The sequence below is a fragment of the Muntiacus reevesi genome, chromosome 1, assembly GCF_963930625.1.
Source record: "Muntiacus reevesi chromosome 1, mMunRee1.1, whole genome shotgun sequence".
NCBI classification, from domain to species: domain Eukaryota; kingdom Metazoa; phylum Chordata; class Mammalia; order Artiodactyla; family Cervidae; genus Muntiacus; species Muntiacus reevesi.
Genome location: NC_089249.1, coordinates 184191785 through 184313680, shown reverse-complemented (window position 1 = coordinate 184313680; position 121896 = coordinate 184191785). Strand labels below are relative to the sequence as shown.

Below are 121896 nucleotides of genomic sequence, written 5' to 3'. Positions count from 1 at the left end.
TCTAGAACCTGGTTCAGATTGGACTCACTGAGATGTGATGTGAGTTTCTGGAGGGCAGAGATTCCAATCGGCAAGTAGTAGGCACGCAGTCAGAACTTGCTGGATAAATGAGTAAGAGAATGAATGAGTGAATGAATGAATGAAGCAGTAGCATTTGGGAGAGGCGCCCAAAGCGGAGATTCAAGACTCCGCTAACCCTTCCGAGCCTGTATCCGCACTTCCCACTGCCGCAGAGGGCGCGAGGGGGCAGATAATCAGCGAGGAGGGGCTTCCGGGAGGGGTCTTCAGCCCTTCCGGTCCGGCCCCTTTAAGGGGCGGGGACAGCAGGGCGGGCGCTAGGAGCGTCAGGGCGGCGCTAAGATGGCGGCGACGGTCGCAGGGTCCGGGGCGGCCGAGGTCCCTAGCTCGCTGCTGCTCGTAGTAGGCGGCGAGTGCGGGTGCCGGGGGCTGCTTGCCTACGTGCTGGAAGAGCTTGAACGAGGTCGGACCGGTCCGGGACCGCGGTGTCGGGGAGGCGGGAGCGGCCGCGCATCTCGGCCTGAGAGCCGGAGGATGGAGCGTCGGGGCGGGGGCCGGCCAGATCGGGGGGCGGGGGTGGCCCGGGCCCCTATCCTCTTACCGTTAGACGCAGGGCGCAGGCAGAGTCTGTGGGCGCCCGCGGAGGAAGCAGCGTTCGGGGTCGGGCTCAGTTGCTCCGCCTCGAGCGTGGTGCAGACCGGGGAGGGGACACGGGCCCCGACTTTGGGGGCCCACGCGATTGGGCAGCATGGGCAACGGCTCCGCTTCCCGCCCTCCGGGCGCGCCTCGATTCCCCGGCTCTTAGTAGCCTGGACGTCCTGGAGGGAGGAGCAGGGATGGGGAGGTTGGGCCCGGAGCCCCGGGGGCCACTTTCCGTAGCTGCATGAGGAACTGCTAATTGGGGTGTGGGTGGGTGCGGCCTGCTTAGGGGATTTGGCACCTGAATATGTGAATCATAGATGCACCTGCAAGATTCACCTGCAAGCACTTGGCACGGTGGGACCGGCGGGCGTGGTGCACCCCACACCGTGCTGCTTGGAGGGCATTCATCCGTCGTCCTGCTTCTCTCAGATCGTCAGCGCCTGTCCTCCATGGCCAGTAAAATGGGATGGCAGCGCACATCTCATGGGTTTGGGGAATGTCACCCCACAGGGCATCGAGGATAGGGCGGGAACCTCTGGCAGGTTCAGTCCTGCCCTCTCAGGACTAATGGTCTGGTGGGGAGGGGGGCAGGGAGATAGATCAAGTTTTAAGCTCAGATGGTTTCAGGACTGTTCAGAGGAAGATGCCAAGGGCTGAGAGGACCTGAAGGACAGGAAGGCAGGGAGAGGGGCCTCTGGGCAGTGGGAACAAAAGCTTAGAGGTGGAACCTGTGTGTGGCAGGGCTGAGGATCAGTGAAACCAGTGGTGGGGGTGGGAGGATACTGAAGGGGACAAGATGACTGTCTAGGAGGTGGGGACTTTCTTGCTGAGGTCCTAAGTCTTCTTTGTAAAGTGCCCGAGTTTTTGGGTTCCTTGATGGTGGATGCAGTGAGATCCAAAGGCACACTGGATGGTTCTGAATCTCCTGGCCTTCATGTGCAGGGGTAGGTTGGGGGAAGAGGGGGCTGTGGTGGCCCTCGCCTGCCCTCTGCTAGTTATTGAAATATTCTGGGAGCCGAGGAGCCCAGCTGATTTTCTATCTTCCTTTCCTGCCCACCCCACCAGGCATCCGGTCTTGGGACATTGACCCTGGCGTCTGCAGCCTCGATGAGCAGCTCAAGGTCTTTGTGTCCCGGCACTCAGCCACCTTCTCGAGCATTGTGAAAGGTGAGGCTGTGAAAGGTGACCCTGCGTGCCCCTGCTCCCCTTCTGTCTACTTGGTGAGCGCCAGCTGTGTGCGTCAGGGATGGCTGTAAACAACAGCAATAATACAGCTGAGATCCACGAGGAAGAGCAGGGGCAGGCCCTGAGCTAGCACTCACTCCCTCAGTCCTCACCAACTCACGAGGTCAGAACTTGCGTTTTTGTTCCCATGTGATGAGTGAGGCTGTGTGGTGTGGGGGGCAGGGAGACCTCTGAGGAGGGTCTTTCTGGATGAGAAGCAGCTGGTGGGGAGGGTGGAGGGAAACACCCAAGCAAAAGGACAAGACATTTGGAAAGTGAGGGGCGGTGGCTTGTGGGCTGGGCCTGGCAGGGACCGGGTGTGGTTTATGGCTGTGATTCTTGCACAGGGCCAGGTACAGGGTAAGTGTTCAGTAGATGGGAGCTGAGAAAGCAAGCTCGAGGAGGGGGTTGGGACCCTTGGGCAGCCTGGGGATTCTGGGGCGACTGGGGTGAACGGAGTAGCTGCTGGGCGGGGCCTGGGTGTTGCCTAGCTAGCCCCTGCTCAGCTGGCCTGTTGAGTCACCTCCAGGCTGCTTCAGGAGGGGAAGGAAGTGTCCGTCACCTCATTGTCCCAGCCGTTCCTGGTGGCTTCCTGACCCTCACTGTATCGGATTGGGGAGGGGTGGAAATCCCGTCCATGCTGTGTGACCTTGGCGGCCACTTCCCCTCTCTGTGCCTTAATTTCCCTGCCTGAATGGGGCAATATCCGCACATGATAAGAAGCCTGTGATAAGCTGATAAAGGATAACCAGCAGTGGAGGTTCCTCGAAACACATCTGGACTCTCGGGGGACAGACAAGGGTTCAGATCCCAGAATCAGCCCGACTCCCCTCTCCATGACCCATGAGGCCTCCCTGCCCTCTACTCCCTCTCGCTGCCCCCCTCTGTAGCCCCTTCCTGATCCTCAGACCCCGAGAGCTCAGTCCTGCCTCAGGGCCTTTGCCCATGTTGTACCCTTTTCCTGGTATACCCTCCTTAGCCTTCCCTGGGCTCAGGCTCCTTGATTATAAAGAAGGGTGATGATGCTGCCCCCCACAGGGCTGACAGCTGCAGTTAGGTTCTGCCAGCAGCGGAGGCCTGGTCCCTGCTGTCTCCAGCGTGGGGCCCGCCAAGGCGGTTTCCTGTTCTTGCCTCATCCTGACCTGCAGCTCTATCTCATGTCTGTTAATCTCTGGGTGACCCCCAGGCTGGAGGTCCTGGGAAACAAGGGCCCTGGAGGGGCTCCTGGCCACCTAGGATCACCCAGTGAGGCGGGATTTGACCCTGGCGCGTGTGGCTCAGCCCTAAACTCAAAAGAGCCCGGTTCTCCCACAGGCCAGCGGAGCCTGCACCACCGTGGTGACACCCTGGAGACGCTGGTCCTCCTGAATCCATCAGACAAATCCCTGTGTGACGAGGTGGGAAAGGGAAGGCTTCTGGGGGGAACGGGCTGCTGGGACCGGGGCCATCCCCTGGCCCCACCCTCTGGGGGTCCCTGACTTCATCTGCCTGAAATTCTCCCTGACAGCCAGCAGCAACAAAGCCTCCCCTGGTGACTCCAGCCTCGATTTAGTCCCTTCTCAGAGCTGCTGATGGGAGTAGGTGGAGTCAGAAAAGGCTGGAGCATGGGAGGATTGAATGGGATAGGGAAGGGCTGGAGTGTTGGAGGGCAGAACCCAACTGGTGTTTCTGGGTCTCATGTGTTCCCTTGGGCTGGGCCCTGCCAGTTGTCTGAACTGATAATTCTAGCTTGTGCACATCTGCACTCTTCTCTCAGCTTCCTATGAGATAGAGCCCCCTAGAGAGCCTTGTACAGGTTGATGCCTATGATCAAAAATGCCCAGTTTTGCTTCCTGAGGAGACTCTGGCGGAAACAGCCAGACACAGTCCCCTCTTCCCTAGGGCACCTGGGCTGAGCCAGAGGGAAATGTGGGCTTGGGAGGCCCAGGAAGACTTGGAGGGGGCACTGGAGCTGGGCTTTGTAGAATGAGCAGGAGTTGGCAGGGAGGTGGGGATCAGCTCCAGGAGGAGGCCCACAGGCTGCATCCCGGCTTCTAGTTTAGTACTAGCCAGGCCACTTGGGGCACAGATTGTTACATTTTGGTTACTAAACCATGTCTGACTCTTTGGTGACCCCATGGACTGTAGCCCACCAGGCTCCTCTGTCCCTGGGATTTCCCAGGCAAGAATATCGGCGTGGGTTACCCTGTCCTTCTCCAGGGCATCTTCCCGACCCAGGGATCAAGCCCGTGTCTCCTGCATTGGCAGGCAGGTTCTTTACCCCAAGCCACCAGAGAAGCCCTGGTAGGACAAGAGTGGGCTGGTTGTACATAGATTTGGGGCTGGGGACCACCCCAGAGAGGGGTGCTGGCTATCTCACTGCATGGAATAGGGCCTTGAATGCTCTCCCCGTCCCTCAGCTCCGGAACCTTCTGCTAGACCCTGCCTCTCACAAGCTGCTGGTGCTGGCTGGGCCCTGCCTGGAGGAGACAGGGGAGCTGCTGCTCCAGACCGGGGGCTTCTCACCCCGCCACTTCCTCCAGGTCCTGGGGGACAAAGAGGTGAGCTGCCCCCTCGCCATCCTGCCTCTGAAGTCTGACTCATCCCCACTGGGCTGAGCCGCCCAGGTGACCTGCTGTCCCCCCACCCCGAGCATCGTCCCTTCTTCTCTGTAGGGGATGGTGACAACATGTACTGTCAGGCTCAGTCCCATGGCCCACTGCAAGGTGAGGGCCTTTAGATCAGATGTTGCAAAGGCTTCAGGTGGCACCCCAGATTCTGGAGCCCACCTGGGACACAACTGGATGGGGGTCCTCTCTGATCCCTTAGTCTGAGTGGGGCAAATGAGCAGAAAACTCTGGGAAACCATGTTTTCTGTACTGGAGTGAGTGATGTACTGATGGTAAGATAAAGGCCAATAGACTGAGGTGGGGGTGGGGACGTGTGTAGAGAGTCTCCCTGGAGGAAAATGTGCTCTAGGGTGTGAGAACGCGAGTGCAAAGGCCCTGGGGCAGGGAGAGTGAGAAGGTGGGGGAGAGCGGGAGGGGAATAGGTGGTGAGACAGGCCCATGGGCCCTCCTGGGCTGTAGGGAGAGCTCGGTTTTGTCCCGAGGGTGATAAAGGCAGGCAAAGGGGCTTAGCTTTCCCAAGGGGCTGGGTGTTGCCTGGCTCCAGGTGACCCCTTAACCATTCCCCCTTCTTCAGATCCGGGATCTCCTGGCCTCCACACCCCAGCCTGCAGAGCCGCCCAAGCTCACCATCACCTGCCCGACCTTTGGTGACTGGGCCCGGCTGGCCCCCGAAGTGCCCGGCCTGCAGGGCGTGCTCCAGCTGCGGTTGAACCCTCCAGTGCAGCTGCCGGCTTCCGAGGGCCTGCGCGAGTTCCTGGAGTACGTGGCCGAGTCGCTGGAGCCGCCCTCCCCCTTCGAGCTGCTCGAACCTCCGGCCTCCGTGGGCTTCCTCAGGCTCGCCCGGCCCTGCTGCTACATCTTCCCCGGCGGCCTCGGGGACGCCGCCTTCTTCGCCGTCAATGGCTTCACCGTGCTGGTCAATGGCGGCTCCAACCCCAAGTCGAGCTTCTGGAAGCTGGTGCGGCACCTGGACCGGGTGGACGCTGTGCTGGTGACGCACGCGGGCGCCGACAGCCTCCCGGGCCTCAACAGTCTGCTGCGGCGCAAGCTGGCGGAGCGCGATGAGGCGGCAGCTGGCGGGGGCTCCGGGGACGACCGACTGCGCCGGCTGATCTCCCCCAACCTGGGCGTCGTGTTTCTCAACGCCCGCGCAGCTGCCTCGCGCCTGGTGCGTGGGGAGGATGAGGCCGAACTGGCCCTGAGCCTCCTGAGCCAGCTGGGCATCACCCCTATGCCCCTGAACCGAGGGCCGCTGCCTGCGGAGCCCACCGTGCTCTTCCAGAAGATGGGCGTGGGCCGGCTGGACATGTATGTGTTGCACCCGCCCTCAGCCACCACCAACCACACCCTGGCATCCGTGTGTGCTCTGCTGGTGTGGCATCCCGCGGGCCCCTCCGAGAAGGTGGTGCGCGTGCTGTTCCCCGGCTGCACGCCCCCCGCACGCCTCCTGGATGGCCTGGTCCGCCTGCAGCACCTGGGGTTCCTGCGGGAGCCGGTGGTGACGCCCCAGGACCTGGCGGGGCCTCGGCGAGCTGAGAGCAAGGAGAGCGTGGCCTCCCGGGACAGCTTGAGGAGAGAGGGCCGAACGGTGGTGCCCTCCAGGCCCACCCAGGAGCGCCCGGGGGTGGTCCGGAAGGAATCCCCACGGACTGAGGCCCCTCGCAGGGCTGAGAAAGAAGCCCGGCCCTCCCGGGAGGTGAAGAAGGACCCCAGACCCGGCGCCCCTCGCACCCAAGCCCGGGAGGTGCGCCGGGCAGGCTCTGCTGCGGTCAGTGGCAAGAACGTGGGTGCCCAGGTGGCTCCCAAGCCCCGCAGAGCACCCAACGCACCCCGCCCAGGGGTCCCACCAGCTGAGAATGGGCCCCGCAGCCCCCCCAGCTTCCGGAGCGGAGAGGCCAGCCCCCCGACAGAGACCTGCGGCTCCCCGGCCCCCCAGCTCGTGGCCACGCCCAGCCAAGAGAGCAGCCTGGATTTGGGGCTCAGCCCGGCAGGGGAGGAAGGCGGCAGCTTAGAGGAGAAAACCCTGGAGCTGCTGTTGGCCTCCAGCACCCCCCAGCCGTGCACGCCCTCGCCCGCCGGAGCCCAGCAGGGCCCAACAGAGAGCAGCGGGCCGCTGTCGCTGAGCCCCCTGCGGGGTGGGGAGCCCGGGCCCGATGCCTCCCCCACGGTGACCACGCCCTCGCTGCCCGCGGAGGTGGGCTCCCCGCACTCCACGGAGGTGGACGAGTCCCTGTCCGTCTCCTTCGAGCAGGTGCTCCCGCCGCCAGCTGCCGCCGCGGGTGAAGCCGGGCTCAGCCTCCCGCTCTGCGGCCCCCGGGTGCGGCGCTCGGCCTCCCCGCACGACGTGGATCTGTGCCTGGTGTCGCCCTGTGAGTTTGAGCACCGCAAGGCCGTGCCCATGGCGCCAGCCCCCGTGTCCCCCGGCAGCTCCAATGACAGCAGCGCCCGGTCGCAGGAGCGGGCGGGCGCCCCCGGAGGAGCCGAGGAGACACCGCCCACATCCGTCAGCGAGTCCCTGCCCACCCTGTCTGACTCGGACCCCCTGCCGGCTGCCCCTGGCACTGCCGACTCAGACGAGGACACGGAGGGCTTCGGGGTCCCCCGCCGTGACCCGCTGCCTGACCCCCTCAAGGTCCCCCCACCGCTGCCCACCCCGCCTAGTATCTGCATGGTGGACCCGGAGATGCTGCCTCCCGAGCAGGCCCGGCTGAAAGAAGGCGGCGGCCGTACCCGGAAGCCCCTTAGCCGCCCCAGCTCCGGCACGACTGCCCCCAAAGCCACTCCAGTGACTGCTGCCAAAACCAAGGGGCTGGCCAGTGGGGACAGGGCCAGTCGGCCACTCAGCGCCCGCAGCGAGCCCAGTGATAAAGGAAATCGGGCACCCCTGTCCAGAAAGCCCTCGGTCCCCAAGACAACCACTCGAGGTCCATCCGGTAAGTACCTGTGGGCCGGAATCCTGCAGTGGGTTTCCTATTTGCAGTGTGGTCTCAGCCACACCCACCGCCCTCTCTGGGCCTGTTTCTCCTATAAAATGGAAGCTCTGGCCTGACTGTCTTAAGCACTTGCAGTTCTGAGGTGCTTGAGCAGTATCGTCAGTGGAGACTTCATCCCAGTGAGTACATCTGTGGTGGTGATGTTTCCAGTAGCCACTTGAAGCAGAAAGAAACCAGTGAAATTAATTTCAATGGTACATTTTTATGAAACCCCTTTGTGTCCAGGGTCCCAAAACCACCTCCAGGTTTGATGACTGGGTAGGAAGATGCAGTGTGTGGTCATACTTATAAATGTATTACAACAAAAGGATACAAAGGAGGATCAGCAAAGGGACGAGGCGTGGGGAAGTCTGGGAAACCAGGCATAGCTTCTGGAACCTTTGTTGTGCAGTTGCTAAGGCATGTCCGACTCTGCGACCTTACGAACTGCAGCACGCCAGGCTTCTCTGTCCTTCACCATCTCCTGGAATTTGCTCAAACTCTAGTCCGTTTTGTCGGTGATGCCATCCAGCCATCTCACCCTCTGTCGCCCTCTTCTCAATTTTTCCCAGCATCAGGGTCTTTTCTAATGAGTAGACTCTTCATATCCAGTGGCCACAAGTATTGAAGCTTTAGTTTCAGCATCAGTCCTTCCAATGAATGTTCAGGACCGATTTCCTTTAGGATTGACTGGTTTGATCTCCTTATTGTCCAAGGGACTCTCAAGAGTCTTCTCCAGCACATAGTTCGAACCCTAGTGGAATTACACATCACATCCTCGAGTCCCTGATCTCCGAGCTGTGACGACACGTGTGACATGCCGCCTTCCAGGGAAGCTTCTTAGAGACTCAGAGCCCAGGCGCTGAGTCTACTGGCGCTGGGCGTGCAGGCACTTGCTGCCTCACACGCTCACTGAAAAGGCTTCCTGGGTCCAAATCTTGGACACCAGCTGGGGGGCCCAGTATTCCCCTGCGTGTTAACAGTGTCTTCCTGAGAGAGAATCCCATTCCACAGGTGAAAGGCTCAGCCCCACGAGCAGCCTCCACTCCGGGTCCAGTCCCATGCAGACTGTTACCTGTGCTGCTCACTGGCTGCAGGTCAGAGGCGCCCAGGACCCCTTCCTTCCGTTTGTTAATAGGCCAGAGCAGCTGACAGAACTCAGGAAAACCCATGTACTTACTAGATGACCATTTTATTATAAAAGGCTCTTAAAGAATACAGATCAACAAGCAGATGAAGAGAGGAGATACGACACAAGGGATTTTCTGTTCTCACAAGCCTTGGAGCCCTGTGTGGTAGCACAGAATGTTCTGGTTCCCTGAGGTGGGAAGCTCTGAAAAAGGGCTAGAAAGCTTGAGGCTTTTATGGAGGCTTTATTACATAGTAACGGTTGACTAAATCATTGGCCAATGGCAGTTGGTTCAGCCTCAAGCCCCTCCCCTCCTCAAAAATCAGGGGCAGGACTGAAAGTTCTGACCCTCTAATCACATGATTGGTTCTCCTGACAACCAACCCCCACCCTGGCCTGGGATCCAAAGTTACCTTCCTTACCATAAACCCAGTTGTGATGGAAGAGAGCTTCTGAGGAATAACAAGACACCCATTTTACCTCTCTGGCCCTAAAATATTTTTTGGAAATGAAGACCAAAGAGCAAATATAGCAAAAGATGCTCGCATTGCTCTTATTGACCAGAAAATTCCAAGAGTTTGAGAACTGTGAGTCAGGAACTACGGATAAAGACCAAGTACATCTGAGCAAGCTCCGGGAGTTGGTGATGGACAGGGAAGCCTGGCATGCTGCAATCCATGGGGTTGCAAAGAGCCAGACATGACTGAGCAACTGAGCTGATATCTGAGAATGACCAAATATATTTATTTCTCATAAATCAAAATATTACAGTCTACCTCCTGGTGGAACAGATCCCTTATGGCAAATCACACCCTGTTTTTGTGGATGGAAAATGATTAATCAAAAGTAGTGGGAAAATGTGGGTCCTTGTTATAGACTTACATTTGGGGTCACATTTATAGAACAGATAAAACAATAGTACCAACACAAATAGGCCTGACATTTGGAGAAATCAGTGTGGGATAAGGATTGATTTAAAGAAACGTCATTGCTGCTTGTACCTTACATTCAATTTGTACAGAACTATTTGGCACAGAAATCAGCTGGTGATTAGCTAGATCCTGTTCCTCCTCAGGCTGGTCATTTTCCACAACTGTTACATCCTTAGGAGACTCAACTCAGGCCCTCGATACATTTGATCATCAAAATGCAGTGTTACTGGGGAAGCCAGTGGCTTCCACTGGCTCAGCAGTAAAGAATCTGCCCGCAGTGCAGGAGACGCAGGAGGTAAGGGTTCTCACCCTGCTTTGGGAAGATCCCCTGGAGGAGGAAATGGCAACCTGCGCCAGTATATTCTTGCCTGGAGAATCCCGTGGACAGAGGAACCTGGGGGCTACAGTCTGTCTGTCCATAGAGTTGGGAAGAGTCAGACAGGACTGAGTGAGCGCACACACAAGCAGGGTTCCCATAAACTCATTTACATGAGGTAGTTGACTCTTACCAATGCCAGGGTTATACCATATCAAAGTATGGCCAGGGTACAACTCAGTTTCATTACAGAACAAATCAGTGAGAACTATGGAGGTATTCACTTCGCCTTCCCAACCACATCTGCCTTTGCCCATGTACCAAATGTTACTAAGGATAGAGGTTGTAACGACTGACCATGATTCAGTTAGCTCTGAGTTCCAGGGTAACCAGGGACAACACTGCAGGCTTGTACTGAGGCTGTGTTTTACCACAGGGCCCACCTCTCCTATAAGGAGAACATAAATGGCATTTAGGTTATTCCTGTCCCTACTGGCTGTGCCACGGAGTGTATTTTATTTCTAGCTTTCCTGGAGGCGAGAGCAGTCTGGGTGCATCTGTGTAAATCGTTAATGCTTCTAGAGAACTTCCCTAAGCTTGAAGAGCCATAGCATTGCCATGGGTGTGTGTGCCCTGAGCCTCAGTAGCTAGAATGGAGGGCCACTTGCCCCCTGGCCGCTTCGGCCTCTGTTCATATGAAAACAGTCAAGAGGCCTTGGGCTTGTTAGGTCAGGGTACAGGCCCCTTCCCAGCGCTGGGATCTAGCGTATCCAGCATTACTGGCTGAATCTGCCTGACCCACTTTGCTAGTAGCTCATTCGCTTTCCCTGGTCCAGGAAGATCCCCCTGGAGTAGGAAATGGCAACCTGCTCACTCCAGTAGTCTTGCCTGGAAAATCCCAGGGACAGAGGAGCCTGGCAGGCTACCATCCATGGGATCACGAAGCGTTGAACACAGCTGAGCAAGCACACAGACATACACACACAGAGAATCCATGGGATCACGAAGAGCTGGACACAACTGAGCAAACACATGCAGACACACATTCTCTCTCTTTCTCTCCCTCTCTCTCCCCCCCTCTCTCTCCCCCCCCCCCCCTTTTCTCTCCCTCTCTCTCTCTCTCTCTCTCCCCCTCCAGGCTGGCTCCCATGCTTCGCCTTCCACCTAGAAGAGAACTGCCCCTCATCTGCCTATTCTAGTTCATCTTTTTCCTCTGAGTGCTGCTCCTCATTAATAGCAAATCCCACTCGTCCTCAGATCCCCACTAGCACCTGTTTACCCTCAGACTCTTTCTGGCTTGTGGGCCAGAATTGTTGAATCCACCAGGGACGCTGATGCTATTGCATACTAGTGGCCTGGGTGCAACTTAGGATGCATGTTTTGCACCCCACAATTTTGGATCCCCCAGACTAGAGTTAGATGCATGGTATGCACACCTGGAAGTAGTTTAATTTAGTTGGAGCATGCCATGAGACTTCGCTCAGCCTACCTTGTCTCTGGTGGGGTTGTTGCCTTAAGGAACTTGAGCCATCAAGAGATGCCCACTGCTTTAATCCCATCAGGGACCCACTGTTTCTCCCTCCTTTTGATGAATAGTTTTCTATCTGCAAAAACAGGGTGTCATGTGCTTGCACATGGCACACTCTCAGGTGTGTGTGCGTGCTAAGTCACTTCAGTTGTATCCGACTCTGTGACCCCATGGACTGTAGCCCACCAGACTCCTCTCTTCATGGCATTCTCCAGGCAAGAATACTGGCGTGGTTTGCCATGCCCACCTCCAGGGGATCTTCCCGACACAGGGATCTAACCCATGTCTCTTACATCTGCTGCATCAGCAGGCAGGTTCTTTACTACTAGCGTCACCTGGAGAAGCCCTATGTTGGGCATACTGCCATTGTATTTTGACCATCATAACTAGGGACGTTTCTAAGCAATTGATGATCAAGATCTGTAGTTCCACAGTGATTACATAGACCAGTCTGGTGGGAGCCATACACCACACGGTTTGCAGTTCCAGAGGAAACGGTTCCCAAATGTTGTCCTTTGTGTAGTAGACGTAGCCTGAAAAATAGAGGAGTCAGAGATAGAGGCACATCGCTTGACTTCCATTTAGTCATGAACAGTTTTCTTGCTCATTAATATATCTTAGGACCAGAATGTCTCCCAGAGTGACACCATTCAGGTTTGCGGCTGCTGCGCCATCTTGTCAGGTCCCCACATCAGGGCTGGTCTCAGCAAACTAGCTTCAGCCTGCCGGGCATCTGGCATGCTTCTGCTAAGAGATCATATTATTCTGCTCTAAGCCTCTCTCCAGGTATTAATAAAATGTTGGGTTTCCCTCATTGCATAACCCGCTTATTCATCCCTTTACCCTCAGAGGTTATTTCTCCTTTCTCCTTTCCATTTGGCATTTCTCTTTTGCCCACACTTTTGCACCCTTGGAAGGGACATTAGTTTGGCTAGTACACCGGTCTGTCTTGCTGCCAGGAAGCTAGGCTAGCTAACCCAAACCTCCTCCCCGCCAGGATTGCACAAGGACAGAACCGGTGGGCTTTCACAACTTCTAGACAACACAAGAGCATTCACTGTCAGCCCCAGCATTGCCAGAGGGGATGAGGGCACATTCCACCCCATCAGGCCCTTAGGAATTCTGACAAAGATTAAAGGTGTAGTTACAGTTTCCTGTTTAGGAGTCGGCTGTGCTGCTGGCACCTGCAGTTGCATTCCTGGTTCTGGGACTACTGCATCAAGTAACTGGGGACGGGGCGGGTTGCTATAGTGTGGGGAAGATGTACCAGCATCCATGCCTACTCCCCTATACCCTCCCGAAAAGTGGAGGAAGCTGTTCAGTGGGGACCCTCCTTTAGCCCCCTCATGTTGAGTGTGAACACACACTCGGGAACGCGAGTAAGCCAGCCTCTCAAGCCTTTATCATCTCTCCTGGTTTTAGACAGCAAATGTTCCAGCCACTCAGTCAAATTTTCTATTAAACCATTACTCAGAGGATGATACGCAACATCTCTGATGTGAAATCTCTTGCCCCACCGTTGGACAACATGGACTAAAAAAGTACATCTCTTTGTCTGTCTGAAGGAATGTAACTCGGTGGCTCAAACTTACAGTGTTTTCTGTTCCAATCCAATAGTATTTTGAGCATTTGCTTCGGACCTTCAGGTATGCAAACCTGTTCCTGTTGGGACTCATTTATAGCCCCCAGGGTTACTGGCCTTGGTCCACTGTAACCCACTTGCCAGCTCCATCTCCCGGGGCATTTCCCCTAGAGCCATCTGCAGTTTCTCTCTCTTGTTGACAGAGTTCTCACCTGCATTTTTGTGCCTCCCAGGGCGCCAGAGGACTAAATCTAGGTTTGGCTCCCTCCTCCTCATTGCTGAGAATCTGCCTGCAATGAGGGAAACCTGAGTTCAATCCCTGGGTTAGGAAGTTCCCCTGGAGAAGGGGATGGCTACCCACTCCAGTATTCTTGCCTGGAGAATCCCATGGATAGAGGAGCCTGGCGGGCTACAGTCCATAGGTCGCAAAGCGTCAGACACAGTTGAACAACTAACACTTTCACTACTGAATTGCTGCAGCCCTCCTCCTGTGCTGACTCATTCTTGGACCCCCAGAACATCTGCTTTGTGGTTCAGTGACCTTCCAGATCTAGAAGGAGTTCTTCTGTTGGATGTTGACATGTCCTACTTGACCACGCCCTTTAAATTCCCAGAGTGCTTTCCACAGGCCCGTGCCCCTTGCAGACATCCCTTGTATAGCCCAGGTTTCCATTGCCTGTCTACCTGACCACGCCGCCAGGAGTCAGTAAAAACACACAGAGGCTTTACCATTGCTCAATTTTTCCACCACTGCTAGGAAAACAGCATGCATTTCAGCCCACTGAACCGATTTGTTCTTGCTGCCTTCAATCACAGCCTGGCCATCTCCTGGTCTTAATGGAGTCACTTGCCAAACAGGGTATTATCAATTCATCTTAAAACTGCCGTCCATAAAGCAAGCGCACTCTGTGATGCATTTGAGAGCCGTCCACAGGGCTTGTCCTCAGGCCAGTTGGTTCCAGCAGCTCCTCAGGTGGCTCCAGAGTCGTTCCTGGAGGAAAAGAGGCTATGTGCTCAGGATACAGTGGGTGCCTGCCTGCTTTCCCCGGGCAGCCCGCAGCCCTCTGAACCACTTGCGTTTTATGATGGAGCTCTTAGGACTTTCCTGGTGGTCCAGTGGTTAGGACTTCACGGTGCTACTGCAGGGGACCCAGGTTTGCTCCCTGGTCAGGAAACTAAGATCCTGCAGGCTGTGCAGTGTGGCGCAAAAAAAAAAAATAACTATTACAGACCTCTCCTGGGCACTCTGTTCCTCGTTAGTGTTTCTGTGACATCACCCAAGATATGGGCCCCTCGGGTTTCATCATTGTTTTAGGTCTGTCAATCATCAAGGCTATTTCAGTGAATGCCCAATCACAGGCTACTAATTGTCTCTCAACTACCTTGTTCAGACTGCAGCATCTTGGAATTTTGTGGTCCAAAATCCCAACGGTCATTGCTAGAAGGCACTCGTGGACTTTTGCCAGAAGCTCCAGTCTTCAGGATATGGTGGCGGACACTCCCCAAATCATATGAGTTGGGGGGTCAGCAAGGCCCAAAGGCCAAGTTGAGAGGGCTGCCGCCATTTGTAATTCAGACGCAACCTGCTCTTGTTTGGGTCCCCAACTCAGATAGAGCTGTCTTTCGAGTGGTCTTACAGATCAGCACTAACACGGTTCCCAGATGAAAACCCAAAGCAACCATTCCAATGCTGGGATTCTTGTTCAGTCCCAGGGACGGTAGTGACAGCAGTTTATTTTTAGTCTTTGGGGGACTACCCCAGGTGGCTCCTGCCCAGGTTCTCCCTGAAAATTTAACTGTCTGGGCCCACCTGGGGACTGGTGCTGGGTTTACTAACACGCCCCGGTTGGTCAGTGAACGTGAGTTTGAGCAAACTCCAGGAGATGGTGAAGGACAGGGAAGCCTGGTGTGCCGCAGTCCATGGGGTCGCAAAGAGTCGGACACGACTGAGCGACTGAACAAGTTGGTCACGTGTGTCCCATTGCGTTCAGATCAGCCCTCGCTGCTGTTTGGTTTCCACTACCACCAAGAGCCATCAGCAGAGTGTGTGAGCACGCTGGGGGTCTGCATCGAGGCCACGTCGCTTCTGAGCAGAGTATGACGGCGAGTTCAGGGATCCCTTAGCAGTGCAGAAAAAGAATGTTGGGATCCTTCCCCCGTGAAGGCCAGTTGCTGCTGGCCCTCTCCTGAGGTCAAGACAGAGAAGAGCAGCGGCGACATGAGTTGCTGAGTAGCAGCCTCCTGGCATTTTCTGTGTGGTTGAGACCGTGTCCAAACTGCTGAGCCAGTGGGCAGTACCGCTTGGTTTCAGCCTCGATAGTCTGCAGTTAGTTTCCACAAACATCTGCCTTTTTCAGGCCACACAGGGCTATATGGTATAGTGAATTCATTGGTACCGGCACTCCGGCTTCTGGTCTATGACGAATTAAAGCAGTCAACTCTTTTTGTTCCCCAGGCATTCTAGATCATTCTGCGTTAGCCACCTGTGTGCACTCAGGTTCCCATCTAGTGTCCCCAATTAAAACTGGCCAGAGGGCAGACTTAGCAGGCCTCTGCTGTACAGTATTAAGTGGGGAAGACAACCCCGAGTCAGACACAACCTCCATCATAGTTATATATTCATGTAAAGATGTGACCACCTCACACAAAATCTGTTCATACACCCCAGTTTTCATTCACATGTTCACCTTGATCCCATCAAAGTTTCATCTCCATTCATCCCAGTCTCACCTAAACTGCCCTCTCAGACTGTACCAACCAGGGTGGGAATCGCAGTGTGTTGGGCTCGTGTATCCCGGAGTCCTGGGGAAGGCCTCTCTCCTCTTCTGGCCATTTTATCCACACCTGCATATACCTGTGAGCTTCCCAGCTGGCACTAGTGTAAAGGACCCGCCTGCCGGTGCAGGAGACATGAGGCCCCTGGGTTGGGAAGATCCCCTGGAGGGGGAAATGGCAACCCACTCCAGTATTCTCTTCCTGGAGAATCCTGTGGACAGAGGAGCCCGACGGGCTACAGTCCCTGGGGTCTCAAGAAGTCGGGCACAATTGAGTGACCTAGCACACACGCATTTGCATAAGGCCTTGGCTCCCTGCCCAGGCGTGGGACCAGAGGACCCTGGCCCCTGCTTCAGTCTTTATCTTGATTAATCAGTGAGCACCTGGGGATCCCTAGTCGGGTTTCTTATTTAATTTTTTGCTTCCAGCTTTCGAAACTCTTCCAAACTAGAGTAAATCATGGACTTCTTTGGGGCCTTTTAATGTTGGGGTCCACACTGGTCCACTCCATCTGGGAGTGATGCATCAGTTGCTGAAAACTCGGCCTCTGGGCCCCGGTGCCAAATTGAATCTTGGAGACAGAGTTTTGGATGAAGTAGGAAAGAGGCCTGTTACCGCTTTGCCAGGCACAAGGGGATGTGTGGGTTTGTACCCCTGAAAACCTGTCTCCCAACCCAGGGGATTTGATGAGGACTTTAATAGCTGAGGCTCCAGGGCACAGCTGCTGATAAGTTAGGGTGTGTGCCGGGCCTGCTCACCTGTAATCTGGTCTCAGGTCGTCTCTCGCTTTCTTTTTTTTAATTTATTTTTCTGGCTGTGCTAGGTCTTGGTTGCTGCGCACGGGCTTTCTCTAGTTGCGATGGGCAGGCTTCTCATTGCAATGGCTCCTCTGGTTGGGGAGCGTGGGCTCTAGGCTTGTGGGCTTCAGTAGTTGCCACGCACTGGCTTAGTAGTTGTGGCTTGCAGGCCCTAGGGCACATGGGCTTTAGTGGCTGCGGCGCATGAACACAGTAGTTGCAGCTAGCGAGCTCTAAAGCACAGGCTCCAGAGTTGTGACGCAGGGGCTTAGTTGCTCCGGGGCATGTGGAATCTTCCCTGGCCAGGAGTCAATCCTGTGTCTCTGCATTGGCAGGCAGATTCTTAACCACTGGACCACCAGGAAAGTCCTTCAGGTAATCTCCGAATGAGCATCCTTTAATTCCTTTAATCTGGTGGTGGTCTCTGGAATGAAGAATGCTGACGTCTTCCATTTGTTGGTTTTAGTTCTGTAAAGAGCTCCGAGTAGCCCTTGAGGTAGAACCAGGTTTCTTGGCTGCTTCTCCTTGTGCCTCCCCTCCCACCCCTGATTTAGCACCTGCTTGAATCTGCCCTTTGGACCTCAGGGAACATCTGTCTTGGAGGATGGAGTCTGTTCCCTACAAATAAGGAGGGACACAGCGGCTTCTGTACCCAGGAGCCCCACGGGGTCCCGCTTGATTTCACATCGACATCTGTTTCAACTCCATCCTTGCTTCATTCATTCCTCATTTCAACAGCCGTCTGAAGACTCCCACTCCGCTTGGTTGAGTCCCTTGACTCTCCTTTGTCTCTCCCCATTTTCTAAATTAATATTCTTGGTGTCATAGGGGAAGCTGAGATAGCAGATCTGATAAGGCTTCTAGAACAGTTTTGTAAACTGGGGAGTAATGTTCCATGGGGTGCCCATGCAATAAGGGTCCCTTAATCACAGCATTGACCAAAACGTGGGTAACAGGCATCTTCAGTGGGTGAACGTCCCAGTTCTAAAACCAGGCCTGCGTGGCTTGCACAGGAAGCATCTCACCTGCTTCATCTGGGGTATCCCGCTCGGCATTTAGAGCCAGTTGGGCAGTCCCCCTTCTCAGGATAGACACCCTTTTCAGTGTCTTTTATCCAGTTGACCAGGCTGGCTGTTCCTTCGGGAATAACCTCCTGTGTGTCTGGGACAGTCTGTGATTGTTCAGTAGTGAGCTACGGATCCTGCATCCACCCAAATGTGTTCTTCCACTCCAAAGCCTTCAAAACCAAAAACACAGCCGCCAAAGACACAGATGCTTCGGGAAACCGGTGATACCAGTCCACAAAGTGAGTCGGTTTCTTCACACTCTATCGCTTGGTTTTAGTTGTTTCTTGGTTTTGCCCTCCCCCAACATTAACTACCTTCTTGGTGACTAGAGAGAGACCTTAGAGGTACTTTCTGTTGCCCCTACATAATTTGGGGCAGCTTTGAGGCTAATGGCCAAAGCTTGGATCTTTTCTAAGTCTGAATTTGTTGCAGGATCAAGGCCTGAGTGCGCACTTTCTAAAAATTTCATTTTGGCTTTTACAGATAACGTTACTGTTAAAATCTTGGCTTTTTCTGCCCACTGAAGCCAAATTAAACAAAAAATTCAGAGGCAGAGTTTGGAGGAAATAGAAAGGTGGCTTTACTCCTCAGCCTGCAGAGTGGGAGAATGCAGTAGGCTCGTGCCTCGAGAACTGTGGCCCCCCTTCCGTGAGGAATCTGGGGGGTTATACAAGATGAGAGCATGCAGTCTGGGGTAGGTGATGAGGAACAAAGGTGCAAGATTCTTCTTTCTCTTGCATTGTTTCAAAAACAGCCACAGGCTGGCGTCAGGTTACCTGGTAACTGGTCCCTGGTCTTCTGTGTATTGTACTGCGGCCTTCTGTAATGCGAAAAGAGAAGAACCACACGGGGTAGTTTTCGAAGAGAGCACTGGATACAAGATGTAATTAGCGGAGTCAAAGGATAATAGGTGCAAAATGTAGCTCACGCCAAGTTAGGGGGCAGAAAAGCAGACTTACACACTGCAGATGGAGAATAGTTAAAGTAAAAACTGGGAGTGATCAAGCCTGCTCACTGATCTGTTTATCTTCTTTGTTCTCAAGAAAGAAAAGCTCATTCCTCTCTTTCCCTTTTCACTGCAGCAATAACCAAGAAACGCTGCTTGTAATTTTGCATCTCTTTATACATCCAGTGAGCCAGCTGCTTGGAAGTTGGCTCTGCTGTCATGTCTAGGTCCTGCTGGTAACAGTTACCTCTAGGAACTGATTGCAGTGCAGCTGTGGTTTCATTGTGGTTGACTAGGTAGCCATGCGGGGACCAGAGTTTCTTCATTCCCCATCTTTTTGTCCTTACTCTTCAAAAAACATGTTTCTGTCAGCCGGGGCCATTCTAGTGAATCCCACTCCTGACACCACCCAAAAAGGGGTCCTGTTCCCAGGTCCAGTGTGTGGGTTTCCCCACCGTAACGAGCTTGGATGCCAGCAGGCTATCCAGGAATTCAGCTCAATCCTGCCACTGTCTACCCAGAGATGGAATCGCACGCCATTCAGTCTCACAGCCGGCTGCAGACTGGAGGTTCTGATGGCCTCTGCAGTTCAGGATGCCAGTCGCAAGTGCAGTTTGTTACCTGTGCTTCTGACTGACTCGCTGCAAGAGGTTCCCATGGCCCCTCCTTGGGTTTGGTTAATTCGATAGCACAGCTCACAGAACACGGGAAAGACAGGTTTACTCACTAGATTACCAATTTATTATGAATAAAAGGCTATTAAACGATGCACATCAACAACCAGATGAAGAGATACGTAGAATGAGGTCCCAAACCTGGAATCTGATGTCCTTGTGGAGCTTGGAGTTCACACAGCAGCATGCAGAAGCCTTCTGGTTCCCTGACGTGGGAAAGGGCCAGAAAGCTGTCCTTTGGGGCTTTTATGGAGGCTTCATTACACAGTTGTGATTGACTAAATCATTGGCCAGTGGCATTGATTCAACCTCAAGTCCCTCTGCCTTCCATCAAAATCAAAGAACAGGATTGAAAGTTTCAACTTTTTAATCACATGCTTGGCTCTCCTGGGAGCCAGCCCCCACCCTGGGGTGGGGCCCAAAGTCACCTTCATTAGCCGAAACCCAGTTGTGATGGAAAGGGTTTGTTTTGAATAACAAGACACTCACTTCACTGTTAGGACCCTGAAGTGGTTTCAGGAACTGAGGACTAGAAACCAACCATTGTGACAAGAGATAACTCACATTGCTCTTACAGAGCAGAAAGTTTCAAGGGCTGTAAGAGGTGAGAGGCAGAACTGTGGATAAAGGCCAGATACATCTGCAAATGATCAAATTATATATATGTATAATAAATCAGATGTGGCATGCACCAAAATCTCAGACGCCCGCCCCCACCAGAAAGGAGCATCAGGTGGGCAGCGTGAACTGCCTTGCTGCACAAGCAGTGTGGGCACGCTGAGCCACTCTCACCATTTGGGAGACGGTAGGGACCCTTCGGAAATTCAAGTTCCCAGAAGGTAGCCAGGGGCCAACTTGTCAGTTTCCAAGGATAGCAGTCTCAGGCTTCATGTACTTTTTCTTTGCAGTTTTTGAAAATTGTGATAAAATTAATGTAACATAAAATTAACTGCCTTAAACGGTTTTTAAGTGCACAGTTCAGTAGCATGAAGCATAGTAGACTCCTGTTGTTGCACGACTGTCACCACCATCCGTCTCCGGAACTCCTTTCATCTTGTGAAACTGGAAACTCTGTCCGCATGAAATACTCAGTCCCCGTTCCTCCCAGCCCATGGCAACCACCATTCTGCTTTGCATCTCGTGGGGCCTCATGTAAGGGGCCTCATATAGTATTGGGTTTTCTTGTAACTGGTTTCTTCCACTTGGCATATTGTCCTCATGCTTTATCCATATTGTAGCATATGTCAGAACTTCCTTTTTAAGACTGAAAAATATTCCATCATGTGGCTGGACCACGTATCCGTTCATCCATTGATGGACACCTGAGTTGCTTCCGCCTTTTGGCTGCCGTGAAGCTGGACGTACAGATACCTCTCTGAGGCCCCTGGTTTCGATTCTACAGTGTACATACTCAGAAGTGGGGTTGCTGGATCTTATGGTGAGTTGATTTTTATTTTCTTGAGGAACTGCCATCCTGATTTTCCACAGCAGCTGTACCATTTTAGAATCCACCAATAATGCACAAGGGTTCCAGTCTCTCCACATCCTTGCTATCACTCGTTGTTTTATAGCTCCTTGATAGTAGCCATCCTAACGGGTGTGAGGTGGTATCTGGTGGTGGTTTTGATTTGCATTTTGCTAATGATTAGTGATGTTGAGCACCATTTTATGTGCCTGTGGGACATTTGTATATCTTTAGGGAAGCGTCCTTTGCCCATTTTTGAGTCAGGTTGTCTTTTTGTGGTTAGGTTGTGTGTTCTCTGTATATTCTGATATTCACCCCTTATCAGATGCGTGATTTGTGAATATTTTCTTCCATTCTGTGGGTTGCCTTTTTACTCTGTTGCTAGTGTCCTTTGATGCACAAAAATTGTTTTTAACTTTCGTAAAGCCCAGTTTTTCTCTTTTCTCTTTTGTTAACTGTGCTGTAGGTGTCATTGTCAAGCCCAGTGTCATGAAGCTTTTGCCTTACGTTTTCTTCTAAGAATTTTATAGCTTTAACTCTTATATTTTGCTGTTTGATCAGTTTTGAGTTAATTTTTGGATACGTGTGTGTGTGTGTGTGTGTGTGTGTGTGTGTGTGTTTTAGTTGCTCAGTCGTGTCCCAGGCTGCAGCCCACAGACTGTAGCCTGCTAGGCTTCCCTGTCTGTGGGATTCTCCAGGCAAGAGTACTGGCATGGATTGCCATCCCCTCTCCGGAGGCTCTTCCTCACGCAGGGACTGAACGCAGGTCCCCTGCCCTGCAGGCAGGTTTTTACTGTTTGAGCTACAGGGACGTCCCAGTTTTTAGATACAGTGCTAAATAAACATTGAACTTCATTCCTTTACGTGTTGATACCCAGTTTCCCAGGACCATTTGCTGAAAAGACTGTCCTTCCCCCCACTGAACATTCTTGGCACCCCTGTCGCAAATCATTTGACCATATATGTGACAGTTTATCATCTATTCTATTCCATTGATCCATAGGTCTGTCTTAATATTCTTACCATATTGCCTTGATTACTATAGCTTCATAGTAGTTTCAGAAATCAGGAAATGTGAGTCCAATTTTGTTGGACTCCAATTTTGTTCTTCCTTTTCAAGGTTACCTTGGCTATCTGGGATCCTATGAGATTCCACCTCATTTTAGAATGTAAATTTTTATGTCTGCCAAAAAAAAATCCTGTAGTGTTGGCATCCTAACAGTATTATCTTCCAATCCATGGACATGGAACATCTTTCTGCTAATTTATGTTCTCTTTAGTTTCTTTCAGTACTGTTTTGTAGTTTTCATGTACAAATATTTTACCTTCTTTGTAAGTTAATTCCCAATTATTTCATTCTTTTTCTGCTATTGTAAAGGTTATTGTTTTCTTAATGTTCTTTTTGAATTGTTCATTGTTAGTGTATGGAAATGCAGTTGCTTTTTGTGTGTTAATTTTGTGTCCAGCTATTTTCTAAATTCATCTAACAGGAATCTTTTTTCTTCAAAATTATTCATTTATTTTTGACTGTGCTGGGTAATTGTTGCTGCGCAGGCTTTTCTCTGGTTGCATTGCGGCAAGCAGGGGCTACCTCCATTTGTGGTGGACAGGCTTCTCACTGCAGTGGCTTCTCCTGTTGCGGAGCGCAGGCTCTCGGATGCCCAGACTTCAGTAGTTGCGGCACATGGGCTCAGCACTTGGAGATTCTGGGATCTGGAGCACAGGATCCGTAGCTGTGGTGCATGGGCTTAGTTGCTCCAAGGCGTGTGGGATCTTCCCAGACCAGGGATTGAATCCGTGTCTCCTGCACTGGCAAGCTAACAGGTTTCTTTCTTGTGTGTGAAATCTTTAGGATTTTCTACACATAACATCATATCATATGTGGACAGAGATAACTTTATTTTTCCATTCTAATGTGGTTACCTTTTAATTCTTTCTCTTGCCTAATTGTTCTGGCTAGGATTCCTACATTGCCTTGACTCGGAGTGGCTTGTTGCTGTTCAGTCGCTCAGTCGTGTCCGACTCCTTGTGACCCCATGGACTGCAGCACACCAGATTTCCCTGTCCATCACCATCTCCTGGAGCTTGCTCAAACTCATGTCCATAGAGTTGGTGATGCCATCCAACTATCTCGTCCTCTGTCATCCCCTTCTGCCTTCAATCTTTCCCAGCATCAGGCTCTTTTCTAATGAGTCAGCTCTTTGCTTCAGGTGGCCAAAGTATTGGAGCTTCAGCTTCAGCATCAGTCCTTCTAATGAATACTCAGGATTGATTTCCTTTAGGATGGACTGGTTGGATCTCCTTGTAGTCCAAGGGACTCTCAAGAGTCTTCTCCAACACCACAGCTCAAGAGCATCAGTTCTTTGGCAGCTCAAGAGCATCAGTTCAGCCTACCTTATGGTCCAGCTCTCACATCCATACATGACTACTGGAAAAACCATAGCTTTGACTATACTAACCTTTGTTGGCAAAGTAATGTCTCTGTTTTTTAATATGCTGTCTAGGTTGGTCAAGGAGCAAATGTCTTTTAATTTCATGGCTGCAGTCACCATCTGCAGTGATTTTGAACCCCAAAAAATAAAGTCTGCCACTGTTTTCATTGTTCCCGCACCTATTTGCCATGAAATGATGGGACCGGGTGCTGTGATCTTCATTTTTTGAATGTTGAGTTTTAAGCTGGCTTTTTCACTCTCCTATTTCACCTTCATCAAGAGGCTGTTTAGTTTCTCTTCTCTTTCTGCCATAAGGGTGGTGATATCTGCATATCTGAGGTTATTGGTATTTCTCCCAGCAATCTTGATTCCAGTTGTGCTTCATCCAGCCCAGCGTTTCATGTGATGTACTCTTCATATAAGTTTAAATAAGTAGGGTGACAGTATACAGCCTTGATGTTACTCCTTTCCCAATTTTGAACCAGTCCATTGTTCCAACTCTGGTTCTAACTCTTGATTCTTGACCTGCACAGAGATTTCTCAGGAGGCAGATAAGGTGGTCTGGTATTCCCATCTCTGTAAAAATTTTCCAGTTTGTTGTGATCCACACAAAGGCTTTAGCATAGTCAGTGAAGCAGAAGTAGATGTTTTTCTGGAATTCTCTTGCTTTTTCTATGATCCAACAGATGCTTGCAATTTAATCTCTGGTTCCTCTGCTTTTTTCTAAATCCAATTTGATCATCTGGAAGTTCTTGGTTCACATACTATTCTCCAAGGCTTGGAGAGTTTTGAGCATTACTTTGCTCGCATGGGAAATGAGTACAGTTGTGTGGTAATTTGAGCATTCTTTGGCATTGCCCTTCTTTGGGATTGGAATGAAAACTGATCTTTTCCAGTCCTGTGGCCATTGCTGAGTTTTCCAAATTTGCTGGCGTATTGAGTGCAGCACTTTCACAGCATCATCTTTTAGGATTTGAAATAGCTCAACTGGAATTCCATCACCTCCACTAGCTTTGTAGTGATGCTTCCTAAGGCCCACTTGACTTCATGCTCCAGGATGTCTGGCTCTAGATGAGTGATCATACCATTGTGGTTATCTGGGTCGTGAAGATCTTCTGTGTATTCGAGCCACCTCTTGTAATGCCTTCTGCTTCTGTTAGGTCATACCATTTCTGTCCTTTATTGTGCCCATCTTTGCATGAAATGTTCTCTTGGTGTCTCTAATTTTCTTGAAGAGATACCTAGTCTTTCCCATTCTATTGTTTTCCTCTGTTTCTTTGCATTGTTCACTTAGGAAGGCGTTCTTATCTCTCCTTGTTACTCTTTGGAACTCTGCATTCAAATGAGTATATCTTTCCTTTCCTCCTTTGCCTTTCACTTCTTTTCTCGGCTGTTTATAAGTCCTCCTCAGATGACCACTTGGCCTTTTTGCTTTTCTTTTTCTTGGGGATGGTTTTGATCACTGCCTCCTGTACAGTGTTACAAACCTCCATCCATAGTTTTTCAGGCACTCAATCAGATCATATCCCTTGAATCTATTTGTCACTTCCACTGTATAATCATAAGGGATTTAATTTAGGTCATACTTGAATGGTCTGGTGGTTTTCCATGCTTTCTTCAATTTAAATCTCAATTTGGCAATAAGGAGATCATGATCTGAGCCATAGTCAGCTCCTGATCTTGTTTTTGCTGGCTGTATGGAGCGAAAGTGGCTAAAGCAGACATTCTGGCCTTTTTCCTGACCTTAGAGGAAAACCTTTCAGTCTTTCTCCACTGAGTATCTGTGAACTGTGTGGGTTTTTCAGTATATGGCTTTTACTATGTTAAGGTGGTTTCCTTTTAATCCTAGTTTGTTGAGTATGTTTATCATGAAGGAGTGTCAGTCCAGGTTTGATGCATGATATAGGGTGCTCGGGGCTGGGTGCTCTGGGGTGACCCAGAGGGATGGGATGTGAAGGGAGGTGGGAGGGGGGCTCAGGATGGGGAACGCATGTACACCCACGGCGGATTCATGTCAATGTATGGCAAAACCAATACAATGTTGTAAAAAAATTTTAAGAAAGTGTGTTGGATTTTGTCAAATACCTTTTCTGCACTAACTGAGATGGTCATGTGGATTTTTTTCCTTCCTTCTGTTAATGTGTTACACTGATTTTTATATGTCAAACTAGTTATTCCTGCATCCCAGGAATAGCCCCCTTGGTCATGGTGTATAATTCTTTTAATATGCTGCTGAGTTCAACTTGCTAGTGTCTTGTTGAGGGATTTTGCATCAATGTTTGAGAGGTATTGGTCAGTAGTTTTCTTTTTTCGTAATATCTTTGTGTGATCTTAGTATCAGGGCAGTATTGGCCTCCACATGTTGTCAGAATGAATTGGAAAGTATTTCCTGCTCTTCAGGTTTTGGGGAAAGTTTGAGGATTGGTTCTTCTTTAAATGTTTGGTAGAAACTCAGTGAAGCCCAGGAGGTGTTTGATTATTGATTATCTCTTTATTAGTTTTAATTCTGTCCACATTTTACGAGTCAATCTAGGTAGGTTTTATGTTTCTAGGAATTTATACATCACTTCTAAGTTATCCAGTTTCTTGGTATATAATTGTTCATAGTTTTCTCACAATGCTTTTTATTTATTTACCTTTTTAAACTTTTTATTTCTATAGGATTGGCAGTAACGTCCCCACTTTCATATCTGATGTTACTAATTTGAGTCTTCTTTTTCTTTCTTAGTCAGTGTAGCTGAAGATTTGTCGATTTTGTTGATCTTTTCAAGAACCAACTTTTGGTTTTGCTTTTTTCTTCTGTGATGTTTTTCTATTCCCTGTTCTTAAAATCCCTGCTCTAGTCTTTATTATTTCCTCCCTCTGCTGGCTTTGGGTTTAGTTGTAATGTTAGGTTGTTGATCTGAGATATTAATAACAGCATTTGTACCTTTAAACCTCCCTTAATCTCTTTATCACTGTGTCTTTATTGTTGGACTGTTTGATTATATTGTGTCTCAGTGTGGTTCTCTTTGAGTTTATCCTATTTGGAGTTCATCGAGTTCCTCAGATGTTTCTATTCATGTCTTTCATTAAATATGGGAAGATTTTGGTCATTATTTCTTGAAATAATCTCCCCGCCCCTTTCTCTCTCTTTTTCTTCTGAGATATCCATAATGTTGGTCATCTTGATAGTATCCGATAGGTCCCTTAGGTTCTGTTCATTTACTGCAATTATTTTTCTTTCTGTTCCTCAGACTCGATCATTTCCATTGTTCTGTTATCAAGACCACTGATTCTTCTGCTTGTTTAAACCTTGAGTTGAATCTCTCTAGAGAATTTTCCATTTTAGTTATTATTCTTCCCAGCTCTAGAATTTCTTTTCATTTACTTTTATGTTTTCTCTCTCCTTATTGATATTTGTGCTTTGTCCATACATTGCTTTTCTTGATTTTTTTCCCCACATCTTCCTTTAGTTCTTTGAGTATCTTTAGGACAGTTTTTAAAAGTGTTTGTCTGGTGATCTGCCCTTTCGTCTTCCTTAAGGACGGTTTCTGTTAATTTTTTTTCCCTTTGACTGGACCATACTTCCCTGTTTGTTTGTGTGGCTTGTGATTTTTTATAATTGAAAACTGTACACTTGAATCTAACAAATGTGATGATTCTGGAGAGCCAAAATCTCTTCCCCAGTGTTTGCTGTGGCTCTTTTGTTTGATTATTGTGGGCTGTCTCTGTGCTGAAGATCAGTCTGAGGTATAAATTTAAGGTGTTGTTATGCCTTTTCTGATCCTGTACCTTTCCCTGGGCATCCGTGGTTCCTTTCTAAATTCCCCTGTCTCTGCTTTTAAGTGTCCTAGTCCTTGACTGTCTGGCTCCCAAAAGGGGAAAAAGAGAAAAAATGAAGGGGGAAGAAAGAATTTAAAATGTGCAGTTCTTGAACCCCGTGTAAGTAGCTCCAAACCTACAGGGTGGGGCTGGCAGCACAGCTGTCTAGAAGGGGAGACAGATTCCTGGAGCTTCCTGCTCTGCCATCATCCCGGAATCCTGCTGTGTTCGTTCTTGCCTGCATACTACTATATCACAACAATAGTGCAGCATGTAACCAGCATTAAAAATTACTAGATAGTTCCCTTTTCTCTTCTCCACACTACGTCTTGGGCGCCTAGTATGTATTTTGCACTCCCAGCACATCTTGGCTCACACCGTGTTCCAGCGCTCAGTGGCCAATGCATCAGTCAGAGCAGGTCTGCAGTCACCTGGAAGGCTGGTGAGGAAGCAGCCACAACAATGGCAGTAATGACAGCTCCAGCTCAGGTTCACTGAGTGCTTTCTCTGTTGTTGTTATTTAGTCCCTAAGTCTTGTCCAAGTCTCTGCAACCCGATGAACTGCAACACACCAGGCTTCCCTGTCCTTTACTACCTCCCAGAGTTTGCACAAACTCATGTTCAATGAGTCGGTGATGCTATCCAACCATCTCATCCTCTGTTCCCTACTTCTCCTCCTGCCCTTAATCTTTCCCAGCATCAGGGTCTAAAGTATTGGAGTGTCAGCTTTAGCATCAGTCCTTCCAACGAATATTCAGGGTTGATTTCCTTTAGGATTGACTCGTTTGACCTGCTTGCTGTCCAAGGGACTTTCAAGAGTCTTCTCCAACACCATAATTTGAAAGCATTACTTTCTTGGTGTTTCCTTATGGTCCAGCTGTCACATCCACATATGACTACTGGGAAAACTATAGCTTTGACTATATGGACCTTTGTCAGCAAAGTGATGTCTCTGCTTTTTAATACGCTGTCTAGATTTGTCATAGCTTTCCTTCCAAGGAGCAAGAATCTTTTAATTTCATGGCTGCAGTCCTCGTCCACAGTGATTTTGGAGCCCAAGAAAATAGTCTGTCATTGTTTCCACTTTTTCCCTTCTACTTGCCATGAAGTGATGGGACCAGATGCCATGATCTTAATTTTTTTATGTTGAGTTGCAAGCCAGCTTTTTCACTCTCTTTTATGCTCATCAAGAAGCTTTTCAGTTCGTTTTCTACCATTAGAGTGGTATCATCTGTATATCTGAGCTTATTGATATTTCTCCTGGCAGTCTTGATTCCTGCTGCCCCCTGGCTTCTGTCCCCATTCCCCTTGTCTTCTCTTGGCCGTTCTGCCTCTCGTGTTCCCGTCTGCCTCTCACCTTCCACAGCTCTGATTGCGTTCCCTTCCTGGCGCACCACTGTTCCCAGTCATAAGTGAGGGATGCTACTTACTGAAAGCTGGGGGTTTCCTTCATTCTGCAAATGCTCCCCCCGCCTCACCCCCGCACCATGCAGCAGCCCTCTGGTCCCACGCCCTGGTCTGGGCAGTGTTTAGGTTCTTGAGATGATCAGGCATCTAACAGACTTACTATGCCCAGGAGCCGGCTGCATCCTCAAGCAGTTGGTGGGTTCACTGGCCCGGGAGTGATGGCCCTGTCCCCCTCGCACCGGGCTCTGGGTTCCGGGTGTAGACAAGGCCCTGGTGCAGCTGCCCCAGCCTGCATCTCCTTTCCTCAACTCTTTCCTTCCCACACCCACTCTGGCTGCACATCAGCCCTGAAGGCAGGGATTGTTACTTGTTCTGGTCCCTGCTGTGTCCCCAGGATGGGTGCGGTGCCCAGGAGTAATTGAAAAACAACAGATAAACTCCCCACGAGTAATTAAACATGGATGCTGCTGCAGAGCGTTCCAGATATGCTGCTTTAGGGGCGCAAGGTCCAAAACCCCCTCTTTCAGGGAGCCCTCCCTGAATACCCCTCCCCTCAGGTGCTGGGGACATCTGTGTCCTGGGACTGGCCAGGGTGTGCCCTTGAGGGTTGACTGGGGTGTATGCAGGATTCATCCAGTTACTGCACTTGCCAGGAGGACTTACTACCGTGAAGTGGTGAGATCACACCTCCTGCCAGGGAGGGAGCCATTCGGAGAGGAGCAGGTGGAGCTGGGAGCCTCGTCCTGGGCCCTGGGTCTCCAACCGTCCCTTGTTCCCTGGAGCTCACAACTGGTCCCATCCCTCTCGCCCACAGGGCCAGCTGGCAGCCGGTCAGCAGGGGCGGCGGCCCCACTGGGCTCCCCTGTCTACCTGGACCTGGCCTACCTGCCCAGCGGAGGCAGTGCCCGCCTGGTGGACGAGGAGTTCTTCCGGCGGGTGCGAGCGCTCTGCTACGTCATCAGCGGCCAGGACCAGCACAAGGAGGAGGGCATGCGGGCCGTCCTGGACGCGCTCCTGGCTGGCAAGCAGCAGTGGGACCGGCAGCTCCAGGTGTGTGATGAGCGGGGCGTCGGACAGTCCCCCTGACAGCACAGGTCACTGGGGCAGTTTCAGGCTCCTGGCGCTGGGCAGGGCAGCGCTTCCGGTGTCTTCCTGCCGAACCCAGAGTCCTGCGAGGCTGGTGTGACCTTCACCCACATCCAGAGAGGGAGTGGGGCTCGGAGAAGCTGAATCCCTGTCCCCAAGGCCAGGCAGCAGTGAGGGCAAGTGCCGGCCCCGCCCGGCTCTCGGGACTGCTCCTGTCCCCGCCACTCCCTCGTCTGCAGCTCCCCTGGGTGAGGTTGCCGGGTGGGGCTGCTGGATCGCCTCACCTGAGCCCCGGCATTGAGTCTCCCCAGCGTTATGAGAATCAGCCGGGGGAGTGGATGGGGTGTGTGGTGTCTACGCATGTTGACCACTGACCCTTGAAGGCTGGGGTTGTCCTCATGAGAATCCTTGAAATACAGCCTCGAAGCACGAGGTGAATTTGGGCAGACAGAGCCTCCAGGACCTGGCCGCCCACCCGTTGCGAGTGTGCTGACAGCCGGTCGCGCACCCGGGTCACAGAGCGGCTGGGAGGGAGTGCTCCGACCGGAGGCAGGAGCACGCTGTGTTCAGGGAGCTGGCCAGAGGTCCGGACAAGTGAAACGGGACATAGCAGGGGAGTGGGGCGGGTGGGGAGCACAGAGAGGAGTCGCAGAGGAGTGGTCTGGTCTCCTGGGCTGTGGAAGGCACCTGGGGTGCCATGGGAAAGAAAAGGGACTTTGGGGCAGGCTGGCCGCCAGCTGCAGACACCTCGGCGGACAACGGAGGCAGCGCAAACGTGGTCAGAGAAGAGGGGCTTCTACTGCCTTGGGGCTGGGCCGGGAGGGCAGAGGGTGCGCCCCCTCACCGTTGGTCCATCTGTCCCACCCGCAGGTGACCCTGATCCCCACCTTTGATTCGGTGGCGATGCACGAGTGGTACGAGGAGACTCACACCCGGCACCAGGCGCTGGGCATCACGGTGCTGGGCAGCAACAGCACCGTGTCTATGCAGGACGAGGCCTTCCCCGCCTGCAAGGTGGAGTTCTAGCCCACCCCCGCACCCCCCAGCATCTGCCACTGTCCTGGGATGTACCTGCGTCAGAAATAAACCAGGTACCGACTCAGCTGTGGCCTCGTTCCTTCTGCCGGCAGGAGACTCAGCAGCGCTCCAGTCATTGCTGCCATGGGGTGGTCCCCAGTTTGGGGAGGGACAGCTTCTGCGGAATCCCCAGTAGCATCCAGGTCAGATGTGCTCTGGCCCCCGTGTCACAGATGGAAACCCAGGCCCAGGGGAGGCAGTACCTCCCAGGTCAGTGGAGCTGGCTGCCGACATCAGCCCTCCAGCCCAGCAGCTGTGACTGGGGGTCCCCCGTTTTAGAGACAGGAAGGCAGCTGCCAAACCCCAGCCGCACAATCCAGGTGGTGGCCAAGGTGAGATCTGAACCCTGCCTCTCTGCTCCCGAGCCGTTCCACCAGAGTCATCCTCTGTTCCTAGGGATAATTGACACTCATGGCAGGACAGTCTTTCATTCTGCAGCAGGCTCTCAACTCATGATTGACCGGGACATTTTTGCAGACACTAATGCCCATGGCCAGCATTTTTATTTTGACCGGCCAAAATTTTATTCTGTTATTTCACTAACACTGTGTGGGTTATTACATTCAATAGTTACACCTGACACACCTGTGAAGTCTTCTCCGCACCGTGAGTTTCATTTTCACTTCCGTGTCAGAATCAGTCACTAAAGTTTCTTGTCTTTTCATTGGTCTGACATTCACATCGTCTGAGTCGGAACTACCTTCTGAAGAACTGCACCTTTGGAGACACTACTGTGTATTTCACTCGAACAGTCAGAGCAGGTATCTGCATAAAATTCACTGAAAAATTCTCCACTCAGAAAATTTAGCAATATATCATTTTTGAAAAATTTATGGTAACAAACTTGTGTTTATAAAATACACAAGGTTGGAACTAACGGAGGAAAACGTGAATGATGACAATCGTAAGTTGTATAATGAACCCTTGATCAGTTTTAAGCTCTAACAACTTTTCCTGGTGTTTTTAATTGTATTACTGTTTAAATATTGATACGTTTTTGGTCAATAATGTTCAGGTAACAAAAGATGTATTAATATGTCTCCAGTCAGCAATGTGTTTTTTTTTTTTTTAGCCATGTGTTTAAAATACAGTCTGAAACCTAAAAGCTACAAAACCCCAATCTCCCAATGAACCCCCCTCCCTAAACTCTGTTCTGCACTTCTAGGAACACCTAGATTTAATTTTCAGTAAGATGCCATCTGCACTGGATTGGATGGCGACCTAAAAAAAATGTACAAGTGCTAACCCCTCAATACCTACCTTCTTTCCTGTAAGGAGACTTCTTAGTCTGGGGTCTGAAGAAGGGTTACTTTTTATACATGAGGCCGTGTCACCCAGACTTTTCATCTTGGACGCTTGTTGAGTACAGGTGCTGCCTCCTTGTTCTCATTTCATCTTTTTCCAGGGAGGTTTTCATATATTTATTTTTAATTAGTTCAAATTTTTTATTTAGATGTTTATCTTTTTCTCATTCAGACATCATAATTCTTTTTTTTTCCTAAATAGGGACAATAGACTTGTTAAAATTTTCAATCATTAAAAAATGCATAACATAAAATTTGCCATTTTAACCACTAATAAACTCTTGCGTTGTAAATTTTTTTTTCCCAGATTTGCCTTTCAGTTTTGTTTAGGAGCAGTTTTGCTGTAAATGTTTTATTTTTATGATTTTCAAACCTCAGTTCTTTAAATGTCCCTCGTTTGTGCTTTCAGAGGTCCTTCCACAGTTGGCACAAATTCTCCCAAGGTTGGGTTTTTTTTTTCTGGTTATTTTTACCCACGTAGGGCTTATTTTGGGATGAAGGGAGAGGTAGGGATTGCCCCAACCTGGACAGTTCAGTTTTCAATGCAGTGTACAGATTTAAAACACTCCTTCCTCCCTGAAAAAGACGCCAAATGTGGTGTTGTTTATTTCCAAATCTGTACTAATCCATCGCCAGCTTTTCTGGCCATCTCCTTACTTTCTCCGGTGTAGATCTGTGTGCCTCAGTAGCTCATCAGGCAGGTTCTTTCTCCTTAATTTTACTTTTTGCCTCCATAAAACGTTGTTTTTACAGTCTCATTCCTCTTGGAGCTCTAGAATCTCCACAGAGGGGGCCCAAACACATGCTTGAGAAAAGCTGTCTGCTTCTGCTTCTGACCAGATAGTGGGCTAGAGCCCTAATAAAAACAACTAAAATTGCTGGGTGAAAATGAGTTAAGTGTTGGTTAATGTATCAGTGAGCACCCAGAAAATGAGGAACAGTCTGAGGCCAGAATAGTGCAGACAGAAACCCCAGGAGGGAAGAAGGAAGCAGCTTTTCTGTTACACAAGGCGGTCTTCCATCTTCTTTTCATGGACCTTCAAGATGGTCTGTCTGATAAGCAGAGACCTCAAAGCATGAAGTAGACATCAAAATAAGATCTTTCCAAAGACGGAAAGCAAACTTAGGTGGTTGACATGGTTTAAAGCAGTCCAGGATGCTGGAGACCCTGGGGGAGCTTTCAGCTAATCTAAAGAGTTCTCCCAGTCACATCCCAGGACATGTGAGCCAGCATCAGAATTCACAGCCTGTGAATGCCAGTGGCACAGACCTGGTGTCTTTAATCCTGGTGTCTTTGCTGTGTTCAGTCCTGAAAAGTGAACAAAGTGCAAGAGACAGTGATATTTGCAGAAGAGCCAAATAGAACTAAGAAATGAAAAAGCAAATAATTGGGTTGGATCAACAGTGAAACTGTAGGTAGCTGAAGAGAAAATAGGTGAACTGGAAGATGGAACTGAATGAGTTTCCTAAACAGGGGAAAGAAAAAAGGGGATTGAGACAGAGGAGATAGCAGAGGCAAATTCTGAAGGGGATAATAGTGGAGAATTTTCCAGAAGTAATGAAAGGTGTCAATTCACTCGTATTCAGAAATCCGGCCAAATCCCAAGCAGGATATATAAAAAGACAACTTGGCAAACTAGACAGCGTATTAAAAAGCAGAGACATCACTTCGTTGACAAAGATCCATATAGTCAAAGCTATGGTTTTTCCAGTAGTCATGTATGGATGTGAGAGTTGGACCATAAAGAAAGCTGAGCACCAAAGAATTGATTTCGAATTGTGGTGCTGGGGAAGACTCTTGAGAGTCCCTTGGACAACAAGGAGACCCAACCAGTCCATCCTAAAAGAAATCATCCCTGAATATTCATTGGAAGGACTGATGCTAAAGCTGCAGCTCCTATATTTTGGCCACCTGATGTGGAGAGTGGACTCATTGGACAAGACTCTGATGCTGGGGAAGATTGAGGGCAGGAGGAGAAGGAGACGACAGAGGATGAGCTGGTTGGATGGCACCATCAACTCAGTGGACATGAGTTTAAGCAAACTCAGGGAGATAGTGAAGGACAGGGAGGCCTGGTGTGCTGCAGCCCATGGGGTTGTGAAGAATCAGACATGACTGAGCGACTGAACAGTGCAGAAAACCACAGTCAACAAGAAAAGCAAGAATAGTAGATGGAGAGACAGCTCCTCAGGCCCACAGCATGAAACTCAGGACCCGGTCGGGTACCGTCTTTAGCAACTCAGAAGTTCTCATTCAACAGAAGCATCTTTGGAGGGTGAGAGGAATGAAGACCCTTGTTGAGTGAAATCCTGAGGGAATTTTTGCCAGGTAGAAAATGATCCAAGTGGAAGAGCTGACTTGCACAAGGAAACAGCAAAGAAGTTTGAATAACAGCTAAAGTGTCATCCTCGTTAACAAGAATTATGGTATCCAATATGTAGGATGAAAAATTGCATTTAGGCAACAGTGGCAAATAGGTAAAAACTGAATGGAGTAAGCTTTTAAAATCTTCACATGTTTGAGGGGAGAGTAACATACCATTTAGTTGAGCAAAGTAGCAGTATTAATAGAGTAAATACTGGGTGAACAGAACTATTGTATAACTTCCAGATTAGTAGAGGGGAGAAATTAGACTAAAAAAAAAAAGAAAATCCCAAATTCTTCCATAAGGAAACAGGTACAAATAGAAAGCACAAGATAATGAAAATACATACATAAAAATTTACCAGTAATTAAGTAAGTGCAGACGGACAGAAAACTCCAGTTAAAAGATAGATTTTTTTCAGACTGTATTTTTTAGTTCAGTTTTTGTGCTACTTGCAAGAAACATCTAAACATGAAGATGCTGAAATTTTAAAAGTAAATGATGGGGGGGGGGGAGAGAATAAACCTGACAAATACGAAAGAAAAAAATTAAAGCTGATATATCCACACTAACAAAGTTTTATTTTTGGTGTATTACTAGAAATAAGGGCTTTCCCAGGTGGCTCACTGGGTAAAGAACATGCCTGCCAATGCAAGAGACAAGGGTTCAATCCCTGGGTTGGGAAGATCTCCCCTGGAGGAGGGCGTGGCAGCGCACTCCAGTATTCTTTTCTGGAGAATCCCCACGGACAGAGGAGCCTGGTGGGCTACAGTCCATAGGGTCACAAAGAGCTGGACATAACTGAAGCAGCTTAGCACAGACACGCTAGAAAAAAGGACTATCAAGTGAAAGCTTTTAACTCATCAAAAAGATGCAACAGTTCTAAATTTGTATGCATCTAATCTAATAACAGGGCCTCAAAATAAAGCTATGAACCACCAGAGGGAGTAAGTTTATCTTTAAAAAAAAAAAAATCTAGGGGCTTCTCTGGCAGTCTAGTGGTTAAGACTCTTTAATAAGACCTTAAGCTTCCACCACAGGGGGTGCAGGTTCAATCCCTGGTTGGGGAACTAACATTCCACATGCCATGCAGCAACGCCAAAAAAAATTTTTTTTTTAATCGATTAGTAGGTTTTCTAATAGTGATCTATCCTTACGTTCCTAGAAAGAACTCCACCTGGATTATATTTCCTTTATTATATTTTTATTTCAGTAAGTTGTGTATGTGTTGTGGGGAGCGGGGAGGGGTCTGGGCTTTTGCCGTCAACACTTGGCGGATCTTGCCCTGCCCTTCAGATTTCCCACGCTGCTGTGTTTCTCATCACCCTCACTCAGCAGCCCAGCATGATGGAGCTTCCCCCACCTAGACCCTCGGGCGGCCAGACAGGAAAGGGATGCGGCAAATCAGGCACCAGCTCCTATGGATTTCCAGCAGGAAGTTATGTGCCACTTCCAGTCTCGTCTCATTGGCCAAAGCAAGTCACAAAACTGCCCAATACAGGAGCTGAAAGATACATACTCCTCTCTTGTACCTAGAAGGAGGAGAATCAGAAATAGTGATGGAAATCAACCAATAGCCACTGACAAGTCCCCGCAAAGAGAGAGTTTTGTTCTGGCAGGCAGGTTTGTCAAGCTTGTTCTATTAAAATAATAATCTTTTTTTTTTTTGGTGGTGTGGGCCATAGAGTCTGTCCAGATCTCAATTCTGCTGTTACAGCTGAACAAATGGAAATAAATAGCTGCATTCCAATAAAATCTTGTTTACAAAAAGAAACCAGTGGGCTGGATTCAGCTTACAAAGGCTGTGATTTACCAACACCTGGTGTCGGGCATTACTCTGACTTCCCATCTTACCTCTTATAACAGTTAGGGACCTGGAGTTCCCCACCCCCTCCTCCTCTCTCCTCTCTGTCTCTTCTTCCTCCCTCCCCACCCCAGTCTCTCCTGACAGCTGTCTGGCCCCGCCTCTACAGAGCATGCACTAAAAATACCCTGGCAACAGCCTGAGCACCTGGGGGCCCTGGAGCCTATCGCAGGAGCCAGATGTGTGACCCGTGTGTGACCTTGTCCTGGGCACCCACCCTGGGCACCGCCTGCTCATCGGCAGCCCCTCCCCGATACTTGCCCAGAGCCTGAGCCACAACCGCCCCCTGATTTCTCGGTGTTGCTCCAGCGTCCAGATCACGCCTCCAGGCCTTTGCACCCAAGGTGTCCCCTCCCTGGAATGCCACCGTCCAGCCTTGCATCAGTCAACGCATACTGCCTGCTGCCCCGTCGGGGAGCAGTGACAAGTAGGGGAGCCAGACACATAGGAGGGGACAGCACCCCACGATGCCGGGCCAGTTGGTTGGCACTGGGTGCCAGAGGAGTCCCCCACACCTAGGGGTGGGGAGAAACTTTAAGGATGCAAAGGATTAAGCCAGTATTAGGGGACGACCAAGAGCAAGGGTGGCGGAGGAACCTGCAGAAGCAGAGGCTTGGCCTTTTTGAGGAACCGAGAGGAGACAAAATTGAAGCTTCAAGAACACTGGGAGGCTGGGGGTGGGGCCATCCCTACAGCTTCATGGACACCCCACTGAGCAGATGGGACTTGCCCTTCAAAGGACCGGGTGTCAGAAGAGACCAGCCAAGCTGGGGAGCTGTGAGCAGGCCAGGATTGGCATATAGAGTTGGCAGTGTTTCCAGACGGGCTTGGGGCGGGGCTAGGGGGACCTGGTCCCTGGTGGGCGTGGCCAGGGCACTTAGCTGGAAAGATGTGGACTCTCGGGAGGCCATGATGGAGGCGGGAGGGCTAGCCTTTCTCTGAGAGAGCAACATAAAACCTCTCATCTTCCAGGCCCACCACCTAGGGATCCTTCTCCAGGAAGCCCTCCCTGCTCTCCTTCTGGTCCCCACCCCCAGCCCAAGGCCTCCTCTGGCTCTTCCTGACCCACTCCCATGTAAACGCCACCCTGGATTTCCCGGTGTTCCAGTGGTCCAGAATCTGTCTGCCAATGCAGGGGACATGGGTTCGATTCCTGGTCTGGGAAGATTCCACACAGCATGGGGCAGCTAAGCCCACGTGCCACAACTGCTGGAGCCCTCTCTGCCACAAGAGAAGCCACCTCAATGAGAAACCCTCACACCACAACTAGAGAGTGGCCCCACTCACCTCAACTAGAGAAAGCAATGAAGACCCAGCACAATCAAAAGTAGATAGATCAGTTTAAAACACCACCCTGCCCACCAGTAAGTCACTCTTGTGCTGCCTTCTGATCTGTAACCAGGGTTGCTGAGGGGCAGGACATGGCTGGCAACCTCCCTGTATAGCATGTGCCTTTTCCCTTCCTGACATTCAGTAGGTGCTCAGGAAATGTTGGTTGTGTTCCAGCTTGGCAGCACTGGGAATGTGACCTGGGGAATATTACTTAAGCTCTCCGGACCCCACACCTTCATCCCACACCCAGTCACAGAAAATTGGCATGAACCTCCAGGTACCCTCCAACTGTATTGGTGGTGACCAGACACCTGAGTTTCCTTCCCCAACCCCAGACAGGCCTGTTCTGCATCCTGTCCTCCCCATCCTCACAACATCTCCTGGGATCCAAGGTCAGGACCGGTGGCAGCTTAGGCCTCAGTGCACCTGGGTCAAGCCCTGCCTCTGACATGTCTCCGTGTGTGACTTCAGACAGCAGCCTCTTGTCTGTCAGCTTTGGTCCCTTCACCTGTAAAACAAAAATCAAAGCCTTCTCCCCACCTTGCCCCTGGCCCAGGGGAAGCCATGTATGGGGTATGAATGAAGTTCAGACACCACCTAGCCGGTGTGGGTGGTGCCAGAGCCCCCACGGACCTCCCAGCTTCTGATAGGAGGGCGCCAAGCCTAACACAATGCCCCAGCCCTGAGGAGTTATCTCAGAGCTGAAAGCAAGCCAGACCAGAGCTACCATGCAGGAACTGAGAGCTAAGTCACCAGGCAGATGGGGAACTGAGAACTCCAGGATGAGGGAACAGCAGAAGCAAAGGCTCTGAGGTGAGACCAATTTTGCAGAACTGCCGTGAGAGGGGCAAGGCCAGACTGTGCCGGCCTTGGGGGCTTAGGGATGGGAGTGGGGAGGGGATGGTGTAGGGTCTTCACTGAGGGTGCTGGGCACTGCGGCAGGTTTTGGAGCTAGAGAATTCAGCGAATGGAGAGGGGATGGTAGGAGCCAGGTTTCTTCTTATTGGAGAGCCGTCCCTCAGCCAGGAACAGAGATTTGAATGAAGGACTCACAGGCGCTGGATGAATCTCATTTTATGAGCACTCACTTGAGGGCGACCGGAGCCTCTCAGGTTTACGACAGGACAACATTCCTAAGGATGGTTCTCCCCACGCCTGGGACCAGATCCTGAGGTTGCCTGGATCAGGCTATAGACTCGCTGTGTAGCCTGCAGGAGTCTTCTCTGAGCCTCAGTTTTCCCATCTGTAAAATGAGGATCAATATGTGCCGCTCACAGGCTTGTAGGAGGAATCAGAAGAGTCCTTCTCAGTGCTTGTCACCCATTTGGAGCTAAGTAACCTATACAGACCCTTCCCACCGAGTCTCAGGTGGAAGGAACCGGATCTATCGCTTTAAATTATGCAAATGAATGCGGGTAGTGGGGCGGGGAGATTAAAAAAAGGAGCCGCTCCCCCAGACAATCGGCACGCTGGGCTGGTGGAACTGGCCGCCTGAATGGCCCAATGGCTGGCCGCGCGCACTCGCAGCCCGCCCCGCCTCCCAGGCCGCCGCGGAGGTGGGGACTCTCCCGGCCACGCCCCGGAGGCGGGGCCATCCGGCGGCCGCGCCGCAGCCGCGGAGGGAGGGGTGGGGCGGGCTCGGGTATCAGCTACCGAGCCGCAGGTGGCGGCGGGCGCGGGGCTTGGCCCGAGCTCGGGAGGTGAGTGCTGTTCCCTGAAACACCCCGAACCCCCCTGGCCCGCGCAGCACCCCGTGCGCACCGCGCCTGGCAGCCCGGCGGCTCCAGGGTCAAAGGCGCGGCGGGATGTGAGGGACGGAGAACAGAGGGTGGGGGGCTGCGCGGTGGGTACCCGATCCTTCCTCCACCTCCCGCGTGATAACCGGGGATCCGCGGAGGGAGATAGAGACCCCTCCTAAATCCTCCATCTCCTGGCCTAGAAGTGGAGCGTGCAGCGGGGCGGCTATGAATCGAGACCCCTCCCCAAAATCCCTTTATTCTAAGCCTGGATCTGGATCTAGGTTCCAGAGCTGCAAAGATGAGCTTGCCGCTCTCCCTCGAGCCTGGGACCCAAGACAGATGAAATGAAGACCACCCCCAATTTCCCTCTTCCCAGCTCTGGCCTGTAGATCGCCCCACGCCCCCACCCCGGGCCCTGAGACCAACATGAGGAACCCCTTCCTCTGAACCCCTTCCTCTGTGAACCCCTGTCTAGGCCTGTATGAGGAGCTGGGGGTCCCCTGGTCCCTCCTCTAGAGTGTGTTTTCCTAGCTCCCTACCACAAGGATGGGGTAATGGAGGGGCATTTCACTGGGATCCTCATTTCAGCAGGGACCCCAAGATTGGAATTCTGGGAAGGGTCAGATGGAGTCCCTTGCCTGGCAGGGCCAGGCTGGGCCAGGCTTGGAAAGACCTGGAGCATGGACTCAGTGGTGGTCCCTGCTTCAGTGGGAGATGGGCAGTGAGCATCTGTTCCCAGGGATTAAAATAAATCGAGGTAAATTAGGATCTTGCTGGAGGCTGACTGAAAGTGGGGTGCGGAGGAGGGTTGGGGGGTGGGCGGCCCCTCCATCTGCCTCAGATCCCAGAATTCGCCTGCCTCATCTGCAGTAGGTACCAAGAGGTAGCTTCCGATGGACCTGCCTCATTGGTGACCTTGGACAGATGACAGACCTCCCTGAGCCTTTATTTTTAATTTTTTTTAAATTTGAAAGTGGGGTTGAGGCTTCAAAGCTTGTACTCTACTGATTCTGAAACCCACCTACTTCATCTTTTGCTAAATTGTGACTCCACCCTTTTGCTAAAGATGGTGGTCGGAGGAGAGAGAGCGATATGTTTGGAGGTCCCTCCATATCCCTTGCTGGCCTCAGAGCCTCAGTTTACTGCACTGCAAAATGGGCAGACTGTCACTCTCTGGCATTGCTGGAAGAGTTGCTTTGCCAGACAATAAAATGTATTACCAAGCTGCTATCATCAGAACAGGGGCTCCTCCACCCTCGTCACGCTGGCGGGACTGCCCGGGGCATATCCTGACCCACATACCTTCACCCACGCCAGGGGCAAGCCAGTACCTAGATAGGATCCTGGGTAGGACGAGATGGGAGGCACTGGGCCAGTCTGTCCCCTGTCTCTTGGGGCTCTGTCCCTCTGGTGGGGGTGGAAGTCCAGAGTTCCCAGGTTCAAATCCAGCTTTCCTGTGAGTGGCTTTGACCCTTTGCACCTTGGTGTGTTCTTCTGTGAAATGGGCTGAATTCCCCTTGGAAGATCAGAGCAGACTGGCAGAATGGGAGTGCTGTAAATGCAGACATTGTAATACTATAGTCATTATCATACAGTGTTATAATCATTACCATATTGTAATTATAATACTAATTTCAATATTAATGAGCATAAACAGGGTCAACAGCTGATTCAGGTCAGGGCAGGATAGGAAAGGAGGAAATCTGCAAGGGTATTACCTGCTGTGTTTCCAGAGCTCAGTAGTCAGTTGGTGCTCAATAGGTGTTGGCCAAGGAAAGTGATGGAGAGAGAGGAGACAGCAGGGAAGACTGAAAAATTCCTGAGCAGAAGCTCAGAGGCTATTCATGACCCAGTTACTGTATGACATGGGGCCACTGCCTCAGTTGCCTCACTGGGGGTGATGGTTGAGTCGAGACCCCACCTCCAGGTGCCACTGTGAGAATCAAGCCAGACTGGTAAATGGGCACAACCCCAGTGGCCAGCCCTAGAGGGGAGCAAGTACATGACAGAGCTGGTCCTTGAAACAGCATAGCCAAGAGGCCGGTCACAGGAAAAGAAGAGAAAGACCCCGAACTGGCCCTACTGTGAGCAAACTGGAGTCAAAGGGAGAGCGAAATGATAGATCCTGTTTTGCAGAAGCCTAGAGGCCCAGAGAGGTCAGGGGCAGCCCAAGGCCACCTACTGAGAGGTCAGGAGTTCCAGACAACCCGTCAGGAATGGGAGCCCTGCCTTCTTTGCTGACTTGGTTCCTGTCTTGTTTTATCTGCTCCCGGACCTGCTCAAATGCTGAACTGGCGAGAAATCCCAGGGTTTTGGGAATTGATGCTGGGGAGGCTGGATCTTCAGGCAGCGCCAGGAGCTTGTGTCAGCCATCTCTGGGAAGGACTCTGTTCCCCACCTCCAGCAGCCAGAGGATGGGGGCATCCGGGTCAGCTGACAGCCTGCTATGTGACCTTGGGCAAGGACCTGTCCATCTCTGGGCTTTTCCCTGGCACTGAGGAGGCTGGGAGACCTGGGTTCGCACAGGGCTGACTTCTCCATCAGACACAGTGACCACCATGTCTCAGGCACAACCTTGGGGTCCGCAAAGGTGTTTTAACTTCTTTTTAAAATCAGAAGGGGAAAAAAAACCAGGCTTTGGGGTCAAAGAAAACATTTAATGTATGGTATTAATATATTCGTTTCTATGTCAAATGTAGTTGTAAAAATAGTTCAAACTCTTTTTTCAGTGGAGGAAGGGACCCTGAAAGCAAAAATGCCTCAGGCCCATGGAAGTCCTCATGCAGCCCTGGGTTTGAGTCTTGGTGCTCCCATTCACAGGCTGTGCAACCTTGGGCACGTGGACTCCCCCCTCTGAGTCTTGGGTTCCCCGCCCCCACCCAGTGAAGCCGGCATCACTGGCCCACCTAAGAATGGTGAGATGTGGAATGTTTAGTCTACATGGTTGGTGCTCAGATTTGTGGGTACTATTATTTGACAGTTGCTATCAAGATTATATTTGGTCACTAATAATAGCCCCAAGGTGGGGGCCTCAGCTTTCCACCCAGCACCTGCGCAGTTCTAGGGAGGTCCCAGGGGTGCTGGTCTGGCGGGGGAGGTGAGCTGGCGGTTGGGCCATGGGCGGGGCGGGGTGAGCTTCCTGTCCCCAAGGCACAGGGGCCCCAGCTAACGGAAGTGGCAGGGGCCACGTGGTTATCTCCTGGTCCCCGTCCTGTCTCGGGGCTCTGTTCCCACTCGCTGTCCGGTGAGTTTGAGCCCAGGCCAGGAGGCCCCCACTGCTCCTCCTTTCCCCTCTTGGGGACAGAAGGGAGACCCTCCTACCTGGCCCGGGGTTCGAGAGAAACAGTGGGTGTCACTTCCTGGGCCTGCGCAGGGTCACCCTTTGCTCTGCCACTGTGCTCCCCCACTTTACACCCCCGAGTGGCAGGATGGATGGCAGGGCGGTCGCGGGAATATGGTGAGCCAGAGCCCCATGTGGTAGTTTCCATCAGGGGTTCTTCAGCAGACAGGTCATAGTGACCTGGGGACAGTCAGTGACCTCTCTGTGGTTCAGTTTCCTCATCTGTAAAGTTGATATTGAGCCCCACGTTGTGGTTGTGAAGGTTGAATGCATGTGTGGTGCCTGAAAAGAGCTGGACACAGCGTCACACTCATTGGTGTTCAGTGTATGTAACGGGGAGGGGCAATCTAATGGGAGCTGTAAAAACAGTCGCAAAGATTCTTGGTTTCAGGGGAACTTGGGCTCTCTGCCTCTTAGGATCTTCTAGACCTGTACTGTCTAACGGAACTTCATCTGTGCTATCTAGTACAGTGGCCACCAGCCTTGTGTGGCTACGAGCCCTGGAAACAAGGCTGGCACAACTGAGGAAATAGGAGGCTAATTGTATTTAATTTTATTTAGTTTAAAATTAAGTTGCAAAAAATAAAATAAAATAAAATTAAGTTGCCACATGGGGGCTAGTGGTTCCCATTATCAGTTAGCATAGCGCCAAGGGATTTGGAGATCCTCAGGGTCTAGGTCATGGCCAAAACCTAAGAAATGAGACGGGAATTTAGGGCTTTTCCCTCTTGGGATGTCAGCTTTGTATGTCTTCAGTTAGATTAGGTTTCCTCATGGGCTACACTGGGGCCTGGAATTTCTCAGGGGTCCCAGCGCCACCCAACACAGGGTGGTGGTTAAGAGTGTTTGTTGAATAAAATAATTGTTTGCTTGGTGAACTCCTATACATGCTTTAAAACCCCAACTCCCATGCCCTCTCCTTTAGTTCAAGTCCCCCAGCCAAATCATCTCATGGACCTTGTTATTGTCCTGGCCAGGTAGGCACATGGTGGGTGCTGGGTGACTTATAGAAGTCACCCAGGAGGCTAACTGATAATGGGTCAAATTAAACTCAAAATTAGAAAACTGCAGCTTAGAGAGGGGCAGCCTTGCCCAAGGTCCTTGCTCAGTCCTTTCTAGTGAGGCCCAGGGAGCGTTCGCATCCCTGCGGTCACCAGCCCCGTCTCTGCTGCTGCTGTGCCTCCTGGGCTCCCAGCTGCTGCTGAACTGCCCTCGGGGTCATGAATTATGGATGAGGCTTGTGGGCTCCAATGACAAGCCCAACCTCGACAACATGCCAAGGACACCAAGTGTCCCTCCCTTGCCTGGTGACTTGGCTCATCCCCTTCTCCTGGGAGGCCTGGGGTCCTCCAGTAAGATCTCTTCTAGGCATTTCCTCCTGTTTTGCAGATGGGGAAACTGAGGCACGGAGCTGGACAGTGACTCAGATACCTACCAGGTGAACACGCTGGCTTCCAGGGGGCAGGGTCAGGACTCATGGACCCACCAGTGTCAGCCAGGTCACTCGCCACCGGTTCAATGGCGAGGGTTGAACTTTCTATCCCAGGAATGCGCATGGCATGGGGACTGTTGTAGAGGGATCCAGGAGACCTTGAAGGAACTTAGGGCCACTTGAAGGACCCCAACTCCCACAGAGCCGATCACAGTCCCAGTGTCCACCTCTCATCTGACCCTTTTCCGACAGGAGCTGCCCAGAGTGGAGCCGAGTGCTCACAGGACTCAGCTGACCCAAGTGCAAATCCACTGTCATTCCCTGGCTGTGTGACCTTGGCAAGTAGCTTGAGGGGATTCAGTTTTTCTGTCTCTGAAATGGCCCAGAGCTTTTCTACCCATCCCCCACCATGAACTCCTCTTCATGCTTAAAAACCCCACCCCCATACCCCCTCCTCTAGTCTAGGCTCCCCCAGCCCCTATCCCTTCATTTAGTTCAGCTCTGACCCCACAGGGCTGGGGGTATCTGTATCCAACTCTGTCCCCCTAGACTGGGAGCTACTTGGGGACCATGCCCAAAGCTGAATCACTCCAGGGACCCTGGCATACTCTCAGCTTTGGGGCTTTTGGTTCCTCCTCCATCCTCTTTCTCCTTCCTCCACAAGGAGAGAAGTTGGAATTTCCCCTCCTTAGGCCCTAGCCAGCTGTGACTACAACTCAAATTTGCCTCTCTCTTTGGACAGGCACAAGATAGGAACCCTCAGGGGTCTCCACAGAGGCCATCAAAATGTCGTATTTTGGGGAGTATTTTTGGGTAAGTAAGATTCACTCTTATTTTGGTGGGGTGTCCTGGAAGGGCTGTGGGGGCTCTTATGGAAATGGAGAAACCTGGTGGCTTGTGGGCAGAGTCTTGGGCAGATGGAGGGTTTGCAGGGGGTAGAAGTTAAAGTGGGAGGAGTCAGGCTGGGTTTGAATCTGTAGCCCCAGATGTCATAGGCCTTGTGGTCTTGGGCACGTCACAGCTTGAACAGGGTGACTGAGGCCCAGAGTAGGAATCTCTTACCCGAAGTTGCCCAGCGAGAAGTATAGTCAGGTCTCAAACCCAGGGCTGGGCCAAACTTCCAGGATCATTCCAGCCAGGGAATTTCCACATCTTCCCCATTCTGGAGAGTTGGGGGGTTTTCTTGACTTGACCCCTAGGGACCTGCTCACCTGTCTGCTCTCCAGACTGGGGACTTGACTCAAGGAGCCAAGTGAGACAGATTTGTTTTTACTCATTCACTCCTTCCCTCCCTCTCTGTCACCACCCCACACCCAGCCCACTCTGGGAGATGTTGGAGCCCCCAGGAGACTCCCTCCCAATCCTGACCCTGAGGAACCCCCAATCTGGGGGACACAGAGCTAATAAGACCCCTCTAGTCCTACTGAGTCAGGATTGAGCCCAACCTTGGGTGTGCCAGAGAATGAGCAAGGAGGCAGAGCTGTGTTTGCCATGGGCTTTGAAGGCTGATTTTTCAGGATGCCAGAAAGGCATTCTGGGCAGGGGGAACAACCTGGGCAGAAATAAAGAGGTGTGACACGGGGTGGCCAGTGGAGGGCACAAGGACTCCTCTTGCAGAGCCAGGCTAATGGGGAGGCACAGAGGATGAGTGAACAGGAGAATAGGGTAGGACCCAGGGCAGAAAGCCCCTTCCTCCGTTGCAGGCCCAAAGCTTGCAGAGAGGAAGCCCGTTGCTAGGCAACGAGTTGCCCCTGGCAACAGGCCTTTCTCCCTCCCCAGCTGGGGCTCCTCTTACTAGCATTTGCTTTCTTAAAGGGGCAGCACCCCCTTGCCACCTGCGGGCGGAGGGTAGGGGGGTGGGAGGGATGGGGGGAGGGCTGGACCTCCACCTTCTTTCCAAGGGTCACGGTCCCTGGATTTGCCTCTGAATGGCTGTGTGACTCCATCCGAGGGCTGCCCCTCTCTGAGCCCACTTTGTGTAAGGGGGTTTGGCCATTTGAGAATCAGTTGTTGCCCACATTTTGCAGTCCTGATACATGCACCTACATGTATTTTAAACTCTTTTTAATTGTGTGAGGCAGGCAAGTTCACTGCAGAAAATTCAGACTAGCAAAGAGAAAATGGTAGCCACCCCCAACCCCTCCCTCCAAAGATAGCCTGGTAGAGTGGGTAAGAGCTTTGAGTTTGGGATTTGAATTGGGCTCTTCTGGGAGCATTTGGGCAAATGACTTTGCATCTTGAAGCCTCAGTTTCTCCATCTGGGAAAGGGGAATGGAGCTCCTACTTCCCCAGGGCTCAGGGAGCACCCCGGAATGTCCGTTTCTCTTTTGTTTGTTTATTTATCTGTTTATTGGCTGTGTCTGATCTTAGTTGCAGCATGTGGGATCTTTCGTTGTGGTGCACGGCCTGTTTAGTTGTGGCCTCAGTAATTGCAGTTCACAGGATCCAGGGCATGCAGGCTTTAGTAGTTGTGGCAGGCAGGCTTAGTTGCTCAGGGGCGTGTGGGATCTTAGTTCTCTGCCCAGGAATCGAACCTATGTCCCCTGCATTGCATGTCGGATTCTTAACCACTGTGAGGGAAGTCCCCTGTCTATTTCTTTTAATTAATGTTTCTTTTAATCTATTGTTAGTATTGCTGGCTCTTTTCTGGGTGATCCTGGGGCCCTGACTGATCTGAAGGAGGCTCCATTCGGGAGAGATCAAGTCAGACAAGGATTCCCCAGTCTTGTTGGGTCAAGGCAGGGTTGGTGGCATGGAGGACAGTGGGGAGCCCACGGGGGAAGTGTGAGCAGGAGAGAGACATTATCAAGCTGTATTAGAAAGATCTCTTGGGCTTCCTTGGTGGCTCAGTGGTAAAGGATCCGCCTGCCAGTACAGGAGACACAGGTTCGATCCCTGATCCAGGAAAAGCCCACTTACTGCAGAGCAACTTACCCCATGTGCCACAACTATTGAGCCTGTGCTCCAGAGCCCGGGAGCCGCAACTACTGAGACCATCTGCTGCAACAATTGGAGCCCTCGTGCCCTTAAGCCCTTGCTCCCCGACAAGAGAAGTCACTGCAATGAGGAGCCTGCACACTGCAACTAGAGAAGAGCTTGCACACCAGCAACGATGCAGCACAGCCAAAAAGAAATAAATAAATTAAAAAAAAAAAAAAAAACACAGAGAGAAACATCTCTCTGGGCCTGGCTTGAGAGCAAGACTGGTGTCCAGAGGTTCCGATAGGAGACATAGGCTCAAGACAGCCCCTCCCAGGACCCTCGGCTGCTAGCCCAGCCCGAGGGAGTCAGACACTGCTGGGGGTTTGCCAGGTCTGGGAAACAGGCCAGCAGTTGGCTCTGAGTCAGCTCCAGATGCTGGCCTGGGCAGCAGTGCCTGGTGCGGCCTCACCCGAGGATCCCCTGGGCAGGGTGGGCAGGGGGCTGCTGGGCTTGTTTGCTGAGGCCTCACCACTGTGCTTCCCAGGTGGCGCCAGTGTGGTAAAGCACCTGCCTACTGATGCAGGAGGCGCAAGAGATGTGGGTTCGATCCCTGGGTCAGGAGGAGGGTCAGGGTCAGCCCCTGGAGGAGGGCATGGCAACCCACTCCAGTATTCTTGCCTGGGAAGTCCCACGGTGAGAGGAGCCTGGTGGGCTACAGTCCATGGGGCCGCAAAGAGTGGGGCATGACAGTAACTAACCTCGTGACTTATTCAACAAGGAGGGCTGCCTTTGGGGCTTTAGAGGACCATGATGTGAATCATCCCATATGAGAGGTAGATGACTCCCTGCTCCCATCTTAATGAGGAGCCACTATAGGTTCGGAGAGAGACATGACTGATCTGGATTGCACAGTGTAGCCCTAGCCCCACCTCAAACCGTGGTGACCCCAGAACCGGGAGAAAAGGGGTTCTGTGCAGGGCATCAGCAGACACCAGGGTAGAGGCTCTGTTCCCACCAGCACCGGGCAACAGCAAAATAACTCGTCCCTCCATTCAACAAATGCAAATTCCCTTTCTGTGCCCCACCCTGCACTGGACATTGCTGGGTCCTGAGAGAGTATCAGACCCACATCCTGCTTTGTGGGGTCCTCAGAGAGAATTTTCATGTTGAAGAGAACAGAAAATAAGGCTACAGTGACTTAAGCAACAGGGGTAGTATTAATTCATAAACTTGAAGAGTTGTGCAATAGTGTGGCTTTCAGGGTTGGTTTGGTCCAGCATCTCTACTCAAGATGCTTTTTTTTTTTTTTAAAGACTTCGTAACCAAGACCTTTGTTGCAGCACACAGGCTCCAGAGTGCCTGGGCTCTGTAGCTGTGGCACATGGGCTTCGCTTCGCCGTGACATGTGGGATCTGAGGTCCCTGACCAGGGATCGAACCCACATCCGTTGCATTGGAAGGTGAATTCTTAACCACTGGACCCCTAGGAAAGTCCCTCAACACGCTTTTTATTCAGACCCTCAAGTTCAGCATCTTTGCAAAATTCATGGTTTCTGTTTGGTTTCCAGGATCTCCTGTGACCATATAATCTCTCATTTATGGACAGATACAAAGCGAAAAACAGAGGGGAAGAGACCAAAGAGAAAGGAGCAGAGGTAGAGAGATACGTACACACACTCACAGAAAGACAGACAGACAGTGAGAGAGGAAGATAAGAGTGAATGAGACTGCCTCTCTCTCAACTATGGTACGAGGATCCCAGGGTCTCTTCTAATTAGGCCAAATTAAGGTCCATAAGCCAGTCCTTAGGACCGGGGGAAATGCAGCTGGTGATTGGCTCAGGCCAGAACCAATGCCTACAGCCAAGAGGATGGACTTCTGCCAGTTAGCTCTTCAACCCAGGCCCCTGTTGCTAGGCGTCCTTGATGTCCTCTCCATCCCCTTTCTCAATCTCCATCCTCACCCCCTGCAGGGAGAGAAAAACCATGGCTTTGAGGTCCTGTACCACAGCGTGAAGCAGGGGCCCATCTCCACCAAGGAGCTGGCAGACTTCATCCGGGAGAGGTGAGGTTCCCCAAGCCCCATCCATCCCCGTGGCCAAGACCTGAAGTCCACTCAGCCATGCCCATCTTGTACTTCCACCCAGGCTCTGCCCCATTTTCCTCATTCCCATCCCACCCTGACAGGGCACCACATTCTGCCAGAAAGAGTCCTGATCCCTGGGGTCTCCAAGAATCAAATGAGCTTGAAGACCCGACCTACTGACAGTTCTCAACACTGTCAGCCCTGTGCCCCGTTTCAAACAATAATCACCAGACTTCTAAGCCCTCCTCTTGTAGAGATGATAATATGACCTACTTACAAGGAGAAATTTGAAAACTCAATCTCGGGCCCTGAGTACAATAAAAGAAAATACATGTATGATGAAATAATCTATATTTCAGCTTGTAAATGCTCCAATGTCCCAGAAAACACAATAAACTCAAATTGCGAGCAACCTCTGCTCCCCAACCACTCAGCAGCTGAATGCCCGTTGAATCCAGGCAGAGAGTCCAAAGGATTATTAACCAGGTTTTTCCTCTCTGAGGCTGTCATGCAGACCTGTCACAGCCATGCCGTTTCATGAGACTTTAGACCCTGGATCCATCCACTATTGTCTGTGGTACCCCATGGGTGCCTCTGTCAAAAAATACCCCAGTGGGTAACTAGTTTTAACTGGGCACATGGCTACCCCAAACAAAACAATTCTATTAGGATGAAAATGTGAGTGGATATTAGGTAGGCATTTAGCAGTGTCTGTCTAGAGGGAATGAAGAAATCTGAGTTTATCTTCTGCAATTAAATGAGACAAGGCACATGAAACATTGATACTATGTGCTCAAAATTTTGTTTACTTGCTCTTGCTGCTGCTGCTACTACTACTGCTGTTAGTAACATTTTATTTAAGGATGAAAACCTCTCTGGTGAATTTCCCAAACATCGTCCCCTGCCAGGGGGCTGTATAATTCTCCTGGAGGCCTCTGCTCAGATGTTTGAGATGGGGAAGCTGAGGCCCAGGGGTATGGGGCCTGTCCCAAGGTGCCAGGACCCTCCCCATCCTTTCCATGTCCTCCTACCCAGGGCCACCATCGAGGAGACCTACTCGAAGGCGATGGCAAAACTTTCCAAGCTGGCCAGCAACGGGACCCCCATGGGGTGAGTGGGCCGTGGGTGAGGCAGGAGTCGCCGAGGGTGTGGGGGTCCCTGGGGGCAACAGGAGGCTGCCTTTGGGTGTACATCTCTTCACACTTGTGATATGTGGGGCAGGGAGTCATCCCCTGTTTATGGGCTAATTGGACAGAGGAATATGAATGTATATCTAGGTGGCTCAGTGGTAAAGGGGCTTCCCAGTGGCACTAGTGGTAAAGAATCTGCCTGCAACGCAGGAAACTTGGGTTCAGTCCCTGGGTTGGGAAGATCCCCTGAAGAAGGAAATGGCAACCCATTCCAGTGTCTTGCCTGGGAAATCCCATGGACAGAGGAGCCTGATGGACTATTGTCCGTGGGATCGCAAGAGATGGACACAACTGAGCATGCATGTACAGTAGTAGAGAACCTGCCTGCTAATGCAGGAGACACAGGTTTGATCCCTGGGTCAGGAAGATCCCCTGGTGAAGGAAATGGCTACCCACTGCAGTATTCTTGCCTGAGAAATCCCATGGACAGAGGAGCCTGGCAAGCTATAATTCATTCATTCATCCAGTGGATATTTACCGAGCCCATCCTGGGTGCCAGACCTTGTTCGAGGCACCAGGGGGCCCAGGGGCAATCAAAACAGATCAAGGCTCCAGTCGCCTTCATGCCCTGCTCATAGGGTGTGCGTCTGGGATATGTGACAGTTGTTAACCACAAACACGAACAAAGTCCTTTCCCAGAGAGAACAGTGCTAGGAAGAGAATGAAATAGGAGCATTAGAAGGGGGGTACTATATCTGGAGATGAGATCTCAGTAATGAGAAAGAATCAGCCGTGGGACAGAGACCCAGGGAGGTGGCTCAGCTAGTGCAAAGGCCCTGAGGCAGCAGCACACTTGTACATGTTCAAGGAAGAGCAAAGAGGCAGGCCTGGCTGCAGGGCCGGGGCACCGTGGAGATGAGGTGGAGGAGAAAGAGAGGGCAAGGGGAGTATCAGGCTGGGCCTGGAGTCCAGAGAGAGGACGGCAGGCGTCAGCCTAGGTTTAAATTCCTGCTCTGATGTTCATTTGCTGAGGGGCCTTGGGTGAGTGATGGGGCCTCCCATGCCTCAGTTTCCCTATCTGCTGCAGGCCCACCTTGCATGATTGCAGTGGGGATTAAATGAGTTCATATATGTTCATGTTTAGCAGGGCCCAGAACACACGAGGTATCTGAGCCAAAGCCAGCCATGCGGGGTGAGGGGTCCCTTGCCGAGGGGTTGGGGTTGGGCCTGCTGGGCCCTGGGTGTGACCCCCACCTCTCTGTTTCCAGGACCTTTGCCCCGCTCTGGGAGGTCTTCCGAGTCTCCTCAGACAAGTTGGCGCTCTGCCACCTGGAGCTGACGCGGAAGCTTCAGGATCTCATCAAGGATGTGCTCCGCCACGGGGAGGAGCAGCTCAAGGCGCACAAGAAGGTGGGCGCCGCGGGGCCGGCGGGTGGGGAACGGCTGTGGCTCCTAGGATCCCAGGACTTCTGGGGCCTTGGGACCCCAGCCCCTGGTGTGTGCCCCTGAGGGTTCTGTTCATTCCACGACATCAAACTCAGAATCTCACAGACCCGAGCTTTGTTGAATTTCAGACTCTCAGAATTCTAAGAGCAGGGGGTCTGCAAACTGCAGCCAGTGGGCGATGGCTAGACCATCACCTCGAGCTGTGAGTAGTTTTTCTACTTTTAAGGGATTGGGGGGAAAAAATCAGAAGAAGGATATTTTATGATGTGTGATTGTTACAGGACATTTAGACTTTAATGCCAGTAAATAAAGTTGTGTTGGCCACAGCCATGCCCATTCACCTTCAGATCTTCTGTGGCTGGCTTATTTGAACTGCAATGGCTGAGTTTGATGTCAGATTTACCACCTGATCCTTCACACCAAAAGTCTGCTGACCCCTGATCTAGAGCGTTAGAAGCTACAGATCTTATGTGACATTTCTAGACTCTTTTTTTTTTTTTTTGGCCCAAACTTTATTTTTTAAATGAAGTTGTTTTAAATATATTTTTAATTGGAGGATAATTGCTTTGCAATGTTGTGTTGGTTTCTCCCATATAACAACATGGGCTTCCCGGGTGGCTTAGATGGTAAAAAATCCACCTGCAGTGCAGGAGACCTGGGTTCGATCCCTGGGTCAGGAAGATCCCCTGGAGAAGAGAATAGCTACCCACTCCAATATTCTTGCCTGGAGAATTCCATGGACAGAGGACCCTAACTGCATGGGGTCACAAAGAGTCAGACACAACTGAGTGACTAACACACATAAATATGTATTCCCTCCTTCTTGAACCTCCCTCCCACGCCCTCCCCATCCCACCCCTCTATGTCATCACAGACTGCCGGGCTTCTAGACTCTTAACAAAACTAAAATCCTGGAAGAGCCAGACCTTAGACTCTCAAGATTCCAAAATATTTGAAGCTTATAAATCTAGAGTCATAGAGGGTTTGCATTTACACAGCCCTCGAATCTGCAGTTTTTAACCCCCATTAAAGAAGAGAGTTGTAGTACTTCATACTGTACACTTAAAAATGGTTAAGATGGCTCTTTCCCGGCTGGAACCATGGGGGGTGCAGAAGAGAAGAAAAAGAAGATTCCTGCTGTGCCAGAAACCCTTAAGAAAAAGCGAAAGAATTCCGCAGAGCTTAAGGTCAAGCGTCTGAGAAAGAAGTTTGCCCAAAAGATGCTTCGAAAGGCAAGGAGGAAGCTTATTTATGAAAAAGCTAAGCATTACCACAAGGAATACAGGCAGATGTACAGAACTGAAATTCGAATGGCCAGGATGGCACGAAAAGCCGGCAACTTCTATGTACCCGCGGAACCCAAATTGGCATTTGTCATCAGGTTCAGAGGTATCAACGGTGTGAGCCCAAAGGTTGGAAAGGTGCTGCAGCTCCTTTGCCTCTGGCAGATCTTCAATGGCACCTTTGTGAAGCTCAACAAGGCATCAATTAACATGCTGAGAATTGTGAAGCCATACATTGCATGGGGGTACCCAAATCTGAAGTCTGTAAATGAATTGATCTACAAGAGTGGTTATGGCAAAATCAACAAAAAGCGAATTGCCCTGACAGACAACACATTGATTGCTCGATCTCTTGGGAAATATGGAATCATCTGCATAGAGGATCTGATTCATGAGATCTATACCGTTGGAAAACGTTTCAAAGAAGCAAACAACTTCCTGTGGCCCTTTAAATTGTCTTCTCCACGAGGTGGAATGAAGAAAAAGACCACCCATTTTGTAGAACGTGGATATGCTGGCAACAGGGAAGACCAGATCAACAGGCTTATTAGAAGGATGAACTAAGGTATCTACCAGGATTATTTTTGTAATCTGGTCTGTTAATAAACAATTAAAACAAACAAACAAACAAATAAAATGGTTAAGATGGCAAATTTTACGTTATATGTATTTTACCACAATTTTCTTTAAAAAATTAAAGAACAAGGAAGTTTTCTCTGGACTGATATGGAACAATCTTGAGAATGAATTATTAAGTGGAAAAAGCAGTCAGTTAAACAGTATGGCCTGTCACCATTTGTCATTAAAAAATGGGCATATTCGCTGATCTTCATGCTAGTTATTTCAGGAAATGTATCATGGTAATAATAGGAGGTTTGGGATTTCCTTGTGTGGTCCAGTGGGTAAGACTCTGTGTTTCTAATGCAGGGGGTGTGGGTTCGATCCCTGGTTGGGGAACTAAGATCCCACATGTCTGCCTTGCAGTTGGGAAAAAGAAAAAAAAAAAAAAAAAGACTTTATAGTTAAAAAAAAAAAAAGGTGGGAGTGGGGGAAGGTTTTTACCTGAGCTCACTCCTTAAAACTTTCTGAAATATGAATTATGTGTAAATATTACCTATTTAAAGAGTTAAAATTTTTGAAATTCATAGAATTCTCAGAAAAAAAGAATTCTGTAGGAGCTGGAACCCCACAGGTTTGGGAGGCGGGAATTTCATGGGTCTGCTCAGGTCCTGCACCCAGCAGGGCCTTCAGGGGGTCCTTATGCTCGTCCCCACACCCACAGTGCAAAGAGGAAGCGGTGGGCACGCTGGATGCCATACAGGTCCTCACGGGGGTCAGCCAGCTCCTGCCCAAGTCTCGCGAGAACTACCTGAACCGCTGCATGGACCAGGAGCGGCTGCGGAGGGAGAGCACCAGCCAGAAGGAGATGGACAAGGTGGGCGCGCAGCTGCAGGTCCCCGGCCACCCCCGGCGCACGGATCCGAGGGGTTTGCCGAGAGGTGGCGGGGCTGCCTGATGGCAGAGTGGAAACGCAGCACAGAGCCATGGTCATCGAACCTGCGTGAACCACACCCTGGGCACCCCAAGGAGTCTAGTGCTGGGGGACGGGGCCAGGGGAAGTGCCCCGAGGGTCCCCTTCCCAACCCCCTGCCCTCACTGTGCCTCCTAGGCAGAGACCAAGACCCGGAAGGCAGCAGAGAGCCTGCGGCGTTTGGTGGAGAAATACAACTCAGCCCGTTCTGACTTTGAGCAGAAGATGCTGGACTCAGCTCTGGTAGGAACCGGGCCCTGGAGACCTACACATTCCTGAACCCAGGATGCAGTGGGCCTCAGAAATCCAGAACCTTTCAAACCCTCGACTCCCAGAAGCCTTAGAATCACAGGCTAAAACTGTACAATTCTAGAGCCAGTTAGCTATTGTTGTTGTTGTTGATGTTGTTATTATTTCAAAGACCAAATCAGTTCTGTGCCTTAATTTCACCATTAGTAAAATGGGGACAGTAATACTACCTGCCTCATAGACTTGTGAAGATTAAATGAGTTGTCATATATGAAATTTTCAGACTAGTACCAGGTGCATAGAAACCACTCTATGATGTATTATTATTATTATTATTGATGAGGTTTTTGAACAAGAAGGGGCAGGATTTAGAAGCCAAGAGTCTCCTGACATGTCATGGTGACTGAAAAGCCTGGATTCCTGGTCTAGCCTCTGTCTGTCACCAGCCTTTGGCAAGGCACTGCACCTCTCCAGGTCTCTGTCTAATCAAAGGTTTAAAAAGCAGATTGGGAGCTCAGGATTAAGAATTAGATTTTTTTTTCTTCTGATTTTGCAGTGATAGAAAGTTGCAAGCAACAGAAATCTTCATTCAAACTGACAAGTAGCCTTACAGGCTCAGGGAACTGAAAAGTTCAGGGTGGGGCTGAGCTTCAGGCATGGCTGGATCCAGATGCCCAAATGGTGTTGGCAGGAAGCTGTGCCTCTTTGCTTCTCAAATCTGTTTTTCTCCCTGAGGGCTTTATTCCCAGGCAGACACACCCTCCTCAATGTGTGTGTGTGTGTGTGTGTGTGTGTGTGTGTGTGTAGCAAAGTAGCCCCCAGCAGCGGCCCCATTTATCTGCCAACTCATTGACTCAGGATATGAAAGTGTTTTTTCTATGATTCCAGCAGAAGTCCCAGAGCTCTTACCCAAATCAATCACTGAGGCCATGGGGTTGGGACATTCTGATTGGTCAGGTGGGGTCACTAGCCACACCTTCCCATTTTGCTCCTCCCCTCCTGCCTCAGCGCTTCCAAGCCATGGAAGAGACCCACCTGCGGCAAATGAAGGCGCTGATGGGCTCTTACGCCCACTCAGTGGAGGACACCCACGTGCAAATTGGGCAGGTGAGTGGGACTGGGGGTGGGGAATGAGGCTGGGGTGCTGGGCAAGAAGGCCCTGCCTGGTTACAAGCTCCATCCTCCTGACCCAGGTGCATGAGGAGTTTAAGCAGAATGTAGAAAACGTCAGTGTGGAGATGCTGCTGAGGAAGTTTGCAGAGAGCAAAGGCACAGGCCGGGAGAAGCCTGGTGAGTCGGGGGCATCTATGGGAGTTGGGCTGTGGAGCCACAGCTATGAGGAAGGAAGGGGATTCAAGAGCCTAGAGAATGAACCTCCCTGGGCCTCATTTTCCTCACCAGAAAAATGGGGTTAAAAAAATAAAAAGAAAAATGGATTGATGGAACTTCCCTGGTGGTCCAGAGGTTAAGACTTCTTCCAGTGCAAGGGGTGCAGATTCAGTTCCTGGTCAGGGAACTCCCACGTGCCTTGCAGCCAAAAATCCAAAACATAAAACAGAAACAGTATTGTAACAAATTCAATAAAAGACTTAAAAAATAGTCCACATTTAAAAAAATAATCTTTAAAAAGAATGGACTGAAGACAAATCTAACTCAGCAACCTACAGAGGAAGAGAACTTGATGCCTAATCTTACAGATAGATCGCTTACCACTAGATACCAGAGGGGCCTTGAATGCCAGGGTCAGCCTTTCGGATGTTTCCCTGAGGGCCCAAGGGAGCCACTGAAGATTGTTGAGCAAGAGGCCCATTTGAAAATGTCCCAGATACAGGGTCAAGGAAGAATTGAGAGCAAAAGTTTTAGGGTCACATCTGGGTTTGTGTCTTTCCTTTGTCACTCACTGTGTCACCTTGGACATCTGTCTTGCTTTCTCTGAGTCTTAGTTTCCTCTTCTGTAAAGTAGGGATGATAGCCCCCAACTAATGGCGTCGTGAAAGTTCACTGTTATTGTTGTTCAATCACTAAGTTATGTCCGACTCTTTGCCACCCAATGAATTGCAGCACACCAGGCTTCCCTGTCCTTCACTGAGTTTGCTCAAACTCAGAGGACATCATTGAGTCAGTGATGCCATCCAGCCATCTCCTCCTCTGTTGGCCCCTTCTCCTCTTGCCCTCAGTCTTTCCCAGCATCAGGGTCTTTTCCAGGGAGTCAGCTCTTTGCATCACGTGGCCAAAAGTATTGGAGCTTCAGCATCAGTCCTTCCAATGAATATTCAGCATTCACTAATTTGATGCAAATAAAGGGCAAAATGTGTGCCTGGCACACATTAGGCACTTTAGCAAATGCTGTTTACATCCTTAGGTCTAGACAACCACTAGGGTCTGTCTTTTCTCCCTCCCGTCTCTATAGCTCAGCACCAGCTCAGGCTACCTCTCATTGTGTGAATCTCCATTCTTGTCTTTCACTGGCTCCAGATTTCTCATGCCCTGCTCCTGCTCACATAACCTCTATGGCTTCCCATCACCCTTGGGAGAGAGTCCCAGGTCCTCATCCTGGGACTTAAGGCTCAGCCCACTGCACTGACATTTATGATCCATCCTCTGACCCACCCAAGTTCTACCCAGAAATTCTGGAAGTAGAAGTAGCTCAGGCAGTCCCTCCAGTCCATCCCAAGGTGGCAGCCATCCAAGGCAAGACTAAGAACCCTTGGCCCATTCCACTCATGACTGTCTCAGAGACTGGTTCAGCATCTTGGCTCATGCCTTGGATCCTGGCTCACCTTAAGCTCAGGTCCAGGTGCCACTGTGTGGCCAAAGGTATGTTGCTGAGTTTCTCAATTTCTTCTGTCTCAGGGCCTTTGGACTTTGAGGCGTACAGAGCGGCTACCCTGCAGGAAGGCAAGTACGTCTGGGCCTGGATGCCCAGGCTGGACCACAGGGATGAGGGAGGCAGATCTGAGTGGGAAGGGGACCCCCACCCAGGGCTCATCTGCACCCCTTCGTCTGTTCTCAGCAATGAAACGTTTGCGTGGAGCCAAGGCCTTTCGCCTCCCAGGACTGAGCCGGCGGGAGCGGGAGCCACCTACAGCTGTGTGAGGATGCACCCCCAGCCCCAGCCCTGGCCCAGGCTACCCCAGGATCCCTCCTCACTCCTAGGCTCTCCCGGAAGTCCCCTGCTTAGGGTAGCCCAGGAGAATTTCTATTCCAGGCTAGCCCAGGATCCCCTCTACCCAGGCCAGCCCAGAAGCACTTCTGTCCAGACTGGCTCAGTATTACCAATGCCCAAGCTAGTCCAGGGGGCTACCCAAATGGTACTAGTGGCAAAGAACCTGCCTTCCAATGCAGGAGACTTAAGAGACATGGGCTCAGCCCCTGGGTGGGGAAGATTCCCTGGAGGAGGGGATGGCAACCCAGTCCAGTATTCTTGCCTGGAGAATCCCATGGACAGAGGAGCCTGGAGGGCTACAGTCCATGGGGTCACAAAGAGTTGGACACGAGCGAAGTGACTTAGCACACACAGAAGCTCGTCCTGAATTCTCCTTTTGCCAAGACTAGACTAGGGGTGGCCTGTTCCAGACCCACCCAGGATTACCCCTGCCCTGGCTGGCCTGGGATTTCTCCCTGGCAGGGCTAGACTTGCTGTTTCCCCCATCTCATCTAGCCTGGTAATTCTACCTTTGTCAAGATGAGCCCAAGAGGCTCTCTGCCCAAACTAGTACCAAATTCTTCCCTATACCCGTGGTCTCCCTGGCTAGCCCAGGGTTAGCCTTGCCCAGGCTAGCCCAGGATTCTTCTCTTTGGCAAGGCTGGCCCCGTTATTTCCCTGCCAAGGTGAGCCCTACATTCAGACTGATTTCCAAGTCCCTCCCCTTCCAAGCTGTTTGAGAATGCCCCGTACTCAGCTAACTCAGACTCACTGGCCCCAGCCCCAAGCTAGCTCCAAGGTTGCACCACCTGCAGGGCTGGCCCAGGACCACAGAGCCGCCCAGGGACTGCCGGCAGGTTCCGCATGTGGTGTTGGGGGCGGAGGGAAGGGCCAGCAGAGGTGGGCGAGCAGACACTGACATCTCCTTCTCATCCCCAGAGATCCCCTGGAACCTGATTTAGGGGTGAGTGCCATGGGAGGGGCCGGGCCACGCTGCCCAGTGGGAGGGGTCCAGTCCCGCCTTGCTCCCCACTCCCATGCCTGGAAACCACGCCTGGAGCTCAAGGGGCTAGAGGTCACACAGCTTAGGGACCAGGTTCCTGTCGCATACGGGCTGCAAACCCCCATGGACAATGTGGGAGGGACCAATATCCTCCCTGCGCTTCAATTTGCCCCTCAGGATGGGTAGTGGCGTGCTGTCTTCCTCTAAGAACCTGCCCGCACACTGCGGGAAACTAGTTACTGCCATTGAGGTTCTTTTTCGATCTGAGTCAGGGCCCAGAGGTGGGAGGCGGGCATGGCAGGGTGAGATGGGAGGTTTGGTCCCGGAGAGCCTAACGCATTGCTTGCTTGTCCCCCCGCCAGACTTGTCCAGAGGTGGATGAGGAAGGTTTCACCATCAGGCCTGATGTCACCCAGAACAATATCCTCCTGGTGCCCTCTGGGGGCAGTTGTTGGCACAGCAAGGACAAAGCTCCATCCACAGGGGTCCACCCACCATTAGCAACCCTCTCTGCGTACATGCTTGGTGGAGCCTCCAGTTGTGAAGCAAGCAGATTCAGATGCAGACACTCACCCTGAGGGATCAGAGCTGAGCAAGAGAGAGAGAGGGGAGGGCTTGGTTATCCCAGAGCAGGGAGCAAAAGGGGCTTCCTGGAAGAGGTGGTCATGTGTTGGGCTTTAGCAGCTGAATAGTTTACTAATTAGGTCAGGGCATGCTTATATGGGGGGCTTCTCAGGTGGCGCTAGTGGTAAAGAAACCGCCTGCCAACGGAGGAGATGCGGGTTTGATCCCTGGGTCAGGAAGATCCCCTGGAGGAGGAAATGGCTACCCACTCCAGTATTTTTACCTGGGAAATCCCATGGCCCAGGAGCCTGCTGGGCTACAGTCCACAAGGCTTTGAAGAGTCAGACATGACTGAATGACCGAGCACACACCCATGCTTGTATGAAGGCTTGTGGGGAGAGGAGGACGGTGGTGTGGCAAGGGTGGCGAGTGATGAGAGAGGAAATGGTGCAGCGCCTCAAAGGGGTACGGGCAGGAAGGGACGGATTTGAGGGCCGACTGGCGGGGACACCAGTGTTGGCGCCTTGACTGCAGTGCACGCACAGAGCCCACCCACCTCTCGTCCAGCGACTCCGACTTTGATGACGAGGAGCCCCGCAAGATCTACGTGCACATCAAGCCTGCCTCAGCCCGGGCCCCGCCCTGCAGCCCCAAGGCAGCTGCGGCCCAGCTCAAGGCCACAGCCGGCAGCCTCATCCTCCCGCCTGGCCCCGGGGTGAGGCATGGGGAGATGCCATGCGTGGGGCAGGGGGCGCTGGCTGAATGCCCCCCCGACCTGATGCCACCCCTTTGTCCACAGGGCACCATGAAACGCCATTCTTCACGTGAGTAGTCTGTTGAGGGGTCTTCAGTTTGACAAGAGGCGTGTGGAAGGGAGTCTGGGCCTGGAATGTGGGTGTGGGTTTGAGTCCCAGCTCTGCTGTGTGTGACTTGGGGCAAGCTGCTTGCCCTCTCTGATCTCACTCTCCTTTAATGACCTGGGGTCATTTGTTACAAGAATTAAATGAGAGCCCAAGGGGACCGCTGAGGCCAGGAGAGAAGCCAAACACGAGACAAGTTGGCTCAGGTTCAAACCCCTCTCTGCCTGATCTGCTGGTCGCTTTGGGCGGCTGACTGGCAGCCCCAAGCCTCGGTCTCCTGGTCTGTGGGGCGGGAAGCCGTGCAGGCCTGGCGACGGGAAGGCTCAGGAGGTCCATCTCTCACAGGGGACCCTGCCGGGAGACCACAGAGGCCTCAATCTGCCCCCAGGGCCAGCAGGTGGGTGCCATGGGGGTGGGGCATTGGGCCCACACGGGCGGGCAGGTGGGCGGCCCGTCCCTGACCCCACCTCTTCCTCCTCATCCCCTGCTGCCTCCCCAGGTCTCTGAGTCCCCTTCTTTCACCCTGGCAGGGAGTTAAGGATGTGCCATTTTGGGGGGACTTAGTCATTGGTTTGGTGAACATTTATTCGGTGCTTGTGTGTACTCCTGCTGTTCTGGGTTCCAAAGATAAATGATAGATAGATCCTCCTCGGAGCCACATTCTAGTGGCTCAGGTTTTTTAAGTAGTAAGTACGTTAGAGCATACCTGATGCTTCGAAGTGCTGTGAAGAAACGAAAACAGGGAGTGTGACGGGAAGTAGGAGTGAGTGCCTTTAGTTGGGGCCCTGGTGGAGGGGTAGCAGGAGAGGGGGGAGGGCCTTGAGCTGACTCCCGAAGAGGAGCAGGATGTGGCTGTTGGGATATTTGGGGGAACAGAGCTCAAGACCAAAATCAGGGTATGCCAAGGTCCTGAAGTGGAAGGGAGGAAGCGTGGAGGTGATAGAACGCACCCCGCCTGTCCGATCCGTGTCCCCAGCTGTGCGGAGAAGCTGCAATCGGATGAGCAGGTTTCCAAGAACCTCTTTGGGCCTACCCTAGAGTCCGCCTTGGATCATGAAGATTTTACAGGTGATGGGGGTGGGGCTTCGGGGCATGGGCGTGGCCACAGGAGGGTGGGTGGGGCCACTACAAGAGTAGGAGGCTCGGATAGGCAGGACGGTGGGATGGGTTGGAGGGAGGAGGTGGGGATCCTTTGTGGGTCAAAGGGAGGGTGGGCGAGGCCACAGCCGGAATGGGCGGAGCCGGCTAGAAGGTGCGGCCTTTGTGGGAGTGGGATGACAATAGTGGATGGGCGGGGCATCAGTAGAGATGGACAAGGCCTGCTGAGGAGGACAAGACATTGAATGGGGGCGGACCATCCTCAGCATGGGCGTGGCCTGCGGGAGGATTGACAGGACTCCGTATGAGTGGGGTCTGGAGCTGGCGGCCCCTTCCCTCCCCCAGGCTCTAGCAGCCTCGGCTTCACCTCCAGCCCCTCGCCTTTCTCCTCCTCGTCTCCCGAGAACGTGGAGGACTCCGGACTGGACTCACCATCCCACGCCGCACCGGGTCCCTCCCCGGATTCCTGGGTCCCACGCCCGGGCACCCCACAGAGCCCACCTACTTGTAGGGTGTCACCCCCAGAATCGAGGGGCACACAGTCCCTGCTGCCATCAGACTCGCCACAGCCCCTTGCAGCGTCCCCGAGCCCCTGGGGGCCGGAGGCTGTGGCTGGAGGAGGTGAGTCCCTCTACCCCTGGTCTGAGAGTTTTCTGAGCCCTGGGGGATGAGAGAGTTCCTAATGTGACCAGGGCCTGAACAGGGTCTTGAGAGATACAGCCGGGATGCAGGCAGGCAGAAACCCTAATCCCTGCAGGGACATTAATGAGATGGATGTTGAACAAGGCAGGAGGTGACAGGTGCCTAGTGACAGCCCTGGAGGGAGGGACTGTGAGCAGAGAGGGTGAAACCTGCTGGGGTTACAGGCTCTCTGACCACTTGGTCGCTGAGGATGGGAGGTGACCAGGAAGGTGAGTCCAGGTAAGTGGTGATGGGGTGACAGTGGGGAGAAGCCGCCGATGGACATGGGGCCCAGAGAAAAGAGGAATCAGGGCAGAGGGCCTGAGAGCAACTGAAAAGAGAAGGAGGGGCAGAAAGAGCAGGAAGGATGGGACGGAATAAGCTGGGGTGGGGGTGTGTCAAGGCTGGGAGGGAGGAGGGGATTGGGTGTGGGTTGGCTTCTGGGGCCTCAGAGGGAGTTCGGGCTGTGGCCACGTGAGATTCCCAGCAATGGAGGTAGACGGTACCGTCCTTGGTGTAAAGAAAGAGCCTGGTTGGAACTGGTTCAAGGGAGGGCTCAGAGGAGTGAGTGTAGACCACAAGTGTAGACAGATGAAGTCATCAGAGGTTTATTGTAGAATTAAGGTTCTCAACTGGACTGGTTCTGCCCCCTTATTCCCCGGGCACACTTGGCAACGGCATCACTGATGCTTGATTGTCACCACTTGGGGGCAGGGTACACCTGACGTTTGCGGGGTGGAGGCCAGGGAGGAAGACAGCCCCACCATAGCAAAGGCTCTGACCCTGTTGTGAACCTTGGGATAGACAGCATAGTCTGGGGTGTAGGTGGGCAAGTAAGCGTTTATAGATGGAGCAAAGCAGGAATGCTAGGGAAGCAGGGGAGCAAGGGGAACTGAGGTGTTACACCGAGATTAAATTAGAAGGGTGTGACTCGGACACTGGCCAGGGTGAAGACCCTCTCAGAGAGGATGAAGGTCGTAGAATTGCCAAATGTTGGATAAAAGGTCTCTGCCAAATCCCCCCACCTGCACCAGTGTGCCTGCCTTCTGAACATCCAGCACTTGTTTGCATACCTCCAGCAATGGGGAGCTCACCCCTTATTGAGCCAGCAGTCTCGTGTCTGGGAGACTCGGAGTTGCATATGGTGTCTCCAGTCCTGTCCAGCACCTTCTCTGCAGCCCTAGGACTTCTGACCATCAGGGGGTTTCCCCCTGTAAGCCTGATTCTCAGACTGGGGCTGAATTCTTCTGCCGAGAGGCCCAGACAGCAGCTGAGCCGTGTCTGTTCTTATGCTTGTTCCCCAGACTTGATGCCTGTACCTGCTGACCTTGCAGTCAGGGAGGGTCTGGCAGCCCCATCTCGGAGACCGCGATCCAGGAAGGCATCCTGTCCCCTCATGCGCAGCAATGGGGACCTGGTAGGGTCGGGGGGAGCAGGAGTTGGGCTGCGGGGGTTGCCTCCAGGGTCGGCATCAGGGCACTTCTGCCAGGGTGTTCACAGGCCGGCTCATCTTCTTCCCTTCCAGTCTCGTTCTCTGAGCCCCTCCCCACTGGGCTCTTCAGCTCCCAGCTCCATCCCTGAGCGGCCTGGCTTCTCGTCCCAGACAGGACATGGTACGTGGGTCCTCCCTGGGCTTCAGGTTCACCTTCTCCAGTCCGGGTGGGTGGCCAAGTGATACAATGGAGGCTTTGTCACAGAGGGCGGGGGTTCCGGAGCCTGGGACCTGTGCTCACTCTGTCTGTCGCCCATTCCCTCCCTGCCACCCCAGGAGTCTCCCGGGGTCCCAGCCCTGTGGTCCTGGGCTCCCAGGATGCCCTGCCCGTGGCCACTGCCTTCACTGAGTACGTCCACGCCTACTTCCGTGGCCACAGCCCCAGGTACACAGGGGTGGGGCAGATGGTGACAAGCAAACAGGGCTTCCTGGGAGCTGTGCATCTGGGTTCCAGCAGGGCCAGCGTCCAGGGGGGTTTCATGATCTGCTTTACCATGGAACAGCCTTGAACATGGAGCTGAACAACTAGGCCCATCCTGAGAGCAATAGGAACCACAGAGGCATTTGAACAGGGCTAAGGCATTGATGTGGGCTTCCCAGGTGGCTCAGTGGTAAAGAATCCACCTGCCAAGCAGGAGATTCAGGTTCCCTGTGTCGGGAAGATCCCCTGGAGAAGGAAATGGCAACTCACTCCAGTATTCTTGCCTGGAAAATCCCATGGACAGAGGAGCCTGGCGGGCTACAGTCCATGGGGATGCAAAGAGTCGGACACGACTTAATGACTGAGCAGGTGCACGCACACGGGCAGGCAGACAAGGCACTGATGTCGCCCTGGTTTAGAGGAGCTCCTCCGAGGCTGCTGTGGGCATCAAACAGAAGGGAGCAAGACCAGAGGCCAGCCACAGAGCAGGAAAGGGAAGGGTGAATTGAGGGGCCAGGGATAATCTGGGGGGCGTGCCCAGCTGAAGACACCATAAGATCAAGCCGCAAGGAGAAGGAGAGTATCAGACCCAAAACTCAAGCTGAGGAGTGAATATTTTGCTTTGAACTTCCTGGTGGCCTAAGGGGAAAAGAGAAGTGGGGAAGGGAGTGTCCCTGTCTCCTTCAGCTCATTGTGGATTCTTCCTGGTGTCCAGATTGCTGTCCAGGCAGGGACACAAGGGGAGGCAGCTGGGGCTGGGATGCCGCCGTGGTCAGGGCCTTGCTGATTCTGATGGACCTGGTGAGCCTCAGGCTACAGTGGAGCTAGGAGCGAGGGGAGGATGAGGGGCCTGGTAGAGCCCTAAGCCAATGCCCAGTTTCTTCAACTCCCCCCACCAGCTGCCTGGCTCGAGTAACTGGGGAGCTGACCATGACCTTCCCTGCCGGCATCGTGCGTGTGTTCAGTGGGACGCCACCCCCTCCCGTCCTCAGCTTCCGCCTCGTGCATACAACCCCCATTGAGCACTTCCAGCCCAATGCTGACCTGCTCTTCAGGTACCGTTAGAGGAAGGGGTGCAAAGCTAGGTGGTACCAGGGGCTGGTGGAGGCCAGACGCTCCCCGGCTCTGAATTTCTGTTCTGCCTCCTGGAATTTGCTGTGTGACCTTGGGCAAGTCACTCTCCCTTCTCTGAAATTCACTTTCCTTCCCTCTTTTGCTTCCCACCACCCCCCTTTCCTGGGAGTTACACTTTACTGGTCCCAAGGTTAGCCTGGGAATCTGCATCTTTAGGAAGCCTTTGGTGTAGGCATCTCCCAAGGGTTGGGATGATTATTCTTGGTCTCTGCAGTGACCCTTCCCAGAGTGACCCGGAGACCAAAGACTTCTGGCTCAACATGGCGACTCTGACTGAGACTCTGCAGCGCCAGGCAGAGCAGAATCCAGCTGCCTCCTACTACAATGTGGTGCTTCTGCGGTACCAGGTAGGCCAGGTGGATGGGGTGGGGCAGAGTGGGCATAGAGAGGATGGTGGGTGGGGGCAGGGTGAGCAGGCAGCTCTCACTGGTGAGAGCAATGAGAGCAGGGTGAGCTGCGGGAGGCAGGCAGGGTGGGCAGTGTAAGGGGGCCAGGACTTTGCTGGTGCAGACGGCTACATTTTGCAAATTAGAAGGGGCCTTTTCCCAGGGCCTGTCCCCAAGACCATGTTGGAATGAGGCACTCTACTGCCCTCTGCTGGACATGCCATGTAATACAACCTCTCATCAACAAAGAGCTCCCTTGGGGTATGGATCGGGAGCCCCTTGGGTGTCACAGGCAGTCCAGAATCAGGTCATTTGAATGGTGGGTGGCATGGCAGGGGCGGCGTGGCTGGATAGTGTGCAGTGTGGCAGGACAGGGCAGCTCAAGCCACATCCTGTCTCCCGTTCTTGCTCCCCCTAGTTCTCCCGCCCCGGTCCCCAGTCCATGCCTCTGCAGCTGAGCGCCCACTGGCAGTGTGGGCCGACCCTCACTCAGGTCTCGGTGGAGTACAGCTACCAACCCGGTGCCACAGCTGTGTCCACGCCGCTCACCAATGTCCAGATCCTGCTGCCCGTGGGGGAACCTGTGACCAATGTCCGCCTGCAGCCGGCTGCCACCTGGTAAGGGCGAGCGGGAGGCGGGGGAGGCTCAGAACCTAGTAGACTTCCCTCCAATGCAGCATCTGATGGGTCCACCATAGGCCTGATCATTCACTGTGGGCTCCCCTTGCTCTGGGGCTTCCCAAAGGGGCTTGGGGTTAAAGAATCCATCCACCAGTGCAAGGAGACGCAGGAGACATGGATTCGGTCCCTGGGTCAGGAAGATCCCCTGGAGGAGGAAATGGCAGCCCACTCCAGTATTCTTGCCTGGAGAATCCCCATGGACAGGGGAGCCTGCGGGCTACAGTCCATGGGGTCACAAAGCGTCAGAGAGGACTGGAGCGACTGAGCGCGCATGCACGTGCCTTGCTTGGAGCTAAGGGCAATATCATTAACAAAAGTAATGTCTGACACCAAAAGCTTCCTACACGTCAGGCTCGTTCTACATCTCTGCATACACTCACTGGCTCGGGGCTTTTAGCAATCCCCTGAGGGGTGGACCACCATCACCCCCACTTATGGAGGGGGAGCTGAGGTATACCGAGGCAAAGTCACTTACTGGAGGTCACACCAGGATGTGAACCAGCCGCCCACTCGTGGCCCCGGGCTTTGAGTCACTGCACAACATCGCCTTTGTTTTGTACAAAAGGTAGAACCTACAACCAAGAAACCAAATTTATAGGACCGAATGCATCACCTAAAAGTGCTGCAAGGCTGAGGAGCCTTCGGGAACCAGCTGCTCCACACCCCTGCCCCCATCTTCACACATGGGGAAACGGAGGCCAGCAAGGGGACCTGGCTTTCTCAGGTCATGTTGCCAAGAGGCAGCTGAGCTGGGACCCTGGGCTCTGAATGTCTTTTCTGGGAAAGACCTGACCTGATCTCTTGATGCCAGGAACCTGGAGGAGAAGCGGCTCCTATGGAAGCTTCCAGATGTGTCTGAGGCAGGGGGTGAGTTATGGTTGTACATAAGGGCTTGGGGGTCTCGAATGGGAAAGGCTTATTTAAACTAGGGGAGAGGGAATGCCCTGGCAGTCTAGTGGCTAGGACTCCACACTTTCACTGCTCAGGGCGGGGGTTTGATTCCTGGTTGGGGAACTAAGATCCAGTAAGCCATGGGAGGCAGCTACAAATGTTTTATAAGTAAACTAGGGGAGAACTAGGGATGTGCTGGAGGCAGGGAAGTGTAGGCATCAAGGAAAGCTTAAAAGGGCTTTGACAAAGTGGGAAGCGAGGGCATCCCAGGGCATGGGCGCAGGAAGTGCAAAGGCCCTGAGGCAGAATTCTTTGCAAACCACACACAACCCCAGCAGGACCGCAGGGAAGGGTGCAGGACACCGGAAGGGAACAGAGCCGCAGATCAAAGGGCTTGGGTGTAGGGTGAAGAGGAACCCAGGTCAAGGAGGGCTGGAGTCAGGGAAAGGGCACCGCTGACCTCAGGCCTCCCCAGGCTCTGGCCGCCTGTCTGCCAGCTGGGAGCCATGCTCTGGGCCCAGCACGCCCAGCCCTGTGGCTGCTCAGTTCACCAGCGAGGGGGCCACTCTGTCCGGCGTGGACCTGGAGCTGGTGGGGAGTGGCTACCGCATGTCACTGGTAAAGAGGAGATTCGCCACAGGTACGCCCTGCTGCTGCGCACCCCGGAGCCAGGGCCAGGCCCGGCTCTGAGTCCCACTCATCGCTTCTGCTAGGATGCAGGGGGAGGGGAGACACTTAGGGTGTTGGGAAAAGACAGGTGGGTGTTGGGGCCTGGAGACCCAAGATGGGGGGTACGGGTGGAGAGATGGGTGGTCAGAGCCCCAGTGAAAGGGATCAAGAAGTATCCTCTATGGGACTTCCCTGACGGTCCAATGGTTAAGACGCCATGCTTCCCCTGCAAGCGGCATGGATTCGAGCCCTAGTCAGAGAACACATGCTCAGAGCAGCCAAAAAAGAAAGAAAAACAGAAGTGTCCCCTGGCTGGCTGGCGTCCTTGCAAGAACCCAAGGCAGGGAGCCGGAAGCCCCACTGGTGCATCCACCCCCACCCCCATCCCATGCTTCTGTCCCCACAAGCGGCTGCTGGGCTCCATGGGACAGTGGGAACAGTGAGTTACAGGCGTGTTTGGGAGAGCTTAGGGGAATCCCTTCTCCCCTCACCACTCTATCTCCACAGGGAAGTACCTGGTGAGCTGTTAAGCCCGCAGAAGCTGACCAGTGTTGCTGGCCCCAGCTCTGCACTGTATCCTGGTGCTCGCTGACTGCTTCCTGCCCTCCTGCTGGACCCGGGGGCTCCCCATCTGGCCTCCCCTGAGGCCCTGACTCCATGCAGAGGATCCCCATACTCAACTTGGCTGAGCCTGAGATCCACTCCTGCTCACGCCAACTCCCATGCAGGTCCTCGACCTTTTGATGTTCTTTACATAAACACTCTATTTTCTAATAAAATAAATAACAAGACTTTTCCTGCACCAGGAAGTTTCCTTCACATTTTCAGAGAGGAGAGGAAGAAAAGACGGATGGGTAGGAGAGATCTAAAATTCCTAATGATCTTACCACCACCCCTCCACCCTTATCTAGCCAGTGCAGGGTGATATTGAGGGGGAAAAAGCCAGATATGAACACCCCCAGCCCCATGGATACCTCCAGTCCTGTGGGCTGGTGAAAGAGAACAGACTAGAGGAACCTAGAATGGGATGCCAGAAAGACTTCCTAAGCAGAGGGTATTATAAACGGGGCTTTGAGGTTTGAGTAGATGTTTTCAGGCTAGCGTGGACACGCCAAGCAGAATCATATGAGTTGGCATCCCAAGGGGTAGACACAGGAGGTACAAAGACCTCGAGGCAGGATTCCTTTGCAAACCACACACAACCCTGTGGGACCAAAGGAAAACGGTGCAAAAAGCAATTAGTGTGAGGAAGCGAATAGCCCACAAACACTGACTGAGGACTTACAGTCACCTAGGACTTACAGCCACCTACAGCTATGAGCAAGACAAAGCTCTTGAAAGCCGTGAGGCTGTGAAGCTGAAAAGACAGGGTTTAGAGCCAGTGGCTGTGTGACTGAGCCAATAACTTGAGCTCCCCAGGCCTCATCTGTAACCTAGCTCATTAGGTGCTTGTGAGGAGGTCACACACTTTGAAGAGTGCCTAGTATAGAGTAAGTACTCCAGAAGTCCTGGTATTCTCTTATTTACTGGGGGTCCCTGGGTGGAAGGTAGGGACCTAAGAGCAGGTGGGCAAGGGGTGGCCTGAGGGAGGGCCAGGACAAGTGAGGTAGCCAGCATACTGTGGTGGGGAGCAGGTCTGAGCTTGATGGAAAGTCCTGGGTCCTGGTGGACATGTGGGGATCCTGGGTACATGACTCAAGGCCATGGAGATCCCAGGGATCGCACCAGCGCACATACTTTGCTGCCTCCAACAGGACTTTAGAGCCAGTGCTGGTGGATCCTTCCCCTCACAGGCCCTCGGCTCCTCAGCTACAAGTTCATAGCCCACACTTACCCTAGGTTCCCTGAGTTCATGAGCCCCACAAATATGCTAGATCAAATGTCAGAGCCTATGGGATTGTCCCCTCCCTCCAAGTCTTTGCACATGTGCATACATGAGTATGCGCATTCTCAGTGACTTTGAGCCCTCCGAAACAGTCCCTTTGCTACCCCTGTATGGCTGAAAGGCTAGGGTGCCACGTCCACGCTGTGGACCAGAGCATGAGGAAACACTGGTGTTTATCACAGCTCTGAGCATTTGCTGGGTTTGGGTTCTGGCCCATCTGATAAGAAGCAGGAAAAATGCTACCTCCTGGTGGTTTTCATTTGCTTTCCTTGGGTCACAAGTGAGGCTGGGCAACCTTTAAATCACATCAGGCATTTCTGGGTACGACCTCGTAAGTGCCCGGACATCCAGAAGCGGTGTGACAGGTGCCTATGTGGGAGGGTGAGTCCCAGGAGGGAAGGTGGGATCCCCATTCAACTGGACAATCTCAGGCAGGCAGCCCAGTCATTTGATGGTTTACAGTGCCCTGGGCTCCTACACCTTGGAGGCCTCCAGATACAAAGCAATTAGGTGACCAGCCAGAGGCCACCCCAGTAGCTGAATGGCCTGAGATATATTATTTTTTAACTGAGGTGACATTCACATAACAGAAAATTAATGATTTAAACAATTCAGGGACTTTCCTGATGGTCCAGCAGCTTAAACACAGCACTCCCAATGCAGGGGCCTGAGAACTAGATCCCACATATCACAGTGAAAAGATCCCTCCTGCAGCCAAATGAATAGATAAAATAATATATATTTTTAAATACAAAAGAATTTAGTGCCATATAGCACAACCACTATGTTGTCAACTGTCCCCTCTAGTTCTAGAATATTCCGATCACCCCAAAAGGAAACCCATTCCCATTAGCTGCCACTCCCCATTCCCTCCAGGCCCTGGTACCTACTAATCTGCTTTCTGACTCTAGAGACTTGCCTGTTCTGGACATTTCATATACGTGGGTTCATACATGATGTGGTCTTTCCAGCCTGGCTTCTTTCACTCAGCATAGTTTTCACTGTAGCATGTGTCACTGCTTTCTTCTTTGTTATGGTTGAATAATATTCCAGATTGTTTTCATCCACTCATCTTTTTATCGACACAGGTTGTCTCCACCTTTTGGTGATTGCCTTGTGCTACTATAAACATGGTGCACACTTTTTTGAACACCTGTTTTTTTTTTATTTTTGGGGGGGTGGATACCTAGGAGTGGAATTAAATTCCTGGGTCACATGATAATTCTAGTCTGTATTTGAAACCAAACCCTCCAGTTCCACGGTTCTACCCTGAAAGGTTTTGAATCCACGCTGGCTGTGATAGACTCCAACTTCCTACCAGGCGGGACCTCAGTTTTCACGTTGCCAGCCGGTCTGGGTGAGCCTGGTCAGCTCCCAGGGCCTGCATATTTGGGGAGGGGGGATTGGGATGCACAGGAAGGGGGCCCTTGCCTGATGTGGAGGGGGATGGGCAGAGGCACACCCACCAGATCTGCTGTCTGATCAAGCTCTCCTACCCGGCTCTTGTGGAGAAGGAAATGGCAACCCACTCCAGTATTCTTGCCTGGAGAATCTCCTGGACTGAGGGACATGGGGGACAGCTGTCCAGGGGGTCACAAACAGTCGGACAGGACTAAAGCTAAAGTGACTGAGCACGCGCACACACACTGGGCTTGTGAACGCAGGAAACCCGAGGGAGCCCCATCCAGTAAAAAAGGAACTTTAAATTAGGAAACTTCAACGGTTTCCAAAGTTCCGAGGTTTGCCATCGTGAGAAAGTGCAGGAGCCAGGGTTTCTGTGGCCCGAAAGTGTTAGTCGCTCAGTCCTGTCCGACTCTTTGCGACCCCACGGACCGAAGCCCACCAGGCTCCTCTGTCCAAGAACTTCTCCAGGCAAGAATACCAGAGTGGGTTCCCTTCTCCAGGAGATCTTCCCGACCCAGGGATCTGAGGACTGAAATGCCCCATCTGAGGCAGACATTTAATGTCATCGCTCTTCAACGCCCGCAGAGTAGCTCATGGAGTTGCTCTGTGCTGACCTTGCTCCCCAGCTCTGTCCCAGCGGGACGAGCCCGGGTGTAGTTCCTCCACTTTACAGATGAGGCAGCTGAAGTGCAGCCAGGACCTGCTCCTTTTCCTCCTAGGGAGGAAATCGCGATGGGGGAGGAAGCAGAGGATGGCCTGAACCACCACCTGGCTTACACCTCTGGACCTGGAGCTCTCCTCCGCAACCCGACTCCTCTAATGTGCCAACACCAGAAAGTTCCAGACACTCAAACGCAGCACAGGCAGGGTTCGAATCTTGGCCAGCCCCAACTCAAGAATCTTCCCATCTGACTTGCAACTTTGCGAATGCCAGCACCTGGACGTCTGGGGGCTCCGGATAGTTTATGGGCTTCTGAAATATTGTAACCCCTTGAAGAACCACTGGGATCAACTCACCTCCTTGCTCCCCCCCACCCCCCACCCCACCCCCGACACACACACCCTCTTAATAATTTCTTCATCGAACACACGTTGGTCCAATCCTGGGGCCCTGTGCCAGGGATAGAAAGGCGCCTCTTGCACATCTACAGCCTCGGGGTGGTCACTCTCTGGCTGTGGGCGGGACCCAAATGGGGTCTGGAGCCGGGATAGGGTCGGGGGAGGCTAGAAGCCGCGGGGTTGGCGCGATCCCGCCAGTGGAGGGGAAGGGGCGGGGCCGGGGAAGAAGGTCGGGGCGGGAGGGAAGTGGGGCGGGGCCGGGGAAGAAGGGCGGGACCGGGGAGGGAAGAGGGGCGGGGCGGGGAGGGAAGAGGGGCGGGGCCTGGAAGGAGGGGCGGGGCCGGCCGGAAAACTTAGACCCGGCCGTCCAGGGACGCGCCCAGCTGGTGTGGGGGGTCCCGCGGGAGGCCAGCGGGAAGGCGTGAAGCCTGGGAGGGCGGGGCCTCGCGCTCAAGTGAAACTCTTCCTCCTGCTCCGGAGCAGGATAAGGGGTCGAAGGCTGGACGCTTGTCTGGGGGTAAGTACTGGGTCCCCTGGGGATCTAGTGGAACTCTGGTGGAGGGGCGGAGTCGGGACTCTAGGGAAACCTGGGCTGGTCCCTGGGTTCGGGGTATCCGCTGCGTGTACCCTGAAGTGTGGTGGTGGTTTAGTCGCTAAGTCGTGACCAACTCTTGCGATCCCATGGGGGCAGGGAGATCGTGGAGCCCCGGGTCTCAATAACACTGTTGCCCTTACCCATCGGTAATAGTAGTCGCCCGCGGCCCACGGCCGACTCAGTCCTGGCCCCGAAGGAAGCCTCACTCACGCCTGGGGAATGGGGGGACCCCGAGGCCCCTGACCCTGTAACTGTCCCGTTGCAGCCGCAGTGCACACAGTGAAGTCACCCTGGACCCCCGCCTCCCGCCTTCCTCCTAGGATAGAGTGGGAACCGAACGAAGAGTGGAGTGCGCTTTGTACACACTGGCTGTTACTATTACTGTTATCGTTATTGTTGAGATTGTTAGCACGCTGATTGGGAGGGTCTGGGCAGAAACAGCAACAGCCTTGCCAGGCGCTGCATCAGGTTCCCGCGCGGGACTCCAGGGCACAGTTTCCTTTGGGATTCATTCAGGTCCCGGCTCAGCCCGTGCCTGGCTATATAGCTTGCTTCTGATTGCTCCTGCTCTCTGAATGCACCTCAGTGTCCCCTCTGGGGCAGCAAAATAACCCAGCTTCCACGAGGATGCCTGAGCAGGTTAGCTTGCAAAAGCTTTTATGGTGGGGGTGCTTCTGGCCACTGAAAGACCTCAAGCAAGTGACTGTATGTCTCTGAACCTTGACTTCCCTGTATGTCAAGTGGAACTCGTGATGTGGAACTGTGGTGAAGCTGAAATAAGTGCAACAGCCAAACTGTGGGGCCACAGAAAGCCAGCCATCCCCATGAGTATATTAGTAATTATAATTATTATATTGCATCATTAGCTATCTTTATGGCTTCTCCACCAACTTTCCCTCTGGGCCAGATTTTTTTTTTATGGCCACTTTTCAGATGGCGAAACTGAGGACCTGTTCCCCTTCCCCCCCCAGCCCTCTACCCCGACCTTTCCTGCCCCCTCTCCCTACCCCAACTCTTATCCTCTATCCCTTGGGCCAGGGCCTCCTTGTCCAAATCTGGAATTCAGGACCCAGGGGAAGTTTGCTGGATTTGGGACTGGCCCTGGGGCCACATGGGCTTCCACTGGTGGCTCAGATGGTGACGAATCCACCTGCAATGTAGGAGACTTGTTTTGATCCCTGGGTTGGGAAGATCTGCTGGAGAAGGGAATGGCTATCCACTCCAGCACTCTTGCCTGGAGAATCCCATGGACAGAGGAGCCTGGTGGGCTACAGTCCATGGGGTCGCAAAGAGTCGGACACGACTGAGCGACTAGCCACACACTTCCAACTGGGGCCGCAGCTTTCTCCCACAGTCTTGTCTGTTCCCAAGGTGACCACCAGCACTGGCAGTATAATGGCAGTATAATGGTGAGTATAGCTGCCTTCCCAGGTGGCCACCATGCCAGACAGGTCTGAAGAGTCCGGAGGAAGAGGTGTGGCCCCTGCGTCAGGCCACTGGGCCCCCACCTCTTAGCTGCCTGTGTGATCAGCTCATGTTTGCACAGCCCAGCCCAGACACCCTCCCTTCCCCTCTCCCTCACCCCAGAGTGTGAAGATTGATCCCTAACAACAGAGTGTGACGATTGATCCTCTGGGTGTGGGGGAGGGGCCTTGGAGCTTCTCTGCTCCAAGCCAGAGCTTGGGGAATCCAGACAAGCCAGCTTGGCCCCGGGACCCTAGGACTGGGCTGGGTTAGCCGAAGGGGAGGAGATAAGGTGTCACTGAGTCTTCTCTTCCTGCCAATGGCCTCTGAGGCTCAGAGTGGGGCAATAGCTTGCCCTCCAACCCCCATGACCCCACCCCAGGAGGACGCACACTGTGGTCTCTCCACCTGATGGGAATCTGGTTCAGCTTGATTTACCCGCATGATAGGGAAGCTGAGCTGAGCTGAAGTCGCTCAGTCGTGTCTTACTCTTTGCAACCCCATGGACTGTAGCCCCCCAGGCTCCTTGGTCCGTGGGATTTTCCGGGCATGAATACTGGAGTGGATTGCCATTTCCTTCTCCAGGGGATCTTCCCAACCCAGGGATAGAACCTGGGCCTCCCGCATTGTAGGCAGACGCTTTACCGTCTGAGCTACCAGGGAAGCCCAAGGGAAACTCACTACCAACATCACAAACTAAAGGAGATCCCACCAGGTGGTGGTTAAAGGCAGGGGCTGGGCTACCACTTAACCTCCCTTGAATGAGTTCCTTGAGCTCTCTGTGTTTCAGTTCCCCTAGCAAACAAAATGAGGCTAACATAGCCCTACCCCAGCACAAGTGTGCAATGTAGGTGGAAAGGCTGCCTGCAAGACCTAGCATATTAACTCTATCTTTGATTATGTTCTCATTCATGACATTTATTGATCGTTGGTGTGCAAGAAATTAACAAGGCCTGGAAAAGGGCCCTGACTCAGTTTGGGGGTCCTTCAGGAGGTTCCCTGGGGTTCAATTTCCACATCAGCCCTGGATCATGGGAAGAATTGAAGCTTTGACCCGTGATGCATGGTCTGCCTCCCCCAGCCTCAGTTTCCCCATTGAAGAAATGAGCCCAGAGATGCCCTTTGTGGCTTATCCGGGAGCAGGCCTGGCATTTAATCAGGGGCCTATGTCCTCAGAATCCTTCCTGGACTCATCCCAGATACCCTGGGCAGTTTCTGCGGTAGGTGAGGGCTGGCTCATTCAATGAGTCATCCATTAGGAGCCCTGGGACCTGAAAACAGGACTCAAGGGTCTAAAGGGCATGTGTCACCCGGCCCCCTCCCAACCTTTCTTCCACACCCAGGGGTTCACTAGAGTGAATGTTGGGCGTATATTTGCATAAAACCCACTCACACACCTGGGAACCTTCTGAAGGAAGGTGTAAGTAATGTCAGTTCATAATGAGCCATTCTTAGAAATTATCTTTACTGGGCTTTCGCTCCTTTTTATTCCTGTTTACAAAAGCAACCCATGGTTCTTGTAAAAAGGGGCCAGCCTATCATTGCTGGAAGGCCAAACTGGTACGAACCAGTGAGGGGTCACCTACAGGTCCAGGTGGTCAGTGTTCAAATTCCAGCAGCCTGGCCTCTGGTAGGTGGGTTTCCTCTCTGTGCCCACCTGACCCCCCACCCCCAGGAATTAGGACCTGGGGCCTCCTTGGGAGGCTCACTGAGAGCTACAGAGGCCCATCCACAGGCCAGTGATTCACACCCTTTCCTGCAAGCACCCCCGACTCCCATCCTTGGCGTTTTCTCCCCAGAACTTGCCCTTTCCTGGAAAATTGTCTCACTCGCTATTTCTGTCCCATATTAGCCCGTCGCCTCCCCGGGAACAGTGGTTTGTCTTCCTTGACTTGGCTGGGTGCCCAGGACCTAGAGCCAGGCGTGGTATACACTGGGTGTGCAGCTCAGAGCCCTGATCAGTGTGCGTCGTATCGATAGCTGGTGCTACTACTGATATTGTTACTGTTGGCAATATGTTGGCATTTCATAAATGTGTGTGTGACTTGGAGGAAAAGTCACCGCTTGGCCCTCTAGCCTCTCCCAGGGCTCGGGGGGTTATATATACAAATTGGGTTCTCCTGTCACACCAGAATGTTTCAGGTCCCCATCCCCATCCAGATGCCAGCTGAGGGTCGGTGGGGAGAGTCATGTTCCTGACTTAAAAATGGAGCCCCAGGGACTGGGCTGTTTGGGAGCACCCTGGAGCTGAAGGACAGGAAGTAGAGCAGGTGGCTGTGTGTCTGACAGGTCTGGAGAAGGACCCAGGACTCACCCTCTTCAAACCTCAGTTCTCTCATCTGGAAATTGGGAGTCTCGTGTGGGAAATCACCTCGCCATGACCTCCCAGTTGGCATCAGGCGTGCCCTCACCATCTGTGAAGCAGTGCTGGGTGGCGATGAGGGGCTGGCCCAGACCCCCAAGGATGTTAACCTGGGTTGTGCGGCATTCTCACTTCCCCACATGTCTCAGGGCTTTGCTGGTGGCTCAGATGGCAAAGGATCTGCCTGCAATGTGGGGTACCTGGTTTCAATCCCTGTGTTGGGAAGATCCCCTAGAGGAGGGCATGGCTACCCACTCCAGTATTCTTACCTGGAGCATCTTCATGGACAGAGGAGCCTAGCGGGCCACAGTCCATGGGGTCGCAAAGAGTCGGACACAAATAAGTGGCTAAGCACACGTGTCTCAGCCTCTCCGTCTTACTGGCCTCCCAAGGGACAAGGACAAGAAGGGGATGAGGAAACCAGAGGTGCCTGGAGCCACACATGCCCAGACCTTGGAGACCTTGGCTGTCGCTTGGGGGTGTAGACAGAGGATGGGGGGCTAGAGCACTGTTACCAGCCGGGGTTCCTAATTGATTCTGCTGAGTGATTGTCCTCTTCAGCACATCTAGTGTCTCATGAATATTCAATGAGTTATTAACAGGAAGTACTGTGTGTATATATATGCAATGAATCAAGACTGTTCAGTAAGCATGTCTCTTGGTGACTCGGGGCTGTCTAGTGGCTGGTCCATATCGTATTCATTATGATAATGTGCATATTCATTATGATAATATGCATGTTCATTAGGGCTTCCCTGGTGGCTCAGTTGGTAAATAACCCACTGAATGCAGGAGATCCAGGTTTGATCCCTGGATAGGGGAGATCCCCTGGAGAAGGAAATGGCAGCCCACTCCAGTATTCTTGCCTGGAGAATCCCATGGATAGGGGAGCCTGATGGGCTGCAAGTCCTTGGGGTCGCAAACAGTCGAACATGATTGTGATAATGTGCATATTCATTAATGCATCACAAATGCACCTTGCAACTATTAATTGTTGCCTTATAACTATCTCATGTATTATAAATACTGAATGCCTCCTGTATAGTTAGTGGGTCATTCATATTTAGCACTTCTTGCTCATTAAATACATCGTGAATATATTTCAGTGCCAGGAATATGTGGCCCTTTCACATATCAAGAAGGAGTCAGGGATATTCAGTGCCTCTTGGTCATGCCCCCTTGGCTGCATGGTTGGGCTTGCTGATTTACCAGGACTGAATCACCTGCATCCTCTAAGGTCTTGAGTAGGGAACGGTGACAGCTGCTGTCTGCCACGGGGCTAGGCTGAAATGACACACAAGGAAATAGCCAATACGTGAATCATCATTGGTATTTTTGCCCATGCAAGGAACAGCAGCGAGTGTCACCTGGGGGCTGAGCTGTGAGGACCAAGGTGCTGGGCTCCATTTCTGGGACTCCATGTTGGCTGGGGAAATAACCAGGAAAGAAGCGAGTAGATTTGTCCAGCGGTGCTGAGAGCAGCAGAGGAAAGTGGAGCCGGGGTGGGGCGGTTTAGCTGGGAGGCTGGGGCCTCTCTGAGGGGATAATGTTGGATGGAGGCCTGAAGATCATGGAGAACCAGGGGGAAGCGCAGGAGGGAAGGATGTCTGAAGTGGAAGGTGCAAAGGCCCTGTGGAAGGGTTCAGCCTGGGTGTTTGAGTGCATGTGTGTTAGTCGCTTGGTTGTCCCACTCTTCGTGGCCCCATGGACTGTAGCCCACCAGGCTCCTCTGTCCATGGGATTCTCCAGGCAAGAATACTGGAGTGGGTTGCCATTTCCTTCTCCAGGGGATCTTCCCGGCCCAGGGATCGAACCTTGTTCTTGAGAGGGTAACAGGCAGGAAGGCCAGGGGTCTCCAAACAGAGGAAATAGGCTGCAAGTGTCAGACATTTTTATCTCTCTTAAGCAGCAGGAGGAAACAGACTAGCGATATTTTTTTCCTTCTCTATACAAATTTAAAAGGAGGTTTCTCTTAAAATACTGTGTTGCCATAATGATACCTGGTTTCACCTGAAGCTAATTATTCTCAAACCTGGAGTTAACCAATGCATTTTTCTTATGGAAATATTTGTCTTAAGCTATGTTAATGTGCTATGCATTTACCCCGACTCAGGTTCAGCCTAATGGCTCAGAAGCTACTTGACAAACCAGTTTGTTATACTCAGACATTGTTCCCCTAATCTATGTAAACAAAACTATTTGTATGGTAATCTGCCTTTCTACGAGATTCAAGTCAATCATTTTATGGCCCGGAATGAATTGTCCGTGCCAAGATTATCCCAAAATACATCTTATGGATGAGGGGCCTGATGCCATTCTGAGTTTTAAGACATTCCTTTCTTTCATTAACAGACTGCTAGTGACTATATATAGGAGAAGGCAATGGCAACCCACTCCAGCGTTCTTGCCTGGAGAAGCCCAGGGATGGCGGAGCCTGGTGGGCTGCCGTCTGTGGGGTCACACAGAGTCAGACACGGCTGAAGTGACTTAGCAGCAGCAGCAGCAGTAACTATATAACATCCAGCTGAAGACTAGCAGAGGAGCACTCTTTCTGCCCCCTTCTGATGCCTATGTCAGAAGCTTTCTCTATCTCCTTTATACTTTAATAAAACTTTATTACACAAAAGCTCTGAGCGATCAAGCCTCATCTCTGGCCCCGGATTGAATTCTTCTCCTCCAGAGGCCAAGAATCCCGGTGTGTTTTCGTGGTTCGACAACAACCTTTCATCTTGGGGGCTCGTCCGGGATCCTTCAGGACAAGGTAAGGATGCTTGGAGCTCTAGTTCTTTGTTCTCCTAGCGAACACGTTTTCTGCTGTACTTTACTAACTCCACTGTGTGCTTGCGTGAATGAATGAAACGCCCTGTGCGAAGCAAGTGAGGAGCCCTGCTCTGCGGTTCCACAGTGATCTCATACGGCTTATGGCAGAAACCTGTCGGAGGTTTACACCGACCTGCCAGTGCCAAAAGGCACCCAATGCCTCCTTCAGGGACCAACCAGAAATGGGCAAAGCATGTGGACCGAACTCTCCTTTCTCGGTCAAACTTTTCAGTCTCTTTGACCACTTCATGACTCCTTGGGAATTAGAAGTACTAACCTAATCTATCAGATCATAGACTTTCAAGGGACTTGTGATCTATGCTGTTACTGTGTACTGTGGCCCAGGTCCCAAACTTGCATTGGTAGTCAGGAAGCGTCCAGACTCACTAGGACTCGAAAGTTCAGAAGCTAGATGGAGCTCTAACTTCAAGAGCGTCTCTGAGGTGTGGTGACACTTGGAAGGAACATCTCAGTTCTGTGTTCGTATAGGTCTTATTGCAGTCAGGAATATAGTCAGGGTCGTGCACAGGCACTCAGGTGATTAATGTTTCCTCCAACGGTCTTGACTTGGGAGGCATTCTGGAAGATTACTCTGATTGCACTCTGGGTGGCATCAGAGGCAAGCAGGTTTTAATGGTGAGGAGCTGGACGTCAGCCAGGGATGCCATCAGGTCTATCCCTGGTGCATCCCCACCCCATCTCGGTGGTAGAAGCTGGAGGGACAAGTGTGACGCCTATGTCATTGAGGGACAGACTAAGTCTGACCAGGAAAGAAAAGCTTTGGTGTAAAATCTGTCTACACCCCCATCTAGAGCAGGGAGGGATGCCTCCGGTAGAAAGATGGCACTGGTAGCTTTTTTTCTGTCTTATAGATGGGAGCTAACAATTCCGGCCTCACTCCTTTGAACTGTATCCTGAAAAACTAGGATAGATTTGATCCCCAGGGCTTAAAGAAGACACACCTGGTCTTCCTATGTGATACTGCATGGCTGTGGTACCCACTGGAGGACAGCAAATGGTGGCCAGTTGGAGGGTCTCTTAAGAATAATACTGTTTTACAATTAGACTGGTTCTGTAGAAAACAAGGGAAATGGGTAGAAGTAGCATATGTGTTGCCCTTTTTCTCTCTGCGAAATATGCCAGACTTATGTCCTAAGGGTGTAGATTTGGGTGTGAAACCTTCAGCTCCCTCCTGTCCTCCTACTTTGCCCCCGTATCCGGGGCTCCCAACTGAGCAAACTGAAAGTCAGAGAACCCCCCCCAAGAAGGGTTGCCTTGGTCTCAGTGAAAACCCAAACTGATATTCCAACTGCCCACGTAGAGGTCCAAACAACCCCTGTCTCAGTACGACCTCAGACTACTCTGGTTTCAGTAGAAACTCAGACCATCGGAGTAAGAGATGAGATGGAGGACAGGAGACAAAGAGGTAAAAATGTCTGACACTTGCAGCCTGTTTCCTCCGTTTGGAGACCCCTGGCCTTCCTGCCTGTTAGTCAGTCTCCTGCACTGCAGGTGGATTTTTTACCGTCGGAGCCACCAGGGGTTGTGTTGGCTGCAGCGGAGGAGAGGGGGCAGAGGTCATGGAGCAGGGGGAAGAAGGGGATTGAGAGTTCCCAAGCGGGGGGGGGGGGGGGGGGGGCGGGCACTATTGATTCCGTGGACGTGAATTTGAGCAAACTCCGGGAGATGGTGAAGGACAGGGAACCCTGGTGTGCTGCAGTCCATGGGGTCACAAAGATCTAGACATGACTGAGCGACTGAACAGCAAGAGGCAGAGGTTTATGGGTCTCAGTCAGTGGAAACAAGAGGCTTTGCTGTGTGCAGTACAAGAAGCAGGCTCTGGGTGATGGTGAAGTTGCCACGGTGCATGGAAGGCAAACAGCCCCCAGCAGGATTGGCTGGTATTGCAGTGGGGGATTGGGTGATGGGCCTTGAGAGTCAGCCTGGACATCACTGCTATCACTGTCTACACAGTGGCACTCTGAGCTAGAGGGAGGAGGCCCTGCCAAGTGCGAGCAATAGGCTGATGTGTTCATCCATCAAATACCTGATGGATCTTCCTGCTTTACCTGCCATTGCGTGCCACAGTCTCTTACCCAGACACTGCGCCTGGGTCACCTGCTGCCCCATAACGTCCCCTTGTGAAAGGCTCAGAGACTTCTCACATTTTCTTCTGCCTGGTCCATCCTACTCTTTCCCCCACATCCAGGTTTCTTTTTCTTTTTTTTGGCCATGCTGCGCTGGATCTTAATTCCCTGACAGGATCTTAATTCCCTGACAAGGGATTGAACCCATGCCCCCTGCAGTGGAAGCACAGCCTCTGAACCACTATACCTCCAGGGAAGTCTCAGGTTCTAAATTCTGATTACTTCCTTCATCCTATTTGCTGAACTCACCCGCATCCCTGTACCCCACCAGCCAACTCCTATCCAGGTTCCCAAATTCTTGCTGCCCTGACCTCTAACTCGGGCCCTGATTGCACTTCCCTCCTCAGCAGCCACAGGGAATATCTTCAAAGCATAGCTCAGTCTCCTCTCTCCCCTGCTCACACACCCTCCATGGCCCACTGTTTCCTAGTATGCCCCATTTCCTGCTCCTCCCCCTGCCATCCTCGGGGTCATCTCCCTCCTCCTTCTCTGCTTCAACCACACCACCTCCTGTCTCTCCCTTCAACAGCCTAAAGTTGTGCCTCCCTCAGGGCCTTGGCACTTGCTGTGCCCTCTGCCTAGAAGGCCCTTCTCCCAGGGCTCTGCCCACGTGATTTCCCTTCATCCTTCAGGGCATCCCAGGCTGGTCAGGTCCCTTCCCTGCCACGGATCCCTTTGTCTTTGGCAGCATTTAACACAGTTGCAACTAAAAGAACCACCTCATGTGCTGATATCATAAGAGAGGGGCTGACTTGGGCATGGCTGTGTCCCCAGCACCTTGCGCATAGTAGGTACACAGTAAATACTCTGTGACCCACAAGTCAGAGCAACAAGTAAAACCACTGGATTACTGCCTTTTCCTAGATTCACTCCCAGTCCCCCGCCCCCTGCTCCCTCCCCCAGGATGGCTGAGCAGTGCCCACCTGCTCACCAGGTTCTCCGTCCTACATCAGATGTTTAGCACATGGTTCCTCGTGACAGATTCTGGAAGGACGTCCAGGTGGGAAATATAGGGTTCCCACCCATCCGGATTCTGCGTTCCAATCCTGCATTATGCTGAGCCTCATTATCCCCATCTGTAAGCAGGGGTTCTGGGGGCATTAAAGGATCCAGGACCACGAGTCAAGGTCATTGAATTTGTCACTGCATAGTCAGTGTGTGCCAGGCCCTCTGCTACTTAATATAGAAAGTGACCCATTGTGTGTTTATAGGGCAAGGAGCAGTCTCAGTACTTCCCTATGCTAACAAGGAAATAGATGCCCCAGAGGAAGTGCCTCACCAAGGTCAATTCTGAGCAAAGAGGGACCCTTCAACAAGGAATCGGGCCTCTCTGCTCACATACCTTTCATGGCTCTCCCATACCCCCAGGAAAGAACCCCATTACTCAGTTTGGCATTCAAGGTCTTTATGGGATCTGGCCCCACCTCTTAGCCTCAGAAATCAACCCCTCTCCAAATTCTGCTTTTCAACAAAATAAACCACGTGATTCCTTGAATAGTCTTTGTTTTCTTTCTCTTCCTCGCTTTTGCATTCACCCTCCTATCTGAACTCCCTTGGTGCACTCATATGCATCCTTCAAAACCTCAGCCTCAATACCCAGATCCATTCTTCTGGTTCAGACCTGAAACCACAGGTGTCTGGATTTGTCTCCCCCAGTCTGAGAGCTTCTGGAGGGCCAGGCCCAGGGTTGAGTCTTCTCAGTTCTTCCAGAATCTGTTTGTTGAATGAATGAATGTTTCATATGTGTGCTTTGGGGTAACAGACTACGACACCCTTCTCAGGACTGACGAACTTTGAGACATAGTGGGTTTCTGTGGCAATGCAAGTCACCCACTGGGCCCCCTTAGGATGACTCTCTGAGCTTCACTTCCCCAGCTATGAAGTGAGGGTGGGGATTCTCCCAGAGTTATTCAGACCCCACAGACTTCAGAGTGAGCAGCTATTTTGGCTTCCACAAGTCCAGTCCTTCCCAGTCTGGAGAGGGTAGACAGCAGAATTTTGGGGTGGGGTGGAGGGTCAGAGAATTGAAAGCAGGCCTGAGAAGAACTTCTCACCAACCACCCAGCTCACCAACAAAGTTCCCAGAGTTGCTGCATAGCTGCTTGGAGGAAGTAATGCCAAGGGGCTTCCCATCCTTGGCAACACTGGGCCCCTAAGCCCCAGCCTTTCCCTAGGTCGGTGTGAGGTCATTATCTCTTTAGAAAGTAAGGCCTATAAGGGGAGATTGGGGACCACCCGGGGTACTGCCCACTGAGACACCCAGCAAGGTATTCTGGATCAGTGAATCCCCAGCACTCTCAGCCTGACTGAAAGGGGGCCCCAGGGATTCTTTTTATGCCAATCTGGATGTGGGATGTTGTGAGTTTGGAAATATTTCCTGCTTGAAGTTTCAAGGGGCCATGAGTTAGCATTGGGGGTGACCTTGGTGGATGAAAAAGAGAAGGGGAACTGGGGTGCATTAATAGAGGTCTAGTGTAGGGAGCTTCCCTGGTGGCTCAGAGGGTAAAGCGTCTGCCTGCAATGTGGGAGACCCGGGTTTGATCCCTGGGTTGGGAAGATCTCCTGGAGAAGGAAATGGCAACCCACTCCAATATTCTTGCCTGGAGAATCCCATGGACAGAGAAGCCTGGTGGGCTACAGTCCATGGGGTTGCAAAGAGTCGGACACGACTGAGTGACTTCATTTCACTTTAGTGTAGGGAGAAGAGGGGAATGAACCTCCATCCCCTCCCCCACCCCCAACTTGAACTCTCAGATCCCAGTCAGGAGACTCACAGGGACTGGGAGAATGGAGTCTCTGTAAGCTCCCTCCATTTTAAGAAGAGATCTGGCAAGAAAAAGTTCGGAATGCATGTAGCCAACAAAGTGAGTGTTTCGTATGCAAAGAGTTCTTACAAATAAACAAGAAAGAAAGTGCAAGAAAAAGAACAAGCATTCATGGAATTAATTAGAACCAGATGACCACCCTCAAGAGGTTCTCTTTTGCCCAGACACCCTGATCCCTGTAATATGAGCCATTTAGTCATTCTATCCCTTCTCACCCCTTCCCCCTTCCCAATGCCCAGGTTTGGCTGAATTGTTCTTGTTTACTGGCTAAGTTGTGTCTGACTCTTTTCTGACCCCATAGACAGTAGCCTGTCAGGCTCCTCTATCCATGCAATTTCCCAGGCAAGAATACTGGAGTGGGTTGCCATTTTCTCCTCCAGGGGATCTTCGTGACCCAAGGATCGAACCCCTTTCTCCTGCATTGCAGGTGGGTTCTTTATCACTGAGTCACCAGGGAAGCCTGCTGAGTTGTAGATATTCCTATTTTGCTGAATTATTTTTCTTTGTTTTGGGAACTAAACACATTCCCAGCTAAGGAATCCTTGGCCATTTAGGTTTGATTTCCTATTTAAATAGAAATAAACACTAATAAATCTCAAATACGCCATCCAGGGAGTTTATCTAAACCTATATCAAGGTTCTGTGTTCAGCCCTCATTCCCCTCTTTGAATCCTTCCTCCTTTTCAATTCTCTGTTCCGTTCCTATGTTTATTTAAATAAGACCAGGATTTCTCAATCCTGACAATGTTGATGTTTGGAACTGTATCATTCTCTGTCATGGGGGCTGTCCTGTGACCTGTAGGATGTTCATTTAAGCAGCATCCCTGGCCTCCACCCACTCCATGCCATTAGCAACCCCATATCTCTACCCTCCCCCAATCATGACAACCAGAAATGTCCCCAGACCTTGCCCAGTAAGTAGCCCCTGGAAGCAGAATAATCCCTGGTTGAAAACTGATTTAGACTGTAAATGAATTCACCCTCTGAATGAGGGTGTCTGAGTTAGAAGTTGGGGTCCCATGTCTTCCAGCATCTGTGGGTCTCTGGCCACCAATGTCACCAAAGAGAACATTGTGACATCTCTTGTCTGATTTTTGGTGACTTGGGCTTTCTACTGCAGCTCCTGAGTTTTTTCCCCATCCTTGGAGCTCAGGGATCTGCCAGGTTTGCCTGAAACCTCCTTTCTTGTGGTCCACTCTGAACTCAGGCTTCTCTTCAGCTCAGGAAAATGTCCTTGGATTTGTTCATTCTTGCATCACATTTGTCAGTTCACAAGATTGTGATATGTCCTTTTATTGTATTTTATTTTATTTTTGTTTTTGTTTTTGTTTTGTGATATGTCCTTTTAGGACACACAGACCTGCCCTCCAGATGATGAAACCACCCCCTCTCAGGCTGGCAGGCAAGCTGGGGACACAGCAATAAGACAGGCTCTGTGCCACGAGCAGAGAGGGTCCCTAGCTACTCAGACTCCACTGACTCATTCCCACCTCCGGGCCTTTGCACTTGCTGTTACCTTCCCTGGTATCCTCCTGCCCTCCCCGCACTACTCACCCCCCCCACCCCCCGCCAAACACACCGACCTCACCCATGCTGGCTCCTCTGTGCCATTCACATTCCATTTAAATGTCATCTAGACCTCAAAATCCACGCTCACACACACACCGGACCCCATTTCCTCCCATGTCATTTCACTGAGGTTTTTATTTAATGTTTATTCCCCCTGGAGAGTGGGTCCCAGAGTGGCAGAGGTGTTGAGGTATCCCATGCCTACTCACCACTGGGTCCTCAGCTGCCAGGAGGTGCCTGGCACATAGGAGAAGCACAGTAAATATTGGCTTGAATGAATGCATAAAGTCATTCTGAGAGTCTATATATATGTTTGTATATGTGGCCACACTGTGTGATTTCCAGGATCTTAGTTCTCCAGCTGGGATTGAATCTGCATGCTTTGCAGTGGAAGTGAGTGGTCCTAACCACTGGACCACCAGGGAAGTCCCAACAGTCAATATTTTTTCAGAATCTTTGGCATTTGAACATTCATTTATTCATTCAGTACTCATTTACTGAACACCTACTATGCACGAAGCACAGTTCTAGGGGCTGGGGATAAAAAGGTGAACAAGACATTTCATGGAGCTCATGTTCTGGTGGAGAAGATGGATGAAAAGCAGTGCCTTTTTAAAGTTTTATCATGTATTTTAGGAGATGAAAGGGGCTTCCCTGGTAGCTCAGTTGGTAAAGAATCTGCCTGCAATGCAGGAGACCCTGGTTCAATTCCTGGGTCAGGAAGATCCCCTGGAGAAGGAATAGGCTACCCACTCCAGTATTCTTGGGCTTCCTTGGTGGCTCAGCTGGTAAAGAATCTGCCTGCAGTGTGGGAGACCTGGGTTCGATCCCTGGGTTGGGAAGATCCCCTGGAAAAGGGAACGGCTACCCACTCCAGTATTCTGGTCTGGAGAATTCCACGGACTGTATAGTCCATGGGGTCCCAAAGAGTGGGATATGACTGAGCAACTTTCATTTCACCTCAGAAGGTGAAAAGTGCTCTGGAAGACATAAAAAGGGGGCTAAGGTGGAGGATCAGGGCTGCCAGTGAGATGATGTGTCCTGAGGAGGTGTTCCTGAGACAGGGACATTTGAACAAAGACAGGAAGGGGCTCCCGAAAGAGGGACGTGTGGAAATCTGGGGAATCAGGCAGAGGAAACAACCTGTGCAGAAGTCCTGAGGCAGGACCATTTTTGAGGTCCTCAGCATGTTTGAGGTTAAAATCCCAATCACATTCTTACATAGGGTTAATTCCCATTTAAGGCTGAAGCTCAGAGAGGTCAAGCTTCTTTCCCAAAGCCACACAGTAGAACCTGTAGAGTGGAGTCTGAGCCCTTTCTTGGGGACATACCTGGTCAGAGAGTCCTTGGCTTGGCTAGGCAGTGTGCAGAGATAATGATGGGCACACTGGGAAACGACCTCATGGATCAGGGAAGGAAGCCTGTCCCCAGCACCAGCATCCTTTTGTAGCTCTAGATAAAATGGGAAACTCCTGCTCTTAGGGAAGAGCTGGTTGAAGTTGCTTAGAGCTGGAGGGGCCCAGGAGAATCCACTGACTGCCCTATGGTGTTTCAGGTGCCAAAGGGGAGAACGAGGACACCCCAGACCAGCACGGACTTCCTGAAGCAATCTGAGGTAAATGCTGAGGTTCACATATTCATTCAACAAACACTGGTTGAATGCCCACTAGGTACCAGGTGCCAGGCGCTCCCTTCACACCTGCACAACCCAGGGACTTGGGGATTGCTCACATGTCCCCTTTATAACTGAGGATACTAAGGACCTAGGTATGAAGGGCACACAGCCAGGGAGGGATGGAATTGGGATTGAAACCCAGGAATTTGGCTCCAGGGAGTACCTTTCTGAGATAAGCCAGTAAGCGTTTAATGGATCGGTAGGTCCTGCCTTGGGTCTAATTTAGCATTTTCATGCTGTTGATTTGCACATTTAGGGCTGGAACACAGCACAGATACCACCTTTTCAGACAAAAGGACATCATGGGAGTTCAGGGAAGCCTGGGGAAAGGATCTGAACAGGAGACCAAGGGCTCTGCATAGATATGGGAAAGGAAATCTTCTAGGAGGAGGGGTTTTGACAGATGAACAAGTGTTTGCCAGAGAGAAACTAAGTGAACTTACTTTTATTCATAAATTATTCATTCAGACACTCCTTGCTTCCCCTGTGCGTCTGCCTCATGCTGGGCAATGCCAGGACGCTCAAGAAGCCCTCAGCTTAAGAAATCAAAGTCAGATACAGACACCCTCATGGGACCATGACTGAGCCAGAGAGGACCATGGGGCCAGAGGTGGTCTCAGAACTCTTCCTGAGGGGTCAAAGAGGGCTTCCTGGAGAATGGATCATTTGAGATGGGCTTTAAAGGAAGAACAGGAGTTTGCCAAAGAAGATAGCATTGTTTGAGACGTGCTGAGCCTGAGGGGTCTGTGAAGAGCCAGGGCCCATATTCAACTCAGTGTGTTAGTCCCTCAGTCATGTCTAATTCCTTGTGACCCCATGAACTATAGCCCACCAGGCTCTGCTGATCATGGGATTCTCCAGGCAAGAATGCGGGAGTGGATTGCCATTCCCTTCTCCAGGAGATCTCCCTGACCCAGGAATCAAACCTGGGTTTCCTGCTTTGCAGGAGATTCCTTACCAACTGAGCCATCAGGAAAGCCCATGCTCAGCTCACAGGACCATTAAAAATAGTCATGGGACTTCCCTGGAGGGCCAGGAGTTAAGACTCTGTGCTTCCACCACAGTGGGGCACAGGTTCGATCCCTGGTGGGGGAACTAAGATCCCACATACAGTGCCCTGCCACCAAAATGTAGAATGAGTGATGGTTATATCAGAAGCTCAGAGCTTCCTGGAGGGGCAAGTGAAAAGGGATCCGGGAAAGATCCCAGCAGCTTTCAACTACTAAAAGGGGAGTTCTCTGTCTCTTTCTCTGGGAGGCTCCTGAGCCATCTCTGAGGCTGGAACATAAAGAGGTCCAGTTTGGATGTCGAGGATTCTGGGCACACTGCATCTGGGAGGCTCCCCTTGGCATCTCCATGCCTGTTTTCTCTGTAAATATTGATCCCCAGCAGGCCCTGGGCAACAGTCAGAGCCAAATGGGGTACTGGAGTGGGTGGGGGGCAGGGAGTCTCTGGGGGTAAGTTTCAGCATTTTACCGACTTGAGCAACTGTAAGGCTGCAACCAGGTGCTGGGGTCCACAGGTAGCTCGGGAAAAGCGCATGGCCCATCTGCCTCCTCCAGCGAGTGTTACTGTCTGCAGGGGTCTCCTCGGACCACTCCGGAACTCCGGTGGACCACAATGAAGTGTTCCCGTCCCCTGCGGAAAGAGGCGGCCGTGGCTCTGCTCCTAGCCACCTTCCTCCTCCTCTTCTTCAGTCTGCACCAGTCACCACCCAGCTGCCCCCGCCTGAAGGAGCCGCCGCGCGCCCCCAAGGCTGCGGACCGGCCCTCCCCGCCCTTCCGGCCCCCGCCCGCCCCCTGCCAGCCCAACACCTCCATGGCGGCCCTGCCGGACTTCGCGGGGCAGCCGCAGCACATCCGCGACTTCCTGCTCTACAAACACTGCCGCGACTTCGCGTTGCTGCAGGAAGTGCCGCCCGACAAGTGTGCGGACCCTGTCTTCCTGCTGTTGGTGATCAAGTCCTCGCCCAGCAACTACGAGCGCCGGGAGCTGGTGCGGCGCACGTGGGGCCGGGAGCGCCAGATTCTCGGCGCCCGGCTGCGCCGCCTCTTCCTCCTGGGCACCGACTCCAACGCGCTGGAGGCGCGCAAGGTCAACCGGCTGTTGGCCATGGAGGCGCGGACGCACGGGGACATCCTGCAGTGGGATTTCCACGACTCGTTCTTCAACCTCACGCTGAAGCAGGTTGCCTGGGGGTGGGGAGCGGCGGGGGGGCGGGGTGACACCTCCTTGGGGCCACCTGTCCTTCCTGCCCAAAGTTGCTACCATCTCCTCCGAGGGGTACTGGAGACCCCCTCTACCGTCCTCATAGTGATCTGAAGTCTTCTTTATCCAGGAAAGGCAGGGAGAAAGGACAGGGTGGTGTGAGCCTGCAAGCCTGGCTCTCCAAGCCTTGATGACCTGGGTTCAAACGTCTTATTTGCTGTTTGCCCTACGTGATCATTCACTTCTCTGTGCCTCAGTTCCCTCATCAAGGAAATGGGGTATTAATTGAACTCATTCACCTCTGAGGGCTACAGTGAGGACTACATGAGGTTTTATTTATTTATTTATTTGGTGGTGCAGCATGCAGCATCTTAATTTCCTCCATCTGGGATCAAACCTGTGCCCCCTGAGGTAGAAGCTTGGAGTCTTAACCACTGGATCGCCAGGGAAGGCCCTGAGATATTATAAAGTACCTGGGCCAGTGCCAGGTAGAGTTTCCAAGGTGGAGCTAGTGGTAAAGAACTCGCCTGCCAATGCAGGAAATGCAAGAGACCTGGCTTCAATCCCTGGGTCAGGAAGATCCCTTGGAGGAGGGCATGGCAACTCACTCCAGTATTCTTGCCAGAGAAATCCCACAGACCGAGGAGCTGGTGGGCTGTAGTCCATGGGGTCGCAAAGAGTTGGACACGACTGAAGTGACTTCCCACGGTGGGACGGAGCACATTTTGTTTCTTTGTTCTGGTCTGTCTCCCCCTAAGGCTCAGGTCTGTGCAGTAGATATTCAACAAAGACCTTTCTGATGAAGAGAAACCGTGAGAAGTAGAGGTTATCTTGCCCATGCTCAGAGACGGAATGAAAGGCTCCAAGGACCCAACCAGCCTGGGGGGTGGGAGGGGTGGAGCAAGCTGAGTAGAGATCCAAGTTGAAAGGGGCCCAGTGCAGATTCCTGCCCATAGTAAGTATAGACAGGTCTGGGTTCAAGACCTTGAACAATAGACCATCTCTGTTGTGTGAACTTACTCAAGGCACTTTCTCTGGAGAGCCTCTATTTTCTCATCTGTAAATGGGGTTGAAGACCACACCAGCCTCCTAAAATTGTTTTAAGGATTCAAGGTAGGGCAGAAACTGAGCAAGCACTGGCATGCAGCTTTAGTTGTTATGAAGGTAACTAAAGCCAAGGACCCAGAACCTCTCAATATGCCACGTTCTTAATGCAAAACATAAAAGCCTGTGATGAACATCAACTTGACAAACATGAATCCAGTGTCTCCGAAGTGTTGACCCCTTCCTGGGTGCTGATGGCATATAGGAGAGACACAGCTCCCACCCAGGGGGAGTCCAGAGTCTGGTGGGGGAAGTACTGAAGCGCTAGTCACTCAGTCACGTCTGACTCTTTGCAACTCCGTGGACTGAAGCCTGCCAGGCTCCTCTGTCCGTGGAATTCTCCAGGCAAGGATACTGAGGTAGGTAGTCATTAACTTCTCCAGGGGATCTTCCAGACCCAGGGATTGAGCCTGGGTCTTCTGCATGGCAGGCAGATTCATCATCTGAGCCATGCTAGGGGAAGTAGATGTTATATAAGAACCATACAAGTAATTCTGTGATGGCAGTGCTTGACAAGGCAGAGTCAGAAAGAATAGCAGTAAGTGTAAATGAGACAATTTTCAAGCACTTCTTGGTACGTCATTTCTGAAGATCCTCAACACTCCAGGAGGTAGGTCCTATGACAAGTCCTGTCTGGGAGGTTGGAAACTGAGGCACCGAGAGGGGCTGTTGGTTGCAAAGATCACCCCACAGAGTGAATTGCTGAGCCCAGGTTAGCCTGACTGGGGGTCACTGGGGGGTGGCCGATAGGGACCCAAAGCCAGGGGCCCAGGCATCAAGCCCGCAGGCCCTGTCTACCCACCGCCCCCCCTTGCAGGTGCTCTTCCTACAGTGGCAGAGGACACGGTGCACCAATGCCAGCTTTCTGCTCAATGGGGATGATGACGTCTTTGCCCACACAGACAACATGGTCGCCTACCTGCAGAGCCACAACCCTGACCACCACCTCTTTGTGGGGCACCTGATCCACAATGTGGGCCCCATCCGGGTTCCATGGAGCAAGTACTACGTGCCAAAGGTGGTCATGGAGGGGGAGCACTACCCCCCCTACTGCGGGGGTGGTGGCTTCCTGCTGTCACGCTTCACGGCCACCGCCCTGCGCCACGCCTCCCACGCCCTGGACCTCTTCCCCATCGATGATGTCTTCCTGGGCATGTGCCTGAAGCGGGAGGGCCTGGAGCCCGCCTCACACAGTGGTATCCGCACAGGAGGCGTTCAGTCCCCTTCCAGCCGCCTGTCCTCCTTTGACCCCTGCTTCTACCGAGACCTCCTGCTGGTGCACCGCTTCCTGCCCTACGAGATGCTGCTCATGTGGGACGCGCTGAGCCAGCCCAACCTCACCTGTGGCAGGCAGAGACAGGTCTACTGAGGTGGTGTCAATGCCCCCAGCCTTGAGGCTACTATCTCCATCCCTATGGAAAAGGCAGCAGCTTCCATCCAGGAAGCTGAGACCTTTGTCCTCCTAAGTAGATGCAGCTAGGAGGGTACCAGGGAGGGCTTGATGAGGGAATCATCTGGCCAGCGAGCCCCTACACATCCTTGAAAACCTACCTGGTGCTGCCTAGACCATGTTCCATCCTCCCTAGATTCTCAACTGGAGGGACCGTCTCTTTCCATGACTGCTAAGGGCAGAAGCACTTCTGCTCAGGTCCCAGCTACTGCTGCTACATCCATTCCTTTTCAATGTCCCACCTCCTAGCCCTGACTTTCATCACGGGCTGAACTCTAAACAGTGGCCAGCGTCTTCTTGGTCATGAACCTGCTGTGGTAGGTGAGTTCTGGCCATGGTTCGAGACCAGTTGAGAACTTCTGGGTCCACGCATAGCTGAAGGGAGAAGGACTTTTCAGCTGGGGAGAGGTCACTGTTCTCCATGCCTCCCCAGATCTTGGATCCCTCAGATGGTGGGAGGGGCCAGAGAGGCTGTGAATGTGACTGCCTCCTCCCTGCTTGTGGCGTCAATCGCTCTAATGCTGGGAACGTTGAGCAGAGGAGGGAGGCGGCTATCTCTCAGGCTATGGGAGCTCAGAGTTCCTGGTGTCCCTGGCAGGGCCCAGCACCCACATCTGTGCTCCCCAAGATTTCAGGGAAGAGTAATGGGGCCAGGGGGGTTCTCACTGGGTCCAAGTCCTGCATACACACTCACGTTTGTGCCCAGAGAAGGGGGATATTCAGGTATTTGGGGCACCTAAGTTCTCAGACTGGCCCCCACCCCAGTGTGTCTGTCCCATTGGGGAGATCCAAGTGAAGTGGTGACCCCCCACCCTGCTACCCTCAAACAGGTGTCTGAAACGGGCTTCACAGGGATTGGGACGGTGGCAAGGGGGGGTCTCACTGCAGAGAGCAGATCCTCAGGGAATAAAATGTTTTGCAAAAGAATTTGAGGTCGAGGTCTTTTTTTTTTTTCACAGTGATTTACAAGTTTTAAATCAGATCAGTCTACATTCACGCTTAAAATCTTATTTCCAGAAGAAAATATACACCAGTAAAAATAGGGCATGGATGAAGAAGAAGCTTCAGAGCTTTTTTTTTCCCCCTAAATCTGGATTTTATTTTATTATTTATTTATATATAGTTTTTTTTTTTTTTTTTTATTAATTTATTTGGCTGCACCAAGTCTTAGTTGCAGCATGTGGGATCTAGTTCCCTGACCAGGGATCGAACCTGGACCCCCTGCATTGGGAGCTCAGAGTCTTAACCACTGGGCCAGCAGGGAAGTCCGCTACAGAGCTTTTATCAGGTACATCTCACGTCATCCCCCCACCTGCTCACACACCCTCCATGGCTCCCTATTGCCTTCAGCTCATATTGTTGCAGGAAGAGGAACTTCTTCCAGGGCCTGAGAGTGAGCTCTTGTCTAACATTTGGAACTGTCCGAGGAGACACACGTGCTGACAAAGCAAGAGACTATTGGGAAAGGGCACCTGGGTGGAGAGCAGGAGGGTAAGGGAATGCTGGAGAACTGCTCTGCCACGTGGCTTGCAGTCTTGAGTTTTGTGGCGATGGGGTTACTTTCCAGGTTGTCTTTGACCAATGACTCTGACTCAGAGTCCTTCCTGGTGGTGCACGCCTTGCTCAGCCAAGGTGGATGCCAGCGAGGATTCTGGGAGGTGGTTGGACACATGATATCTTTTAACCTTTATCAAATTCTTCTGGTTGGTGGTGGCTTATTAGTTCCGTGTTCCTTACAAGGACCTCCTGTCATAAAATAACTCACGCAAATGTTACTATGGTGCCTGGCCAGGAAGGGCAGTTTCAGCCAGTGTGCTTCCCCTAACAATATTACCTCCCCGGACTGATTCTCACTGCCAGTTCAGTGGCAGGCTCAGGAAAGAGACACAATGGAGAGACTGCTCCTGGCTGCATGGGACACTGGACCCACCTGCTTCTAGCCAGGCTCCTTGTGAATCCCACCACCCACCCTACCTCTCTTCACTGGGTTCACCTCCTCCCACTGGGACTACAGTTCTGACCCCTTCCTTGGGTCTCTTCTCTTTTGTTTTTTCAATTTCATTTTATTTATTTTTGGCTGCACTGGGTCTTTATTACTGCACAAGGGCTTTCTCTAGTGGTAGCGAGCAGGGGCTCCTCTTCTTTGTGGAGCACAGGCTTTAGGCGCATGGGCTTCAGTAGTTGCCCTGCATGGGTTCAGCAGTGATGGCATGCATGTCAGTAGTTGGGGCACACAGGCTTAGTTGCTCCACGGCATGTGAGATCTTCCTGGATGAGGGATCAAACCCATGTCCACTGCATTGGCAGGCAGGTTCTTAATCACTGGACCACCCAGGAAGCTCCCCTTCTGTCTCTTCTTTAAGTATTTATTGTGCAGATAATGTATGCTGCGCACCTTGCCCTGTGTTCCTCTTCCAGCCCCCTGGGAAAGGTCAGGGGTCACTGACCCACCTTATAGTGAGAAAACAAACCTGTGAACAATAAAGAGGAAGTTACCAGAAGTGGTAAGAACTTTGAGGAGAATGAAAATGAGGTAAAGGAAATCAGTCCTGAATATTCATTGGAAGGACTGATGCTGATGCTGAAACTCCAATACTTTGGCCACCTGATGCAAAGAACTCAGTCATTGGAAAAGACCCTGATGCTGGGAAAGGTTGAAGGTGGAGGAGAAGGGGATGACAGAGGATGAGATGGTTGGATGGCATCACCAACTAGGTGGACATGAGTTTGAGTGAGCTCCGGGAGTTGGTGATGGAAGCCTGACATGCTGCAGTCCATGAGGTCGCAGAGTCAGACAGGACTGAGCAACTGAACTGAACTGAACTCCCAAGAATAGGTGGAACAACCCTCCCACTGATTAGCATATGAAATTACCCAGCCTATAAAAACCAACCATGCCAAATTTCAAGGCTGTGTGCTCTTTGCAATGGCCCACACTCTGTCTGCAGTGTGCTTCTCTCTGTATATGATTAAATTCACTTCTTAAGATCTCTTTGTCTCTCGCTGAATTCTTTCTGTGATGAGACATCAACAACCTGAGCTTCATTAGGTTCTGAAACCATTTGGCTATGTTTAAGTCCCAGTCATGTGTGTCCAAGTCCCAAGCAGGGTTTTGGCTGGGTTTGAGTCCCAGAAGACAGAATGAGCTCTGTTCATTTTCAAGGCAAACCATTCAATATCACGGTAATCCAAGTCTATGCCCTGACCAGTAATGCTGAAGAAGCTGAAGCTGAACGGTTCTATGAAGACCTACAAGACCTTCTAGAATTAACATCCCAAAAAGATGTCCTTTTTGTTATAGGGGACTGGAATGCAAAAGTAGGAAGTCAAGAAACACCTGGAGTAACAGGCAAATTTGGCCTTGGAGTACAAAATGAAGCAGGGCAAAGCTTAATAGAGTTCTGCCAAGAGAATGCACTGGTCATAGCAAGCACTCTCTTCCAATGACATAAGAGAAGACTCTACACATGGACATCACTGGATGGTCAACACCGAAATCAGATTGATTATATTCTTTGCAGCCAAAGATGGAGAAGCTCTATACAGTCAGCAAAAACAAGACCGGAAGCTGACTGTGGCTCAGATCACGAAATCCTTACTGCAAAATTCAGACTTAAATTGAAGAAAGTAGGGAAAACCACTAGACCATTCAGGTATAACCTAAATCAAATCCCTAAGGATTATGCAGTGGAAGTGAGAAATAGATTTAAGGGACTAGATCTGATAGAGAGAGTGCCTGAAGAACTATAGACAGAGGTTCATGACATTGTACAGGAGACAGGGAGCATGACCATCCCCAAGAAAAAGGAATGCCAAAAAGCAAAATGGCTGTTGGAGGAGGCCTTACAAATAGCTGTGAAAAGAAGAGAAGCCAAAAGCAAAGGAGAAAAGGAAAGATATACCCATCTGAATGCAGAGTTCCAAAGAATAGCAAGGAGAGATAAGAAAGCCTTCCTCAGTGATCAATGCAAAGAAATAGAGGAAAACACAGAATGGGAAAGACTAGAGATCTCTTCAAAAAAAATTAGAGATACCAAGGGAACATTTCATGAAAGATGGGCTGAATAAAGGACAGAAATGGTATGGACCCAACAGAAACAGAAGATATTAAGAAGAGGTGGCAAGAATACACAGAAAAACTGTACAAAAAAGATCTTCATGACCCAGATAATCACAATGGTGTGATCACTCACCTAGAGCCTGACATCCTGGAATGTGAAGTCAAGTGGGCCTTAGGAAGCATCATTACAAACAAAGCTAGTGGATGTGATAGAATTCCAGTTGAGCTATTTCAAATTCTAAAAGATGATGCTGTGAAAGTGCTGCACTCAATATGCCAGCAAATTTGGAAAACTCAGCATTGGCCACAGGACTGGAAAAGGTCATTTTTCATTCCAATCCCTAAGAAAGGCAATGCCAAAGAATGCTCAAATTACCACACAGTTACACTCATATCACATGCTAGTAAAGTAATACTCAAAGTCTCCTAGCCAGGCTTCAACCATACGTGAACCGTGAACTTTCAGATGTTCAAGCTGGTTTTAGAAAAGACAGAGGAACCAGAGATCAAATTGCCAACATCTACTGGATCACCGAAAAAGCAAGAGAGTTCCAGAAAAACATCTATTTCTGCTTTATTGACTATGCCAAAGCCTTCGACTGTGTGAATCACAATAAACTGTGGAAAATTCTGAAAAAGATGGGAATACTAGACCACCTGTCCTGCCTCTTGAGAAATCTGTATGCAGGTCAGGAAGCAACAGTTAGAACTGGACGTGGAACAACAAACTGGTTCCAAATAGGAAAAGGAGTATGTCAAGGTCGTATATTGTCACCCTGCTTATTTAACTTATATGCAGAGTACATCATGAGAAATGCTGGGCTGGATGAAGCACAATCTGGAATCAAGATTGCCGGGAGAAATATCAATACCCTCAGATATGCAGATGACACCACCCTTAAGGCAGAAAGTGAAGAAAAACTAAAAGCCCTCTTGATGAAAGTGAAAGAGGAGAGTGAAAAAGTTGGCTTAAAGCTCAACATTCAGAAAACAAAGATCATGGCATCTGGTCCCATCACTTCATGGCAAATAGATGGGGAAACAGTGGAAACAGTGGCAGACTTTACTTTGGGGGGCTCCAAAATCACTGCAGATGGTGACTATAGCCATGAAATTAAAAGACTCTTACTCCTTGGAAGGAAAGTGATGACCAACCTAGATAGCATATTAAAGAGCAGAGACATTACTTTGTCAACAAAGGTCCGTCTAGTCAAGGCTATGGTTTTTCCAGTGGTCATGTATGGATGTGAGAGTTGGACTATAAAGAAAGCTGAGTGCCAAAGAATTGATGCTTTTGAACTGTGGTGTTGGAGAAGACTCTTGAGAGTCCCTTGGACTACAAGGAGATCCAACCAGTCCATCCTAAAGGAAATCAGTCCTAAATGTTCATTGGAAGGACTGATGCTGAAGCTGAAACTCCAATACTTTGGCCACCTGATGCGAAGAGCTGACTTAATGGAAAAAATCCTGATCCTGGGAAAGATTGAAGGCAGGAAGAGAAGGGGACAACAGAGCATGAGATGGTTGGATGGCATCACCAACTAGATGGACATGAGTTTGAGTAATCTCTGGGAGTTGGTGATGGACAGGGACTGAGCGACTAAAACTGACTGAGTCCCAGCCACGTGGGTTCAAGTCCCAAGCAGGGTTTTTACTGGGTTCAATTCCCAGCCACGTGAGTTTGAGTCCAAAACTGGGTTTTGGCTGGGTTTGAGCCCCAGCACATGGGTTCAAGTCCCAATCTGCGGTTAACGGTTTCAGCTGGCACCCTAGGTGGGACGGTGATAAGGTAAGAAAAGGTTTAGAGTCAAGTCTTGGTCCTAAAGAGGTCCCAAGATACCAAGCCTGGCCAGGTATACTGAGGAAGACGCTCTGCTGTTGTCTGCTTGTGACTGACAGGTCAACCCCGTATGTTTATGTGTATCCAAAGCAGGTCCGAAACAGAATTAAAATGTTTTCTTTGAGGTTTTTCTCCTGTATTTTTTTGTTCTTGCTCATTTCTGCTCTGATTCTCCTGTTAACCCCAGAAGATTACTTTTATTCCCTTCCCTCTAACCCTTACAAGTGTTGACCCTTTATTCCCGACTTATAGCTAAACCACCTCCAGCTCATTGGCAACACCTCTGGGGAAGTCTTTGTGCCATTTCTTTGCGACAACTTTCGGGCACTAACAACCGGTTGGGAGACTCCCTTGGAAGGGATAACATCTGAAATTATAAGTGCAAATCTTGATCAAATTGTGTGGTGGATTTTGACTTAAGGGTAAAATTTTGCATAGAACGGGAGTTAGAGACATCATCTCTGGTTTGGGTGTGAAAATGGATCAGGCAGCAACTATTCCAACCAATACCCCTCTGGGTCTTATCCTCCAGGATTGGAAAAGATTCAGGCTACTGAGATTAAAAACAATGAAGCTATGTAATCATGTTTGGCTACGGTATGAGCTAGGAAGCCAAGAAAAATGGTCTTTAAATGGGTCCTTGAGTTTTGATACTATATTGCAGTTAGATTTATATTGTAGAAGGAAATTTAAATGGAGTGAGTTTCCATATGTTCAAATTTTTTTCTTCCACATGTTAAAATTTTCTCGGCCTTGTATTTAGACAATGAGACCCAAAAGGAATTTAAGGTGTGTCTAGCTCTGAGGGATAAGTAAGGAGACAAAAGACATTTTAACTGACCTACTCTATGGAGCCATCCAAACGTTAAATCATCTGCAAGGAAGTGCCAGAGCTACTCCTCACCTACAGAGAGGAACCATTGTCTCAAGGGAAGACACAGCTAGGGATGAAAAGAGGCCCCACCCATATTCTGAAACCTCTTCTTTGTAGCCTGAGTTACCCAAGGGGCGCATCCTTAGCTCAGCTAGCCTGGCAATGATATAAGTTACCTACCAGCTGTCCCTACAGTTTTGCCTCTGAAAGAAGTTCCTAGTGGAAGTTTGGAAACAGTAAGAGTCTACATACCTTTCTCAATATCTGATCTAACTATGGCAGAGGACAAGTTGGGAAGCTTTTCTGAGGATCCTAAACATTTTACAAAAAAAGCTCAGGCAGTGTATGTTCCTCGGTTCTGTCTCATCACAACAAAGATTTGGAGTGACGGACACTAAAGCCCTTGGTGCATCACAGCTCTCAGGTCTTGGACAAACCGTGTTATAGCTCTTAGACAAACCAGTGTTACAGCTCTGTTTTATTTAGAAGTTAGCAGGAGAATCCATCCTTGAAGCGTGAGGGCATGCCGACCCAAAGACGCGAAGAGAAGAGAGTGGAGGAGTGTGCCAGCATGCAGGAGAGAAAAAGAGAGGGAGAGAAAGAAAAAGAGTGCAGGCACACGGGGGAGAGAGAGAGAGACAGAGAGAGAGACAGAGAGAGAGAGACCTTTGGCTCATCTTTTTATGTTTCTTTCTTCCCCCTGGGCCTGCCCTATGCAAATTGGGCTTAGTCAGGAGTGCTGTTCTACCTGAAGTCCTCACTCCGGTCCTCGGACTTTCCTTTGACCTTCTTTTGTTCTATTTTCACGGGCTTTTCCCTTCCTTGTCTTTTAGCCACCGCCATTTTGGACTCCAGTTTTCTATTCTAACTACCTAACAAGGAAAATCCCGTGGATGGAGGAGTGTGGTAGGCTATATAGACCATGGGGTCGCAAAGAGTCGGACACGACTGAGCGACTTCACTTTCTTTAACAAGAATATATTCGACTAGTAAGATCTTTTGATCTCACCTGGAAAGACTTAAAGATTTTACTATCCCATTGCTGCACCCCTGAGGAAATCAGTTCAGTTCACTCGCTCAGTCGCGTCCGACTCTTTGCGACCCCATGGACTGCAGCACGCCAGGCCTCCCTGTCCATCACTAACTCCCAGAGCTCACTCAAACCCATGTCCAGTGAGTTGGTGATGCCATCCAACCATCTCATCCTCTGTCGTCCCCTTCTCCTCTGCCCTCAATCTTTCCCAGCATCAGGATCTTTTCCAATGACTGAGTTCTTCACATCAGGTGGCCAAAGTATTGGAGTTTCAGCTTCAGCATCAGTCCTTTCAATGAATATTCAGGACTGATTTCCTTTAGGATTGACTGGTTGATCTCCTTGCAGTCCAGGTGACTCTCAAGACTCTTCTCCAACACCATAGTTCAAACTCATCAATTCTTTGGCGCTCAGCTTACTTTATAGTCCAACTCTCACATCCATACATGACTACTGGAAAAACCACAGCTTTGAGGAAAAGTTGCATTGGCAGCTAGAGCCCATGCAGACCAGCTGGCAGCCAGCCCAACAGAGCCATGCAGTGCACGGGTGGGAAATGATGCTGTCCTTGAGGCAAACCGGGAATTACAAGCTGAATTCTACTGATAGAGATAGACAGGATCATATGATTAACTGCTTAATAGAGGGTATTGTTGACTAAAAAAGAAGTACAACTTGAGAGCTGTGAGTTAAGCTTTATTTGGGGCAAAATGAGGACTGCAGCCTGGAAAGCAGCATCTCAGATAGCTCTGAGAGACTGCTCCAAAGCAGCAGTGGGGGAAAGTCAATATATAAGGTTTTGGTGAAGGGGGAGTTCAATACCATGAAACACTCAATTTACAAAAAGTTCTTTGTTAGTCATGAGGATCTGATCTAAATCCCATGAAGGGATTTAGTGCTTCTCTAGATATGAGGAGATGCAAGGATTGAGATCATAACATCTGTTCCTAAAAACATCCAACTATCTAAAGACCTGCCCCACCAGATTCCCGGGAGCACAGAGTGCCTTACTCCACCCTGAACTCCCTCAGGGGTTGTTGAAGGTTAACAGCTATAGCAGAATAAGGTTTAATCTCCATAGAGACAGATGGCAAATGCCTTTGTTGTTCAGTCCTTGGCAGTGCTCTTGGTAAGTGCCAATTTGTAGTTGACAGTATGAAGAAACTTACAGTAAAACCTGTTAATTTTGAAAAGGTGAATGAGGTCCAACAGGGACAGGATGAAAATCCTGCAGTCTTCCAAAGGAGATTAGTGGAGACTTTGAGGAAGTGTACAAATATGGATCTATCCCCTGAGGGACAGACCCTTTTGGCTATGCACTTCATAGTCCAGTCTGTCCCAGACATCAGGCACAAAATTCAGAAAGCAACTGCTGGTCTTCAAACTCTAATGAATGATTTATTCCAATTGACTTTGGTTTTTGATAATAAGGATAAGACTGAAAAGGCTGAATGCACCCAGAGAAATGTGCAAGGGACCCAACTGATTGCAATGGCTTTGTCTGCTCAAAGACCACCAACTAGGAGACAGCGCTTTCTAGGCCAATCTGGTGCTGGCAGACCTCAAGGCCCATGGGTACCCATACAAGGCCAGTGAATCCTGTGTAGACAAAAGGGACACTGGAGGAAGGACTGAGGTTGATGTGTCCTTTGCAAGCAGCCAGGGCATTGGCAGAGAGAATGTCCTAGATGGCAGAGAACAGTGGGGGCCCCTCAGTCATTGATGGTTTTGCAATCAGAAAACCAATGGGACCCAAGGCCAAAAGTGGCTCTGCCTAGAGACACTGTCTACGTAGCTAATGTCCAGCCTCAAGTGATCATTGATGTGGCCAGCCACTTGATAGAATGTCTTATAGACACTGGTGCAGCCTTCTCAGTCTTAACCCAAAGGATTGGAAACCATAGCAATCGTAAGGAATATGTAATGGGATTGTTGTAGTCACGCGTTCCGGGAAACAAACTCACTCAGAAGGACAGTGCAGATCGTGGAGTGCAGTTTATTATACCGGTGGGCCCAAGGCAGAGTCTCCTCTTAGCCAAGGACCCCGAACAGTTTTTGTGAAAACCTTATATACCCTAAGTGTACTTGCTCAAACCTACCTCCCCAAATTCCTTGAAACTAGTCTGGACAAGGTAAAAGAGAGATACGATCAAACTTAACCCATGATTCATGTGTCACAAGACTGGATAAATAGTGGCCATTTATCAATAGGACTGTGGTCATATCCCGATAAACATAATGGAATTTACGACTTTGTTCTGTTACAGAGATAATTAGCATATTCTTTTAGGCAACGGAGAGTCCAAGTACAAGTCCTGAGGCTCTTTTATCTGGGGGTCTGGTTTCCTGTTGGTATGCCATTTCTATAGACACCGGGCACAAAGTCCAGAGTCCATTGGGAGGGTGACCATGCATGTAGCCTGATGTTTGCAGCCTGGCCTAAATGGAGTCCAGCTCTGTCCGTTTCCTCCTTCAAGATTGTCAGGGAAGAAACAGGGACACAATTTTCTGGAGCCTGTCTTGTGCAATGCTAATGGTCAGCTGTTTTTACATTGATTTCTGTTTGTGCCTGATTGTCCCATCCCTTTGATGGGAAGGGATCTATTAACTAAGTTAGGGGCTGAAGGAAAGCTACACGGCTCAAAGTACCCTGTAGTTAAAACTCCCCTCCAGGTCCTCCCCTCCATTCTATACAGAATAAAGAACTTTCTCCCCCAAAGAAGGGGACGGACATTAAGATTGACTAGGTTCAGCTCCCAGCTGATCCCAGTCTCCTGCCAGTCTCAGGAATTTCTTGCCCCAGTTGCTTAAAACTAACTAATCAAAAATAATCTTGAGGAAAGACAGACCCCCTCAAAACAATGTATCTCTGCATTTATATGTTTTCTATATACACCTGCTCTCTTCTTGACCTAGCACAGCAGCTCACTAATCTGACTGCTGCCCCTTCTTTCCTCACTAAAGCTGATCTGTTCATGTAAAGGGCCGGTCTCTTTCTTTTTCTGAACCTCATCTTCTCTAGTTCCTTTACCTTATAGGGGCGACTCTGTTTCTGGAAGGGCAAAGGAACCACCCTCATTGCCCAATGATTTTAACAGAAAACAGGAAGGGACAGATTGAAGCTGAAGTTGAGATAGAAGGTTTAATAGGCCCTGGAATGTGGAATATTGAGGTTCCAGGTCTGGCCAAAGAGGTTCAGCCAATGGTTTCTATACAAGACCCTCAAGAAATGGCTTCTGCTCACTGTGGGGGACATGAGTCTCAGAACCCCAGGTCTGAAGTTGGAAAGGAAAATCACCAGACCAAGAAGCAAAGAAAGCAGCTGACACATCAACTGATAAAATACAGGCAGTTTTAAAAGTCCTAGGCTTGACAGAGGAAATGCCACAACCTTGCTACACCAAGGAAGAAGACGACTGGGCTAAAAATAGAGGGTTAGATGAAAAGATTATGTTTCCACAAGCTCAGCAATGGAAAGTAATCACGGCTTTATATGAAACTACACACTTTGGATCTGAAGCTCTTTGGAATTTACTACAAAGATTGTTTGTGGGTTAAGGAATGAAAATGGTGGTGGCCCAGATTACCAAATCATGTGACACAGGTTTACAGAACAATCCTGGAACAATGCCACCCCCTCCTCCATTATTTAGATCCATTCAACATCAAGGAAACAGCATGGAGAACTGGTAAATTGATTTTACTCAGGTGCCCCAAGTCCAGAGAATACAAATATTTATTGGTCTAGGTAGAGACATTGACTGGATGGGTGGAGACTTTTCCCAGACAGATAGAAAAGGCAGGAGTAACAAAGAACTTGATTAAAAGGATAATCCCACCTTTAAGATTACCTCAATATATACAAAATGGTAAGGAACCTCTCCCGGATTTAGGAACGATTTTTGAAAAGTGGTTTGGTTCTCAAGATCATGGCTGAAATTCTGGAACAGGACTATGAGGTCTGTGGGTCTGCATGTTCATATGTGTCTGTGTGTGTATTATAGATGTATAAGTGAGTAAGTGTTAGTCGCTCAGTCGTGCCCAACCCTGCAACCCCATGGACTGCAGCCCACCAGGCTCCTGTGTCCATGAGATTCTCCAGGCAAGGATGCTGAAGTGGGCTGCCATTTCCTTCTCTGAGGGATCATCCTGACCCAGTTATCGAACCCAGGTCTCCTGTTCTGCAGGCGGATCCTTTGCCGACTGAGCTACAAGTGAAGCATCATTAATAGATGTATGATATTGCCAAAAGTTAATTCATAAAACAGTTTTATTTAATTGACTTAAAGGAAATTAAATACTCATGTAAATACTCAAAAATCCAAAATAATCTGGCCAGAATGAATTTCAGGCTCATGTTACCTGAAAAATGTTCAGGACAAAACTGCTATCTGGTATTGAAAGTGGTTTAAGCTTTTTGGTGTGATTAATATAGGCAAAGAGTTACACATGACCAGGATTTTCTAAGATTGGATTAAATTTAGTTGGGTAAATGAATTTTCTTAAGAATGGCCTAAGACAGACTGTATTTGGTTTCTCCCTCTGAAGTCTTCTTGAAATGCTGCTTTTGACAAATAAATTGAGGTGAATTTCTTTGCTGTAAGTGATTTGTATTTGCTTTTGAGATCTTTATAACTTCAGATAGGGAATAAGTATTGCCTCCCAGTGACTTATGATCTTATCTGACTAAAAACTAACTTTGGGATGTTTTAGACGGCTCCTGAGTTATCTTTTTTTTTTTTTTTTTAATTTAATTTAATTTTATTTTATTAGTTGGAGGTCAATCACTTCACAACATTTCAGTGGGTTTTGTCATACTCCTGAGTTATCTTAAAGAGGAATATTTAACTAGGGTTATTTGGTATGTTATGTTAAATGTGATCATTTCTAATTCTGGTTATTGTAACCAAACTTTATGTTACACTGTAATCAGATATTTGACCATGTCTTTTGAGTCTTCTGTCATTTATAGATATTTCTGTACACCGATGCTGGTACAAATATGCTTCATCAATCAAAAAGATACATAAGAAGACTAAGAAACCAGTTAACAGCAGTTCTACATCAAGATAATGGCTATATAGGGATTTCTACTCAGCCTCGAAGCAATTTACAGAAGGTAGACCTTCACCCTTCTGCTTCCCATAGGAATGTGGGAGTAAAACCTCTGAGGAATGTTCAGTTCAGTTCAGTTAGGTCGCTCTGTCGTGTCTGACTCTTTGCGACCCCATGAATTACAGCACACCAGGCCTCCCTGTTCATCACCAACTTCCGGAGTTTACTCAAACCCATGTCCATCGAATTGGTGATGCCATCCAACCATCTCATCCTCTGCTGTCCCCTTCTCTTCCTGCCCCCAATCCCTCCCAGCATCAGGGTCTTTTCTAATGAGTCCGCTCTTCGCATCAGGTGGCCAAAGTACTGGAGCTTCAGCTTTAGCATCAGTCCTTCCAATGAACACCCAGGACTGATCTCCTTTAGGATGGACTGGTTGGATCTCCTTGCAGTCCAAGGGACTCTCAAGAGTCTTCTCCAACACCACAGTTCAAAAGCATCAATTTTTCGGCGCTCAGTTTTCTTTATAGTCCAACTCTCACATCCATACATGACTACTGGAAAAACCATAGCCTTGACTAAACAGACCGTTGTTGGCAAAGTAATGTCTCTGCTTTTTAATATGCTATCTAGGTTGGTTATCACTTTCCTTCCAAGGAGCAAGCATCTTTTAATTTAATGGCTGCAGTCACCATCCACAGTGATTTTGGAGCCCAAAAAAATAAAGTCTGCCACTGTTTCCACTGTCTCCCCATCTATTTCCCGTGAAGTGATGGGACCAGATGCCATGATCTTTGTTTTCTGAATGTTGAGCTTTAAGCCAACTTTTTCACTCTCCTCTTTCACTTTCATCAAGAGGTTTTTTCGTTCACCTTCACTTTATGCCATAAGGGTGGTGTCATCTGCATGTCTGAGGTTATTGATATTTCTCCTGGCAATCTTGATTCCAGCTTGTGCTTGCTCCAGCCCAGCGTTTCTCATGATGTACTCTGTATATAAGTTAAATAAGCAGGGTGACAATATACAGCCTTGACGTACTCCTTTTCCTATTTGGAACCAGTCTGTTGTGCCATGTCCAGTTCTAACTGTTGCTTCCTGACCTGCATACAGGTTTCTCAAGAGGCAGGTCAGGTGGCCTGGTATTCCCATCTCTTTCAGAATTTTCCACAGTTTATTGTGATCCACACAGTCAAAGGCTTTGGCATAGTCAATAAAGCAGAAATAGATGTTTTTCTGGAACTCTCTTGCTTTTTCGATGATCCAATGGATGTTGACAATTTGATCTCTGGTTCCTCTGCCTTTTCTAAAACCAGCTTGAACATCTGGAAGTTCATGGTTCACGTGTTGCTGAAGCCTGGCTTGGAGAATTTTGAGCATTACTTTACTAGCGTGTGAGAAGAGTGCAATTGTGCAGTAGTTTGAGCATTCTTTGGGATTCCCTTTCTTAGGGATTGGAATGAAAACTGACCTTTTCCAGTCCTGTGGCCACTGCTGAGTTTTCCAAATTTGCTGGAAATTTGGAAAATTTGAATATTGCATTTCAATTGAAAATTGAAAATTTGCATACTGAGTGCAGCACTTTCACAGCATCATCTTTCAGGCTTTGAAATAGCTCAACTGGAATTCCATCACCTCCACTAGCTTTGTTAGTAGTGATGCTTTCTAACACCCACTTTGTTATAGCCATGCTCTCCGAAAAACAAAATCACCCAGAAAGACAATGCAGATAGTGGAGTGCAGTTTACTACACTGGCGGGCCCAAGTCTCCTCTTAGCCAAGGACCCCAGTCAGCATTTGTGAAAATCTTTTATACCCCATGTGTACGTGTCCAAACCCACCACCCCAAATCCCCTGAGGCTTACAAAGGAAGGGTAAATACAATCACAATAACCCCATCATTCACATGTTATGTGTTCAAACAGTTAATAATCAATAAGCCCGCGGTTACATTCCAACCAGTTAATAACCAATAAGCCTGTGGTTACATTCCATAGATACTGTCCGGAGGCAGGGGTGATCAGTGTCTGTTTTCTCTTAGGTGATGAGTAACCTGGATACATCTTCAAGGTTCCCCTGTCCGGAGGGGGTCTTATCCTTCCATTGTCGTTCCCACAGGCACTAAGCAGAGAGTTCAGAGTCCACTGGAGAGGTGGCCGAGCATGATCAGCACGGACAGGCCTCAGATGGAGTCCAGGCCCTATGAATTCCTTCTTCATTCCCCCCTCTTGATGCTCTTAACTCATATTAAGAGCATCATTCATAGGGATATATTGCACCCTGGGTCTCCAACTGCAAATTAGGGAGAATGACATCAACCTTCGGGTTACAAAGTTCATAATACATTGTAAAATTCAGGGTCCACAAAGTAGAACTATCAAGGCAACTATAACAGTTGTAAATATAGTTTTCCACCAATCGCTCTTCACCCAAGATGGGACCGAAGTCCAGAAAGGAATGTTCTCATTTGACATTGCTTTTACCTGGTTTTTCATGTCATCTAAAGTAGTCAATACATTGTCAGACAAGTCAGGAATGTATACACAACATTCAACCTTAATTATAGCACAGGTCCCTCCTTGAGCAGCTGTGAGTATGTCCAAAGCCATTTTATTATGAATTACTGCTTTTCTCATTTAGATTTGCTCTTCATTTACAGCTTGGATGGCTTCTGTTCTATCTAGGAGGGCCTGTTTGTGAAATTAGTCAAAGCCTCTACTTTAATCATAATATATTTGTTGTCCCTACAGAGGGTACGAAAAAGGCAGCAGTATACTCATACCATTGAAACACAGATCTTGTCCACCTAGCATGTAAATAAGGTCGATTTACTGGGGCTTGTTGTAGGTTAGGCTTTTGCTACACTGGCATTTATATCAAATGCAACCCCATGACCCAAATCTATTGACTGTAGGTCTTACACCAAGAGAGCAAGGAGAGGTTATGATTGACAAGAGAGAGGAAAGTCTCTTTGTCATCCCAGAAAAGAGCAGAGTGGTTTAAAATCTGCTTGGCGGAGCGGTGACACCCACCAAGGAAGTCCATCCATCACTGACAGAGGCATAGTCCTACATACCCAGAAGTTGTAGGTGTTGTGCAAGTCCACGTAGGAATGTGCCCCTGAGGTGAAAACGTTGTCCTGAGTTTAGAGAGAAGTTAAATTCAAAATCACGTTGATGAGGCCAAGCAGCAGGAGTTGATTTTGCGGCTTCATCCTGAGGGGGCTTGTCCGGGATCTTCTTTTCCTTCTTCTTGAGGATGGTCTTAGTCTCTCGAGGATCAATGTGGTCCCTCTGTGCAGTCCACTCAGCGTTTTCTGGGTCTGCGTGGTATGCTCTCTTCACCCTCGTATGATGGATCAAGGGACAATACCTGCAACTTTAACTGCAGTAGGGGTAGTTAGAATAACATAAGGGCCCTTTCACCAAGGGGCTAGCAAATCATGTTCCCAATCTTTGACCCATACTTGGTCACCAAGTGTAAACTCATGAATCTGTTCCCCAAGGGGGAACGGCACCCTTTCTTGTACAAACTTAGTTACCCGATTTATTACCTTACCCAGTTCCATCTGCTGTGAAATCCTATCCCCCCTTACCTGAGGAAAATTTGTTGACACCTGTTTTATTATGGGAGGGGGCCTCCCATACACAATTTCATATGGAGAATAGCCTTGGGACTGTGGGGTCATCCTGAGTCTGAGCAGAGCCGTCGGAAGCAAGTCCACCCAGGAGCAGTCAGTCTCTCTGATCCACTTGGAGAGTCTCTTTAAGTGTCCGGTTGGTTCATTCCACCATCTCAGAACTCTGGGCCTATATGCAGTGTGCAGTTTCCATTTGATGTTTAAAGTTTTGCTTACTTGTTGTACTAAATCAGCTATAAAAGCCGGGCCATTGTCTGATCCAATGCTGGGAGGGAACCCAAACCTGGGAACCATTTCCCTAAGCAGGCACCGGGCTACTTCTGATGCTCTTTCAGTCCAGGTAGGAAAAGCTTTTATCCATCTCGGGAATGTACATACCATGACCAGCAGATAATGGTAGTGTCGGTGAGGTTTCATTTCGGTGAAGTCCACTCCCAGGTGTTCAAGGGGCAGCGTGCCTTTCAGTTGAATACCTGGAGGTTTTTGTCTGAATACCCGAGAGGCAGCATTAACCTGTGAGCCAGCAGCATGGCCTAGGTGGGTCGCTTGGTGTGTTTGGCTTACTAGAGTGTGTGCCAGCTCCTCCAATACCAATAATTTGCCACTTGGCAATTTCCACCATCCCTTTTCAGTCTTGATGGCCCCTTCCACTTTGGCTAACCTGACAGCAGTTGTCCTTGTTTTATCAGGCTAGTGCCATCAGTATATAGGACCCAATTAGGGTCTGGAACCTTGAGCCCTCCTTTAAAACAAACCCCAGATACCTTACCTCCTCAATGTAGATCTGTGCCTTCTTCTTCAACACCCGGTAACCTGCTTCCATCAACAGCTGGAGCAGTGCATTTGTCCCTTTTCAGCATTTTTCCTTGGTCTCAGGCAGCCAGCAGCAGGTCATCCCCATATTGTAGGAGCTGACATCCATATTCTTCCGGATGGAATGAGTCCAGGTCACAAGGCAAGGCTTCCCCAAAGATGGCTGGGAAGTTTTTAAACCCTTGTGGGGGAGTCCAGATGAGCTGTTGTTTGGTGCTCCTGACTGGATCTTCCCATTCAAAGGCAAAGATGGGCTGTGACGCTGGGCCGAGGCGTATGCAGAAGGCATCCTTGAGATCTAGGCAAGTGTAAACTTTAGTCCTCGGCGGGAGGAGGCTAAGTAAGGTATAGGGGTTTGGAACAGTGGGGTATAAAGTCACAGTAGCCTGGCTGACTAGCCTGAGATCTTGTACAGGCCTATAGTCCTGTCCTCCTTCCTTTTTGACTGGTAGGATTGGCGTATTCCAAGCCGACTGGCACTCTACTAGAATGCCTGCTTGTTTCAATCTATTGATGTGGGGCAGTGTGCTCGCTCAGGCCTCTATCCGTAGCGGGTACTGGCACTTTCTAACCGGGATGGTGCCTGGTTTGAGTTCTATTATCACTGGGGTGTGATGTTTAGCCAGCCTGGGGGGAGGGGGGGTTGTCTTCCACCCAGACTTCAGGGAATAATTGAGTTAGCTCTCTCTCATGCTCTTCAGGCCCACCTGGTTCTTCTTTCAGAGGCTCATGCAACCTCCACTCATCTTGGGGTGGTATTGAGAGAGAGGGCAAATAAGTCATAGTGCCCATCCAGAAGGTGGGCCTCTCCTCAGGGGAGAAAGTCACTTGTGCTCCTAGTTTGGAGAGCAAGTGTCTTCCCAACAGAGGTACTGGGCACTCAGGAATGTAGAGGAATTTATGAATCACTTGGTGCCCCCCATCTGACATTTTCTGGGCTGGCAAAACAATTTAATCATCTCTTGTCCCGATACCCCAGTTACAGCGATAGTCTTTTCGGACAGTGGTGCCACAGATTTTGTTACTACCGACAGTTCTGCTCCTGTATCCACCATGAAGTCAATGTTTTGGTCCCCCACTTTTAAGGCCACCATGGGCTCTCTGGGACCTGATATCTCTGAGCCCTGGCAGCCCTAGTTAATTTCCAAGTCAGCAAGCCCCACAACTGCGGGAGCTTCATCTTCCTTCCTTGCCTTAGGGCATTCATTCTTCCAGTGGCCAAAAGCTCAGGCACACTGGTTTGGCTGTAACGGGGCCCGGGGCCTCCCTTGGGGCCAGTTGAGGGACTGTCCTGTCCCTGAGGCAGATGAGGTTTTCTGGAGGGTCCGAGATAGACTTTCCCAGAGCAGCAGCTAGCACTGTAAGTCTCTTGTCTGTTCTCTTTTATTCCCTCCGGCTCTCTGGCAGAGCGCGGTCTCTGCTTAATTCCAGCGTCTCCCTCCCCTTCCTGTCAGTACTCACCGGGAGAGGCGGGTATAGCTTGGGCGGTTCGGTTGGAGCCGGATCCTGGAAGTGTTGGCCAGAGGCTTCTGTCACCGGGATCGGAGCCTGCCCAAACGGCGGCTCTACGAACTCCGGGAAACCTGGCGGAAGAGCAGCGGCTGCTGCAGGAACTTCACCTGGCCCTGGATCGGGCATTAAGGCTGGTGAAGCACTGGGAGGCAGGCGCATCATTATCCAGCATGGGGGAGGGGTCAGGTCATCCCCGTCCAAATCCTGTAGAATTTCCTTTTTTATCATCAGTCGATTTTTGTGCCATTAATATTTTTCCCTTTCCCTTCTGGATGCAGAACCTTGTGCAAATAGGAGGGTCTCAAGCTAACCCTAGCCATGAGTCAATAGATGGATATTGATCCAGGTGTCCTGGCTCTCCAGTGACTACTGTGTAGATTGCTTCCACTAGTTTTAAGTTCACGGTGTTCTCTGGTGGCCATCCTGCTCCCATAGGGGTCCATTCGACCTCACAGAGTATGTGGAGGTGGTTAGGCTTCATCTTCACCCCACAGTCTCCTCCTAATACCTTCTTTAAATTTTTAATCATGCACTCCAATACAGTTGCCTTAGATTCACTTTCCCCCATCTTGCTTACCTTCTCGGACCTTCTTCTACTTTTCCTTTTCGTTCTGCCTACGAAGTTCTCAGTACCCTATGTACTTCTCATATTTCCACTCAGTGACACTTAAATTGCCATTCTGCCTCCTTCCTAATTGGGGTGAGAAGAGCTTTACCTGCCAGATCCCAGAGGGAGAAGAGGGATCGGCGTGTCTTCACCTGCCGGTCAGCATAGCTGAACCAAAACATCACATGGTCCAAGACTGTTTCTCCCTTAAAGTCTGTTCTGCCTTGGTGGGCTTGATCAGGTGCGGATGAAAACACAGATGGGTTGAATATCCCCTGTCCCAGGCCATCTCCGGAAAAGCCAATTCATGCTCACTTCTGTATCCGCCTCCTTCTAGCCCAACAAATCCGAGGGGGTCAAGAATTTCACAGCAGATGGGACACCTCCTGGGGGAGGGCAGAATATGAGCATACAAGGACCAGTTTCTTATTCTAAAAATCCCCTGGCAATCGCTTGGTAATAATTTTCCCCAAGACGGTGTGGACACACCTCCTAAATGACTTTCACAAATTTCCTTCCTAAACCCTAGCACGCTCGTCGACCTGTGTACCAAGCAATTGCTGCCTGCCTATTCCAGGCTCCTGTGGGGCCCTGCTCCTTCTAGTCCCTCCCAGGGGGGTGATCAGGCCCCCTCTTCCACCCTGCCGGGTGGGTTCCTCCTCACCTGAGCGCTCAGTTCCCCTGCTGCCGTCCACTACCTGCTGATGTGAAAGGTCCGGGCGTCGAGAAGCAGAATTCTTCCAAAGGGGCGAGGCGCCTTCTCCCCTCTAGGAGATTCAAGCCACAAAGCCTCGGGGTGGCCTCAAATGAGACCTGTCTCCTCAAAGTGAGGAGTTTCCCAGCCCATGAACCAAATGTTATAGCCACACTCTCTGGGAAACAAACTCATTCAGAAGGGCAATGCAGATAGTGGAGTGCAGTTTACTACACTGGCGGGCCCAAGGCAGAGTCTCCTCTTAGCCAAGGACCCCGGCCAGCATTTGTGAAAATCTTTTATACCCCATGTGTCCGTGTCCAAACCCACCACTCCAAATCCCTTGAGGCTTACAAAGGAAGGGTAAATACAATCACAATAACCCCATCATTTACGTGTTATGTGTTCAAACAGTTAATAATAAGACCGCGGTTACATTCCAACCAGTTAATAACCGATAAGCCTGTGGTTACATTCCATAGATACTGTCCGGAGGCAGGGGTGATCAGTGTCTGTTTTTTCTTAGGTGATGAGTAACCTGGATGCAATCTTCAAGGTTCCCCTGTCCGGAGGGGATCTTATCCTTCCATTGTCATTCCCACAGGCACTAAGCAGAGAGTTCAGAGTCCACTGGAGAGGTGGCCGAGCATGATCAGCATGGACAGGCCTCAGATGGAGTCAAGACCCTATGAATTCCTTCTTCAGCTTGACTTCACATTCCAGGATGTCTGGCTCTAGGTGAGTGATCACACCATTGTAATTATCTGGGTCGTGAAGATCTTTTTTGTACAGTTCTTCTGTGAATTCTTGCCACCTCTTCTTGATATCTTCTGCTTCTGTTAGGTCCATATGATTTCTGTCCTTTATCGAACCCATCTTTGTGTGAAATATTCCCTTGATACCTCTAATTTTCTTGAAGGGATCTCTAGTCTTTCCCATTCTGTTGTTTTCCTCTATTTCTTTGCATTGATCACTGAGGAAGGCTTTCTAATCTCTCCTTGCTATTTTTTGGAACTCTGCATTCAAATGGGTATATCCTTTTCTCCTTTGCTTTTGACGTCTCTTCTTTTCACAGCTATTTGTAAGGCCTCCTCAGACAACCATTTTGCCTTTTTGCATTTCTTGAAATAGGAGGGAAAGGGGCAGGGCATAGGGCAAGGACACAACATAAAATGATTAGAGTTAAATGCGACCAAGATGGCAGATAAGACTAGACCTCACTAGAAAAGACTGATGCTCACTCAGCAAGTGCAGTGACAGACCCAGAGGTGCCCTGACAGTTCCAAGGCACTGTCAAAATACCAAGGAGTAGAAGGTGGCTGAAATCCTGGAGATCTCCACCCCTTCCCCAAAATAGTTGGAATACCCCTCCCACTGATTAGCATGTGAAATCACCCAGCCTATAAAAACCAACCACGCAGAATTTCAGGCCTGTTTTCTCCTCTGTGATGGCCCACGCTCTGTCTGGAGTGTGCTCCTCTCTGTATATGAATAAATCCACTTCTTACCTATCACTTTGTCTCTCACCGAATTCTTTCTGCGATGAGACATCAAGAACCTGAGCTTCATTAGGTTCTGAAACCAGGTACTGTGGGTTTTGACTGTGTTTGAGCCCCAACAGTGTGGGTTCAAGCCTCAAGCAGGGTTTTGGCTTTGTTCGAATCCCAGTCACATGAGTTCAAGTCCCAAACTGGGTTTTGGCTGGGTTTGAGTCCCAGCACTGGAGAAGGCAATGGCAATCCACTCCAGTACTCTTGCCTGGAAAATCCCATGGATGGAGGAGCCTGGTGGGCTGCCATCTATGGGGTCGCACAGAGTCAGACATGACTTAGCAGCAACAGAGTCCCAGCACATGAGTTCAAGTCCCAGTCTGTGGTTAATGGTTTCAGTTGGACACACAGAAATGGGTCAGGAGGTCAGGGGGCTGGATCTGCAGAAATGGGGTCTGAAGACAGAAGCTATGGCCTCGGGGAGAACTGGGAGGAAGGATGTTCCAGACACAGGGCACAGCATATACAAAGGCCCTAAAATGAGATGATCTGGGAGTGAAGGAGGAAACAGAACAGGCTCTATCTTGAAAGCGGGACTCCATCTTGGGCTGAACTGTGGACTTTGAGCTCTATGCCTAGTATCTATGGAAATGACATACCAACTGGAGAACCAGATCCAACTGGGAAACCAGGCCCCTGGAAGGAAGAGCCCCAGGGCTCTCCGTCACCTAAAAGAATACCCCAATTATCTGTGTAACCAAATAGAATCATACATTCTATTATGCTTATTGGGGTATGACCACAGGCCTATTGATAATTGTCCACTATTAACTACCTAGGCTTAAGGCATATGGTCAAGTTAACTTTGATTGTATCTTTCTTTTTCCTTTGTTCAGACTAGTTTCGGGGAACCTTATACACTTAGGGTATATAAGGTTTTCACAAAAACTGTTCGGGGTCCTTGGCTAAAAGGAGATTTTGCCTTGGGCCCGCCGGTGTAATAAACTGCACCCTTCTGAGTGAATTTGTTTCCCAGAACGCAGTTGTAACAGGAGCATTTGAATTGCAGCCAGGAAGCTGTGGTTTGAGCTGGGTGAGTAAGGAGGAAACGGAATAGATCATAGACAAGTCACATGGGACCTTGTGGGCTGAAGAGAGAGGGTAGTTTTGAGGGTTATGGTACCTTCAGAGCAAGGACATTACATGATTGATTTTTTTTGCAGGGGGGTGGGCTGTGCTGGGCCTTTGTCGCCGCACGTGGCCTTTCTCTAGCTGCGGTGAGCGGGGGCTCTCTCTGGCTGTGGTGTGCAGGCTTCCCATTGCCGTGGCCTCGCCTGTTTGGGAGCACGGGCTCTAGATCACACAGGCTCAGTGGTCACAGGCTTAGTCATCCCACTTGTTCCTTCCTGGAGCAAGGATCAAACCCGCGTCCCCTGCACTGGCAGGAGGATTCTTAACCATTGGACCACCAGGGAAGCTTGTGGCATGATTGGTTTTAAGAAGCACTGTTGGTATAGCCATGCTCTCCAGGAAACAAACTGTGAAGGAAAAATTCAAAACGACTCCATTTTAGCTAGCACTGCCATTCTGAGTGAAAACCCCTCCCGAGAAGAAGAAAAAAACTTTTTCAAACCAACCAATCAGAAGGAGCCAAGTTGCCCTCCACCCCTAGGCAATCTAAGAAGGGCGAGAAAGTCTGTCACCCCACCCTCACCCCACCAAGACTTCCCGCTTCCCCTGCTGCACAGTATGAATTAGCCAACCCCCCTAAGCTTCCCTTCCCGCTCCCCCTGCTATACAGTATAAAAAAGATTCGCCGCTTTCACTCGGGGCTCCTTCACCATTGTGTGAAGAGAGTCCCTGCTCGAGCTTGCAATAAAGTTCCTCACTGCTTTTGCATCGATCCGCGGCTCCTGTGGTGTTCGGTGGGATTCCCCGATCCAGGTACAATACAAACTCACTCAAGAAGGACAATGCAGATGGTGGAGTGCAGTTTATTACACCGGCGGGCCCAAGGCAGAGTCTCCTCTTAGCCAAGGACCCCGACCAGCATTTGTGAAAATCTTTTATACCCCATGTGAAAATCTTTTATACCCCACCACCCCAATTCCCTTGAGACTTACATAAACAAAGGAAGGATAAATACAACTACAATAACCCCATCATTCACGTGTTATGTGTTCAAACAGTTAATAATCAATAAGCCTGTGATTACTTCCCGATAGATACGAAAAAAATTTATGACCTGTCCGGAGACAGGGGTGATTACGGTATGTTTCCTGTTAGGCAATGAGTAACCTGGATGTGATCTTCTAAGATTCCCCTGCCCAGAGGGGTTCTTATCTTTTCATTGTCATTCCCATAAACGCTAAGCACAGAGTTCAGAGTCCACTGGAGAGGTGGCGGCCCACGACCAGCACAGACAGGCCTGAGATGGAGTCCAGGCAGGCCCTATGAATTCCTTCTTCACGGTGACTGCTGTGGAGACTGTTGGAAAGGAAGGTGGAGGCTGAGACAGCATCCAAGCCAGAGGATACAGGCCTGGATGAGTCAGGGGCTGCAGGGGTTTCTACCAGCTAGATCTGACCTCATCCTGCCACTGCTCAAACACCTTCTGTGGCTCCCCATTGCCCTTGGGAAAGCCACAAAATCCTGCGGCATTGGATTGAACAGTGTCTCACAAAATTTCCCATCCACCTGGAAACTCAGAATATGGTCTTATTTGAACATAGAGTCTTTGCAGATGTCATTAAGGTAAGGCTCAGATAAAACCTAGGTGGGAGATAGACCCCAGGTTGATCATTTACAATCGCTACCCTTCGTTTGCATTTCCTGAGGCAAGAGATAGATGGACTCCAGTTGAAGAATTTATAATCAGCAGCCTGTTTGCTCTCCAAAGTAGAAGTAACAACAGAAACAGGGTTAAGAGCTAGTCTTTGTCTCTTGTAAACATTTTCAAGGAAATAATCATGGCAAGGACAATAACCTTGACAATAACCAACAGGTTATATCAATAACCTCAGATAAGCAGATAACATCACCTTAATGACAGAAAGTGAAGAGGAATTAAAGAGCCTCTTGATGAAGGTGAAAGAGGAGAGTGAAAAAGCTGGCTTGAAGCTCAACATTCAATAACTATCATGTAAACATTTTCAAGGAAATAATCATGGCAAGGACAATAACCTTGACAATAACCAACAGGTTATATCCATAACCTCAGATAAGCAGATAACATCACCTTAATGACAGAAAGTGAAGAGGAATTAAAGAGCCTCTTGATGAAGGTGAAAGAGGAGAGTGAAAAAGCTGGCTTGAAGCTCAACATTCAATAACTATCATGTAAACATTTTCAAGGAAATAATCATGGCAAGGACAATAACCTTGACAATAACCAACAGGTTATATCCATAACCTCAGATAAGCAGATAACATCACCTTAATGACAGAAAGTGAAGAGGAATTAAAGAGCCTCTTGATGAAGGTGAAAGAGGAGAGTGAAAAAGCTGGCTTGAAGCTCAACATTCAATAAACTATGATCGTGGCATCCGGTCCCATCACTTGATGGCAAATAGATGGGGAAACAATGGGAACAGTAACAGACTTTATTTTCTTGGGCTCCAAGATCACTGTGGATGGTGACTGCAGCCATGAAATTAAAAGACACTTGCTCCTTGGAAGAAAAGCCATAACGAACCTCAGCTCAGTTTGAAGAAGGAATTCATAGGGCCTGGACTCCATCTTAGGCCTGTCCATGCTGACCATGCTCAGCCACCTCTCCAATGGAATCTGAACTCTATGTTTAGTGCCTATGGAAACGACAACAGAAGGATAAGACCCCCTCCAGACAGGGAAGTCTTGAAGATTGTAACCAGGTTATTCATTGCCTAAGAGAACACAGACACTAATCACCCCTTCCTCCAGACAGGCCATAAATTTTTCTGTACCTGTTGGAGTGTAACCTCATGCTTATTGATTATTCGCTAACTGTTTAACTGTCTGAGCATATGGCACATGAGTGATGGGGTTATTGGGATTGTATTTACCCTTCCTTAGTTTATGTAAGTCTCAAGCAATTTGGGGTGGTGGGATTGGACACGTACACATGGGGTATGAAAGATTTTCACAAATGCTGGTACTTGGCTAAAAGGAGACTGCCTTGGGCCCACCAGTGTAATAAACTGCACTCCACTATCTGCATTGTCCTTCTGAGTGAGTTTGTTTCCCGGAACGCATGGCTACAACATATGGTGCGTTGGCCGGGAAACTCCTCACTTTGAGGAGACAGGTCTCATTTGAGGCCACCCCGAGCCTTTGTGGCTTGAATCTCCTAGAGGGGGGAAGGTGCCTAGCCCCTCTGGAAGAATTCAGCCTTTCAGCGCCTGGTTTCATCGCTATGGCAGGTAGTGAACGGCAGTAGGGAACTGAGCGCTCAGGTGAGGAGGAGCCCGCCGGTAGGGTGGAAGAGGGGCCCTGATCACCCCCCTGGGAGGGACCAGAGGGAGCCGCATAGGAAACTGGTTTAGGTTGGCGACAACAGCTGCTTGGCATTCAGATCGACGGCCATGCCAGGGATGAAGAAAGGGAACTTAGGGTTTTAGAAAGCCAGTCAGAAAAAAAAAAAAAGAAAGAAAGCCAGTCAGGAGGTGTGTCCACGCCGTCTTAGGAAACGTGCCCGGTGGTCGCCGCAGGGTTTAGAAAGAGAATATCGAATTCTGCATGCGCGTATTCTGCCCTCCTCCAGGAGGTACCCATCTGCTGTGTGACCCATCATCTCCCCTGCCAGTGGAAACAGGTAGATTGGCTTCTCGGGAAGGCCCTGGGACGTGGGAATCCAGAGGTAAGAAACTGGGAGGAAGCGAATCTAAAACTAAGGCCACTGTATTGGAGAATATGATTAAGAATTTTAAGAAAGGGTTTGATGGAGACTACAGGAGGAAAATGACACCCGGCCGGCTCCGCACCCTTTGTGAAGTCGAATGGCCTTCAACGGGGGTTGGCTGGCCACCAGAGGGAACTATGGACTTAAATCTCATAAAGGCAGTCTACACTATAGTTACGGGAAAGCCTGGACACTCCGACCAGTTTCCGTACATAGACTCTTGGCTGAGAATAGCCCAAGACCCCCCCAAATGGGCCCATTTTTATGCTCATGGCGGGGAAGGAAAAATCTTGATGGCCCAAAAGGTAACCAAGGATGAGGAGGAAATTTTACAGGACCCTGAAGGAGATGAACTTCCCCCACCGCCGTATTGGATGATGATCCCGCCAGCTAGTATCACCGCGGCCACCGGAGGCCCAACCGGAGGAACCAGCCCGAGACCGGTAAGCCTCCGGACTCCTCAGCAGTACTGACAGCTCCACAGGTTGTAAAGCCACCCCCCCCCACCACCCCCGGCAGACTTCAGCCTCAACTGGAGGGACAATGAGCCCCCCCGCCCCGGCCTCTACCACCCAGGATGCTGCCACTACATTCCCTAAACTCTACCCTCCACTCCCGGTAAGTACTCCGGGACAAGCGAGAGGAACCACTGGAATTAAACAAAGCCTCCGCTCTGCCAAAGAGCCAGAGGAAAGAATACCCTTGCAGATGCCTCTTAGAGAAGTCCAGCAACCTCCAATGATAGGGGAAGACGATGACTATCACCAAACTCCTGTAGCCTATTACTATCAGCCCTTTTCATCAACCGATATACTTAACTGGCAAAAACACACTCCCTCTTACTCAGTGGAACCCCAGGGCATGACTAGACTAATGGAAACTATTTTCCGCACCCATCGACCAACCTGGGACGAATACTATGCAATTACTAGCATCCCTCTTCAGTACAGAGGAGAGATATAGGATCCACACTGAGGTGAGGAAATGGTTACAGGAGATGGTTCCTGAGGGCACTGCTAACCCAGAGAGGGGGATAGAGCAAGCTTTCCCCACAGACAAACCTAATTGGGATTATGATACAGAGGAGGGAAAAATCCAATTAGACAGATACCGGACAGCGATTATGAAAGGATTTAAAGGGGGAGCCCAGAGGCCAATGGACATGTCAAAACTGGCCGGAATAGTTCAGAAGGAGAACGAGTCACCTTCTGAATTTTATGAGACTTTGTGAGGCCTACAGACTCTATACACCCATAGATCTAGAAGCTATGGGCTCCCAGATTGTTATCAATTCGGCATTTATCTCACAAGCATTTCCTGACATAAAACAAAAGCTTCAAAAGACTGAGGGAGTTCTATCCACTTCTAGTTCTCAGCTGATTGAAATAGCAGATAAGAAAAAAAAAAAAAGAAAAGAAAGAAATAGCAGATAAGGTGTTCTGGAATAGGGACACGGAAATAGAAAAGAAACACAAGAAAAGGTATAAAGACAAGCAGAGGGGAACAGACGAGAGGTTTGCAAAGTTGGCTGCTCCGCTTGGAAAGTCTTCCAAAGACTTTTCCACCGCCAAAGGAAAGAAGCCCCCCAGCTTCAAGGTCAGGACAGCCCTCCGACCAGTCCCAACGGAGGCCTCGGGCTCCATTACAGCCAAATCAATGCACCCGATGCCATGGATTCGGTATTGGAAGATTGAGTGCCCAGAAGGAAGAAGGGAGAATAAACTCCTCCCAGTTGCAGAACTCACTAATATGGAGACTGAATAGGGATGCCGGGGTTCAAAGACATCAAGTCCCCGAGAGCCCATGGTAACTTTAAAAATTAGGGACCAAGATATTGACTTTATGGTGGACACCGGAGCAGAATTGTCCGTGGTAACTAAGCCTGTGGTGCCACTGTCTAAAAGGACCCCCGCTGTAACTGGGGTTTCGGGAGAAGAAATGGTTAAGTTGTTTTGCCAAACCAGGAAATGTCAGATGGGGAGGGGGGGTCATCAAGTGACTCATGAGTTCCTCTATATCCCTGAGTGCCCAGTACCCCTGCTGGGGAGAGACTTACTCTCCAAGCTGGGAGCACAAGTGACTTTCTCTCCTGAAGAGAGGCCCACATTTTGGGTGGGCACAACAACCTACTTACTCTCCCTCTCTGTGCCCCCTCAAGACGAATAGAGGTTACATGAGTCTCCTGGAGATAGACAAGACAAGGCAACAGAGTTGGAGGCTAACTCAGCTGTTACCTGAGGTCTGGGCTAAAGATAATCCCCCTGGGCTAGCTAGACACCAAGCCCCTACAATAATAGAACTCAAACCAGGCACGACCCCAGTGAGAAAGCATCAATACCCATAGAAGCCCAGATCGGGATTCTGCCTCACATCAATAGGCTAAAGCAGGCAGGCATCCTGGTGGAATGTCAATCAGCCTGGAACACACCAATCTTGCCAGTAAAGAAAGAAGGAGGACAAGACTATGGGCCCCTACAGGATCTCAGGTTGGTCATTCAGGACACTGTAACTCTGCACCTGACTCTCTCAAACCCCTATACCTTGCTTAGCCTCCTCTCACCTAAGACAAGGATCTTTACTTGCTTACACCTCAAAGATGCCTTTTTCTGTACACGCCTAGCACCTGCGTCACAACCCATCTTTGCCTTTGAATGGGAGGACCCCATTGGAGGCAACAAGCAGCAGCTCACCTGGACTGGCCTCCTGCAAGGATTCAAAAACGCACCAACCATCTTTGGAGTAGCCTTGGCCTTGGACCTGGAAGCTTTCCAGTCTGAAAGGTATGGATGTTGGCTTCTGCAATATGTGGATGACCTATTGCTGGCCGCTGAGACCTGGGAAGAATGCTGGGAAGGGACCCAAGCGCTCCTCCAATTGCTGGCAGAGGCAGAATACTGAGTGTCAAGGAAAAAAGCACAAATCTGCAAGGAGGAGGTAAGGTATTTGGGGTTTGTCTTAAAGGAAGGCACAAGGCTGCTAGACTAATCTAGAAAAGAAGTAATTCCGAGGCTCCCCATGCCTAAGACTCGGCGGCAAGTCAGGGAGTTCCTAGGGGCCACAGGATTCTGCAGGATTTGGATTCCAAGGCATTCTCATATAGCCCAGCCCCTATTTGAGCTCCTGACAGGGCCTGAAGAGAATCCAGTAAACTGGACTGAGAAACAGCAGGAAGCCTTTGAGGAGCTAGGACTAGCAATCACCTCCCCCCACCCCCGCCACCCCGCCTTGGGATTGCCAGACCTTACCAAACCATTCATATTATATGTGACCGAGAAAGACAAAACAGCCATGGGGGTTTGACTCAAA

The 121896-nt window shown here is 50.6% G+C and overlaps 3 protein-coding genes and 1 pseudogene across 4 annotated transcripts; all 4 read left to right on the top strand.

Moving 5' to 3' along the window:
• Nucleotides 1-351: 351 nt before the first annotated feature.
• On the top strand, nucleotides 352-35888 carry MAP1S (microtubule associated protein 1S). Of its 2 annotated transcripts, none has more exons than XM_065917449.1 (7): nucleotides 352-481; nucleotides 1726-1827; nucleotides 3199-3281; nucleotides 4284-4424; nucleotides 5068-7426; nucleotides 29134-29369; nucleotides 30276-35888. In XM_065917449.1, exons 1-7 carry the CDS (start codon nucleotides 361-363, stop codon nucleotides 30429-30431), a joined length of 3198 nt encoding a protein of 1065 aa, XP_065773521.1. In that variant the 5' UTR covers nucleotides 352-360; the 3' UTR covers nucleotides 30432-35888. The 2 variants fall into 2 exon arrangements, with proteins under 2 accessions (XP_065773521.1, XP_065773522.1); XM_065917450.1 differs by lacking the exon at nucleotides 352-481 and adding an exon at nucleotides 527-1604.
• An 8712-nt stretch (nucleotides 35889-44600) lies between these two features.
• FCHO1 (FCH and mu domain containing endocytic adaptor 1) lies at nucleotides 44601-68283 on the top strand. Its single transcript, XM_065931690.1, has 26 exons — nucleotides 44601-44672; nucleotides 48753-48844; nucleotides 49901-49975; nucleotides 51264-51405; nucleotides 54007-54159; nucleotides 54394-54498; nucleotides 55513-55611; nucleotides 55698-55794; nucleotides 57358-57402; nucleotides 57518-57596; nucleotides 58589-58613; nucleotides 59015-59083; nucleotides 59764-59931; nucleotides 60016-60040; nucleotides 60422-60473; nucleotides 61053-61144; nucleotides 61520-61795; nucleotides 63160-63272; nucleotides 63381-63468; nucleotides 63624-63732; nucleotides 64668-64823; nucleotides 65117-65249; nucleotides 65707-65906; nucleotides 66781-66836; nucleotides 67336-67500; nucleotides 68037-68283. The coding sequence occupies exons 1-26, from the start codon at nucleotides 44646-44648 to the stop codon at nucleotides 68057-68059; spliced, it is 2664 nt and encodes an 887-aa protein (XP_065787762.1). The 5' UTR covers nucleotides 44601-44645; the 3' UTR covers nucleotides 68060-68283.
• LOC136165348 (large ribosomal subunit protein uL30 pseudogene) lies at nucleotides 52542-53288 on the top strand (annotated as a pseudogene).
• A 20649-nt stretch (nucleotides 68284-88932) lies between the features above and the next one.
• B3GNT3 (UDP-GlcNAc:betaGal beta-1,3-N-acetylglucosaminyltransferase 3) lies at nucleotides 88933-92980 on the top strand. Its single transcript, XM_065931663.1, has 2 exons — nucleotides 88933-89521; nucleotides 91464-92980. Exons 1-2 carry the CDS (start codon nucleotides 88955-88957, stop codon nucleotides 92013-92015), a joined length of 1119 nt encoding a protein of 372 aa, XP_065787735.1. The 5' UTR covers nucleotides 88933-88954; the 3' UTR covers nucleotides 92016-92980.
• The last annotated feature ends 28916 nt before the right edge of the window (nucleotides 92981-121896 follow it).

Coding starts and splice junctions, on each gene's coding strand:
- MAP1S (XM_065917449.1), top strand. CDS start 361: ATGGCGGCGACGGTCGCAGGGTCCGGGGCGGCCGAGGTCCCTAGCTCG. Junction 3,282..4,283: donor ACAAATCCCTGTGTGACGAG/GTGGGAAAGGGA, acceptor CCCGTCCCTCAG/CTCCGGAACCTTCTGCTAGA. Junction 7,427..29,133: donor AACCACTCGAGGTCCATCCG/GTAAGTACCTGT, acceptor TCTCGCCCACAG/GGCCAGCTGGCAGCCGGTCA.
- FCHO1 (XM_065931690.1), top strand. CDS start 44,646: ATGTCGTATTTTGGGGAGTATTTTTGG. Junction 58,614..59,014: donor CCCTGGAACCTGATTTAGGG/GTGAGTGCCATG, acceptor TCCCCCCGCCAG/ACTTGTCCAGAGGTGGATGA. Junction 61,796..63,159: donor GGAGGCTGTGGCTGGAGGAG/GTGAGTCCCTCT, acceptor CTTGTTCCCCAG/ACTTGATGCCTGTACCTGCT.
- B3GNT3 (XM_065931663.1), top strand. CDS start 88,955: ATGAAGTGTTCCCGTCCCCTGCGGAAAGAGGCGGCCGTGGCTCTGCTC. Junction 89,522..91,463: donor TCAACCTCACGCTGAAGCAG/GTTGCCTGGGGG, acceptor CCCCCCTTGCAG/GTGCTCTTCCTACAGTGGCA.